The 144,179-nt window shown below is 46.6% G+C and overlaps 1 protein-coding gene across 1 annotated transcript; it reads right to left on the bottom strand.

Moving 5' to 3' along the window:
- Positions 1-62,421: 62,421 nt before the first annotated feature.
- LOC148509114 (phospholipase A2 inhibitor NAI-like) lies at positions 62,422-98,173 on the bottom strand. Its single transcript, XM_088443659.1, has 5 exons — positions 97,916-98,173; positions 90,126-90,242; positions 86,342-86,491; positions 74,927-75,067; positions 62,422-63,333 (listed from the first exon to the last, which is right to left on the bottom strand). The coding sequence occupies exons 1-5, from the start codon at positions 97,968-97,970 to the stop codon at positions 63,134-63,136; spliced, it is 663 nt and encodes a 220-aa protein (XP_088299785.1). The 5' UTR covers positions 97,971-98,173; the 3' UTR covers positions 62,422-63,133.
- Positions 98,174-144,179: the final 46,006 nt, after the last annotated feature.

Raw genomic sequence — 144,179 nt, 5'->3', positions numbered from 1 at the left:
CTCGCAGGATCTCCCAATGCTCTCCTGGAGCCCTGGCTGGGATGACTCGCTCACAAGATGTCCATGCTCTCCTGGAGCCCTGGCTGGGATGCTTCGCTCACAACATGTCCATGCTCTCCTGGAGCCCTGGCTGGGATGCCTCACTTAAAGAATCTCCCATGCTCTCCTGGAGCCCTGGCTGGGATACCTCAATCACAGAATCTCCCATGCTCTCCTGGAGCCCTGGCAGGGATGCCTCACTCACAACATGTCCAAGCTTTCCTGGAGCCCTGGCTGGGACAACAAGCTTAGAGAATCTCACATGCTCTCCTGGAGCCCTGGCAGGGACACCTCGTTCACATAATCTCCCATGCTCTCTTGGAGCCCTGGCTGGGACGCCTAGATCACAACATGTCCATGCTCTCCTGGAGCCCTGGCTGGTACGCCTCGGTCATAGAATCTCCCATTCTCTCCTGGAGCCCTGGCTGGGACGCCTCACTCACAACATGTCCATGCTCTCCTCGAGCCCTGGCTGAGACACCTCACTCACAACATGTCCATGCTCTCCTGGAGCCCAGGCTGGGATGCCTCACTCGCAGAATCTCCCATGCTCTCCAGTAGCCCTGGCTTGAACATCTCTCTCACTACAAGACCATGCTCTCCTGGAGCCCTGGATTGGATGCCTCACTCACAACATGTCCCTGCTCTCCTGGAGCCCTGGCTGGGACGCCTCGCTCACAACATGTCCATGCTCTCCAGGAGCTCTGGCAGGGATGCCTCGCTCGCAGGATCTCCCAATGCTCTCCTGGAGCCCTGGCTGGGATGACTCGCTCACAAGATGTCCATGCTCTCCTGGAGCCCTGGCTGGGATGCTTCGCTCACAACATGTCCATGCTCTCCTGGAGCCCTGCCATGGATGCCTCGCTCACAGAATCTTGAATGCTCTCCTGAAGCCCTGGCCAAGACGCCTCATTCACAGAATCTCGCCATCTGTGAATCCACTTGAGGAATTCCCCCGGACATCAGGGCATCACTGCTACGTGTCACCTTTTAGGGGGCACCGCCTCGCTCACAACATGTCCATGCTCGCCTGGAGCCATGGCAGGGACGCCTTGTTCACAACATGTCCATGCTGTCCTGTAGCCCTGGCTGAGACGCCTCGCTTGCAGAATCTCCCATGCTCTCCTGGAGCCCTGGCTTGGAAGGCTCACTCACAACATGTCCATGCTCTCCTGGAGCCCTGGATGGGATGCATCACTCGTAGAATCTCACCATTTGTGAATCCACTCGAGGACTTCCCAGGGACGTCACGGCATCACTGCTGCCTACCACCTTTTGAGGGTCACGACCAGATTTTACCCATCCTCCTGGAACTGGGTCCAGGCATTAGGCCCTTTTTCAAAACCTCATCGGTACTTCCAGAGGTTGCAGTTCCCCTGTCTGCCACCGGGTGGCAGTGCCCCGCAGGGAAGGGATGCCTCGCTCACCAAATATCCAGGAGCCCTGGCTGGGATGCCTCATTCCCAGAATCTCCCATTCTCTCCTGGAGCCATGGCCAGGACATATCGCATACAGAATATCCCATGCTCTCCTGGAGCCTGGGCCAGGTCGCCTCGCTCGCAAAATGTCCATTCTCTCCTGGAGCCCTGGCTGGGATGCCTCACTCGCAAAATCTCCCATGCTCTCCTGGAGCCCTGGCTGCGACACCTCGCTCACAACATGTCCATGCTCTCCTGGAGCCCTGGCAGGGATTCCTCGCTTGCATAATCTCCCATGCTCTCCTGGAGCCCTGGATTGGATGCCTCGCTCACAACATGTCCCTGCTCTCCTGGAGCCCTGGTTGGGACGCCTCGCTCACAACATGTCCATGCTCTCCTGGAGCCCTGGTTGGGACGCCTCGCTCACAACATGTCCATGCTCTCATGGAGCTCTGGCAGGGATGCCTCGTTCGCAGGATCTCCCAATGCTCTCCTGGAGCCCTGGCTGTGATGCCTCACTCACAACATGTCCATGCTCTCCTGGAGCCCTGGCTGAGAAACCTCACTCACAACATGTCCATGCTCTCCTGGAGCCCTGGCTGGGACGCCTCGCAAGCAGAATCTCCCATGCTCTCTTGTAGCCCTGGCTGGGACGTCTCTCTCACAACAAGACAATGCTCTCCTGGAGCCCTGGCTGGGACGCCTCGCTCGCAGAATCTCCCATGCTCTCCAGTATCCCTGGCAGCTACGTCTATCTCGCAGAATCTCCCATGCTCTCCGGTAGCCCTGGCAGGGACGTCTCGCTTACAACATGTCCATTCTCTCCTGGAGCCCTAGCTGGGACACATCGCTCACAGAATCTCCCATGCTCTCCTGTAGCACTGGCTAGGACGTCTTGCTCACAACATGTACATGCTCTCCTGGAACCCTAGCAGGGACGTCTTGCTCGCAGAATCTCCCATACTCTCCTGGAGCCTTGGCTGGGACGCCACGCTCGCAAAATCTCACATGCTCTCCTGGAGGCCTGGACAGGACGCCTTGCTCACAGAATCTCCCATGGTCTCCAGGAGTCCTGGCCGGGATGCCTCACTCTCAAAATCTCCCTTTTTCTCCTGGAGCCCTGGCAGGGACGCCTCGCTCGCAGAATCTCCCATGCTCTCCTGGAGTCCTGGATTGGACGCCTCACTCACAACATTTCCATGCTCTCCTTTAGCCTTGGCTGGGACACCTCGCTCACAATATGTCCATGCTCTTCTGGTGCCCTGGCAGGGATGCCTCGCTCACAGGATCTCCTATGCTCTCCTGGAGCCCTGGCCTGGCTGCCTCGCTCCCAGAATCTTCCATCCTCTCCTGGAGCTATGGCCGACACGCCCGGCTCACAGAATATACCATTGTTCTCCTGGAGAGTTGGCCGGGATGCCCTGCTCGCAGAATCTCCCATTCTCTCATGAGCCCTGGCTGGGACGCCTCATTTACAAAGTCTCCCATGCTCTCCTGGAGCCCTGGCTGGGACACCCCGCTCACAACATATCCATGCTTTCCTGGAGCCCTGGCTGGGATGCCTCACTCGCAGAATCTCCCATGCTCTCCTGGAGCCCTGGCCAGGACGCCTCACTCGCAGAATCTCGCCATCTGTGAATCCACTCGAGGAATTCCCCCAGATTTCATGGCATCACTGCTGCACGCCACCTTTTGCGGGTCACTGCCAAATTTTACCTGGCCTTCTGGAACTGGGTTCAGGCATCAGGCCCTTTTTCAAAACCTCATCGGGACTTCCAGAGGTGGCAGTTAACCTGTCTGCCACTGGGAGGCAGTGCACCGCAGTGAAGGGATGCCTCACTCACCTAATCTCCCATTGTCTCCTGGAGCCCTGGCCGGGCTGCCTCGCTCCCTGAATCTGCCATGCTCTCCTGGAGCTATGGCCGGGATGCCCTGCTCACAGAATCTTCCTTTCTTCTCCTGGAGATTTGGCCGTGATGCCCTGCTTTCAGAATCTCCCATTCACTCCTGAGCCCTGGCCAGGACAACTCGTTTACAAAGTCTCCCATGCTCTCCAGGAGCCCTGGCAGGGACGCCTCGCTCACACAATCTCCCATGCTCTCCCCTGGAGGCCTGGACGGGATGCCTTGCTCACAGAATCTCCCATGGTCTCCTGGAGCCCTGGCCAGGATGCCTCACTCCCAAAATCACCCATTGTCTCCTGGAGCCATTGCCCAGGCTCTAGCTCTGCTGGAGTCTCCCATGCTCTGGCTAGGACACCTCGCTTGCAGAATATCCCATGCTCTCCTGGAGCCCTGGCAGGGATGCCTCGCTCACATAATCTCCCATGCTCTCCTGGAGCCCTGGATTGGATGCCTCACTCACAACATGTCCCTGCTCTCCTGGAGCCCTGGCTGGGACGCCTCGCTCACAACATGTCCATGCTCTCCAGGAGCTCTGGCAGGGATGCCTCGCTCGCAGGATCTCCCAATGCTCTCCTGGAGCCCTGGCTGGGATGACTCGCTCACAAGATGTCCATGCTCTCCTGGAGCCCTGGCTGGGACGCTTCGCTCACAACATGTCCATGCTCTCCTGGAGCCCTGCCATGTATGCCTCGCTCACAGAATCTTGAATGTTCTCCTGAAGCCCTGGCCAAGACGCCTCACTCACAGAATCTCGCCATCTGTGAATCCACTTGAGGAATTCCCCCGGACATCAGGGCATCACTGCTACGTGCCACCTTTTGGGGGGCACCGCCTCGCTCACAACATGTCCATGCTCGCCTGGAGCCATGGCAGGGATGCCTTGTTCACAACATGTCCATGCTGTTCTATAGCCCTGGCTGAGACGCCTCGCTTGCAGAATCTCCCATGCTCTCCTGGAGCCCTGGCTGGGATGGCTCACTCACAACATGTCCATGATCTCCTGGAGCCCTGGATGGGTGCATCACTCGTAGAATCTCACCATTTGTGAATCCACTCGAGGACTTCCCAGGGACGTCACGGAATCACTGCTGCCTACCACCTTTTGAGGGTCACGGCCAGATTTTACCCATCCTCCTGGAACTGGGTCCAGGCATCAGGCCCTTTTTCAAAACCTCATCGGTACTTCCAGAGATTGCAGTTCCCCTGTCTGCCACTGGGTGGCAGTGCCCCGCAGGGAAGGGATGCCTCGCTCACCAAATATCCAGGAGCCCTGGCTGGGATGCCTCATTCGCAGAATCTCCCATGCTCTCCTGGAGCCCTGGCCAGGACATATCGCATACAGAATATCCCATGCTCTCCTGGAGCCCGGGCCAGGTCGCCTCGCTCGCAAAATGTCCATTCTCTCCTGGAGCCCTGGCTGGGATGCCTCACTCGCAAAATCTCCCATGCTCTCCTGGAGCCCTGGCTGCGACATTTCGCTCACAACATGTCCATGCTCTCCTGGAGCCCTGGCAGGGACGCCTCACTCGGAGAATCTCCCATGCTCTCCTGGAGCCCTGGCAGGGACGCCTCGCTCGCAGAATCTCCCATGCTCTCTTGGAGCCCTGGCTGGGACACCTAGACCACAACATGTCCATGCTTTCCTGGAGCCCTGGCTGGGATGCCTCACTTAAATAATCTCCCATGCTCTCCTAGAGCCCTGGCTGGGATACCTCAATCACAGAATCTCCCATGCTCTCCTGGAGCCCTGGCAGGGATGCCTCACTCACAACATGTCCGAGCTTTCCTGGAGCCCTGGCTGGGACACCAAGCTTAGAGAATCTCACATGCTCTCCTGGAGCCCTGGCAGGGACACCTCGTTCACATAATCTCCCATGCTCTCTTGGAGCCCTGGCTGGGACGCCTAGATCACAACATGTCCATGCTCTCCTGGAGCCCTGGCTGGTATGCCTCGGTCATAGAATCTCCCATTCTCTCCTGGAGCCCTGGCTGGGACGCCTCACTCACAACATGTCCATGCTCTCCTCGAGCCCTGGCTGAGACACCTCACTCACAACATGTCCATGCTCTCCTGGAGCCCAGGCTGGGATGCCTCGCTCGCAGAATCTCCCATGCTCTCCAGTAGCCCTGGCTTGAACATCTCTCTCACTACAAGACCATGCTCTCCTGGAGCCCTGGCTGGGACGTCTTGCTCACAGAATCTCCCATGCTCTCCAGTAGCCCTGGCTGGGACATCTCGCTCGCAGAATCTCCCATGCTCTCCTGTAGCCCTGGCAGGGACGTCTCGCTTACAACATGTCCATGCTCTCCTGGAGCCCTGGCTGGGACACATCGCTCGCAGAATCTCCCATGCTCTCCTGTAGCCCTGGCTGGGATGCTCTCCTGTAGCCCTGGCTGGGATGTCTTGCTCACAACATGTACATGCTCTCCTGGAGCCCTAGCAGGGACGTCTCGCTCGCAGAGTCTCCCATACTCTCCTGGAGCCTTGGCAGGGATGCTCGCTCGCAGAATCTCCCATGCTCTCCTGGAGGCCTAGCTGGGACGACTCGCTCACAACATGTACATGCTCTCCTTGAGCCCTGGCAGGGAAGCCTCACTCACAGAATCTCCCATGCTCTCCAGGAGTGCTGGCTGGGACACCTCGCTCACAACATGTCCATGCTGTCCTGGATCCCTTGCTTAGACTCCTTGCTCCTAGAATCTCCGATGCTCTCCTGGAGCCCTGGCTGGGACACCTTGCTCACAACATGTCCATGCTCTACTGGAGCCCTGGCTGGGATGCCTCACTAACAACATGTCCATGCTCTCCTGGAGCCCTGGCAGGGACGCCTCGATCACAACATGTCCATGCTCTCAAGGAGCCCTGGCTGGGATGTCTCACTCACAGAATCTCCCATGCTCTCCTGGAACCCTGGCTGGGAAGCCTCATTCGTAGAATTTCCCATGCTCTCCTGGAGCCCTGGCAAGGATGCCTCACTTGCAGATTTTCACCATCTGTGAATCCACTCGAGGAATTCCCCCGGATGTCACGGCATCACTGCTGTTCGTGACCTTTTACGGGGCACTGACGGATTTTACCCGGCGTTCTGGAAGTGGGTCCAGGCATCAGGCCCTTTTTCAAAACCTCATCGGGACTTCCAGAGGTTGCAGTTAACCTGTCTGCCACCGGATGGCAGTGCGCCGCTGTGAAGGGACGCCTCGCTCACTGAATCTCCCATGCTCTCCTGGAGCCCTGGCCGGGCTGCCTCACTCCCAGAATCTCCCGTGCTCTCCTTCTCCTGGAGATTTGGCCGGGATGCCCTGCTTGCAGAATCTCCCATTCTTTCCTGAGCCCTGGCCCAGGCCGGGACGCCTGGTTTACAAAGTCTCCCATGCTCTCCTGGAGACCTGGCAGGGAAGCCTCGCTCGCACAATCTCCCATGCTCTCCTGGAGGCCTGGCCAGGACACCTCACTCACAGAATCTCCCATGGTCTTCTGGAGCCCTGGCTGGGATACCTCGCTCACAACATGTCCATGCTCTCCTGGAGCCCTGGCTGGGATTTACTCGCTCACAGAATCTCCCATGCTCTCCAGGAGACCTGGCTGGAATGCCTCAATCAAAACATGTCCATGCTCTCCTGGAGCCCTGGCAGGGACACTTCGCTCGCATAATCTCCCATGCTCTCTTGGAGCCCTTGCTGGGACACCTAGATCACAACCTGTCCAGGCTCTCCTGGAGCCCTGGCAGGTACGCCTCACTCACAGAATCTCCCATTCTCTCCTGGAGCCCAGGCTTGGACACCTCACTCACAACATGTCCATGCTCTCCTGGAGCCCTTGCTGGGACACCTCACTCACAACATGTCCATCCTCTCCTGGAGCCCTGGCTAGGACACCTCGCTCGCAGAATCTCCCATGCTCTCCTGTAGCCCTGGCTGGGACGTCTCTCTCACAACAAGTCCATGCTCTCCTGGAGCCCGGGCTGGGACGCCTCGCTTGCAGAATCTCCCATGCTCTCCAGTAGCCCTTGCTGGGATGTCTCGCTCGCAGAATCTCCCATGCTCTCCTGTAGCCCTGGCTGGGAAGTCTCACTTACAACAATTCCATGCTCTCCTGGAGCCCTGGCTGGGATGCCTCGCTTGCAGAATCTCCCATGCTCTCCTGTAGCCCTGGCTGGGAAGTCTCACTTACAACAAGTCCATGCTCTCCTGGAGCCCTGGCTGGGACGCCTCGCTTGCAGAATCTCCCATGCTCTCCAGTAGCCCTGGCTGGGACGTCTCGCTCGCAGAATCTCCCATGCTCTCCTGTAGCCTTGGCTGGGAAGTCTCACTTACAACATGTCCATGCTCTCCTTGAACCCTGGCTGGGATGCCTCGCTTGCAGAATCTCCCATGCTCTCCTGTAGCCCTGGCAGGGATGTCTTGCTCACAACATGTACATACTCTCCTGGAGCCCTAGCAGGGAAGCCTCGCTCGCAGAATCTCCAATACTCTCCTGGAGCCTTGGCTGGGACGCCTCGCTCGCAGAATCTCCCATGCTATCCTGGAGGCCTAGCTGGGACGCCTCGCTCACAACATGTACATGCTCTCCTGGAGCCCTGGCAGGGACGCCTCGCTCACAGAATCTCCCATGCTCTCCAGGAGCCCGGGCTGGAATGCCTCAATCACAACATGTCCATGCTCTCCTGGAGCCCTGGCAGGGACACCTCCCTCGCATAATCTCCCATGCTCACTTGGAGCCCTTGCTGGCACACCTAGATCACAACATGTCCAGGCTCTCCTGGAGCCCTGGCTGGTACGCCTCACTCACAGAATCTCCCATTCTCTCCTGGAGCCCAGGCTGGGACGCCTCACTCACAACATGTCCATGCACTCCTGGAGCCCTGGCTGGGACAACTCACTCACAACATGTCCATGCTCTCCTGGAGCCCTGGCTGGGAGGCCTCGCTCGCAGAATCTCCCATGCTCTCCTGTAGCCCTGGCTGGGACGTCTCTCTCACAACAAGTCCATGCTCTCCTGGAGCCTTGGCTGGGACGCCTCGCTCGCAGAATCTCCCATGCTATCCTGGAGGCCTAGCTGGGACTCCTCGCTCACAACATGTACATGCTCTCCTGGAGCCCTGGCAGGGACGCCTCGCTCACAGAATCTCCCATGCTCTCCTGGAGCCCTGGCTGGGACGCCTCGCTCACAACATGTCCATGCTGTCCTGGAGCCCTGGCTGAGACTTTTTGCTCATAGAATCTCCCAAGCTCTCCTGGAGCCCTGGCTGGGACACCTTTCTCACAACATGTCCATGCTCTACTGGAGCCCAGGCAGGGATGCCTCGATCACAACATGTCCATGCTCTCCTGGAGCCCTGGCTGGGATGTCTCGCTCACAGAAACTCCCATGCTCTCCTGTAACCCTGGCTGGGATGCCTCATTCGTAGAATTTCCCATGCTCTCCTGTAACCCTGGCTGGGATGCCTCATTCATAGAATTTCCCATGCTCTCCTGAAGCCCTGGCCAGGATGCCTCACTCGCAGAATTTCGCCATCTGTGAATCCACTCGAGGAATTCTCCCTAATGTCACGGTATCACTGCTGCGCGTGACCTTTTACGGGGCACTGCCGGATTTTACCCGGCCTTCTGGAAGTGGGTCAAGGCATCAGGCCCTTTTTCAAAACCTCATCGGGACTTCCAGAGGTTGCAGTTAACCTGTCTGCCACCGGGTGGCAGTGCGCCGCAGGGAAGGAACGCCTCGCTCACCAAATCTCCCATGCACTCTTGGAGCCCTGGCCGGGCTGCCTTACTCCCAGAATCTGCCGTGCTCTCCTTCTCCAGGAGATTTGGCCAGGATGCCCTGCTTGCAGAATGTCCCATTCTTTCCTGAGCCCTGGCCCTGGCCGGGACGCCTGGTTTTCAAAGTCTCCCATGCTCTCCAGGAGACCTGGCAGGGAAGCCTCGCTCGCACAATCTCCCATGCTCTCCTGGAGGCCTGACCAGGACACCTCACTCACAGAATTTCCCATGGTCTCCTGGTGCCCTGGCTGGGACACCTTGCTCGCAGAATCTCCCATGCTCTCCTGGAGCCCTGGCTGGGATGCCTCGCTCACAGCATGTCCATGCTCTCCTGGAGCCCTGGCAGGGACACCTCGCTTGCAGAATCTCCCATTCTTTCCTGAGCCCTGACCGGGACGCCTCGTTTACAAAGTCTACCATGCTCTCCTGGAGACCTGGCAGGGAAGCCTCGCTCGCACAATCTCCCATGCTCTCCTGGAGGCCTGGCCAGGACACCTCACTCACAGAATCTCCCATGGTCTCCTGGTGCCCTGGCTGGAACACCTTGCTCGCAGAATCTCCCATGCTCTCCTGGAGCCCTGGCTGGGATGCCTCGCTCACAGCATGTCCATGCTCTCCTGGAGCCCTGGCAGGGACACCTCGCTTGCAGAATCTCCCATTCTTTCCTGAGCCCTGACCGGGACGCCTCGTTTACAAAGTCTACCATGCTCCCCTGGAGACCTGGCAGGTACGCCTCACTCGCACAATCTCCCATGCTCTCCTGGAGGCCTGGCCAGGACAGCTCACTCACAGAACCTACCATGGTCTTCTGGAGCCCAGGCTGGGATACCTCGCTCACAACATGTCCATGCTCTCCTGGAGCCCTGGCTGGGATTTACTCACTCACAGAATCTCCCATGCTCTCCTGGAGCCCTGGCTGGAACGCCTCACTCACAACATGTCCATGCTCTCCTGGAGCCCTGGCAGGGACACCTCACTCGCATACTCTCCCATGCTCTCTTGGAGCCCTGGCTGGGATGCCTAGATCACAACATGTCCATGCTCTCCAGGAGCCCTACCTGGAATGCCTCGGTCACAGAATCTTCCATTCTCTCCTGGAGCCCTGGCTGGAACGCCTCACTCACAACATGTCCATGCTCTCCTGGAGCCCTGGCAGGGACACCTCACTCGCATACTCTCCCATGCTCTCTTGGAGCCCTGGCTGGGATGCCTAGATCACAACATATCCATGCTCTCCTGGAGCCCTGGCTGGAATGCCTCGCTCACAGAATCTCCCAAGCTCTCCTGTAGCCCTGGCTGGGATGTCTCTCTCACAACAAGTCCATGCTCTCCTGGAGCCCTGGCTGGGACGCCTCGCTCGCAGAATCTCCCATGCTCTCCAGTAGCCCTGGCTGGGACGTCTCGCTCGCAGAATCTCCCATGCTCTCCTGTAGCCCTGGCTGGGACTCGCTTACAACATGTCCATGCTCTCCTGGAGCCCTGGCTGGGACGCCTCGCTCGCAGAATCTCCCATGCTCTCCAGGAGCCCTGGCTTGGACTCCTCGCTCACAACATGTCCATGCTGTCCTGGAGCCCTGGCTGAGACTCCTTGCTCATAGAATATGCCATGATCTCCTGGAGCCCTGGCTGGGACACCTTGCTCACAAAATCTCCCATGCTCTCCTGGAGCCCTGGCTGGGACGCCTCGATCACAACATGTCTATGCTCTCCTGGAGCCCTGGCTGGGATGTCTCGCTCGCAGAATCTCCCATGCTCTCCTGTAGCCCTGGCTGGGACGTCTCGCTTACAACATGTCCATGCTCTCCTCGAGCCCTGGCAGGGATGCCTCGATCACAACATGTCCATGCTCTCCTGGAGCCCTGGCTGGGACGCCTCGCTCGCAGAATCTCCCATTCTCTCCAGGTGCCCTGGCTGGGACTCCTCGCTCACAACATGTCCATGCTGTCCTGGAGCCCTGGCTGAGACTCCTTGCTCATAGAATATGCCATGATCTCCTGGAGCCCTGGCTGGGACACCTTGCTCACAAAATCTCCCATGCTCTCCTGTAACCCTGGCTGGGATGCCTCATTCGTAGAATTTCCCATGCTCTCCTGTAACCCTGGCTGGGATGCCTCATTCGTAGAATTTCCCATTCTCTCCTGAAGCCCTGGCCAGGACGCCTCACTCGCAGAATTTCACCATCTGTGAATCCACTCGAGGAATTCCCCTGGATGTCACGGCATCACTGCTGCGCGTGACCTTTTACTGGGCACTGCCGGATTTTACCCGGCCTTTTGAAAGTGGGTCCAGGCATCAGGCCCTTTTTCAAAACCTCATCGGGACTTCCAGAGGTTGCAGTTAATCTGTCTGCCACCGGGTGGCAGTGCGCCGCAGGGAAGGGACGCCTCGCTCACCAAATCTCCCATGCTCTCCAGGAGCCCTGGCCGGGCTGCCTCACTCCCAGAATCTCCCGTGCTCTCCTTCTCCAGGAGATTTGGCCGGGATGCCCTGCTTGCAGAATGTCCCATTCTTTCCTGAGCCCTGGCCCTGGCCGGGACGCCTGGTTTACAAAGTCTCTCATGCTCTCCTGGAGACCTGGCAGGGAAGCCTCGCTCGCACAATCTCCCATGCTCTCCTGGAGCCCAGGCAGGGATGCCTCGATCACAACATGTCCATGCTCTCCTGGAGCCCAGGCTGGGAAGTCTCGCTCACAGAATCTCCCATGCTCTCCTGTAACCCTGGCTGGGATGCCTCATTCGTAGAATTTCCCATGCTCTCCTGTAACCCTGGCTGGGATGCCTCATTCGTAGAATTTCCCATTCTCTCCTGAAGCACTGGCCAGGACGCCTCACTCGCAGAATTTCACCATCTGTGAATCCACTCGAGGAATTCCCCTGGATGTCACGGCATCACTGCTGCACGTGACCTTTTACTGGGCACTGCCGGATTTTACCCGGCCTTTTGAAAGTGGGTCCAGGCATCAGGCATTTTTTCAAAACCTCATCGGGACTTCCAGAGGTTGCAGTTAATCTGTCTGCCACCGGGTGGCAGTGCGCCGCAGGGAAGGGACGCCTCGCTCACCAAATCTCCCATGCTCTCCAGGAGCCCTGGCCAGGCTGCCTCACTCCCAGAATCTCCCGTGCTCTCCTTCTCCAGGAGATTTGGCCGGGATGCCCTGCTTGCAGAATGTCCCATTCTTTCCTGAGCCCTGGCCGGGACGCCTGGTTTACAAAGTCTCTCATGCTCTCCTGGAGACCTGGCAGGGAAGCCTCGCTCGCACAATCTCCCATGCTCTCCTGGAGGCCTGGCCAGGACACCTCACTCACAGAATCTCCCATGGTCTCCTGGTGCCCTGGCTGGGACACCTTGCTCGCAGAATCTCCCATGCTCTCCTGGAGCCCTGGCTGGGAAGCCTCATTCGTAGAATTTCCCACGCTCTCCTGGAGCCCTGGAAAGGACGCCTCACTCGCAGAATTTCGCCATCTGTGAATCCACTCGAGGAATTCCCCCGGATGTCACGGCATCACTGCTGTGCGCGACCTTTTACGGGGCACAGCTGGATTTTACCCGGCCTTCTGGAAGTGGGTCCAGGCATCAGGCCCTTTTTCAAAACCTCATCGGGACTTCCAGAGGTTGCAGTTAACCTGTTTGCCACCGGGTGGCAGTGCGCCGCAGTGAAGGGACGCCTCGCTCACTGAATCTCCCATGCTCTCCTGGAGCCCTGGCCGGGCTGCCTCACTCCCAGAATCTCCCGTGCTCTCCTTCTCCTGGAGATTTGGCCGGGATGCCCTGCTTGCAGAATCTCCCATTCTTTCCTGAGCCCTGACCCTTGCCAGGGTGCCTGGTTTACAAAGTCTCCCATGCTCTCCTGGAGACCTGGCAGGGAAGCCTCGCTCGCACAATCTCCCATGCTCTCCTGGAGGCCTGGCCAGGACACCTCACTCACAGAATCTCCCATGGTCTTCTGGAGCCCTGGCTGGGATACCTCACTCACAACATGTCCATGCTCTCCTGGAGCCCTGGCTGGGATTTACTCGCTCACAGAATCTCCCATGCTCTCCAGGAGCCCGGGCTGGAATGCCTCAATCACAACATGTCCATGCTCTCCTGGAGCCCTGGCAGGGACACCTCCCTCGCATAATCTCCCATGCTCACTTGGAGCCCTTGCTGGCACACCTAGATCACAACATGTCCAGGCTCTCCTGGAGCCCTGGCTGGTACGCCTCACTCACAGAATCTCCCATTCTCTCCTGGAGCCCAGGCTGGGACGCCTCACTCACAACATGTCCATGCTCTCCTGGAGCCCTGGCTGGGACAACTCACTCACAACATGTCCATGCTCTCCTGGAGCCCTGGCTGGGAGGCCTCGCTCGCAGAATCTCCCATGCTCTCCTGTAGCCCTGGCTGGGACGTCTCTCTCACAACAAGTCCATGCTCTCCTGGAGCCCTGGCTGGGACGCCTCGCTTGCAGAATCTCCCATGCTCTCCAGTAGCCCTGGCTGGGACGTCTCGCTCGCAGAATCTCCCATGCTCTCCTGTAGCCTTGGCTGGGAAGTCTCACTTACAACATGTCCATGCTCTCCTTGAACCCTGGCTGGGATGCCTCGCTTGCAGAATCTCCCATGCTCTCCTGTAGCCCTGGCAGGGATGTCTTGCTCACAACATGTACATACTCTTCTGGAGCCCTAGCAGGGAAGCCTCGCTCGCAGAATCTCCAATACTCTCCTGGAGCCTTGGCTGGGACGCCTCGCTCGCAGAATCTCCCATGCTATCCTGGAGGCCTAGCTGGGACGCCTCGCTCACAACATGTACATGCTCTCCTGGAGCCCTGGCAGGGACGCCTCGCTCACAGAATCTCCCATGCTCTCCTGGAGCCCTGGCTGGGACGCCTCGCTCACAACATGTCCATGCTGTCCTGGAGCCCTGGCTGAGACTTTTTGCTCATAGAATCTCCCAAGCTCTCCTGGAGCCCTGGCTGGGACACCTTTCTCACAACATGTCCATGCTCTACTGGAGCCCAGGCAGGGATGCCTCGATCACAACATGTCCATGCTCTCCTGGAGCCCTGGCTGGGATGTCTCGCTCACAGAAACTCCCATGCTCTCCTGTAACCCTGGCTGGGATGCCTCATTCGTAGAATTTCCCATGCTCTCCTGTAACCCTGGCTGGGATGCCTCATTCATAGAATTTCCCATGCTCTCCTGAAGCCCTGGCCAGGATGCCTCACTCGCAGAATTTCGCCATCTGTGAATCCACTCGAGGAATTCTCCCTAATGTCACGGTATCACTGCTGCGCGTGACCTTTTACGGGGCACTGCTGGATTTTACCCGGCCTTCTGGAAGTGGGTCAAGGCATCAGGCCCTTTTTCAAAACCTCATCGGGACTTCCAGAGGTTGCAGTTAACCTGTCTGCCACCGGGTGGCAGTGCGCCGCAGGGAAGGAACGCCTCGCTCACCAAATCTCCCATGCACTCTTGGAGCCCTGGCCGGGCTGCCTTACTCCCAGAATCTGCCGTGCTCTCCTTCTCCAGGAGATTTGGCCAGGATGCCCTGCTTGCAGAATGTCCCATTCTTTCCTGAGCCCTGGCCCTGGCCGGGACGCCTGGTTTTCAAAGTCTCCCATGCTCTCCAGGAGACCTGGCAGGGAAGCCTCGCTCGCACAATCTCCCATGCTCTCCTGGAGGCCTGACCAGGACACCTCACTCACAGAATCTCCCATGGTCTCCTGGTGCCCTGGCTGGGACACCTTGCTCGCAGAATCTCCCATGCTCTCCTGGAGCCCTGGCTGGGATGCCTCGCTCACAGCATGTCCATGCTCTCCTGGAGCCCTGGCAGGGACACCTCGCTTGCAGAATCTCCCATTCTTTCCTGAGCCCTGACCGGGACGCCTCGTTTACAAAGTCTACCATGCTCTCCTGGAGACCTGGCAGGGAAGCCTCGCTCGCACAATCTCCCATGCTCTCCTGGAGGCCTGGCCAGGACACCTCACTCACAGAATCTCCCATGATCTCCTGGTGCCCTGGCTGGAACACCTTGCTCGCAGAATCTCCCATGCTCTCCTGGAGCCCTGGCTGGGATGCCTCGCTCACAGCATGTCCATGCTCTCCTGGAGCCCTGGCAGGGACACCTCGCTTGCAGAATCTCCCATTCTTTCCTGAGCCCTGACCGGGACGCCTCGTTTACAAAGTCTACCATGCTCCCCTGGAGACCTGGCAGGTACGCCTCACTCGCACAATCTCCCATGCTCTCCTGGAGGCCTGGCCAGGACAGCTCACTCACAGAACCTACCATGGTCTTCTGGAGCCCAGGCTGGGATACCTCGCTCACAACATGTCCATGCTCTCCTGGAGCCCTGGCTGGGACACCTCCCTCACAGAATCTCCCATGCTCTCCTGGAGCCCTGGCTGGGACGCCTCACTCACAACATGTCCATGCTCTCCTGAAGCCCTGGCTGGGATTTACTCACTCACAGAATCTCCCATGCTCTCCTGGAGCCCTGGCTGGAACGCCTCACTCACAACATGTCCATGCTCTCCTGGAGCCCTGGCAGGGACACCTCACTCGCATACTCTCCCATGCTCTCTTGGAGCCCTGGCTGGGATGCCTAGATCACAACATGTCCATGCTCTCCAGGAGCCCTACCTGGAATGCCTCGCTCACAGAATCTTCCATTCTCTCCTGGAGCCCTGGCTGGAACGCCTCACTCACAACATGTCCATGCTCTCCTGGAGCCCTGGCAGGGACACCTCACTCGCATACTCTCCCATGCTCTCTTGGAGCCCTGGCTGGGATGCCTAGATCACAACATATCCATGCTCTCCTGGAGCCCTGGCTGGAATGCCTCGCTCACAGAATCTCCCAAGCTCTCCTGTAGCCCTGGCTGGGATGTCTCTCTCACAACAAGTCCATGCTCTCCTGGAGCCCTGGCTGGGACGCCTCGCTCGCAGAATCTCCCATGCTCTCCAGTAGCCCTGGCTGGGACGTCTCGCTCGCAGAATCTCCCATGCTCTCCTGTAGCCCTGGCTGGGACTCGCTTACAACATGTCCATGCTCTCCTGGAGCCCTGGCTGGGACGCCTCGCTCGCAGAATCTCCCATGCTCTCCAGGAGCCCTGGCTTGGACTCCTCGCTCACAACATGTCCATGCTGTCCTGGAGCCCTGGCTGAGACTCCTTGCTCATAGAATATGCCATGATCTCCTGGAGCCCTGGCTGGGACACCTTGCTCACAAAATCTCCCATGCTCTCCTGGAGCCCTGGCTGGGACGCCTCGATCACAACATGTCTATGCTCTCCTGGAGCCCTGGCTGGGATGACTCGCTCGCAGAATCTCCCATGCTCTCCTGTAGCCCTGGCTGGGACGTCTCGCTTACAACATGTCCATGCTCTCCTCGAGCCCTGGCAGGGACACCTCGCTCACAGAATCTCCCTTCCTCTCCTGAAGCCCTGGCTGGGAAAACTTGCTCACAACATGTCCATGCTCTCCTGGAGCCCTGGCAGGGACGCCTCACTCACAGAATCTCCCATGCTCTCCTGTAGGCCTAGCTGGGACGCCTCGCTCACAACATGTACATGCTCTCCAGGAGCCCTGGCAGGGATGCCTCGCTCACAGAATCTCCCTTCCTCTCCTGAAGCCCAGGCTGGGAAACCTTGCTCACAACATGTCCATGCTCTCAAGGAGCCCTGGCAGGGACACCTCACTCACAGAATCTCCCATGCTCTCCTGGAGCCCAGGCTGGGACGCCTCGCTCACAACATGTCCATGCTGTCCTGGAGCCCTGGCTGAGACTCCTTGCTCATAGAATATCCAATGCTCTCCTGGAGCCCTGGCTGGGACACCTTGCTCACAAAATCTCCCATGCTCTCCTGGAGCCCAAGCTGGGACACCTTGCTCACAACATGTCCATGCTCTACTGGAGCCCTGGCTGGGACGCCTCGCTCACAACATGTCCATGCTCTCCTGGAGCCCTGGCAGGGATGCCTCGATCACAACATGTCCATGCTCTCCTGGAGCCCTGGCTGGGATGTCTCGCTCGCAGAATCTCCCATGCTCTCCTGTAGCCCTGGCTGGGACGTCTCGCTTACAACATGTCCATGCTCTCCTGGAGCCCTGGCAGGGACACCTCGCTCACAGAATCTCCCTTCCTCTCCTGAAGCCCTGGCTGGGAAACCTTGCTCACAACATGTCCATGCTCTCCTGGAGCCCTGGCAGGGACGCCTCACTCACAACATGTATATGCTGTCCAGGAGCCCTGGCAGTGACGACTCGCTCGCAGAATCTCCCATGCTCTCCAGGAGCCTTGGCTGGGATGCCTCACTCACAGAGTCTCCCATGCTCTCCTGGAGCCCTGGCTGGGACGCCTCGCTCACAACATGTCCATGCTCTCCAGGAGCCCTGGCAGGGATGCCTCACTCACAGAATCTCCAATGCTCTCCTGGAGCCCTGTGAGTGAGGCGTCCCTGGCTGGGACGCCTTGCTCACAACATGTCCATGCTCTCCTGGAGCCCTGGCAGGGACGCCTCACTCACAACATGTCCATGCTCTCCTGGAGCCCTGGCAGGGACGCCTCTCTTTCAGATTCTCCTATGCTCTCCTGGAGCCCTGGTTGGGATGCGTCACTCACAACATATCCATGCTCTCCTGGAGCCCTGGCTGGGACACCTCGCTCGCAGAATCTCCTATGCTCTCCTGGAGCCCTGGTTGGGTTGCCTCACTCGCAGAATATCCCATGCTCTCCAGGAGCCCATACTGGGCCACCTCACTTACATAATCTCCCATGCTCTCCTGTACCCCAGGCTGGGACACCTTGTTCGCAACATTTCCATGCTCTCCGGGAGCTCTGGCTTGGACGACTCTCTTTAAGAATCTCCCATGCTCTCCTGGAGCCCTGGCTGGGATACCTCAATCACAGAATCTCATCATCTGTGAATCCACTCGAGGAATTCCCCCACACTTCACTGCTGCGCGCCACTGCCTTTTTTTTACCCGGCCTCCAGGAACTGGGTCCAGGCATCAGGCCCTTTTTAAAAACCTCTTCGGGACTTCTAGAGGTTGCAGTTCCCCTGGCCGGGACACTTCGCTGGCAGAATAACCCATGCTCTCCTGGAGCCCGGGATGGTATGCCTCCTCTCCTCGGATCTCGTCCTGGCTCTCTCTCTTGCCTCTTCACCATCTGTGAATCCACTCGAGGAATTCCACCAGACGTCACGGCATCACTGCTGCTCGCCACTTTTTGCGGGGCACTGGCTGATTTTACCCAGCCTCCTGGAACTGGGTCCCAGCATCGGGCCCTTTTTCAAATCCTCATCTGGACTTCCAGAGGTTGCAGTTCCCCTGTCTGGCACCGGGTGGCTCTCCTGGAGCGCTGGCCAGAACGCCTCACTCGCAGAATCTCCCTAGCTCTCCTGGAGCCCCGTTGGTCTCACCGCCAGTCACAGTATCTCTCTCGTGCTCCTGGTAAAGGGAAGGAGAGGACTCACCCTGTTCCGCCCAACTGGGAACCACACCTGCAAAGGGGCTCTCACCATGGTCACCCTCTTGTAGGGGCGTATCTTCCTATTAGCATAGATGGCCCTCGCCGCCGACTGCTGTCATTAGTAAATGATTATTGGTCTCATTGTCTCCTCTTACCAGTGTTCCGCAGTCATCAGCAAATTATTCCATCCGCTCCGCTCTTACCAGTGTCCTCCTTTGATTGTTAATGTGTATCAGGCTTATATGTCCCTTTATATCAGAAACATTTAAAATTAGAGAGACTAATTTTTTTTTCTTTTTCCTAATATATCTCTTCCCCCACAATACCCACCTTATACCAATCACCACTCACTGATTCCCATATGTCAATCATGCAGGTTAAGAGTGACACATCAATCACAAGGCTCTGTTCGCAATGTAATTTGCATATATGCAAATTATCTTGTCCACAATGCATCTTGTTTGTTATTGATGCCATCTTTCCCTGTGTTGTTGACATATAGAAATTAATAAACAGTTAATTGCATGTAGTATGTGTTATAACTGCAAAAAGTATACAAATATATATATATATATATATATATATATATATATACTCCCTATTTCTACAGGTGTGTAAATTGAACTACCCCCAGTGTAGGTATAGTAAATTTATTTTTCTTCACATTGAGAGTTTAGCCATGATCCTTGTAGGTTGTGGATACTGTCATGTTGGGTGAATAGGACCAAATGGACACGGGCAGTCTTTATTCTTATGTGGGTTTCAGGAAAGGACCATTGTGGGCTGTTATCTTAGTGAATTATAAGGTGGAGTTGTTAAAAAGCATAATGCATTATAGACAGCTCTATGTAAATATATGTAAATTAATTTACCCATCATGCATTTTGTTTGTTTTTGAAACAATGTTTGCAATATTTTCCTGTGGTTTTTTTACATAAATATATTAATAAATAGTGGGTACAATAGAGTAAGTTTATAAAAGATAAATATATATTAAAAGGGGAAATAGAAAAAATATTCTCCCTATTTCTACATGTGTGGGAATTAAACTACCCCCAGTGTGTGTTAGTTTTTTTTTTTCAGAAAAATCAGTCATTGGAGGGGGTTGCCAGTTCCTTGGTTTGCCAGGAGTGCTCGGACCATTAGATACACCCCGGCCCTCTGGTTCCCTGATCAGGCCAGCTCACTCAGTATCTCCCCCACGCTCCTGGTAAAGTGAGGTAGAAGGTTCGCCCTCTCCCAACCAGGAACCATGCCTGCAAAGGGGCTCTCACCCCGGTCAACCTCTGGTTCCCTGATTGGGCCAGCTCAGTCACAGTATCTCCCTCGCGCTCCTGGTTAGCTCTCCGAGCCACTTCACTCGCAGAATATCTCATGCTCTCCTGGAGCCCTTGCTGGGAAGCCTCACTCGCAGAATATCCTATACTCTCCTGGAGCACTGGCCAAGCTGCGTTGCTTGCAGAATCTCTCATACTCTCCTGGAGCCCTGGCCAGGACGCCTCACTCGCAGAATCTCCCATGCTCTCCTGGAGCCCTGGCCGGGATGTCTCACTCACAGAATCTCCCATGCTCTAATGGAGCCCAGGCCAGTAAGCTTTGCTCGCAGAATCTACCATGCTCTCCGGGAGCCCTGGCAAGGATGCATTGCTCGCAGAATCTCCCATGCTCTTCTGGAGCCCTGGCCGGGACGCCTTGCAGAATTTCCCATTCTACCCTGGAGCCCTGACCGGGACGCCTCGCTCGCAGAATCTCCTATGCTCCCCTGGAGCCCTGGCCGGGATGCCTCGCTCGCAGAATCTCCAATGCTCTCCTGGGGTGCTGGCCAGAACGCCTCACTCACAGAATCTCCCATGCTCTCCTGGAGCCCGGGCAGGGACGCCTCACTCGCAGAATCTCACATGCTCTGCTGGAGCCCTGGCTGGGACGCCTCCCTCCCAGAATCTCCCATGCTCTCCTGTAACCCTCGGCGGGACGCCTCGCTCGCAGAATCTGCCATGCAGTCCTGGAGCCCTGGCTGGGAAGCCTCGCTCGCAGATTCTCCCTTGCTCTCCTGGAGCCCGGGCAAGGATGCCTCACTCACAGAATCTCCCATGCTCTCCTGGAGCCAGGGCAGGGACGCCTTCCTCAGAGAATCTCCCATGCTCTTCTGGAGCCAGGGCAGGGATGTCTCTCTCGCAGAATCTCCCATACTCTCCTGGAGCCCTGGCCGGGACGCCTCCCTCCCAGAATCTCCAATGCTCTCCTGGAGCCCTGGCCGGGAAGCCTCGCTCGCAGAAACTCCCTTGCTCTCCTAGAGCCCGGGTAGGGACGCCTCGCTCACAGAATCTCTCATGCTCTCCTGGAGCCCAGGCAAGTATGCCTCACTCACAGAATATCCCATACTCTCTTGGAGCCCTGGCCAGGCTGCATTGCTCACAGAATCTACCATGCTCTCCTGGAGCCCAGGCTGGGATGCCTCGTTCGCAGAATCTCCCAAGCTCTCCAGGAGCCCTGGCCAGGATGCCTCGCTCACAGAATTTCTCATACTATCCTGAAGCCCTGATGGTCTCACAGCCAGTCATAGTATCTCCCTCATGTTTATGGTTAAGGGAGGGAGAAGGTTTGCCCTGTTCAACCCACTCGGGAACCACACCTGCGAAGGGGCTCTCACCTCGGTCATCCTATAGTACCCTGATAGTGCTAGCTCAGTCAAAGTATCTTCCTTGCACTCCTGGTAAAGCGAGGGAGAAGGTTTGCCCAAGTTCAGCCTAACCAGGAACCACACCTGCAAATGGGCTCTCACCCCGGTCACCCTCTGGTTCCCTGATCAGGCCAGCTCTCACAGTATCTTCTCCATCGCGCTCCTGGTAAAGGGAGGGACATTGTTCGCCCTGCTCAGCCCAACCGGGAACCACACCTACAAAGGGGCTCTCACCCCGGTCACCCTCTGGTTCCCTGATCGGGCCAGCTCAGTCACACTATCTCACTCGCGCTCCTGGTTCCCTCTCTGGGCCACCTCATTCGCAGAATCTCCCATGCTCTCCTGGAGCCCGTGCTGGGATGCCCCGCTCGCAGAATCTCAAATTTTCTCCTGGAAACATGGCTGGGATGCCTTGCTCGCAGAATCTCCCATGCTCTCCTGGAGCTCTGGCCGGGACACCTCGCCCCCAGAATCTCCCATGCTCTCCTGGAGCACTGGCCGGGACGCCCCACTCGCAGAACCTCCCATGCTCTCCTGGACCTCTGGCCAGGATGCCTCACTCGCAGAATCTCCCATGCTCTCCTGGAACAATGGCTGGTATCCCTCGCTCACAGAATCTCCCATGCTCTCCAGTAGCCCAGGCCGCGACGCCCCACTCACAGAATCTCACATGCTCTCCTGGAGCCATGGCCAGGATGCATCGCTCGCAGAATCTTACATTCTCCCCTGGAGCCCCGGCTGGGATGCCTCTCTTGCAGAATCTACCATGATCTCCTGGGGCGCTGGCCAGAATGCCTTACTCGCAGAATCTCCCATGCTCTCCTGGAGCATGGGCAGGGACGCCTCACTCGCAGAATCTCCCATGCTCTCCTGGAGCCCGGGCAGGGACGCCTCGCTCGCAGAATCTCACATGCTCTCCTGGATCCCTGGCCGGGACACCTCCCTCCCAGAATCTCCCATGCTCTCCTGGAGCCCTGGCCGGGACGCCTCCCTCCCAGAATCTCCCATACTCTCTTGGAGCCCTGGCCAGGCTGCATTGCTCACAGAATCTCCCATGCTCTCCTGGAGCCCTGGCCGGGACGCCCCACTCACAGAATCTCACATGCTGTCCTGGAGCCCAGGCCAGGATGCATCGCTCGCAGAATCTCCCATGCTCCCTGGAGCCCTGGCCGGGATGCCTCCCTCGCAGAATCTCCCATACTCTCCTGGAGCCCGGGCAGGGACGCCTTCGCTCGCAGAATCTCACATGCTCTCCTGGAGCCCTGGCCGGGATGCCTCCCTCCCAGAATCTCCCATGCTCTCCTGGGGCGCTGGCCGGAAAGCCTCACTCACAGAATCTCCAATGCTCTCCTGTAGCCATTGCCGGGATGCCTCACTTTCTGAATCTCCTATGCTCTCCTGGAGTCCTAGCAGGGATGCCTCGCTCGCTGAATCTCCCGTGCTCTCCTGGAGCCCGGGCAGGGACACCTCACTTGCAGAATCTCCCATGCTCTCCTGGAGCCCTGGCCGGGATGCTTTGTTCACTGAATCTCCCTTGCTCTCCTGGAGCCCTGGCCGGGATGCCTCACTTTCTGAATCTCCCATGCTCTCCTGGAGCCCAGGCTGGGAATTCTCACTCACAGAATCTCCCATGCTCTCCTGGAGCTCAGGCAAGGATGCCTCACTCGCAGAATCTCCCATGCTCTCCTGGAGCCCATGCAAGGACGCCTCACTCACAGAATATCACATACTCTCCTGGAGCCCAGGCAGGGATGCCTCACTCACAGAATCTCCCATACTCTCCTGGAGCCCTGGCCAGGCTGCATCGCTCCCAGAATCTCCCATGCTCTCCGGGAGCCCTGGCCAGGCTGCATCGCTCCAAGAATCTCCCATGCTCTACTGGAGCAGTGGCCGGGATGCCTCACTCACAGTATCTCAAAATGCTCTCCTGGAGCCCTGGCCGGGATGCCTAGCTCGCAGAATCTCCCATGCTCTCCTGGAGCCATGGCCGGAATGCCTCACTTTCTGAATCTCCTACGCTATCCTGGAGCCCTGGCTGGGACACCTCGCTCGCAGAATCTCCCATGCTCTCCTGGAGCCCTGGCCGGGATGCTTCACTCTCAGTATCTCCCATACTCTCCTGAAGCCCTGTTGGTCTCATGGCCAGTCTAAGTATCTCCCTCGTGTTTATGGTTAAGGGAGAGAGATGGTTTGCCCTGTTCAGCCCACTCAGGAACCACACCTGCGAATGGGCTCTCACCTCGGTCATCCTGTAGTACCCTGATAGGGCCAGCTCAGTCAAAGTATCTCCCTTGCACTCCTGGTAAAGTGAGGGAGAAGGTTTGCCCAAGTTCAGCCTAACCGGGAACCACACCTGCGAAGGGGCTATCACCCCGGTCACCCTCTGGTTCCCTGATCAGGCCAGCTCTCACAGTATCTTCTCCCTCGCGCTCCTGGTAAAGGGAGGGAGAATGTTCGCCCTGTTCAGCCCAACCGGGAACCACACCTACAAAGGGGATCTCACCCTGGTTACCCTCTGGTTCCATGATCGGGCCAGCTCAGTCACAGTATTTCCCTCGCACTCCTGGTTCCCTCTCCGGGCCACCTCATTCGAAGAATCTCCCATGCTCTCCTGGAGGCCGGGTTGGGATGCCCAGCTCGCAGAATCTCAACTTTTCTCCTGGAGATCTGGCTGGGATGCCTTGCTCACAGAATCTCCCATGCTCTCCTGGAGCTCTGGCCGGGACACCTCGCATCCAGAATCTCCCATGCTCTTATTGATACCATTTGAACAGCATCGATATTAGAGAGATTTGATTGCACAGACCAGATTGCCCATACCTCCCATTTCAATATAAAATAACTTTGTCACACAGAAACAGTTTGCGGTTCCAACACACACAAAGGTACTATATTGTAAAAAGGGTATAATCAGCCTTAATCTATACAATGCAGCTATATACAGGATAAAGACAAAGATACAATTACCAATATTTCGCCATGCGGTCTGGATCCTAGACTAACAGCTGTCCATCAGGATTGCTGTGTGTTTCTTTAGGGTCAGGCAGGGAGAAAGGTAGCAAAGGAAAAGGGCTGGGATCCAGACTGCATGGCAATTTATAGGTGTACAATTACCTTTGAACATAAGCTGAATACTCAGAGGGGTTCCCTATTGGCCCTTTATTTCTGAGTCACAATGGTTGTTGCTATTCATTTGTTAGTAAATGGTTGACGTCACTGGAGGTTGAACTGTTAAAAAAAATCCCTTTGTACTAACATTTGGCATGCAAATCTACAGGGGAGGTGTACAGTGATTTATACAGTATAGAGTATAATTCTTGGCAGGTCTTCATAACTCGATAGTGATCCCTTCCATATTCATTCTGTTGGTTTCATATTCCTGTTGAGACAGAGGGAAATCGGTAGATACTACTCATGACCCATTTATCTTATTCCTAATCCCAGATATCATATAACTGCTATTTAACATGTAACATTCACTGTATACCTTTAAAACACATAGCATTGTGCGTATCTCAGTCAGTTTAGGGTTAAATGGGATATAAGTTTATTGTAAGGAAAGGCTGCTGTCTGTCGGGGTAAGGTTTCCGACAATAATACTTAAAAGCTGGCTATGCAATTGAAACGCAAAACAGTATTTAAACAGTATTGCTGTACTAACTTTATGTGTTTATGTAATGTAAAAATGGCGCTTAACTGTTGTGAACACAGAAGCATGGCTCGCCATTCACAATATGACGAGTTGCGGGGCATGGGATGCGTGTGCATATATAGCGAGCATGTGCAATTGCGCGTGCGCAAGTGCGTGCGCAAATGCGTGCGCAAATGCGGTGGGAGCCTGTGTTCGCATAAAATGGCCGTGGGCGATCAAATCGTCCAAAGGATGTCGTGTTGCGATTTGTGCGCAATTAAGCGATCGCAACCAATTTATACAGTTTCGACAGTCCACCCTTTGATAGCAATTATACGCTATCACCATACGCAAGCAACAATTAATAATTGGTTATCTGATTAGCCATACTATAAGACATTAGTTAATGTTATTGTTATGGGATGGCATGAGTTGTTAATTTACCCATCAATGAAGCGCTCTTGGGGGAAGGGACATAAAACTAGCCTTATGTGCACACCACAGGCCAGACTGAAGAGGTCGTGACCATATGTTAGATGTGGGAATGCACCTAACCCATAAGGATAATTTTGAATTGTGTAGAGACTTCATTTTAAGATGTTTTGAAATAGCATTAATAACACTTTTATGCACTGCTAAACAAATTCAAATCACATCATTACAAGGTACCTGTTCTTATGGGACTTCTACTATCATTCGGATCTTATTTCATGTGGACACTGTATTATAAAGTATTGTTCAATGTTCTTAACGATATGACTCCGTGTGGTCATTTGAATCATTGAATAATGCGCCCCTGGGGACATAAAGTAGCCCCTCGTACGCATACCACGTGGACTCTAGGTCGAGGACCAATGGGGAGCTAGTGTGGGAAAGCCCAACTCCATGGAGAGGGCAACCTTGGAAGAAAGGGGAGATGAAGACTACATTTAAACTAGTGTGTTCTAAAGAAACATTGACAATACTTTATTATACATGGCAATATGCAAGCAAACATTAGATCATATTCTCTAATTCATGGTTATAATGTAGGGTATTAGTTACATTAGTATTCACAGCATCATGGGTAACTACCATCATTATTTCATTTTCCTGGTTTCCATTGGAACAACCTTTTGCACACTTCATAGCCGCTGGAACACATCTGATACATATGCCAATTATTAGGATGACCATCAACACTAGGATCAGGAGTTTCCCTATACTCGCAATCAGTCCTTGGATCCACTCTCCTAGACCCGAGAACCATTTCATAGGGTTCAACCAGGAGAACCACTCTTCGACCTGTTCCTCCACTTCAGCGATTGAAGCATTATAGTTCTTCCGAAATTCCCATTTCAACTGCAGAATTTCATCCATTTTCCGGTCTATCACCTCCTTGGGGTCACTAGTGCTATTGGTGATATAAGTACAACATTTAACACCAAACTGGGTGGCTAGGGTTACGCAATATCCTCCAGTGACAGCAGTTAAATAATTCAGCACTAAACGATGTTGGACCAGCTCTTTCTTGTACACTTGCAACTCCTTACCAGTGTACCTAAAGGTGTCATCATATAGCTCGGTGATATTATCTATTAATTTAGCGAGATCTTGAATATACCTAAAATTTAGAGATCCCCGAGCAATCCTGGTGGGATCAAGTGCAACTAAAATCTGGAAGCCAGTCATCTCACTTATCATTTGAGTGGCTTTATGCACATCACCAGGAACCATGTTTCTCTTATTTCTGTGTTCATAATGCGTATGAAGGTATGGAGAAGGTATGTTCCTATGGACATCAATCATTTCATTATGTGCAAGAGTCATGACTTCAGGGAGTACCTTTCCCAAATAGCACAGTCCACTGGAACTTGGAGAGAGCCATTTATACGCTTTTCTACAACAAATATAATATACATCATCTGGGAGGATGAATGGGATGGAATGTTTCATGATACCGGTACACATCTTTTCTATGAATGATCCCATCCCTATCTCCTCTATTTGGCTAATACAAGTATCAGGTTGTATGATCTTCGCACAGTACCCGGGTGGTACTCTTCCAACCATCACTTTAACATTACTCGGCGTATACCTGTACCTATAGAATTTCCCACTTGTAACAATGTTGTATAAAAGTGCTGAGTCTATAGATACATTATCGGCTCTCCGTGAGAAGGTCATTGTCTGATTAATTCCTGTGACTTCCCAATTCCCAGGTTTGTTGGGATTGGTGAAGTTGAAACATAACAGGGATTTATCTACTTGATATTGGTGGAGCTTCAAATTAGGGGAATCGGATATGTTAAATTTTCTGTCCACCGGTTTGCCTCCCTGTAAGTCAATGACTTCAGAGACCTTTAAGGGGAATGGGACTAACCCTACATTATGCTGTCCTTGAGGAAGCTGGGAGCATACCCAACATTCGGTTTGGTTCAAAACCTTGCCTACTAGGGAATGGTAGTCCTCTAACGGATGCTCGCCCAAGTATAAATTACTCTGGGTCTGACATCGTAGGATGCATTTATCATTGACTACAGGCCCACAATTTGCGCATATACAATACTCTTCAGACAATAAACCTTCACACTGCCTCCGAGATTCCAAGAGAGCAGATCTTTTAACCATTACAGTGCTAATATTGGTCAGGTACTGGCCTTGTTTTTGCAGCTCTTTCTCTCCCAGCTCCTCTCCACCGACACCACTACCGATCTCTCTCTCCATCCTCCGACCACCAGCACCGAACCAGGACATCCCAAAACACAACAGTATGATATGAACTCTGGGAGGATATACAAAAGCAGTTACAACCTGAAACCCCATCACCATACCAGGTCTTACCAGCCTTGTTCAAGTGCTACTGATACAATTAGTAGCTTTCACGGAACAGGCTTGCAATCGACAGGTCCAGGTTCTCTGTCTCTCCCCTGGTCTGGTTCTCCTCAGGATTTTTGACCTTCCGACAATGGCTGGAATGGACCCAGGTGTCTCTCTCAGCTACTTTCACGGATGTTGTACTTGTCAGTAGCACTTGGTATGGTCCTTCCCAACGGTCAGTCAAACAACTTGAACGTAAAAAGTTTCGTATCATAACATACTCTCCAGGTTCAACATCATGACAGTTCATTTGAGGCATATCAGGTGATAACAGTTTTTGTTTCTGCTGCTGCTGTTGGAGCTGCTTACTCATCCCTATAAGGTACCTCACAGTAACCTCGTTGTTACTTTTCAAATCTTCCTGAGGACTTATAATTAAATGAGGTTGCCTCCCGAACAGTATTTTGAATGGGGAAAGATTAAGAGGGGATCTAGGGGTGGTCCTGATACTATGGAGCACAAGAGGCAGAGCTTCTGGCCATCCCAAACCAGTTTCAGCCATGATTTTTCTCAGCTTGTTTTTAATAGTACCATTTACCCTCTCCACCTTGGCACTGGCCTGCGGTCGATATGGGGTGTGAAGCTTACTATTAATACCCATCAACTTACACATACATTGAAAAACATCTCCGGTAAAATGGGTACCCCTATCACTTTCAATTACTCTAGGAATACCATACCTACATACAAACTCCTGAACTATTTTCTTTGCCGTGAATGCAGCAGTGTTGGTAGCAGCTGGGTATGCCTCTACCCAATTAGAGAATACGTCTATGCAAACCAAAACATACTTCAAGTTCCTGCAGGGTGGTAACTGGATGAAGTCAATTTGTATGACCTGGAAAGGGCCGTCTGCTGGAGGGATGTGAGGTGGTTCGGTGGGTACAGTTTTTCCTATATTCTTCCTTAAGCAGGTCAAACAGGACATTGCCATCTTCTCTGCTTGGGAAGAAAAGCCAGGTGCATACCAGTATGCCTTCACTAACTTACACATACCCTGCTTACCCAGATGGGTCAGACCATGTGCTGCTTCTGCTAAGCTTGGGTAGTATGCCTTAGGAGCTACTGGCTTCCCTTGTCCATTTCTCCAGAGCCCAGAGGACTCTTGCTCACATCCCTTGGATCTCCAGCTTGCCTTTTCCTGATGGGTACACACACCTTGCATTTCAACCAGTTTCTGCATGTCAAACGTTTCAAATACCAACACTTTATCCATTTGATTAAGTTTTAAACCTGCTGCCCAATTGGCAGCTTCATCAGCCCTGTTGTTATCCAATGATACTGGATCATCTTCGCAGGTGTGGGCTTTACACTTAATGACAGCTACTGTCTTGGGTAGCTGTATTGCCGTCAACAGTCATTTTATGTGATGTGCATGTGCGATTGGTGTGCCTGCTGCCATTAGAAAATTTCTTAGATGCCATAGGGCCCCAAAATCGTGCACCACCCCAAAAGCGTACCTGGAGTCTGTTTAAATATTGGCCGTTTTTCCTTCGGCCAACTCACACGCTCTCCTTAGTGCCACGAGTTCCGCCACCTGCGCTGAATGGGGTGGACCGAGTGGTTCATCCGCTATAACGTCCTTGTCATCAACCACAGCATAACCTGTACATAACTCACCTGTATCAGTCTGTCTATGGCAACTCCCATCCGTGTAAAACGTTAAGTCTGCATTTTCTAACGGTGTGTCATGAATGTCAGGCCTAGCTGTAAAATTTTGATATAAATACTCCATACAGTCATGCCTATTAATTCCTTTACCAAACTCACCTTCTACTACTGGTAATGATTCACCTTTACCTTCCACCCTTTGTGCATCATGAGGCACACTTGGTAAATATGTAGCAGGGTTTAAAGTATTACACCTCTTTATAGTAATGTTGGTCGGTGCAATTAACGCTAGTTCCCATTTAGTGAACCTAGCGGAGGAAACGTGTCTGGTCTGGGCCGAATTTAACAGGGCAGAAACAGCATGTGGTGTATGTACAGTCATGTCATGGCCTAACACTACATCCTCACTCTTTTCCACTAAGAGTGCGGTTGCAGCTACGCTCCTTAAACACGTTGGGAGTGCTCTTGCCACAGCGTCCAACTGGGCACTGTAGTATGCTACTGGTCTATTGGCATCACCATGTTTTTGTGTGAGAACTCCTGCCGCACAACCAGCAGCATCCGTACAAAATAAATCAAAGGGTTTCCCATAGTCTGGAATCCCCAATGCAGGTGCTCTTATCAGACTGTCCTTAAGATTAAGGAAGGCTTGCTCTGACTCTTCAGAGTGCAAGACACGGTCTGGTTTTGTGGAAGATACTAACTCCTGCAGTGGTAAAGCCAGAATGGAAAAACCAGGTATCCATGACCTGCAATACCCACACAAGCCCAAGAAGGTACGGATCTGGTGCTGGTTCTGCGGTAGTGTCATGGTCTGTATGGCATGGATTGTGTCCGCTGTCAGATGTCGGAGGCCTTGGATAAGACAGTGTCCCAAGTATTTAACCCTGGTCTGGCACGGCTGTAACTTGTCCTTAGCAACCTTATGCCCTGTGTGCGAGAGGTGAAGCAACAAAAGTTTAGTATCATTTAAACATGACATAAACGAATCATAGCATAACAATAAATCGTCTACATATTGGATTAGTACCGATCCATTGGCAGGTTGAAAAGACTGTAAACAATCATGTAAGGCCTGGGAGAAGATACTGGGGCTGTCAATGAAGCCCTGGGGTAGTCGTGTCCATGTGTACTGTACGCCTTTGTATGTGAAGGCAAATAGGTATTGGCAATCAGTGTGAAGGGGGACGGAGAAGAAAGCGGAGCATAAATCTATTACCGTGAAATGGGTTGCGGTTGATGGGATTTGCATAAGGATGACAGCTGGGTTAGGCACTACGGGAAATTGGCTTTCTACCACCTTATTAACCCCTCTAAGGTCCTGTACCAGCCTGTACCCCCTCCCACCACTCTTTTTCCTAGGGAAGATGGGACTGTTGGCTACACTGGCTGTACGGACTAAAATTCCCTGCAGTAGTAAATGCTCAATTATGGGGTGAACCCCTAACTCCACTTCTAGCTTTAATGGGTATTGGGGAATTTTTGGAGCGTGTCTACCGTTTTTCAGGTTTACCATGACGGGAGCTACATTTGCCATTAACCCAGTGTCCTGTCCATCCTTAGTCCAAAGGAAACTAGGTATTTGTTCTAACATTTCATCTACCTGAGCTGAACCCTTGTCTGATGTTATGGTGTGCAGCATTAACCTTTGGGGAGTGTCTAGCACATCCCTTACCTCGTGTGCAAACCTTCCTGGGACATCCATAAATATCCCGTCAGGGGTACAATAGATAATACATCCCATTTTGCACAATAAATCTCTTCCCAGGAGATTAGTAGGGGCTGTTGCTGCCAGGAGGAAAGAATGCCTGGCATGCAAAGGCCCAATGGTAACCTCCGTGGGTTTGGTTAAAGGGTAATGCTGTACGCTACCTGTTACACCCATTGCTGGTACTGTCTGGTTTTTTATCTGTAGATTTTCAAGAGATTTTAAAACAGACCTGGTCGCCCCTGTGTCTACTAGGAAGGAACGTTCAGTACCAGCTACATTAACCTTTATTACCGGCTCTTCCCTAGTTCCTCCCGTTATCCTGACTGCCTACAGACTACAGGTATGACCTAACCCCTATAGTTGGCTATCTTCCCCCAGCAAGGCATTTGCAGCAACTATGTGGGCAGGATTTATCTGGTAGTTCTTATGGTTACGAGATGCATCAATACGTTGCTGCATGTGGGGTTCCTGAATTATGACTCTACAGTCCTTCCTAAAGTGTCCTACTTGGTTACAGTTAAAACATTTCTTAGCTGATCTGTTGGGGAAATTTTGTTGAAGTCCGGGAGGAGGGGATTTTGAGTGTGGGTATGATGGTTTTGGGTGTGTGTGAAGAGTGTGTTGTGGTCTGGTGTGGTATGTGTGAGGGAATTGTATGGGTTGGGCCTGCGCAGGATGGTAGGTGTTTAAGACTTGTAACTGTGCAGGTGGATATGTGTCTGCTGGCTGTAAGTGCATATCTTCTAGAGCTCGAATGCTAACAGCCATCAATTTCTCGCTCTGAGCTTCACGTTTCCTGGTGATATTTTTGTCATGGTCTATTGCAGTTTCCCTGAGCGCATCAACTGTTATCCCTCTCCAACCAGGGTGTGAGGTCTGAACTCTGTCTTTCAAACTGTCTTTTAGACCGTCCATTAGAACAGTGATGACCATTCCCCGGTAGTGCGTGCTATCCTCAATGTTTTCGATCCCAGTGTACTGAGTGATCGTCTGCAGCCCACGATTAAAGTAATCTTCTGCAGGTTCACTTTCCTTTTGTTTAATGGAGAAGATTTTACTCCAATTAACAACTAACGGGAAAAATATGGCTAGTTGGGCAACTATACGGGCAATGCAATCCTGATTACCTTGATCAGTTAAGGGGATGTCTGCATCCAGAGTACATGCTGTGATAAACTTTTTCACATCTGTACCTTCTGGGAGACATGCTCTTAACACCACTCACCAATCCTTGTTGGTTGGCTCATGGGCATAGCCTAGATCCTTTATGAAATGCTGACATTTTGCCAGATGTTTCTTGGGGTCAGGAAATTAAGACATAATGGAATGTAGTTCCGCCCATGTCCAAGGACAGTGCATAGCTACTTCCCTTGTGGGTACGACACCATTCGCATCTGCGTTCCCATTAGGGACAATAATTGTCCTTACAGGGTGGATGCCTCCCACCTCTATACCTTTAAGCCTATTATTGCAGCGATCGGTATTAGTAACCTCCGCTATTGAAGCAGTTGGTTCTAATACTTCCTGCACCCTTATTAAAGGAGCCTCCCCCACCATGGGTTCTACTAGGGCCTCCCCCCATAAGCTAAGGATCCCCCCCCCTCTTGATGCCATAGGGGCAGCTACTTGTACTTGCTGGGAAGGGACATTTAATAACTGCACAGCATGGGATACAGCAGACATTGCTACAGGATCACTTTCTGCATCATAGACATTTTCCAAATTCACTCAGGACCGGGTACAACTTCCTTGGTTCAGTTACAACATTTTTATAGTTTTTGTTATGTGGTAATTTATCATCACCGCCCACCACATAAGGTGGCGGGGGTGCGCAAGCGCGATTCGCAAGCAGAATCTCACATGCTCTCCTGGAGCACTGGCCGTGACGCCTCGCTCACAGAATCTCACATACTCTCCTGGAGCCAGGGGCAGACTGCGTTGCTCACAGAATCTCCCAAGCTCTCCTTGAGCCCTGGCCGGGATGCCTCACTCGCAGAATCTCCCATGCTCTCCTGGAGCCTAGGCAGGGAAGCCTCACATGCAGAATCTCCCATGCTCTCCTGGAACCCGGGCAGGGACGCCTCACTCGCAAAATCTCCCATGCTCTAATGGTGCTTTGGCCGGGATGCCTCCCTCGCAGAATCTCCCATGCTCTCCTGGAGCCATGGTCAGGCTGCGTTGCACGCAGCATCTCCCATACTCTCCTGGAGCCCTGGCCGGGTTGCCTCCCTCGCAGAATCTCCCATGCTTTCCTGGAGCCCTGGCCGGGATGCCCCGCTTGCAGAATCTCCAATGCTCTACTGGAGCCCTTGTCAGGACGCATCACTCGCAGAATCTCCCCTGCTCTCCTGGAGCCCTAAACGGGATGTCTCCCTCGCAGAATCTCCCATGCTCTCCTGGAGACCTGGCCGGGCCGCCCCATTCGCAAAATCTCTCATGCTCTCCCGGATCCCTGGCCGGGAATCCTCACTCACAGAATCTCCCATGTTCTCCTGGAGCCCTGGCCGGGATGTCTCCCTTGCAGAATCTCTCATGCTCTCCTGGAGCCCTGGCCGGGCTGCATCGCTCGCAGAATCTCCCATGCTCTCCTGGAGCCTTGGTAAGGACGCCTCACTCGCTCAATCTCCCATGCTCTCCTAGAGCCCTGTTCGGGACACCTCGCTCGCAGAATCTCCCATGCTCTCCTGGAGCCCTGGCAGGGACGCCTTGCTCGCAGAATCTCCCATGCTCTCCTGGAGCCCTGACCGGGATACTTCCCTCGCAGAATCTCCCATGCTCTCCTGGTGCCCTGGCCAGGCTGCCCTATTTGCAAAATTTCTCATGCTCTCCTGGAGCCCTGGCCGGGAAGCCACACTCACAGAAAATCCCATGCTCTCCTGGAGCCCTGGCCGGGATGCCTCCCTTGCAGAAACACTCATGCTCTCATGGAGTGCTGGCCGGGACACCCCACTCGCAGAATCTCCCATGCTCTCCTGGAGCCCTGGCCGGGACTCCTCACTCACAGAATCTCCCATGCTCTCCTGGAGCCCAGGCAGGGACACCTCGTTCACAGAATCACCCATGCTCTCCTGGAGCCCGGGCAGGGACGCCTCACTCACAGAATCTCGAATGGTCTCCAGGAGTCTGGGCAGGGATGCCTCACTCAAAGAATCTCAGATACTTTCCTGGAGCCCTGCCAGGCTGCGTTGTTCAAATAATTTCCCATGCTCTCCTGGAGCCATGGCCAGGATGCCTCACTCACAGAATCTACCATGCTCTCCTGGAGCCCTGGCTGGGACGCCTCCCTCACAGAATCTCCCATGCTCTCCTGGTGCCCTGGCTAGGCTGCATCACTCGCAGAATCTCCCATGCTCTCCTGCAGCTCAGGCAGGGACGTGTCGCTCACAGAATCTCCATTGCTCTCCTGGAGCCCTGGCCAGGCTGCATTGCTCGCAGAATCTCCCATGCTCTCCTGGAGAACTGGCCAGGACGCCTCCCTCGCAGAATCTCAAATGCTCACCTGGAGCCCAGGCCGGGCTGCCTCCCTCACAGAATCTCCCATGCTCTCCTGGAGCCCTGGCCGGGCTGCGTCACTTGCAGAATCTCCCATGCTCTCCTGGAGCCCTGGCCAGGCTGCATCACTTGCAGAATCTCCCATGCTCTCCTGGAGCCTGGGCAGGGACCCCTCGCTCGCAGAATCCCCCGTGCTCTCCTGAACCCCTCGCATAATCTCCCATGCTCTCCTGGAACTTGGGCAAAGACGCCTCACTCACAGAATCTCCAATGCTCTCCTGGTGCCCGGGCAGGGACGCCACGCTCACAGAATCTCCCATATTCTCCTGGAGCCCTGGCCAGGCTGCATTGCTCGCAGAATCTCCCATGTTCTCCTGGAGCCCAGGCCAGGATGCCTCCCTCGCAGAAACTCCTATGCTCTCCTGCAGCCCTGGCCAGACTGCCTCCCTCGCAGAATCTCCCATGCTCTCCTGGAGCCGTGGCCAGGCTGCGTCACTTGCAGAATCTCCTATGCTCTCCTGGAGCCCGGGCAGGGACGCCTCGCTCACAGAATCTCCAATGCTCTCCTGGAGCCAGGGCAGGGACGCCTCACGTGTTCAGCCCACCCATGAACCATTCCTGCAATGGGACTTTCACCCCTGTCACCCTCTGGTTCCCTGATCGTGCCAGCTCAGTCACAGTATCTCCCTTGCATTCTTGGTAAAGGGGAGGGATAAGGTTCACCCTGTTCAACCCACATAGGAACCACGCCTGTGAAGGGGCTCTCACACAAGTCACCCTCTGGTTCCCTGATCGGGCCAGCTCAGTCACAGTATCTCCCTTTCGCTCCTGGTAAAGGGAGGGATAAGGTTCGCCCTGTTCAGCCCACCCAGGAACCACGCCTGCCATGGTGCTTTCACCCAGGTCACCCTATGGTTCCCAGATCGGGCCATCTCAGTCACAGTATCTCCCTCGTGCTCCTGGTAAAGTGAGCGAGAAGGTTCGCCCTGTTCAGCCCACACGGGAACCTTGCCTGCGATGGGGCTTTCACCCTGGTTACCCTCTGGTTCCCTGATCGGGCCATCTCAGTCACAGTATCTCCCTCACGGTCCTGGTAAAAGCAGGGAGAAGGTTCACCCTGTTCAGCCCACCCGGGAACCACGCCTCCGAAGGGTCTCTCACCCTGGTTACCCTCTGGTTCCCAGATTGGGCCAGCTCAGTCACAGTATCTCCCTTGGGCTCCTGGTAAAGGGAGGGAGAAGGTTCGCCCTGTTCAGCCCACCCAGTAACCACGCCTGCTAAGGGGCTCTCACCCTGGTCACCTTCTGGTTCCCTGATCGGGCAAGCTCAGTCACAGTATCTCCCTTCGCGCTACTGGTAAAGGAATGGAGAAGGTTCAACCTGTTCAGCCCACCTGGGAACCAGGGGTGCGAAGTGGCTCTCACCCTGGTCACCCTCTTGTTCCCTGATCGGGCCAGCTCAGTCACAGTATCTCCCTCGCGCTCCTGGTAAAGGGAGGGAGAAGGTTTGCCCTGTTCAGCTCACCCAGGAACCACGCCTGCGAAGGGGCTCTCACCCCGGTCACCCTCTGGTTCCCTGATCAGGCCGGCTCAGTCACAGTATCTCCCTTGCGCTCCGGGTAAAGGGAGGGAGAAGGTTCGCCCTGTTCAGCCCACCCGGGAACAACGCCTGCAAAGGCGCTCTCACCCTGGTCACCCTCTGGTTCCCTGATCGGGCCAGCTCGGTCACAGTATCTTCCTCACGCTCCTGGTAAAGGGATGGAGAAAGTTCACCCTGTTCAGCCCACCCGGTAACCATGCCTGCAATGGGGCTTTCACCCCAGTCACCCTCTGGTTCCCTGATCAGGCCAGCTCAGTCACAGCATCTGCCTTGCGCTCCTGGTAAAGGGAGGGAGAAGGTTCGCATTGTTCAGCTCACCCGGTAACCACACCTGCGAAGGGGCTCTCACCCTGGTCAAATTCTGGTTCCCTGATCGGCCTGCTCAGTCACAGCATCTCCCTTCGCGCTACTGGTAAAGGGATGGAGAAGGTTCAACCTGTTCAGCCCACCTGGGAACCAGGGGTGTGAAGGGGCTCTCACCCTGGTCACCATCTGGTTCCCTGATCAGGCCTGCTCAGTCACAGTATCTCCCTCGCGCTCCTGCTAAAGGGAGGGAGAAGGTTCGCCCTATTCAGCCCAAACAGGAACCACGCCTGCGAAGGGGCTCTCACACTTGACACCCTCTGGTTCCCTGATCGGGCCAGCTCAGTCATAGTATCTCTATTGCGCTCCTGGTAAAGGGAGGGAGAAGGTTCGCCCTGTTTAGCCCACCCGGGAACCACACCTGCGATGGGGCTTTCACCCTGGTCACCCTCTGTTTCCCTGATGGGGCCAGCTTTGTCACAGTATCTCGCTCACGCTCCTGCTAAAGGGATGGAGAAGGTTCGCCCTGTTCAGCCATCTTGGGAACCACGCATGTGATGGGGCTCTCACCCCGGTCACCCTCTGGTTCATTGATCGGGCCAGCTCAGTCACAGTATTTCTCTCGCTCTCCTGGTAAAGGGAGGGAGAAGGTTCGCCCTGTTCAGCCACTCGGGAACCACGCTTTGGAAGGGGCTCTCATCCCGGTCACCCTCTGGTTCCCTGATCAGGCCAGCTCATTCACAGTATCTCCCTCTCGCTCTTGGTCAAGGGAGGGAGAAGGTTCGCCCTATTCAGCCCACCCGGGAACCACGCCTGCGAATGGGCTCTCACCCCGGTCAGCCACTGGTCCCCTGAAGAGGCCAGCTCAGTCACAGTATCTCCCTCACACTCCTGGAAAAGGGAGGGAGAAGGTTCGCCCTGTTCAGCCCAACCGGGAACTACGCCTGCGAAGGGGCTCTCACCCCTTTCACCCTCTGGTTCCCTGATCGGGCCAGCTCACTCACAGTATATCCCTCGCACTCCTGGTAAAGTGAGGGAGAAGGTTCGCCCTGTTCATCCCAACCTGGAACCTCGCCTGTGAAGGGGCTCTCACCCTGGACACCTGATCGGGCCAGCTCAGTCACAGTATCTACCAAACGCTCTTGAAAAAGGAAGGGAGAAGGTTCACCCTGTTCTGCCCACCCGGGAACCACACCTGCGAAGGGGCTTTCACACAAGTCACCCTCTGGTTCCCTGATCGGGCCAGCTCTGTTACAGTATCTCCCTTGCGCTCCTGGTAAAGGGAGGGAGAATGTTCGCCCTATTCAGCCCACCCGGGAACCACGCCTGCGAACGGGCTCTCACCCCGGTCAGCCACTTGTCCCCTGAAGGGGCCAGCTCAGTCAGAGTATCTCCCTCACACTCCTGGAAAAGGGAGGGAGAAGGTTCACCCAGTTCAGCCCCCCTGAGATCCACGCCTGCGAAGGGGCTCTCACCCTGGTCACCCTCTGGTTCCCTGATCAGGCCATCTCAGTCACAGTATCTCCATCGCACACCTGGTAAAGGGAGAGAGAAGGTTCGTTCTGTTCTGCCCTACCGGGAACTACGCCTGCGAAGGGGCTCTCACCCTTTCACCCTCTGGTTCCCTGTTCGGGCCAGCTCACTCACAGTAACTTGCTCAAGCTCCTGGTAAAGTGAGGGAGATGGTTCGCCCTATTCAGCCCAGCAAGGAACCTTGCCTGTGAAGGGGCTCTCATGCTGGACACCTGATCGGGCCAGCTCAGTCACAGTATCTACCTCGCACTCCTGATAAATGGAGGGAGAAGGTTCACCCTGTTCAGCCCACCCGGGAACCACGCCTGCGAAGGGGCTCTCACCCCGGTCACCCTCTGGTTCCCTGAAGGGGCCAGCTCAGTCAGAGTATCTCCCTCACACTCCTGGAAAAGGGAGGGAGAAGGTTCACCCTGTTCATCCCACCTGGGAACTACACCTGCGAAGGGGCTCTCACCCTGGTCACCCTCTGGTTCCCTGATCGGGCCAGCTAAGTCACAGTATCTCCCTCGCGCTCCTGGTAAAGGAAGGGAGAAGGTTCGCCCTGTTCAGCCCACCTGGGAACTACACCTGCAAAGGGGCTCTCACCCCGGTCACCCTCTGGTTCCCTGATCAGGCCAGCTCAGTTACAGTATCTCCCTCGCATTCCGGGTTCCCTCTCTGGGCCACCTTGCTCACAGAGTCCCCATGAGTCTCATGGAGCCTGGCCTGGGCCCCTCGGGTGGGAGAAGACCCCCCGGCATTCTCTCTTGCCTGCTCCTAACAATCCGGCAGAGGAATTCCCCCAGACGTCATGGCATCGTTGCTGCGCGCCACCTTCAGTGGTGACTTCTCCCTCTCTTTCCCGAGGCCCTGAAAGCTCCGGCCGGACGTGTGCACCCTGATCCGACCTCATTGGGGCCTCCGCAGAGGGGAGTATTTATTAAATAGCCGCCCAGGCGCCTCCTTTGGGCAGAGCGTGGTCTGCTCTGCCCAAAGGGTGTGTCTAACTCCACCTATGGGCGCATATATTCCTATAAGCTGATGCCCAAGCTCCCCTACTGACATTAATACATCTCTACCCTGCCATATTGTCATTAATAGATTCCCCCCACACACACACACACACACACACAGTCGCACACACACACATCCCATGAATAGATTCACACACACAGTCTTATGATCAGGCCTCGCCCCCTTTACCTCCGGACTCACGCATGCGCAGTCCAGATTTTTAGACAGGGCAGAGGCAATGCCGGGGATTCAACAAAATTTGCGGGGTAGCAGGAGCTCCCACAATTATTCGGGAGACTCCTGTGAAATTCGGGAGGGTAGGCAACTCTGCTGTATAAGAAGCACTGCATAGGGGCACTGTATAAGGGTGCCCTACGGGAGGCACTGTATAAAGGGTACTACTCAGGGCACTGTATAAGGGTGCACTACTACATTGGCTATTGCTACTGGGGACATTGCATAAGGGGTGGTACTACAGTTGGCATTGTAAGAGGGGCACTACTACTTGGGGCATTAAGGTGCATATGGAATGGTAAGGAATGTTCCAAGAGTGACGATAAAGGGGTGTGTGTAATGTTAACCCACCCCATTTTTCAGGACCACGGCTATTGTGGCATGTAACCATGCCCATTTTTTTGGTTCACACGCACATGTGGGGTGTGGGCTCTATTTTTCAATTTGCCTTGGGCTACAAATACCCTAGTTACACCACTGGTCTTCAGAGCCATAACTAGACTTTTTGGTGCCCTGTGCCAGAGAGAGCATTGGTGCCTCCTCCCCATTTTTTAAATAGGGACAGATAATGCATCTGAAAAATTACCATGGGGAAGGGCAAAGGAAGAGATAGGGGAGGCCAGAAGATGCTGGGGATTAAAGAAGAGGAAGCTACAAGTGAGAATGATAATAAACAGGAAAATTGACAGGCCCAAACAGCGCCCCCTGCCCTGTGGTGCCCTGTGCCATGGCACTGGTTGCACTACCCTAGTTTCGGCCCTGCTAGTAATTACCATTGTGACATTAAGGTGTACATCCATAAAATAATGTTATTACTGTATGCCTCAAACATAGCAGTCTTTTTTTTACAAAACAATTATAGTGTTATGTTTATAAGACACTGAGGTGTAAAGTATAAATAAATAAAAAAATATCCACAATTGCCTACAAAAACATACTTGTATTCTTTGTGATTGAATATTTGAATGTAGTCCCTACTAAATCCAGTAAGGATATCTGCAACAGATGCATTGTAACTAGGTACAGGGTTTCAGATCTGTGCAATTATGTTTACTTACCATTATTATTGTCTGTTAAGGACCTTCTCCTGTAGTCCCACCTACAGTACACCATTCGTCCTTGTGGAGTATTTGGATAAGGAGATCATCCTTTAACCTTGTGGATCCTGATTAGATATGAGCAGGTTCAGTTCTCAGATATTCTAACCCACCTGAACTTAGGGTATCCGAGTCGGCTCGGGTTTTCCTGCAAGATTCGGATCTGAAAACAAGACAAAATGTCATCATCCCACTGTCAGATTCTTGCGGGCTTTGGATTCTATAAATGTCCCGCGATTGCCGCCATTTTTCATTCCAGCTGTGGATATTGAAAAGGGAGGGAGCTTGGAGCTGTGCTGAGGGAGCTGTGCTGTTCTGCTGTGCATGGGGGCTAGCTACTTTTGTGTCAGGGGCTGACTGCTTATGTCCATATGAGCATAGGGGCTGGCTAGGCTATTTTTGTGTCAGGGGCTGGCTGCTTATGTCCATAGGGTACGGGGCTGGCTGTTGTCCATATACTGGGGCCGGCTTGCTGTTGTCCTGTCCACTCCATAGGGGCTGGCTGTTGTCCATAATATACATATATACTGGGGCTGGCTGGCTGTTATCCTGTCCACTCCATATTGGCTGGCTGTTGTCTATAGGGCCAGGCTGTGCTGCTGTATTGTCCAGGGGGTGCTCTGTCCATCAGGGGTGCTATTAACCCCCAGTGTGAAAAAAATAAAGTATTTTATTTTTATTTCTGTGTGTGTGTGTGCCTGCCTGCTAGCCACACTTATTAGCAATGTAGGTGTGCACGGGTGCTGTGCTGCCTGTGTCTCATTTATCAAGTGGCTGCTGCCTCATTCAGGGGTGCTGTGCTGCCTGTGTCTCATTTATCAAGTGGCTGCTGCCTTGTTCACGGGGATTCTTTACCCACAGTGTGAAAAAAATAAATTCAATTTTGTTGTGTGTGCATGTTAGCCTGCCACACCACCAGTGTTAAAATAAAAACAGTTTTTTGTGTGTGTCAGCCTGCCACACTCTACCAGTGTGAAAATAACAAAAAACTATTTGTGTGTCCCAGTGTGAAAATAAAACAATTTTTTGGTGTGTGTGTGTTAGCCACACCACCAGTGAAAAAATAAATAAAAATGTTTGTGTGTGCGTGTGGCTCTTAGCCACACCACCAGTGAGAAAATAAAAACAATTTTTTGTTTGTGCGTATTAGCCATACCACCAGTGTGAAAATAAAAACAATTTTTTTGTGTGTGCGTGTTAGCCTGCCACACACAACCAGTGTTAAAATAAAAACAATTTTTTTGTGTGCGTGTTAGCCTGCCACACACTACCAGTGTAAAAATAAAAACAATTTTTTTTGTATATACCACCAGTGTGAAAAAAAAAAATGTTGGTGTGTGCGTGTTAGCCACACCACCAGTGAAATAATAAAAACATTTTTTTTGTGTGTGTGTGGCTGTTAGCCACACCACTAGTGAGAAAATAAAAAAAAATGTTGTGTGTGTGTAATTACGTATTAGCCACACCACCAGTGATAAAATAAAAACATTTTTTGTGTGTGCGTAATTGCGTATTAGCCACATCACCAGTGAGACATGAAAAACTATTTTTTGTGTGTGTAATTGCATATTAGACACACCACCAGTGTGAAAATAAAAACAATTTTTTGTGTGTGCGTGTTAGCCACACCACCAGTGGGAAAATAAAAATATTTTTTTCTGTGTGCATGTTAGCCACACCACCAGTGAGAAAATAAAAACTATTTTTTGTGTGTGTGGTTGGTAGTGTGCGTTAGCTGCAACTTAGCTGCGCTATAATTGCTTGGTGACACTGCTGTAAGACCGCAGTGAGTATGGAGGACAGTCACAAGACAGGAGAGCAGGATCCACATACCAGTCTTGTAGCTGCCGGCAGCAGTCATGATGACAATGCAAGGCCGTCAACGTCATCTATGAAGGCCGATGTACCAGGGCTTAAGTCAGGCCAAACAGTCAGGCTAAAAAAATTAACTTTTACCCTGTTAAAGAAAAATAAATCTAAAGCTAAGTCAGCTTTAGAGAAACAAAAAATTGGCAATATGCCATTCACTACACAAAGTGGCAAGGAAAGGATAAAGCCTTGACCTTTATTATTTATGACTGGTGGTTCTAATAATGATTTAAGACCCTCTGCTTGTAGGAGAGGTACAAAAAAAATTAAAATTGTTAAGATGAGTAAGACACTGGAACCAACTGTGTGCTCCGAGAAATCACAAATCCCTGAGGAGAGTACGAGTGTGTCTGCGGTTGCCATGTGTGTGCCAGACCTTTCTAATACTGTACTTGAAAAAGGATCCTCCTTCCACCATTTATGTGCCCTCTGCAAATGTGTGGATGAGCAGCACAAGTCAACATTATGTAGAAATCTAGGATGCTGCTGTGGAATTGCACGGGGAGGATGAGGAGGATATTTACCTAAAGGATGATTTGGATGTTGATGCCAAGGATGTTTGTGTTATAAAACTTTAAATCAGGCAACAGTTGTTGCTCATGGTGGGAAAAATCCCATTGTTGCCATGCCTGGGCAAAGGACCAAAAAATCCACTTCCATTGTGTGGAATAATTTCCACTTAAATCTGGACAACCTCTGCCAAGCCATTTGTAACCATTGCCAAGTAACAGTGAGTAGAGGTAAGGACCTTAACCATCTTGGAACCTTCTCCCTGTTACATCACTTGAAGTGCATTCATCAAATTGGAAAGGGTATTTCAAATTCAGAAACTTTGGGGACAAAAAACCTGACATCAATTAGTCCAGTGTCACCTAGCTGCTCCCTTCTATCTGGATCCAAGCGCCTGCAATCTCCACCACCAACACCTGCATCATCATCAACCTTCTCATTCCTGATCAGAAGTAGTCCTGCATCCAATTTCATAAGCATGACTGACTCCTCTCCTACCTGTGATTCCTCTGAAGGATCCTTGAGTGCTACGCCTGTTGCTGCTACTGGGGGTGGATCTTATTCCCAGAAAGGGGCCAAGAAGACTACTACTAGTAGTAATTTTAAAAAACAATTGACTATTATACAGTCCTTTGCTAGAGGAAGTAAATATAACAGCTGTCACCCAGTTTCATAGTGGATCACTGACGCCATGACGGCTGTGCTAGTATTAGATGGTGAAATAATAAAAAATGAGGATGATAGTATGGAGCAAGTGCAAAAGGAGGATGAGGGGGAAATTTGTGTCCTATCTGACGCTAATAAGGATGTTGATGATGAGGAGGTGGTTTGTGTAAGTAAGCTACCAGTGGCAGCAGTTCTTGCTCATGATAAAGAGAAAGTCAGAAAAGCCACGTCTTGGGTGTGGAATTATTTTACTCTAAATCCTGACAACAATTGTGAAGGCATCTGTTCTATTTGTAAAGCCAAACTTAGCAGGGGAAGGGACATTAACCATCTAGACACCTCCTCCCTGTTACGTAATTTGCAGCGAGTTCATGCAATTTGTTTAACAAAATTATAATAATTTTTAATTAATAATAAGCATTCCAGTATCAGCTACCAGCAGTTTGAACCAGCACATGCAATCTCCACCGCTAATTGAAGGTAGTCCTTCCAAAAAATGTTTTGTGGGGGCCCAAACAAATCAAGGAGTTCAGTCTTAGTGGCTAAAGTGCTTGGTTTGTTAAACTGTGCATGTCCTTTTTAATATCCCACATAAGAGTGGGTGGGAGGGACAATTCCATCTTGCACCTCTTTTTCATTTGGCACAATTTGGGGCATTGCTGACTGACATTATTATAGTTTATTAAGCTGCCATCTTGTCTGCCACTGCTGTGTGGCAATGTTTCATAGATGTCCTATATTTTATTAAACTGCCGTGTGTTTGTGCCGCTGCTCTGTTACTTACTTTAGCCAGCCAGCTCGCTGCAGCCATTGGCCTACAGTGCCGTTACTAAAGTGGGTTGAGCAGGGCATGTGCCCTGGGTGCCATAGGGCCGGCGGCGCGGGGGGCCACGCCACCCATGGTCCAGCCAGTCCTAGTTAGGCAGTGTTTCGCTGACAGCAGTGTGTGTGGTTAGTGCTACACATTTACACAGGACTGGCACTAGGCTTCCCTGCGCCCAGCGCCGGTCCTGTGCTGCACAGCCGAGCCCCTTCCCTCCCCCTGAGCGCTTACCTAATAGTGCCAGTAGGAGGGTGGGAGGCAGGCTCAGGCTGTGCAGTTTAATACACACATTGCCGCCAGTGCAGCAGCGATGTGTGTGTTAACCAGCAGCCAATGAGAGTCAGACAGACTCATTGACTGCTGCAGCGCCCACTGCAAAAGCCAGGCTGGAGCTCACTCATGATCTCCGCCTTCCGGCTCTTGCAGTGGGTAATGGAAGAGATGTTATGATGTCTCTCCCATAATGCAGAGCACGCCAGCCTGGGAGGACTGATGTGTGGAAGCGGTGGAGGCGGGAGCAGTGGCCGGAGCCACAGCGTGGATTCAGGTATGTGTATTTTTTTATATTTTATTTGTAACTAGTGTGTCTGCACTGCGGGGGGGAGCTACTACTGGGGGCACCATTACAGGGGAAGACCTCTTCTGGGGGTGGGGCACTACTGGGGACTACAACTGGGGGGCTACTACTGGGGGCACTGCATCGGGAGGGGGAACCTCTACTGAGGGGGGAACTACTACTGGGGGCACTATATAAGGGGCTTACTACTAGGGGACCACTACTGGTGGCACTAAATAGGGAGGGCCACTACAGGGGGCACTGAATAAGGGCACTGGATAGGAAGGTTCACTACTGGGGGCCTGCATAAGGGGGGCCACTACTGGGAGCACTGCATGGGGGGCACTAATGCTGGGGGCACTATATAAGGGGCTTACTACTAGGGGCACTGCACTGGGGGGACCACTACTGGGGGCACTAAATAGGGAGGACCACTACAGGGGGCACTGGATAGGGGGATCACTGCTGGGGGCCTGCATGAGGGGGACCACTACTGGGGATACTGCATGGGGGGGACTACTGCTGGGGGCACTATATAAAGGGCACTGCATATGGGGTACCACTACTGGGGGCACTGTATAGGGGAGACTACTACTGAGGGCACTATATAAATGGCACTGCATAAATGGGTACCACTACAGGGGGGACTGCATTGGGGGGACTGCTACTGGGGGCACTTCATAGGGGGGACCACTACATGGGGCACTGCGTAAGGGGGACCACTACTGGGGACACTTCATAGGGGGGACCACTACATGGGGCACTACAAAATGGTGACCAATACTGGGGGCACTGAATAAGGGGAACTAATGAGGGGCTGCATAAGGGGGACCACTTCTGGGGGTATTGCATACTGGGGGTACTGTATAAGGGTAACTAATGGGGGGCTGCATAAGGGGGACCACTACTGGGGGTACTGTATAAGGGGCACTACTATGGGCCTGCATAAGAGGGACCAAAACTGGGGACTTTCCATACTGGGGGTACTGTATAAGGGGCATTACTGGGGTTAAGGTGCATATGTTGACACGCCCCATTTTTAAGTGACCACACCCATTTTTCACTGTGTCACCTTCGGCGCACGCACATAGGAGGGGCGGGGGGGCTTCATTTTTAAATTTGCCCTGGGCTCCAAATAATCTAGTTACGTCACTGTATACCACACATGGGCATAATATACATTTTTTTTTAAAATCCCCCCACTCTTTGTTATTTAATGGTTTTTAATGTACTGCCCGACTCATAGGTGAAATAGTATTCATATTCAGCACATATACAGCACCTATGGGAATGTACTGCTAGACAGGCAATATCCTGGGACTAGACTTCACATGGTTAAAATATGGACAACCTGTCACTAGCTGGGGAACACTGTGAATTGGTGCTTATGTCAATAGATCACTATTAATTGGCACACATAGCTAGATTGTAAGCTCTTAGGAGCAGGGTCCACCTCCCTACTGTCTCAAGGCCCTCTTCTCTAGCACTTCACAGCCATCACTTTCTCAGCTGTATTGTGTACTGAGAATTGTGTTGCTAATTGTTACTTTTGCTCTGATCATTTTGGTTACTGTATTGTACTGTAATTTACCCTGTACTATCTTCCTATTGCCGTATGTATGGTGCTGCAGAAAACTTGTGGCGCCTTATAAATAAAATGTAATAATAATAGTAGCACATCTGCCTCCTAGCAGTGGAAAGGGGAAGCCTCACAGAGGATTGGGGAGCATGGGTGGCTACTTTGCAACACAGGGAAAATGGTGCCCTCCCAAGACTGCCCTCATGGCACACACCTTCTGCTGCCGTTGATGGGAACACTACACAATGAGTGATAGGAACAGGAGTTAGACTGGGGCATGACACCTGTCAAACTGTGTCACAGGTGTCCAAAGATGAGCTCAGAGAGAACAGAAACCTCCCCTGGAGCAATAGGGCAAAAGTGCTACCCCCGACGGGGTAGCAGTATAAATCTCAGTTGCCCTCACTGTGTTACTGGGCAGTGATCAAGCCGCATGGGGTGCAACACGTGTCTGACGGACAGGCGGGGTTGGTGCACGGACCAGACCGCACACATGTGACTCCTAGTGTCACTTTAAGTTTGTGTAACATACCTAATTATTTTATTGCCTTCTTCTATATACCTCACCATACTGTATGTAGCAAACAAGCAACAGTAGTACTCTATGACTAACCCTTTTGGGGCATGAATGTACTAAACAGAAGTTGTAAATTTGTTGCTGCAGAATAACATTCAAATTAATCAGTAATCTTTATCATGGGGAACCTATTCCTATAAATCACAACATTTCGCCTAAACAATTTTGATGTGAATAACAGCATATAAATAATCACCGTCATGGGTATGCTGATAAAGATCTGATGACATTGTGATCACTTAATCATTCTGTCACTGCAGCAGTTTCCATATCACTAGTAGATTTGCCATGTCGAAGCCGGAAAATTGGCTGAGACAGAATCTGTTTAAAATCAAAATCTGCACGACGCCATCTTGCAAATGGCAAAAAGGACGCCATTTTGTGACTGGTCGCACAACATCATTTCAGCTAAGACTCCCAATATAAGTACATATGGCGATGTTATTATTTAGCGTCGTGCGACTCCTACTCAATAGAACACTATTAAAAGTCCTTTTAGAAACCATACCCTCAGTTACCAAGACCCATTATAAGAACAACCCTGCATAACACGTACCATGGTGTACTACATAAACACATACGCACAACGCTAACTAGCGTCTTTTCTTAATATTCCTATAGTAACACATTACACAATTACACTAAAAGGTTCAGCAGTATTTAAGGTTAATATTCAAGGTTTTATTCATATCAGTAATGTTGTGAAATACATGTTATTTGGTATCTAAGGTTTAATATGTAATAAACAGACCATGTTTGGTGCTATTCTAAACCGCTGTTTATTTGCAGATCTCCAGTTCCAGCGGCAAGGAGATCATAACATTCGTCTACGAAATATGAAATATAGAGAGATAGACATTGAAATGTTGTAATGTAAATAGCTAGTTTAGACTTGTTTACAGGTGGGAAAAAGTACACAAAGGACCTCTGGAAGGCTGGACTACACAAGTACAAATGGACCAATGAACTGTATCGTAACAAAAGATCCAAGAAGAAGATCCTTTGCTGCAGAACCAAAAGCAAATCCGTACCTTCTTGGGCATGTGTGGATACTCCAGAACGTGGATCCTAGGTTTCACTATTTTGGCATTACCATTGCAGGAACTGGTGTCATCCTCAAAACCCGATCGTGTTACACACACTGAGGAAACAGAGCAGGCTTTCCTTAATCTTATGGATAGTCTGACAAAAGCACCCGCCTTGGGAATGCCAGATTATGAAAAACCCTTTGAGTTATATTGGATGGAAGCCGATGGTTGTGCAGCAGGTGTCCTCACCCAGAAACATGGTGACGCTTGCAGACCTGTAGTATACTACAGTGCCCAATTGGACACTGTGGCAAGATCACACCCAATGTGTTTAAGAAGTGTTGCTGCCACCGCTCTTTTGGTAAACAAGAGTGAAGATGTAGTGTTAGGGCATGAAACAATTGTCTATACACCCCATGCAGTATCTGCCTTGTTGAACTCAGCCCAAACCAGACATGTCTCCTCAGCTAGGTTCACAAAATGGGAACTAGCCCTGATAGCACCTGCAAACATCACCATAGAGCAGTGCAATATGTTAAATCCAGCAACGTACTTACCATATGTGCATTGGAATGCACAAAGGGTGGAAGGTGAGCCTCTGGCAGAAGGTGAGTGTTGCAGGGGTACTGATGAACATGATTGTATGGATTATTTGAATCAAACTTTTACAGCTAGGCCTGACATACGTGATACACCTTTAGAAAATGCAGATTTGACATTTTACATGGACGGGAGTTGTCATAGACAAACTGACACAGGAGAGTTATGTACAGGTTATGCTGTTGTAAATGACAAGGGCATCATAGAGGCAGAACCCCTTGGTCCTCCTCACTCAGCCCAAGTGGCAGAGTTAGTAGCACTAAGAAGAGCATGTGATTTGGCCGCAGACAAATCTGCTAACATTTACATTGACTCTAGGAATGCCTTTGGAGTGGTACATGATTTCGGAGCTCTATGGCGTTTCAGAAAGTTTATGACAGCAGTGGGCACACCAGTAGCCCATTCAAAACTTATAAAAGGTCAATTGACAGTGATTCAAATGCCAAAGGCAGTGGCTGTCATTAAATGTAAAGCTCACACATGTGAGGATGACCCAGTGTCACTAGGAAATAACAGAGCAGAAGAAGCTGCCAGATGGGCAGCAGGGTTAAAAATGAATGTACAAATAGAACAAATAATGACTTTTCAAACTATTGATAAGCAGAAATTAATTGAGATGCAAAATTTGTGTTCCATTCAGGAAAAGGAGGTCTGGAGATCCAAGGGGTATGGATAGGAGTCCTCTAGACTGTTGAGAGATGGACAAGGTAAGCCGGTGGTACCCAAGACATACTACCCAAGCTTGGCTGAGGCAGAGCACAGTCTGACTCACTTGGGAAAGCAAGGTATGTGCAAGTTGGTCAGGGCATATTGGTGTGCACCGGGCTACTCTTCTCAAGCTGAAAGGAGGACAATGTCCTGTTTGGCATGCTTGAGGAAGAATGTTGGAAAAACAATACCAACCAAACCATCCCACATCCCTCCATCAGACGGACCTTTTCAGGTAATACAAATTGATTTAATCCAATTACCACCCTGCAGGAATCTCAAGTATGTATAAGTTTGTACAGATGTATTCACTAATTTGGTAGAGGCTTATCCAGCTGCCACTAATACTGCTGTGTTCACTGCTAAAAAGATTGTACCGGAGTTTGTATGTAGATACAGTATCCCTAGAATTATTTAAAGTGATAGGGGAACTCATTTCAACGGAGATGTCTTCCAGAGTATGTGTAAGTTGATGGGTATTGATAGTAAACTTCACACCCCCTATCGACCACAGACCAGTGCCAAGATGGAGAGGGTGAATGGTACTATTAATAATTAATTAAGTAAGATAGTGGCAGGGACTGGACGGGGATGGCCAGAAGCATTACTGTTAGTCCTTCATAGCATAAGGATTACTCTAGACATCCTCTTAATCTGTACCCCTTTGAAATACTGTTTGGTAGACAACCTCATTTGATTGTAAGTCCACAGGAAGATCTGAAAAGTAACAATGAAGTTACTGTAAGGTATCTTATAACAATAAGTAAACAGTTGAAACAGCAGCAGCAGAAACTGAAATTGTTGTCACCCGATATGCCAGCAACAAACTGTCATGATGTCTAACCTGGAGAATTTGTTATGATCAGAAATTTCTTATGTTCAGGTTGTCTGATTGATTGTTGGGAAGTACTGCGCCAGGGTCATACAACCAGAGACATGTATTGACCAGATGGGAGAACCTGAAGAAGGATTATTTGCGAGAGAAATGTGTTTAATGACTATGATGATCTCAATCCCTTATGTTCTCCCTGATGATGTATATTTTATATGTGGAAGAAAATTGTATAAGTGTCTTTCTCCGAATTCAGAAGGTTTATGTTATTTGGGAAGAATACTTCCAGAAATTATGACCCTTACACATGGTGAAATGTTTGGTATCCATAAAAACACACCATCTCCATATGTTCATACACATTATGAACATTGTGACAAAAGAAAACATGATATCTGTTGACATACATACAGCTACATAGTTGATAAGTGAGACAACTGGTTTCCAAGTTTTGGTAGCACTAGATCCCACCAGGATCGCTCGGGGTACCTTAAATTTTAGATATATCCAAGATCTTGCCAAATTAATAGATAATATCACAGATATATGATGACACATTTAGGTATACAGGTAAAGAGTTACAAGCCTATAAGAAAGAACTTGTGCAACATAGACTAGTGTTAAATTACTTAACAGATGTCACAGGAGGGTACTGTGTGACATTGGCCACCCAGTTTGGTGTAAAGTGTTGCACATATATTACAAATAACACCAGTGATCCCAAGGAGGTGATAGACGGGAAGATGGACAAAATTCTGCAGCTGAAATGGGAATTCCAAAAGAATCATAATGCTTCACTGACTGAAGTTGAGGAACAGGTAGAGGAGTGGTTCATGTGGTTGAACCCTGTACAACGGTTCTCCGGTCTAGGAGAGTGGGTCCAGAAATTGGTAGCTACAGTGGGTAAACTTCTGATCCTGCTAATAAGTGTCATCTAAGTAATTGACTTTTGTGTCCGATGTGTTCCTAATGTATTGAAGCGTGGAAAATGTATTAGGGTGAACAGAGAAACTGAGATGGTGGTGATAAGCAACAGTGATGCCAAGGTCAAGGAAGAACTGTATTACAATCCTGAATTAGAATGTACCCTATGAGTAATGTAACTTGGATTTGATTGGTTGTGCATAAATATATTGATAATGTTATTTTAAAAACATCCCAGATAATACAGTCACAATCCCCCTTCAAAGCTTCCTTTATAGGTTAGATGGATTCCCACATCCTGCCAATGATCCCTTATGGATCCACAGATGGCGTATAAGGGTTGTTTTAAGCTCCTTGAGACGCAATATCTAATGGTTGAAATGACCAAACTGTGTCATACCATAATAACGTTAAACAGTATATTTTCATGCATGGCTAAACAGATTCAAGATAGGTTGTGATAGCGTTTGATTGGTTATCAAAGGGTGGACTGTTGAAGCTTGATAATTGGCTGAGACAGAATCTGTTTAAAATCAAAATCTGCACAACGCCATCTTGCGAATGGCAAACAAGATGCCATTCTGTGACTGGTCGCACAACGCCATTTTAGCTAAGACTCCCAATATAAGTACATATGGCGATGTTATTATTTAGCGTTGTGCGACTCCTACTCAATAGAACACTATTAAAAGTCCTTTTAGAAACCATACCCTCAGTTACCAAGACCCATTATAAGAACAACCCTGCATAACACGTACCATGGTGTACTACATAAACACATACGCACAACGCTAACTAGCGTCTTTTCTTAATATTCCTATAGTAACACATTACACAATTACACTAAAAGGTTCAGCAGTATTTAAGGTTAATATTCAAGGTTTTATTCATATCAGTAATGTTGTGAAATACATGTTATTTTGGATCTAAGGTTTAATATGTAATAAACAGACCATGTTTGGTGCCATTCTAAACCGCTGTTTATTTGCAGATCTCCAGTTCCAGCGGCAAGGAGATCACAACATGCATCTACGAAATATGAAATATAGAGAGATAGACATTGAAATGTTGTAATGTAAATTGCTAGTTTAGACTTGTTTACAGTGGGAAAAAGTACAAAAGGACCTCTGGAAGGCTGGACTACACAAGTACAAATGGACCAATGAACTGTATCGTAACAAAAGTTCCAAGAAGAAGAACCAATGACATTATGCCAGCTCATGCCTATTGTACTGCATATCTCTGAAAGGTATTTAGTCAGGCTCTCTGAAATCAGCTAGTCAGTCATATTTTTTTTCCTGTGACGGAGGTTTCATCTTTGATGCCGGGATCTGGATTCAGAGCGCCTGCGTATGTATCGACTGTACCACAATGAATGTAACCCTTGCACTCATTGTTTAGATCAAAGTGCCATGTACCTTTTTCTTTGCGAATAATAACTTTTGTGCTTTGGAACCACAAACAAGGTCTAAAAGTGTTTATTTATATTGTGCGATTATTCATAATGCTAAATAGTGTCATCTAAGGTATAGAGGTTTATTTAGGATTCCATAGTTGGTGGGCTCATCGAGTGAAATCGCGCTAATACTTACGCGATAGCCACATGGTTATCGATCTCTCACCAAAAGGGTGGAAAGGTGCCATAAGCGGGAAAGAACGCATATGCCTTTGTAAATCTGTTACCACTTGGTTGCTGAGAGACCGCTATCCGTATATTGTGTGAGGTCAAGAAGCGCAGATTAGAACCAGGGACGAGGAAGGAAAAGTTTGTTTTCCTTCATTGTTAAAGTATTGTGTTAGGGTATAAGTCGCACAACAGTGTCTGCATGTTTTCTGTATTGCTGCCACATGTTCAAAAGGTCATTGTGTTTATAGTCTGATTACCTGTTCAAGCCTCTGAATTATACTGCTATACTTGGGAAAGGTTTTGTTTTTCTGCGCAGAAATAGGGTATGTGATTGAGGTGTGTTTGTGTGTGGGGGCTACTGTCTGGTTAAGCCCGAAAAGCAGAGGCTACTGTCTGGTTAATGCAGAAAAAAGGGGAGGAAAGCTGATGCACACTCTCAGTACTAAGAATAATAAATATAAAAAATATATAATAAACTGTCAATGAACATGGCTACTGTCTGGTTAAGCCTGGTGGAGGTTACTGTCTGGTTAAACCGCAAGTGAAACTCAGTAGATGCCTGACGAGGCCATGCAAACTACTGGGCCAGTGTAAAAAGCAGGTACATTGTGAAATCGAGAAACAAGGAGTTCTTCTCAGTCCGAACACCAATTAATCGCAAAGTCCATTGATCAGTTAGGGTCATTGAGCAGCATGATCGAACCACATAGTTTTATGTAAACTGTGATTGTAAGGTGGGTCGTCGTGGGGGTGAAACTGCTGGCAAGGTTAGGAGTTATTGGAACTTCTAAATGCTACCAGTGGGAGTAAACTCAAATTAGGAAGCGGTGTGGTAAAGCTTGAGTCGATTTACCACGAGTAATTTAACTGACAAAGCAAGTTATTTTTCTCTCTTTGTCTATACAAATGATCTCTAAGGGCGGGAAACCGGTGTATAGTCTGCAGAAGCGAGCGGCTGAAGCTTGTTAATACAGCCGCAAGTAGGATAATTTACAATAGGTGGTTATCCTGCTCCTCATTGTGCAAGCCGACTGTAACGCCAGGCGGGTTTGCTGTGTATAACGGGAGGGAGTGCGTGAACGTAGCTCTCTGAAAATCGTTCACCAATCGAAATTCTCTAAAGATTGCTAAGCGTTTTCTCAGATGGGGCCAAAGCAATTTCTAGTAATGGTCGATGATGTGCTGCTGATGGAAGGGCCGCTTGGGTCGGCCAGGTATGTTATCTTTTAATAAGTATGGTGCATACGCTACAGCGTATTGTAACATATGGGTCAAGATGACCAAGAAATGTAGAAAGCCTTTTCCAAAGATTGGTAGTTTTGATTTGGAGGTTTTGAACAATGTTAGAGACAGTATTTGTTTGGTGGGGTCACTAAACAAAAGGGTAAAGTTTAATGACTGTTTAAAGTTGTGGCAGCACGAGGGGAACATGTGGCATAGCGGAGTGCATGCAACGCAAATTAGTGGCACGCGCATGGTGCAAGGAAGCGTATGCACAATGCAAAATAGCATTGTGCGCATGACGCTAGGGAACGAGCACGCACAGCAAAGTAGCATTGCAAAGGTATTGTTAGCGCACATGCACCATGTACATGCACATGTACCCTCTTCTGAGTAACTATAAGGAACATGTTTATGATGCAGATGATGAACCTGTTGTAATGTCCACTTTTTCCCATGTTGCACAAATGTTAAATGTACCACCTCAACAAGCACAGGTAGCTGCCCCACCCGCACCAGTAATGGAGGGTTTTTCACCATTGATAATGCAGGAAATATTAACACCTGCAGCTACAGAGACTGCTAATCCCAAACATAGTAGTCAGAGGCTGAACTCACCACAAGGTAATAAAGCCACAGGTAGTGGTGCAGTAGGCATCTACCCTGTCTGGACAATAACTGTTCCCAATGGGAATCCGGACGCACAGGGTGTGGTGACTACAAGGGATGTAGCAATGCATTGTCCATGGACGAGGGCAGAGTTACATTCCATAATGATAGATTTCGCAGACCCTAGGAAGGCGTTAGCAAATTGCCAAAAATTTGTAAAGGATTTGGGTAATGCTCATGAGCCAACCAACAAGGATTGGCGAGTGGTATGTCTTCCACACAATACCGATGTGAAAAAATTTATCAGGGCCTGTGTATTGGATGGATATATTCCCCTAACTGATGAAGGCAATCAAAATAACATAACCCATATTGTCGACCAATTAGTCATATATTTCCCTGTAGTAGTTAATCGGAGTAAAATTTTTACAATTAAACAGAAAGAGAGTGAGTCTGCAGCAGACTATTTTAATCGAGCTCTGTAGACTATTACTCAAAATACAGGTATAAAAGATATCAAAGAAAATACCCATTACAGGGAAATGACAGTAACAGTGCTTATGGACGGTCTTAAAGACATACTTAAGACAAGGGTTCAGACCTCACTTCCTGGGAGGAGGGGAATTACAGTGGACACTCTCACGGAAGCTGCTTTTGAACATGATAAAAACATCCTTAAGAAGAGAGAAATGCAGAGCGAGAAACTAATGGCCGTTAGTATTCAAGCTCTAGAAGTAATGCAAATACCACTGCAACACTCCTATCACACACGGCCAAAATACACTCACCCCACACAACCTCCAAACTCATATCCTCATACCCAACATCAATCTTTTCATACTTCTCCACCTACACAAAAACAACCTTTCAACACACGTCACTTACAAAGGTGTTTCAGATGTAACCAGGAGGGCCACATAAGTAGGTTTTGCAAAGTAAGCCAGGGAATCCCTAGGTACCAACAGGAGGGACACCCACAAGAGTCAGGACAGTCACAGCTACCACCTGCTCACATCGTGGCTGTGAATGCTGTTTAGAAGAAGATAGTCAGCTCTAGGGGTCAGGTCACACCTGTAGTCAACAGCCTGTCAGGTTAACTGGGGATACAAGGGAAGAACCGGTAATGATCATTGATGTCGCTGGTACCAAATATCCTTTTCTTGTAGATACAGGGGTGACCAGATCAGTGTTAAATTCTTCATCCAATTTACAGATAACCAGCAAGACAGTACCAGCAGTGGGTGTAACGGGTAAAGTGAAAATGATCCTTTAACCAAATCTACAGAAGTTACTATCAGTCCATTGCATACCAGGCACTCTTTTCTCCTGGAAGCAGAAGCCCCTACTAACCTGCTGGGAAGGGATTTGTTGTGTAAAATGGGATGTGTCATTTATTGTACCCCTTATGGTATATCTATGGATGTCCCGGAGAGATTTGCACACGAGGTGAGGCATATGTTGGACACTCCCCAAGGTTAATGTTCCACTCTACTGTTACAGATAAAAATCCATCTCAGGTAGAACAAATTTTATCCCAAATACCAAGTTTCCTATGGACTAAAGATGGACAGGACACCGGATTAATGGCAAATGTAGCTCCCATAATATTACACTTAAAAAGCAGTAGGCAAGCTCCAAAAATTCCCCAGTACCTGTTAAAACCAGAGGTAGAATTAGGGGTTTATCCCATAATTGAACGGTTATTGCAGCAGGGAATTTTAGTATGCACAGCAAGTGTAGCTAATAGTCCAATTTTTCCAGTAAAGAAGGCTGGGGGGAGGGCTCACAGGTAGTACAAGATCTTAGAGGAGTTAAAAAGGTAGTTGAGAGCCAATTTCCCGTAGTGCCAAATCCAGCTGTCATCCTTATGCAGATCTCACAAATTGCCACCCATTTTACTGTCATTGACCTCTGTTATGCTTTCTTCTCTGTTCCCTTACATCCTGACTGTCAGTACCGCTTTGCTTTCACATACAGGGGGGTACAATACACATGGACACGATTGCCCCAGGGTTTCAACCACGGCCCCAGTATCTTCTCCCAAGCCTTACACAACTGTTTGTAATCTTTTCAACCTGCCAATGGATCTGTTCTAATACAATATGTGGACAATTTATTGTTGTGTTCTGATTCATTTATGACATGTTTAAATGATACTAAAATTTTGTTGCTTCATCTCTCACAAACAGGGCACAAGGTTGCTAATGACAAATTACAGCCCTGCCTAACCCAGGGCCTATGACATCTGACTTCTGACAGAATCCAGGCCATACAGACCATGACCCTGCCGCAGAACCAAAAGCAAATCCGTACCTTCTTGGGCATGTGTGGATACTCCAGAACGTGGATCCCAGGTTTCTCTATTTTGGCATTACTATTGCAGGAATTGGTGTCATCCTCAAAACCCGATCGTGTTACTCACACTGAGGAAACAGAGCAGGCTTTCCTTAATCTTAAGGATAGTCTGACAAAAGCACCCGCCTTGGGAATGCCAGATTATGAAAAACCCTTTGAGTAATATTGGATGGAAGCCGATGGTTGTGCAGCAGGTGTCCTCACCCAGAAACATGGTGACGCTAGCAGACCTGTAGTATACTACAGTGGCCAGTTGGACACTGTGGCAAGATCACTCCCAATGTGATTAAGAAGTGTTGCTGCCACCGCTCTTTGGTAAACAAGAGCGAAGATGTAGTGTTAGGGCATGATACAATTGTCTATACACCCCATGCAGTATCTGCCTTGTTGAACTCAGCCAAAACCAGACATGTCTCCTCAGCTAGGTTCACAAAATGGGAACTAGCCCAGATAGCGCCTGCAAACATCACCATAGAGCAGTGCAATATGTTAAATCCAGCAACGTACTTACCATATGTGCATTGGAATGCACAAAGGGTGGAAGGTCAGCCTCTGGCAGAAGGTGAGTTTTGCAGGGGTACTGATGAACATGATTGTATGGATTATTTGAATCAAACTTTTACTTCTAGGCCTGACATACGTGATACACCTTTAGAAAGTGCAGATTTGACATTTTACATGGACGGGAGTTGTCATAGACAAACTGACACAGGAGAGTTATGTACAGGTTATGCTGTTGTAAATGACAAGGGCATCATAGAGGCAGAACCCCTTGGTCCTCCTCACTCAGCCCAAGTGGCGGAGTATGGAGCACTAAGAAGAGGATGTGATTTGGCCGCAGACAAATCTGCTAACATTTACACTGACTCTAGGAATGCTTTCGGAGTGGTACATGATTTTGGAGCTCTATGGCATTTCAGAAAGTTTATGACAGCAGCGGGCACACCAGTAGCCCATTCAAAACATATAAAAGGTCAATTGACAGTGATTCAAATGCCAAAGGCAGTGGCTGTCATTAAATGTAAAGCTCACACATGTGAGGATGACCCAGTGTCACTAGGAAATAACAGAGCAGAAGAAGCTGCCAGATGGGCAGCAGGGTTAAAAATGAATGTACCAATAGAACAAATAATGACTTTTCAAACTATTGATATGTAGAAATTAATTGAGATGCAAAATTTGTGTTCCATTCAGGAAAAGGCCATCTGGAGATCCAAGGGATGTGGACAGGAGTCCTCTGGACTGTTGAGAAATGGACAAGGTAAGCCGGTGGTACCCAATACATACTACCCAAGCTTGGCTGAGGCAGAGCATGGTCTGACTCACTTTGGAAAGCAAGGTATGTGCAAGTTGGTCAGGGCGTGTTGGTGTGCACCGGGCTTCTCTTCTCAAACTGAAAAGAGGACAATGTCCTGTTTGGCATGCTTGAGGTAGAATGTAGGAAAAACAATACCAACCGAACCATCCCACATCCCTCCATCAGATGGACCTTTTCAGGTAATACAAATTGATTTAATCCAATTACCACCCTGCAGGATCTCAAGTATGTATTAGTTTGTACAGATGTATTCACTAATTGGGAAGAGGCTTATCCAGCTGCCACTAATACTGCTGTGTTCACTGCTAAAAAGATTGTACAGGAGTTTGTATGTCGATACGGTATCCCTAGAATTATTTAAAGTGATAGTGGAACTCATTTCACCGGAGACGTCTTCCAGAGTATGTGTATGTTGATGGGTATTGATAGTAAACTTCACACCCCCTATCGACCACAGACCTGTGCCAAGATGGAGAGGGTGAATGGTACTATTAATAATAAATTAAGTAAGATAGTGGCAGGGACTGGACTGGGATGGCCAAAAGCATTACTGTTAGTCCTTCATAGCATAAGGACTACTCCTAGACATCCTCTTAATCTGTCCCCCTTTGAAATACTGTTTGGTAGACAACCTCATTTGATTGTAAGTCCACAGGAAGATCTGAAAAGTAACAATGAGTTTTCAGTAAGGTATCTTATAACAATAAGTAAACAGTTGAAACAGCAGCAGCAGAAACTGAAATTGTTGTCACCCGATATGCCAGCAACAAACTGTCATGATGTCTAACCTGGAGAATTTGTTATGATCAGAAATTTCTTACGTTCAGGTTGTCTGATTGATAGTTGGGAAGTACTGTGCCAGGGTCATACAACCAGGGACATGTATTGACCAGATGGGAGAACCTGAAGTAGGATTATTTGCGAGAGAAATGTATTTAATGACTATGATGTTCTCAATCCCTTATGTTCTCCCTGATGATGTATATTTTATATGTGGAAGAAAATCGTATAAGTGTCTCTCTCCGAATTCAGAAGGTTTATGTTATTTGGGAAGAATACTTCCAGAAATTATGACCCTTACACATGGTGAAATGCTTGGTATCCATAAAAACACACCATCTCCATATGTTCATACACATTATGAACATTGTGACAAAAGAAACATGATATCTGGTGACACAGCTACAAAGTTGATTAGTGAGACAACTGGTTTCCAAGTTTTGGTAGCACTAGATCCCACCAGGATCGCTCGGGGTACCTTAAATTTTAAATATATCCAAGATCTTGCCAAATTAATAGATAATATAACAGAGATGTATGTATTTACCATTTAGGTATACAGGTAAAGAGTTACAAGCCTATAAGAAAGAACTTGTACAACATAGACTAGTGTTAAATTACTTAACAACTGTCACAGGAGGGTACTGTGTGACATTGGCCACCCAGTTTGGTGTAAAGTGTTGCACATATATTACAAATAACACCAGTGATCCCAAGGAGGTGATAGATGGGAAGATGGACAAAATTCTGCAGCTGAAATGGGAATTCCAAAAGAACCATAATGCTTCACTGACTGAAGTTGAGGAACAGGTAGAGGAGTGGTTCATGTGGTTGAACCCTGTGAAATGGTTCTCCGGTCTAGGAGAGTGGGTCCAGAAATTGGTAGCTACAGTGGGTAAACATCTGATCCTGCTAATAAGTGTCATCTTAGTAATTGACTTTTGTGTCCGATGTGTTCCTAATGTATTGAAGCGTGGAAAATGTATTAGGGTGAACAGAGAAACTGAGATGGTGGTGATAAGCAACAGTGATGCCAAGGTCAAGGAAGAACTGTATTACAATCCTGAATTAGAATGTACCCTATGAGTAATGTAACTTGGATTTGATTGGTTGTGCATAAATATATTGATAATGTTATTTTAAAAACATCCCAGATAATACAGTCCCATTCCCCCTTCAAAGCTTCCTTTATAGGTTAGATGGATTCCCACATCCTGCCAATGATCCCTTATGGATCCGCAGATGGTGTATAAGGGTTGTTTTACCGTCCTTGAGACGCAATATCTAATGGTTAAAATGACCAAACTTTGTCATACCATAATAACGTTAAACAGTATATTTTCATGCATGGCTAAACAGATTCAAGATAGGTTGTGATAGTGTTTGATTGGTTATCAAAGGGTGGACTGTCGAAGCCGGAAAATTGGCTGAGACAGAATCTGTTTAAAATCAAAATCTGCACAACGCCATCTTGCGAATGGCAAACGAGATGCCATTCTGCGACTGGTCGCACAACGCCATTTTAGCTAAGACTCCCAATATAAGTACATATGGCGATGTTATTATTTAGCGTCGTGCGACTCCTACTCAATAGAACACTATTAAAAGTCCTTTTAGAAACCATACCCTCAGTTACCAAGACCCATTATAAGAACAACCCTGCATAACACGTACCATGGTGTACTACATAAACACATACGCACAACGCTAACTAGCGTCTTTTCTTAATATTCCTATAGTAACACATTACACAATTACACTAAAAGGTTCAGCAGTATTTAAGGTTAATATTCAAGGTTTTATTCATATCAGTAATGTTGTGAAATACATGTTATTTTGGATCTAAGGTTTAATATGTAATAAACAGACCATGTTTGGTGCCATTCTAAACCGCTGTTTATTTGCAGATCTCCAGTTCCAGCGGCAAGGAGATCACAACATGCGTCTACGAAATATGAAATATAGAGAGATAGACATTGAAATGTTGTAATGTAAATAGCTAGTTTAGACTTGTTTACAGGTGGGAAAAAGTACAAAAGGACCTCTGGAAGGCTGGACTACACAAGTACAAATGGACCAATGAACTGTATCGTAACAAAAGTTCCAAGAAGAACCATTGACATTATGCCAGCTCATGCCTATTGTATTGCATATCTCTGTAAGGTATATAGTCAGGCTCTCTGAAATCAGCTAGTCAGTCATATTTTTTTTTCTGTGACGGAGGTTTCATCTTTGATGCCGGGATCTGGAATCAGAGCGCCTGCGTATGTATCGACTGTACCATAATGAATGTAACCATTGCACTCATTGTTTAGATCAAAGTGCCATGTACCTTTTTCTTTGCAAATAATAACTTTTGTGCTTTGGAACCACAAACAAGGTCTAAAAGTGTTCATATTGTGCGATTATTCGTAATGCTAAATAGCATCATCTAAGGTATAGAGGTTTATTTAGGATTCCATAGCCAGTTTATTATGCACTTATGACATTGTGTTTGTATACAGGCTGAATAAACTGCCTAGGTGCAGGGCTGCACTTTAGAGACACATAATTATTTGTAATACATACGAGTCAATACACCTATCCCTATATGGTCAGTAGTACTCTCATTGGGATCCGAGGATAATTCAGTCCTGCGCTAGAGCTTCTATTAGGGAGGATTTCTAAGGCTCTCCCAACAGCGGATTTCATCTCTTATCTTTCTTCCATCACATCTTGGATACCCAGTATGCTCTCTCACTCACTGTTCACTGCATTCGCAGACACAAGAGCAGTAGAAGCAGAACTGTACCCTAACAGCCGTGAGTTGCTTCTACTTCGTCCACAGCAGACGTATCTTGCTCCATTTAAATTGCATTATAGTATGACCTATGACGGGTATAGGATTATTTTAGTGTGCTAAGATAATACCTTCTTTTAATTCAAGATACATAGTTGCCTTCAACAAACACATTGGTTCACATGGGCTGCACCAAACTGTGAGATATATGTACAGTATATGATGGATATATGATTATTGCAGCAGAATGTTGTAAAAACGAAAACTCCTGAGCAAATACACTCAGTTGCCATTGACAACTGCATTGTTACACTGAGTTGCATTAAATGATGTGATATATGCTGATGACTAACATATGATTATTTCAGAATAATACAAGCTGTTGTTACAGACAACCGCACTGTCATTATATCGACATTCTAAATTTGCTTCTATGCCACATGGCTGCTATATAATTATTTCAGCGTAACCTATGCTGTTGTTATTGACAACTGCATTGTCGTTATATCAACATTCTAACTCTGTTTGTAGGTTATATTAGACAGGTGATCATTTAAGCAACATATGGCCATAGCTAATGTATTGATCATTTGAAATGTTCTATTACAGGGTACTTACTCTTTTGAATATGGTATATAGGTTTCACTTACTTAAGTGATTTACATACAGTCCATATCAATAACTGAAGGCAATTATGAAAGTTGAATTTTAAATAAACACAAACACCAGGGGTCAGCCAGAAATCTTTATTATAAACATATCAGTATAAGTTATTAGATTGCATACATTTTTAATATTTCACCAATAATAGTATACAAGGGTATACCAATATCTCAACATAAGAATGTAACAGATAAATCCCACCTACAGTATACAGTATGTAAAAACCTTAGACAGGTGCAGTGTCCCTTTTGGGATAGAACAGTTCCCTGTTCATAACAAAGGGTGCTGTGTACGGGTATAGGGGTATAATACAATCAGTATATGTCTATACTTTATTTCTTCTCTTTATTGGATACTACTATTTACTATTTTAATCGAATTATCAAAAGTTATATCTTATCATTCTGTACCAACACTGACATATCCAAGAGTGCCCCAACAAAGAGTCTCTATTTGTTCTGTAATGTTTTCTGACAACTATGATTCCCAAGAGCTTGTGTAAACACATTTTCCTTAGTTCAGGCGCGTAACTTCTTTGTTTTATGATACATTTTTCATGTTAGTCCTACATTTATGTCAGTTCCAATATCAATAATGAGGTCTGGACAATAAAAATATAACTATAATTGAATCATTCTTTTAGTTGACTAAAAATTTTTTATTCAAAATTATCAATCCCATTAACATTAAAAAAAACGACAAAAAATATGAAATGTTTTGAAACTATTTTTTAAACTGTCTTACCCATTTAGAGGCAGAACATGAAGCTGGGTGGGAACTGACTGCACTCATCTATTTCCAAACTACAGCTACAGCTACTGCAGCTGCAAGAATAAAGGAAACAAATGGACTACTGCGCAGAGCAAAACTTCTACTGCTGCACGAGAATGATGCTTTCATGTCCAGGTTACCATAAGTTGCGGTCTGGGTGCCAAGTGAACAGACACTTTTAGTGGCACAACCACGAAGAGCCACAGATTGTTTTACAGGACCTGTGAAGAACAAACAACATAAGTATCATTTTACAGTTAAAAAACAGTAGTATACTGTAGAGTAACAGCTTAAAGTGACATTTCCTAAGAGGCGACCTTTGCCTTCTGGTCAGCGAAGTAAAGTTTCTAGTCAGCCTGAGACAACAGAATAATCCTCTCTCTGGTTAAGAAGAGACGAAAGCTGCATAAGCTTAAGGCTATATAAGAGTCCTTCGTTTTTTGTAATTGGTTAGTAATTTTGTCAGCTGTTGCTAGGCAGAGGGAGGGGCCATAGGGGGGTAATATAAGGCAGGTATGCCAGGCAGCCATTCTTTCTGGATGGTGTTTGTCCCTTGGTGCCATTCTTACAGTGACTGGTGACATTTATTCTGTTATTCTTTCTCCATTTCTGTGTGTTCCCTTTTACTTTCCTTTCACTTTTACTTTCTGTGTTTATTCTTTCTTTCTTTCTTTTCTTCCTCTTTGCCTCATCTTCTCTTTCACATTCTCTCCCCCCCCCCCTCATGCCCTGCCCTAAACGCTCTGCTCCCCCTCCACGCTGATTCATGGATTCCCCCTCACAGACCCCGGCAGCTGCCCATTGCTGCCTCAGCGTCCCTGCCTTTTCTCACCAGCCCGGAGCTTCACCTCCGGCCTGGAGCTCGGCCATGCCCCCCGACATGGGTTTTTTTGTCCCCGCTCTTCCTCCGATCCCCTCCGGGTGAATGGTCCCCATCTCTCGTGGGGGTCACTGCTCGCCCTGTCACCTTCACCGGCAACCTCCCTCTATTTGTTCTTGCTGGCGGTGGCCGCGCGTCTTTCTCACGGCGCTTCATTGGCAGTGCCTGTTGTGTGCCCCCCATGCTGTACTGTACTGTTCCAGCTCCATGCCTGCCCACCGCGGCCCCCCCTCCCCCCTGCGGGGGTTGTCTCAGCCACCGCGGACATTTTGTCTTTTGGTCGAGCCCCCTTCCTTGCAGTTTTGGCTCCTTTCACTGCTATGCAGTAGGGCCAAGCTTCTTCTGGAGGATTAATTTTTTCCACCCCTCCTTTTGTGTATGGTGGGGATTTAGTCGCTCCTGTCTCTTCCCATGCACCTTCAGTGCCAGCCATTCTCCATCCCTAACCTGTTTCATCTCTCCCCACATTTCCTTTACCTTCTATTCCCATGTCTTTCCATGCCCCGTCCTCTTCTTCAGCCCTTATGGCCTCGTCCTCCCTAGATTTTTCTCCTGTTTCCCACCCCTCTTTTTTGCCCCCTTTTCTTAGCCAAGGTGCTCATTCCCCTTTCCCTTCCTTGCCTTGGGCACATTTCCCTTATTGGCAACCTTCTTTCCCTCAACCTTATCCTTTTTCTCCTTACCCTGCACATTTTTACTCTGTTTTTTTGCCACCCACCCTGTCTTGGCCTCAGCAATTTGTGGCGCAAATGGGGGTGGTTCCGCCCCCACCATTGCCTACCCCTCAAGGGGTGGTTTTGACCACCCCTCCTCCCCCTCCCACTGCTCCTTCTCCTCCTGTTCCTGCCCTTTCCCCAGCTCCGGTTCCAGGTCCCTCGGCTGAGGTGTTGCATGATGTACCCTTATCTGTGTCTCGCCATAGTGTTTTGCCTAGTGTTCCCACGATGATGTCAGGGAGTGGGTCCAGTGGAAGTGCAAGTGACATGGTGATTGCTCCTGCTGCTGCGGTGTTGGTGCCTGGTGGTGATGGAATGCTGGGATATTCTGGTGGTGAGTCTGCTGTCCCTCCTTTGTTATGTGATACTGACTCTCCAGGTCTAGTGATAGTAGCTCATTGTCAGGGTCACCAGCGCACCTGCATAAGTTGGCTAGGCTGGCTGCTCGGCATCTATTTAAGAAGGCAGCTATACATCAGGACGCTTTGGTTCCAGTTGCAGCACCAGTTGAGGATTCTGGTATGGTTCACTGTGCTAAAACAGCAGTGGACAGGGGCTTACGTAAGCGTGTTAGGGATAAGATTCGCAAGGGTAAGTTTGCGGATATATTTTTGCTACCAGATGACATAAAAAAATCATTAGATAAGGCCAAGAAGCCAGGGTATTAAGATTCTTGTCGTAGCTATCATCACTGGCTCAGTGGCATACTGTTTTCATCGGCCTGCTACCTCGAAACTCTCCTTTGGGAGCACTGTAATGTATGTAATTAAATATATTCCTTAGGTGCATGATATTTTTATCAAGTCCAAGGGTTTTGTATGGAGAGATTATGATGAACAGTTTCATGAGAAGCAGGACGGTAAGCTGGTTATGCCAGTGGGTTATAAGGATGTCGAGGTTTGGTTAGCAGTCACACAGGAGGCTAATTTGCCTGTGGATGGGGCACAGGGAAGGAAGCCTAACCCATCTTCTTGTGCAGGCACGGCCGTGCCCGCCAAGGGGAAGTGTTTTGCTTATAATGATTCTCGGTGTTCTAGGGGAGCTGGGTGTCGCTTTCATCTCCTGCCACATTTGTAATTATGGTGACCCCGCCAAAGATTGCAAGTCAAGATCGAAGGGCAGGAGTGATGTTTCCGGAGTAAACAAGTAAGGCGTTTTCTCCGGTTGTATTGGAGGAGTTGGATGGTTGTTCTGGTATCCTTTGCGGGAGGATGCTCTGTTTTTGCTGGATGGTTTTCGTTCAGGTTTTCAGTTGCCTTTGGCTAGTGAGTTGCATGTAGTTTCAGCTCGGAATTTGCGTCTGGCCAGAGAGCTTCCCCATGTGGTGTTTGCTTAAGTGGCTTTGGGCCATATGTACGGGCCTTTTCCCATCCACCCTTTGCCGGACCTGTGCATTTCCCCTCTTGGTGTCATGCCCAAAAAGGTTTTGGCCTTTACCAGCAGTTGACAATGCTGAGTTGCAGCTGTTTACTGATGCTGTTGGCTCAACTGGCTTCGGGGCATTCTTCCAAGAGGAATGATGCACTGCTCCATGGCCTGCGTCGTGGCTTTCAATCCAACTTGCTGTTGTTGGAACTCTTTCTGATAATAGTGGAGGTGGAATTGTGGGATGATAGGTTGTCTAATCGGACCACAGGTTTTTGGTGCAAAAACATGGGAGTGGTGCACATGATAAATAATCAGCATTCCTCCTCTCCTCCAGCTCTGCAGCTGTTGAGGTTTTTAGTTTTGAAGTGTTTAAGGGACAATATAGTTTTTAGGGCATGCCACGTGCGGGGTATTGAGAACACGATAGCTGATGCACTGTCCCATTTTCAATTTGAGATATTCAGCAATTGGCCCCTTGGGCTAATCCGATTGGAGTGACTTGTTCATCTTAGGTCTGTCTGATTGTTGAGCTGGAATAATGGGTCTGGTTCAGAGGTCCCTGGCTTCATCTACTTTGTGGATTTACAAGACTGTGTGATGCGATTAGGAGGCTTATCAGGTTAGGTATCCTTCTACGGGTAAGTCTCTAGATCAGTGTTTGGTTGAGTTTGTGTGGGGCCATTATCAGAGGGGTCGCTAAGGCAGCTATGCCTTCTGCCCCGGCGGGGATTGTTTTCTTCTCTCGCATTCATGGTAGCCAACCCCCACAAAGTCATTTGTGTTGTCTTTTAAACGCTTAAGGGTTGGGCCAAAGAGAGCCCCCGAACTGGGGAATTCTCAACACCCGATTGATGTTGCACTGCTTCAGCATTTAGTCGAGGTTATTTTGTTAGTTGCTTCTTCTGACTTCGAGGTGGTTCTGTTCCAATTAGCATTTGTGCAGGCTTTCTTTGGCATATTTAGGGTTAGTGAGATTGTCACATACAGCAAGAAGTTAGCTGATACTGACTTGTTACATAAACACGTGGTGCTTCAGGCCGGGGCTGTCTTGTGTAAACTCTCCCATTCTAAGACCGGGGCAGGGAAGTTGGGTGACCCTTAAGCCTCTTTCTTACACAGCTATATGCCCATTGCGCTTGGCTGGTTTGTATGCGGTTCTGCGACCATCTGGTGGCTCGCAATGGTTGTTGCATGCTGACTCCTCCCCTTTGACTAAATTCCAATTTGCTGCAGTGTTTAAACGATGTTTGGGGCAGTTGGGTTTGGATGTCGTGTTATATGGCACCCACTTCTTTCAGATTGGGGCAGCTACCTGCACAGCGGCTAGCGGGTTGCCTCCATCTGCCATTCAAGCTATTGGCCAGAGGAGGTGATCCGCTTTTAAAACATATGTTAAATGTGATAAGCTTTAAGTTGTGTTTTTCGTGCCCTGATACATTGTTTACCCGCCAATGTTTGAATGGCTAACATTCAAAAATTGGGGTGTGAAAGGATTTTTTAATTTTCCCTCGAGGGGGCCACAATTCAATTGGCTTATAGTTATCGGCTCACTGGAGGTTTTTTTTTAGATTTTCTCCTTCGCCTGGGTATATCTACTAACATCTCCTTCTTTAACCATTCTGTAATTTCTTATATTAACTTGTTACTGATGTTTTAGTTCTTTTTTTGTTTTTCTTTTACAGCTGGTTCTGTGCCTTCTGAGCAAGTTTGCCTTGTTTCCATTCATTTATTTATTGGGCTGAAAGGCAAGGTCTAGCTAGGAGGGCGTTCTTGTTATTGGGTGGTCGCCAGGTTCGGTGGTTTGGGGTCCGAGGCTTGCATTGGTCAGCTCTTTTGGACCTTTTGTTTCAGTATGAGCAGCGCTGGGTGCGCCCATCATGGTTAGTGATTCACCTCAGGGGTAAAGATGTTGGGAAGTCTAAGGGCATAGATTTGATATTATGGATGAAGACTAACTTGGCCACCCTGCATTCCCATTGGCCTGGGGTGCTCTTCGTTTGGTTGGAGATTGTCCCTCACCATGTCTGAAGGGGTTCAAGATACATTTTAGCCTTAGATAAAGCTCGAAAAAAGATTAATAAGGCTGTATCATGTTTTGTTTCTGGATCTGGTGGCTTGGTGGTCAATTCTTTCACCCTGATGGAGTACAATTGTCTGATTTGGGGTTAGGTGTCTTTTTGGGTGATGTTTTTTTTAGATGTGGTCTAGTGTTTTGGTTTGGGTGGCAGGCTGCAGTTCTTTGAACCTGGTGGTGGTGGGAAGATGCTACAAACCAGTGGCCACATAAGGTGTGAGAAAACGTTGTGGAGCACATACTCTTAGATGGGTCGCTAGTATGGCCTACCTCTGCGGGAGGACTTTGGGCGTCTGTCTCTGTGGACACGCTCATACTATGCTGCAATATAGGGTTTGTGAGACTTCACCGCTCAGCTTACAATGGCAACTGTGGGGCATATCAGTCACTCCCTAATATTGGTTAATTTCATATGGCTGGAGCTGAGTGTTTGTAGCATCCTTCTTGGCCTCCCAAAATTAGGTAAATGCTCAGGGTCATACCTTCAATAAAAGCACGTTATGACCATTTAACCAAAGCAGTCTGTGTCCATGTCATTATTTTAGTATAAGTTAGTTTATAACTTAAGTTGTTAAATTTTTCATTAATTGCAATAAAATTATAGATGCCTTAAAAATAACTTGTTATTGTGTTATTGCATGAGGAGTGATGTACATAGTATGCTGTAACAATGTAGACAACACAATGTTGACAATGATGTCGACAACTGCAGATTATCCACATTTTTAAAATTTTGATATACGAAAAGTTCTGCAGAATGCCGATGATAGGGTTAATCTATAAGAGCGAAAGGTTAGCATTAGCCTGTGGTAGCGGAGGGTTAGCGTTAGCCTGTGGTAGCGGAGGGTTAGGGTTAGTCTATTAGAGAGAAGGGTTAGTGTTAGCCTGTGGGAGCAAAAGTTTAGTGTTAGTCTGTAAGAGTGGAGGGTTAGCATTAGCCTGTGGGAGCACAAGGTTAGCGTTAGCCTATTTGAGTGGAGGGTTAGCGTTAGTCTATGGGAGCGGAGTGTTAGGGTTAGTCTATCAGAGCGGAGGGTTAGCATTAGCCTGTGGGAGTGGAGTGTTAGGGTTAGTCTGTAAGAGCGGAGGGTTAGCGTTAGCCTGTGGGAGCGGAGGGTTAGCGTTAGCCTATTTGAGTGCAGGGTTAGCGTTAGCCTATGGGAGCAGAAGGTTAGGGTTAGTCTGTAAGAGTGGAGAATTAGCGTTAGCCAATAGGGGGCAGAAGGTTAGGGTTAGTCTGTAAGAGTGGAGGGTTAGTGTTAGCCTGTGGGAGCAGAGGGTTAGCGTTAGCCTGTGGTAGCGGAGGGTTAGCGTTAGCCTATTTGAGAGGAGGGTTAGTGTTAGCCTATGGGAGTGGAGTGTTAGGGTTAGTCTATTAGACCGGAGGGTTAGCATTAGCCTGTGGGAGTGGAAGGTTAGTCTATAAAAGCGGAGGGTTAGCGTTAGCCTGTTGGAGCAGAGGGTTAGGGTTAGTCTATAAGAGTGGAGGGTTAATGTTAGGCTGTGTGAGCAGAGGGTTAGGGTTAGTCTATAAGAGCGGAGAATTAGCGTTAGCCTCTGGGAGCAGAGGGTTAGGGTTAGTCTACAAGAGCGGAGTATTAGTGTTAGCCTCTGGGAGCAGAGGGTTAGGGTTAGTCTATTAGAGCGGAGAGTTAATGTTAGCCTGTGGGAGCGGAGGGTTAGGGTTAGTCTGTAATAGTGGAGGGTTAGCGTTAGCCTATTTGAGAAGAAGGTTAGCGTTAGCCTGTGGGAGCAGAGGGTTAGGCGCTAGGCGGAGGTTTGGTTAGAGTTCGGATTAGGGGCATTACTCACCACTAGATGAAAACCAGAAGTCATCATCACCTAACCGCTGGACCCAAAAGACAACACAGAGGCCCCTGAAGACCCACTAGTAGGTAAGTGATCGCTGTTTTGTCGACATTCTAATAATATCAACATTTCATCAGTGTCGGCATGATGAATGCAGACATGGTCAATGTCGACAAGCTATGCTTGTTGACAGTACAACTGTGTCGACAGTATGAATGTCAATAAAATATACTAGACTCAATATACACATGTTATGGCTGTATGCCCGCAGGCTACATACATTAGTACTATATAAAGATTATGTCATTTAGGATGAAGGGGCAATAATAAAAATGTTGGTTAATCTGAATACCGTAACAATTCCTATTTAGGGGCTGTTGTATAAATGGGTGTAAAAATATTAATTGGGTGCAAACTGTGCATACAGTCTCCACTTAGGTCAATTCCAGGTTACATGTCTGTCCCTGTGCTGTACTTATTGTCATGCCAAAACCGACTCTTACCGGGAATTGGTCTCATTTGAAATGAAAGAATCGTTTTTCACGTCTATTAAATAGGAACGGTAACAAAAGGGAAAAACTGAAATTTTGTATTAGTAAATATCAACTTTTCTGGAGAAACCAGATAATACGTATCAATCTCTGCATGGTATAAAAGTGCATCGCTGTGATATATATTTAACGGTTTAGGCAGTGTAAGCCAAGTAAGTGCTCAGACGTCCATTTTTTTATTGACTTGCTTCACTAAAATCGTCCGTGCTCGGCTCCCTACTGTCATACATTAATGTTTCCATAAAGTAAACGAACAAACAGATGCATACCAAGGACTTTATTTTATACTATGTATAGATGATATTTGTATGGTAACTGCAACTTACTATTAATAACACTGTGCAGTCACAGACAGACCTACCAGATTATATGAATTGGGTTCTGTAACTGCAACATTAACTTCTACCAAGGTCAAGCTATATCTGGGCGGACCACCTGAGGTCACGAGTTAATTCCTGACCAAGGCACGCTAAGTGTTTGCATGAGTCTTGGGTATGAAATATCGTCAGTCATGTCAACATTCATCATGTCATCATTTCGATATAGTCAAAATGTCGACATTGACCATGTCAACATTCATCAGGCTAACAGTGTCTACCTGATGAATGTCAAGATTTCGATATAGTGGGCCAGCGGTGACTTATCGTCTTCTGGCAGCTGCAGCAATGTCTTCTGGAACCCAGCGGTCATGTGACAGAGCTCCAATCCTCAAGCTTTCTAGTAAGTATTTCTCCGCTACCCCTAATTCCTAAATCTCCCTAAAGTGCCTCACCCTAACCTCCCCATGGCCAAATAATAACCTCCCCATTAGCAAAACCCTAACCTCCCTGCAGACTAACCCTAACCAACCTGCAGCCTAACCTTCCCACATGCAGTCTAACCCTAACCTTCCCACCTGTAGCCTAACCCTAACCTCCCCTCACAGCTTAATTCTAACCTTCCCACCCACAGTCTAACTGTATACTTCCCACCCGCAGCCTATCCCTAACCTTCCCACCCACAACCTAGCCTTAACCTTCCCACCGGCAGCCTAACCCTATCCTTTGCACCTGAAGCCTAACTCTAACCTCCCCCCACAGCCTAACCCTAACCTTCTCACCTGCAGCCTAACCCTATCCTTCCCACCCACAGCCTAACCCTATCCATCCCACCCATAGCCTAACCCTAACCTCCCCCCACAGCATAACTCTAACCTTCCCACCCACTGCCTAACTGTATACTTCCCACCCGCAGCCTATCCCTAACCTTCCCACCCGCAGCCTAGCCCTAACCTTCCCACCCGCAGCCTAGCCCTAACCTTCCCACCCGCAACCTAGCCCTAACCTTCCCACCCGCAACCCTAACACTATCCTTTGCACCTGTAGCCTAACCCTATCCATCCCACCCACAGCCTAACCCTATCCTTCCCACCAACAGCCTAACCCTATCCTTCCCACCCATAGCCTAACCCTATCCTTCCCACCCATAGCCTAACCCTATCCTTCCGACCCACAGCCTAACCATATCCTTCCCACCCATAGCCTAACCCTATCAATCCCACCCAAAGCCTAACCCTAACCACCCCCCATAGCTTAACCTACCTTCCCACCCACTGCCTAACTGTATACTTCCCACCCGAAACCTAGCCCTAACCTTCCCATCGCAGCCTAGCCTTAACCTTCCCATCCACAGACTAACCCTATACTTCTCACCTGCAGCCTAAAACTAACCTTCCCCCGTAGCCTAACCCTATCCTCCCCACCCACAGCCTAACCCTAACCTTCCTACCCGCAGCCTAACCTTAACCTTACCACCAGCAACTTAACCCTAACCTTCCCACCTGCAGCCTAACACTAACCTCTCCCACAGCCTAACCCTGACCTGCCACCAAAGCCTAACCCTAACTTGCACCCGCAGCCTAACGCTAACTACCCCCCGCAGCCTAACCCTAACCTTCCCATTCGCAGCCTAATCCTAACCTCCTCCCGCAGTTTAACCCTAACCTGTCCACAGCCTAACCATAGCCTTCCCACTTACAGCTTAACCATAATGTTCACATCTGCAGCCTCACCCTCACCTTCCCACCTGCAGCCTAACACTAACCTCTCCCACAGCCTTACCCTAACTTCTCCCCACAGCTTAACCCTAATCTCCCTCCACAGCCTAACCTAACCTCCCCTCAGCCTAACCCTGACCTACCCCCACAGCCTAACCCTAACCTGCCCCCGCAGTCTAAAGCTAACCTCCCCCCACAGCCTAACCTTACCCTCACCTTGCAGCCTAACCCTAACCTTCCCATTTGCAGCCTAACCCTAACCTCCTCCCACAGCTTAACCCTAACCTGCCCGCAGCCTAACCCTAGCCTTCCCACTTACTGTAAAAATCCAAAAACTCAGCGCTAATTGAATATGTTATAAATCAGCAGATAATCGATGTTTATCAATAATATATAAAAATTCATCCAGATATTTATATAATTTGAGCAGCAGATTACATCAGTGTGCCTGTGGGATCACACAAAAAGATACACCTGGCAACCAGGTGCACCTAAAGATATAGCGAAAAATATACTGAATATCTGCGCTAATAATAAATGTAATTCAAAGAGAATTGATATTGGCAAATCATTACCAATACAAGATTTATAATGTAAAAAAAAAAATTTTTCTGTATTAATCCAATATGACCGGTCAATATATACACAGCAAAAATAATCACATACAATTGGAAATATAAATGAAAAATAAAAAAAAAAGAAACTACATAAGACATATATATAACCATATTACTATATTTCTTCTCCTGGTGAGATTGAAGATTACCAACTACAGATGCGGATATATGGATTAATATATGTTTTTATTTTTATTTTTTTCTGGATCCACCTCCTCCAGCTATCTTTTTTAGCACTAATAATATATCATATAGTAATATGGTTATATATCAGTCTTATGTAGTTTCTTTATTTATTTAATTTATTTATTTTTATTTTTCATTTTTATTTCCAATTGTATGTGATTATTTTTGCTGTGTATATATTGACCGGTCATATTGGATTAATACAGTAAAAACATTTTTTACATTATAAATCTTGTATTGGTAATGATTTGCCTATATCAATTCTCTTGGAATTACATTTATTATTACCGCAGATATTCAAAATATTTTTCGCTTCCCACTTACAGCCTAACCATAAGTTTCCCATCTGCAGCCTCACCCTAACCGTCCCACCGGCAGCCTAACACTAACCTCTCTTGCAGCATAACCCTAACCTAGTTGTTCTCTCAATAGCGGCTGCGCGGATATGCAAATTCTAATCTCAGCCTTCCTTTTATGCGGGATGGTGCGATGGAGGGTACTTTCAGGCTGTGTGGTCTGTGCATTTGCAATGGAGATTGTAAACACTCCAACATCGATGTAACATCGTTGCACTATCGACATTTGTGGTAGCCCTGCATCTACATTAGCTACTCTCCTCTAATCCAACTAAACATGGCCTCTAAGGCAGTGTATTTGTGATTAGTATTCTAGCAGCGTTCCCAGACACCACATGACACCCCCATGAGACAGTCCCTTTGTGCGATCACTTTAGGTCACTTCCCAGTCTCCATTGAGAAACGTCCAGGGATCCCGGGCCATCATTATCATATAGGCACACTGGGCAGCTGCCCAGGGCCCCAAGATTATAGGGGCCTTTGAGCAGTGGCAGGCTGGGCCAGGGGGCATCTACATGGAGAGTGTGCTCGCTCCGTGCATAGGGCAGCCAGCTAAGGGACAGGCAGAGAAAGATGATTTTGTTGAAAGTACCAATAAATCTAAAGGTTTAATTTTATTGACTATTTACATTTGTATTCCCATGAATGATTAGATAGGGGCCCCACTGGGTTGCTTTGCCCAGGGCCTACAATGCTGATAAGACGGCCTTGCGCAAACCCCTTCGCCAGTGTTAGCGATTCACATTTGTGAACAGCATTACTCACATTATTTTGCACATGTGCATTAAGGGTTAATGAGACTTTTTGTGCATGCGCATTAGCAAAACATCGCTCAACTGAGTAAATATCGTCACCGAGTGCATCTCTAAATCAGGTTCCTTAATACATCATGTAGTATGTGAAATTAGTGACTCATTGTTAGCAGAAGGGGGAGGGTTACAGTAGGTTTGAATTTGGTAGAGAGAGAAACTTATATAGCGACAGAAGTGGCCATATAATAAGGAAACTGAGGAGCAGAGTCTCAGGCTAATATTGTCATTGTGGTTACTCAAAGTTCCACTGCTGATTTGGTAACTGACAACATAATGGCAGTTTTATTCCTTCCATGAAGCTGGATTATAATTAACCTTAGATGTATTTCATCAGCCTCTACAATGGGTGATTCATCATTTATATCTTGCTGTGGTTGGTAGAGTACAGACTTTTTTTCTGTTATTATTACCATTAATATTGGAACGTTGTAGAACACACATATCTTCACTTCCTGTACATTGCATGGTGTCCTCAGTGTAGCACCAGTCAGATGTAGCCGAAATGCAAGACCGGCAGGTCAGTCCGTTTGGCTGGTAGCTATTGCTGGGTACTGTAAAACATGGAGATAAAACATGCAATATGTACTGTATGTCGTACTCCTATGTCTATTTCATTTAATATACTGACATTTTATAAAGTAATCTGACTTCTTGGCATCTAACATAACCTACATTGATAATTTAGTCCACACTCCTTATGTATCTCATTAGAATAATTGCTGTAAGTAATTATATATGCATATTCAGCGCCGTAACAAGGGGCCACGTTGCCAGCACAGGCCACCCCTCCTCCATGTGACATCATATGGAGGGGCTGGGGCCACAACCGCCAGGAATTACAGCAATGCCCGGAGAATCCTCAGGATGGGCCGGGGGGCTGTAAGGGCAGAAGTTTGCACGTCTGAAGCATCCTAAGGACACTCCAGGCAGCACTGCTGCAGAGAGTCTGGGTGCAAGTGCTTCCCAGGTGCTAGCCAGGTGCAGGGGCCGTGGGTGAGCATTGGTGCCACCCACAGGGCTCTGTGCTCTGAGCAGTGGCACATCTCGCACACCCCGAGTTATGGCCCTGTGCATATTAGAAACCACAGAAGAGATACACAACATTTTAATGCACAGGGCAATAGGTCATGGGACCTCCTTAGTGACATGTTATCTTTTTTGTTTTACAGTAGAGGGCACAGTACTCTTTATATTACGCACATTACTCTTTATATTACTTTACGCACTGTAAAAATATAGAATCTATCTTGTTCTATATAGTCTTTTTAATTTAAATTCTAAATAGAATTTCTGTCTTTAAGCTAGGAAAATGTAACATGTACGCACAAGGTTAAGGTACTCTGCTGATAATGAATAATGGGCCTCTCTCTGTGAATAGCTGATGAAATAATGTGTATTCTGAACATATGTAATGCCTAAGCAACTTGAAAGAGTATAAATATGTGAACTGTAGGGACATTAAAGTTGAAGAGATACTTAAACCATGCGTGTGTTCTGTATTTCTTTCCGGCAGTTCCCAGCACCTTGAGGGCCAAGAACTCGGTCCACTGCCTTAGGGAATGGGACATCTTTTCAGCATGGAGGCCCCACCGAGATACCCAGCATAGCTGACCAGTGGACAGGACATCAGGGCGTGGTCTGAGGGTGGAGATGCCAGGACAAAATCCCCTGTGAGTAAAAAACGTTTTGCTCTCTTGGCATCTGTACCCTCATTTCACCTAACTTTATGTCCTTGAGGTCAGTCCTGGGTATTTATTGGTCAACCTGGAGGTGTTGTTGTTCTGTCGTTATATGTTTAGTGAATGATAGGTGAATGTTTGAAGTCTTGTTTGTCTGTGTGTTATGTACCAAACCTGTCCTAAATGCATTTGTTGAGTAACTATTGCTATTACCCACTGATTCAACTTCAGAAGAGGGCCACACTCAGAGGTGTGTTTATGAAGTAGAATAATTCCATGAAATTCCATTAGACTTAGAAAACTATATCAGACGGGCACTGGGAGGGAGTATTTGATACATTTACAGCAATGTGTTGTCATTTTTTAGTGTCTAAAGAACAGAAAGGTAGAGCCTGGCAGACAATGTGTTCAGAATTAGGAGGAGATTCGCATCCAGTCAATAGTGTTAATAACTGAAACAGGAAAATTCAGGCCCTGATTCAGAGCCGGATGCTCTGACAGAGCGCTCGCTCTGAATCAGGGCGGGCCTTCTGGATTTTTAGAACGGCCTCCTGGCTGCTTGAATAGCTGTGGGTGACCACCCACAGCAATAGCGAGCGGCCAGGAAGATGGTCGCGATGGTCAAGACCATCACGATCATCGGGCTTGCGATGAGACCCTTGTGGTAGGGTCTTGTGGCCGCAAGCCCCAGAGAGATTTCGGCTCTAACAGAGCCAAAATCTCTTCCACTGACATCACTCGTGATGTCAGTGGGGCCGCCCCCAAACGGAGGCGTTCACATGGGAATGCCTCCGGTTGGGCAGCCACTCCCCTGGCCCACCCACCAAAGGGGGCGAGCTGTCACTCAACATCGACAGCTCGCCCCCTTTGTTGCGAGACCCGGAGAGACGGAGTGCCCATCGCTATCCGGGTCTCGCGCATGCGCACGATGGAGCCGGCTCCCTCATGCGCATGTGCACTGACCCACCATCGAGCCAGTTGCGAGCGCACAGTGTTTGCGACCGGGTCTGAATCAGGCCCTCAGTCCGTGACTGTCAGCCTACAGATAAACATTTGATATTATTCCTGTGGACAGGAATAATGACCTCTAAAGAGGAGGGCCACCTCTACAGAGGAGGGCCAATAGGCCTGATACTTGAGTCATAAGGTATTTTGACTCGGCAAGCTAGACAAGGGACTGTTCTAGCATTGGAAACTAGCAATAGTAAGCCGGTACCTGAGGGTACTGTCACTCAGGTAATAAAGAAGCTTTATGGAATTCACAAAGTGGAACATTTGAAGAAAAAGGTTTAAAAAAAGGCTGACATCCCATAGACTGGCTGGTCACAAAATGATATTGAGGAGAAGAAGCAGAGGTTATTTTAATAAATATAATCTAGATGACACACTGAATGGTCTGATTGAGAAATTAATTAGACTTGAATTACAATAGAGAAACAACCTCTAGATGCCCACCTAAATTAAAATTACAGAGAAATGTTGCATTTTATATAAATTAGTTTTTTCATTTTCAAAATATATATTTATAGTATTGCTATTGCTAAACCATGTATTTTGTAATGTAAAGACATGCTGTGATAGAGTTTCTGCTGATGACAAAGGAGTATCTTGAATGCAGAAATTCACTGAAACTGAATGCCGTTATATGTACGATGTAATGGGCCCATGTGTATATGATATAAAAGAGAGTTGAGTGAACTTGTGGTGAAAGAGTTAATGTTCTAGTTCTGAGTCGAGAGATGCGAGTGAGTTGCCATTTTCTATGGGACGCCCATATATATATATATATATATATATATATATATATATATATATATAAAAAGTCAGGTGCATAAATATTGGGACATTGACAGAATTTTAATAATTTGGCCTCTATTCACCACCACAATGGTTTTGAAATGAAACAAACAAGATGTGCTTTAACTGCAGACTTTCAGATTTAATTTGAGGGTAATTACATCCAAATCAGGTGAACGGTGTAGGAATTACAATGGTTTCTAATATGTGCCTCCCACTTTTTAAGGGGCCAAAAGTAATGGGACTATCACCTCAAAAGCTATTTCATAGACAGGTGTAAGTTATTCCCTCATTATTTCATTATCAATTAAGTAGGTAAAAGGTCTGGAGTTGATTCTAGGTGTGACATTTGCATTTGGAATCAGTTGCTGTCGACTCTCAATATGAGATCCAAAGAGCTGTCACTATCAGTGAAGCAAGCCATCATTAGGCTGAAAAATCAAAACAAACCCATCAGAGAGATAGCAAAAACGCACCGGAGAGCTCAGCAATACCAAAAGACCCGGAAGACCACGGAAAACAACTGTGGTGGATGACAGAAGAATTATTTCCCTGGTGAAGAAAAACCCCTTCACAACAGTTGGCCAAATCAAGAACACTCTCCAGGAGGTAGGTGTATATGTGTCAGTCAACAATCAAGAAAAGACTTCACAAGAGTGAATATAGAGGGCTCACCACAAGATGTAAACCATTGGTGAGCCACAAAAACAGGAAGACCAGATTAGAGTTTGCCAAACAACATCTAAAAAAGCCATTACAGTTCTGGAACAACATCATATGGACAGATGAGACAAAGATCAACTTGTACCAGAGTGATGGGAAGAGAAGAGTATGGTCCAAAACATACCACCTCATCAGTGAAGCATGGTGGTGGTAGTGTAAAGGCGTGGGCATGTATGGCTGCCAATGGAACTGGTTCCCTTGTATTTATTGATGATGTGACTGCTGGCAGCAGAATGAATTCTGAAGTGTTTCCGGCAATATTATATGCTCATATTCAGTCAAATGCTTCAGAAATCATTGGACGGCGCTTCACAGTGCAGATGGACAATTACCCAAAGCATACTGCAAAAGAAACCAAAGAGTTTTTTAAGGCTAAAAAGTGGAATGTTATGCAATGGCCAAGTCAATCCCATGACCTGAATCCGATTGAGCATGCATTTCACTTGATGAAGACAAAACTGAAGGGAAAATTCCCCATGAACAAGCAGGAACTGAAGACATTTGCAGTAGAGGCCTGGCAGAGCATCACCAGGGATGAAACCCAGTGTCTGGTGATGTCTATGCGTTCCAGACTTCAGGCTGTAATTGCCTGCAAAGGATTTGCAACAAAGTATTAAAAAGTGAAAGTTAGATTTAGGATTGTTTAGTTTGTCCCATTACTTTTGGCCCCTTAAAAAGTGGGAGGCACATATAGAAACCGTTGTAATTCCTACACCATTCACCTGATTTGGATGTAATTACCCTCACATTAAATCTGAAAGTCTGCAGTTAAAGCACATCTTGTTTGTTTCATTTCAAAGCCATTGTGGTGGTGAATAGAGGCCAAAATATGAAAATTCTGTCAATGTCCCAATATTTATGCACCTGACTGTATATATATATATAAAAAATTAGCATTGCAAGATTGAAGAATGGATTGATTTTGAATGCATTAATAATTAAATTTAGTATTTGTTATTGTCTAGGAATACTGATACTGTCTCTGTAACTTGTGTGAAGAATAAGAGAATGCAGATACAGACTGTAATTATAAAAAAAAAATGGGAGTAGTTTTTCTTTTGATTGCTGCATGTACAGCTGGAATCAGTATGAAATACCGGCGGCCCTGTGGCCGACAGTTCGAATCCCGTCAGCGCCTGTACATGACAGGCGTCTAGATACTGACACCGGTCATTTATCCCACGCCGGGATAAAGCAATCGGGAAGCCGGCTGTCGGGATTAAGACAGTCGGTTTTTCCGATTGCATCCTGTACAGCTTCCCTAACAACATGCTTTATCAGTTCATGATTTTTTTTGAAACAGCTGAATAATGTATGCTTACAAACTAAGATGTTAATTGCTTCAGACGAGCAGAAATTATTTTACAAATATAGAATATAGGCAGTTCACAATGCCAGTTGGTTAGATATGACTGAACTGAACTGATCAAAAAGTACCTGTACCAAAGACACTTAAACAATTGATAGGATTTTTTAGGTCTTATCACATATTGATGTACTTAAACATGATAAGCAACAGGGATCATCGACACTCACAGAACAACAGGAACTTAAAAGTGACATTATATTAGCTCCAGCATTAGCTCTGCCACATTACAGCAGTTATTAGAGCAGCACCCACATGTATATTATTGAATCCAGTGTCACCTCTTCCCAAGGATTCAAGAGGAGGGAGGTGGTGTTGGAATGCTGGTGTGGGGAGACACTGACTGATCAGATATGCTAATTAATAGTAGCGTTGTTAGTGACAGTGACAGCAGCATAAAGTATGTAAAAAACAAGATGTAAACCACAATGTTTTTTTTTTTTTTTCTTCCTCAGTCAGCTGTGAACATAATTGCATTCAGTTATGCAAGAGTATAATGGACTCAAATGCTTACTTTTTTTATTTCTCATTTTATTTCTTTAATAATTATTATTTTTTTGAATTAATTAAATTTTTTTGATAGGTCATGTAGATTATGTAGATTGCATTAGATTTTTCTTTGCTGCTTTTTGAAATGCCGACAAATTTAGTTTTAATTGAGGTCAAAAGCACATACCAGAGAAAATACCCCAGAAGTAAGAGCCAATGCTCTATCAAACCAAGCCGGCCAAACAGGCCGCAGTTGAACCCGTACCTGATATTTTGATACTGATGGCCATAAACACCAGAGACATTCGACATGGACCGCTTTAAACGTTGCAGGCACAGGTTCCTCAGAAAGAAGTATAAGCTTGGACAAGACGAGGTGCACGACTTCAGGTGATGGATGGATGGTTGAGCACCACCTCTGTCTGCCACGTGCACTGTTCTCAGTCTGAGCCCAAATACTTCATGGAAGCACTCATCAGTTTGGAGACACTATGGTAAAAATAGCCAAGAAGCACTGGATAGCCCCAGGCTTCAGTCAGGCTGAAAAGGACTACCCCTAATTGTTGCACAACCCAGGAAAAGTGATCAAGGTACTAGAAGAAAGAGTACCCCACAGATATGCTATTCCTTCCAGAAACTTTAGATTGATTTCATCTAGTTAGTTAAGTGTTGGGTATGTCCTGTGCTCAGACCTGTTGTCAAATTGACTATGGTTTTGCAAGGTAGCAAACACAAAAGAACAATAGGAAAATAAATTGCAGAAGTAATTTGGACATATGAAGTACTTGAGGTATAGAGAGTGATAAAGGTACACATTTTACTGAAAACATTTTTTGGATGTATCTTGGTGGATCTGAGAATAAATAGGCCCCAAAGCAATGATACAGTGTAAAGACTGAACTATGCACTAAAATTGAACTATAAAAGTGTTTGTTAGAATGTTTATTTATAATATGGTTGTTAGTCAAGAACACTCCCAGTGGGAAACGTAGGATGATAGCTTATGTAATACTATTTAGTATAGCTGTCAGAACAGGATGTGATTTCCTACAACAGTTACAATATTAGCATGGTGACTTGACTCAATATGTGATGCATATAGTATATAGTATATAATAGAAACTAACCAAAGTCCACCACCAGGTGTTCTCTTATATTCCAGTTCCCAATTCAGATTGCAGCACCTACAAACTGCAACCAGATTATTGTGTCGTGATGAAGAAGCATCTGAGGAAAGTCCTACAACCCAGATATGAGGGTCCTTATCAAGTTCTCTTAACCACTCTGATGGCAGTAAAGAACACTTGGAATGCCTTACACTGCAAGATTTTTACACAAAGGGAGTTGGAGTAATTTGAAGTTATGAATAGATATATGTTGTTAGGCCCTAAGCCAGACAAAGGCTTGTGAGGATGTACTGTATACTATGCTTCGTCCTAGTTATAGTTTATCAATATCCGGACTCAGTGTAAAGAATGCACACAATATAGAAGCTTCAGCCAGACTATTTGATAATGTTACAGATGAAATATTTGATGTGATTGAAATAATTACTAAGGAGTTGAAATTCCAGTCCTTGACTATCTCACAGCTGCACATGGAGGTATGCGTAAAATAGTGAAACCAGTTTGCTACAGTTATATAACTGATAATTTCTCTGACCCGATATATGTACACTTGGAGAAAGTTAAAGAATTGAAGGAACAGCTTAGGAAAATGCATAATGATCCAGATTATGATATTTAAAGTAATGGATGGTTTTCATTGTTAAATCCGGTATATTGGTTCAAGGGAACAGGAGGATGGCTTTCAGGTATCCTAATGCTAATAGCTAAAGAATTAGCATTACTAGTAATAATTTATTTTGTTGTTAGACTTGTTGTATGGCTAATAAGGAAATTTACTTACACCTGATTACTGTTCAAGGTTTAAAGCATCCAAAGAAACATCAAATACAACTATGGCCCTGCTACATGAATACACCCAGAACTTCTGTGTAATCTAAACGACAAGGGAACTATTACTTGGCAGAGACCTGTGCGAACAATTTATGGCAATAATAAATTACTTTTACAAGAACACGGATGGAAAAGAAGACACAGAACTTTAGGGACTAAGGGACTCATCGCCTATGTGGTCTTGAATGGGCACTGCCCAATGCAGCTACCTCGTTAGAAGGGATAAATTTGTTGTGTGAAGTGGGGACCAGATACGTAGGGGGTGGGCCATGGCTAGGTAAGCTAGATAGACAATAGTATGTAAGATTTGAATAAAAAAGTAGGGAAAATGTAAAAGTATAGAATCTATCTTGTTATAAATAGTCTTTTAAATTTAAATTCTAAATAGAATTTCTGTCTTTAAACTTGGAAAATGTAACATGTACGCACAAGGTTATGTGATAAGGAATGTTTATTCAAATTCTGTGTTAAGGTACTCTGCTAATAATGAATAATGGGCCTCTCTGTGAATAGCTGATGAAATAACGAGTATTATGAACATATGTGATGCCTAAGCAACTTGAAAGAGTACAAATATGTGAACTGCTGGGACATTAAAGTTGAAGAGATACTGAAACCATGCGGGTGTTCTGTATTTCTTTCCGGCAGTTCCAAGCACCTTGAGGGCCAAGAACTCAGTCCACTGCCTTAGGAATGGGACATCTTTGTCAGCACATTATTCTTTATATTACGCACATTACTCTTTATATTACTCACATTACTCTTTATATTAAGCACATTACTCTTTATATTACTTTACACACATTACTCTTTATATTACTTACATTACTCTTTATATTACATTATGCACATTACTCTTTATATTACGCACATTTCTCTTTATATTACTTTACGCACATTACTCTTTATATTACGCACATTACTCTTTATATTACACACATTACAATTTATATTACTTTATGCACATTACTCTTTATATTACGCACATTACTCTTTATATTACTCACATTACTCTTTATATTACTTTACGCACATTACTCTTTAAATTACTTTATGCACATTACTCTATATATTACGCACATTACTCTTTATATTACACACATTACTCTTTATACTACTTTATGCACATTACTCTTTATATTACGCACATTACTCTTTATATTTCTTTACGCACATTACTCTTTATATTACGCACATTACTCTTTATATTACTTTACGCACACTACGCTTTATATTATGCACATTACTCTTTATATTATGCACATTACTCTTTATATTGCGCACATTACTCTTGATATTACGCACATTACTCTTTATACTACTATACACACATTACTCTTTATATTACACACATTACTCTTTATATTACTCACATTACCCTTTATATTACTTTACGCACATTACTCTTTATATTACGCACATTACTCTTTATATTACTTTACGCACATTACTCTTTATATTACTCATATTACTCTTTATATTATGCACATTACTCTTTATATTATGCACATTACGCTTTATATTATGCACATTACTCTTTATATTACTCACATTACTCTTGATATTACTCACATTACTCTTTATATTACGCACATTACGCTTTATATTACGCACATTATGCTTTATATTATGCACATTACTCTTTATATTGCGCACATTACTCTTGATATTACGCACATTACTCTTTATATTACTATACGCACATTACTCTTTATATTACGCACATTACTCTTTATATTACGCACATTACTCTTTATATTACTTTACGCACATGACTTTATATTACTCAAATTACTCTTTATATTACGCACATTACGCTTTATATTATGCAAATTATGCTTTATATTACGCACATTACGCTTTATATTATGCACATTACTCTTTATATTGCGCACATTACTCTTGATATTACTCACATTACTCTTTATATTACACATTTTTTCAAAATGAAATAGATCTTGTTGGGCTGATTCTATGTTAGATGCTCCAGCGTCTGTGTGTGCGTCTTTTGCTACTGTAATATGCGTTAATGTGTGCACTAGCCCTTCCATGGTGTACATCTGTGCGTCTGCATGTACAAAGACTACGACACCCACTTTGAGCGTCTTTAGATGCTGAATACAATTTGGTGCATTTTTCAATCACAACTGTCTCTCTGTGCGTATACTGTGGGATACATGTGTTGTGCGGCATTTTAGAGACTAATGGTGCGTTCACACGGTACGATTAAAATGCACAATATGAACGATAACAAAATCGATCATATCGTTAACATTCATATCGTGCATTTTTCGTGCCTCTAACCCACCAGCGACCTGCGATGCGCGGGCACGTATGGACGATAAAGATATCATCCATCGACCGTGCATGCAGGCCAACCTGGTCGATATCGACCAGGTTACTATAGGGACCCACAATCGTTGATCGCGGGTCACTAGCCGTCGTTGGTGGGTTGGTGGTATGCTGGATGGTTGATTTCGATCATCCAGCACACCTGGGAGATCATTCAATGATATCGTTATCGTTAACGATCGCCCCGTGTATATGCACCATAAGGGGTAAATTTACTAAAGGTTGAATTTAAATCAATCTAAATCGATCTAACTTGATATCATGCTTCAGGGGCTAAATCACACATTTACTAATACAATTTTTTACATTGATTTTGAAGTGTTCATAAATGTGCGATTTAGCCTTTGAAATGCAACATTGATGTAGATCGATATAGACTGTTTTAAAATAGATTAAAATCAACCTTTAGTATATTTGCCCCTTAGACACATGCACAGTTGAAAAACAAGGGCGCAATGCAAGAATATTGGAAGATACGTACTATAATTCTGGGCTAGACCAAAGGAATGTAATATAAGACCATACTTGCCAACTCTCCCTCATTGTCAGGGAGACTCCCTGAAATAGTAGCAATCTCCCTGTCTCCCTGAAGAGTCTAGCAATCTCCCTAATTTCAACCTTACCCCTATTATGAAGCTGTTATATTAAAAAACAGAGATAAATACATTCAAATAGGATCATTAGTGTCATTTCCTTGCATTGGTTATTATAAGGCACAATGGGCCTGATTCAGACCCACTTGCGAGCGGCTGTCTGCTCGCAAGTGGGTCGATGGTGTGCACTGCGCATGCGCACGACGGAGGGAGGGCTAAGGACTTTCCTTCGCTCGTTGTGTCTGATCAAAGGGGACGTGATGTCGATGTTGATTGACAGCACGCCCCCTTTGGTGGGCGTGCCGGGGCGTGCCTGCCAGATGGAGGCGTTCCCAAGGGAATGCCTACCGTCAGAAGCCGGCCCCACTGACATCACTAGTGATGTCAGTGGGAGTGATTTTGGCTCTGATAGAGCCAAAATCACTCCTGGCCTTGCGGTTGAGAAACTCAACCGCAGGCTTCTGCTCGCACTGGCGATGGTCGCAATGGTCAAGACCATCGTGACCATCAGCCTGCACGCTCGTATATGCTGTGGGTGGTGACCCACAGCTATACGAGCGTCCAGGAGGACGCTCCATAGTTATGGAGGTGGGCCCTGATTCAGAGCGAGCGCTCTGGTCAGAGCGTCGGGCTCTGAATCAGGGCCAATGATCCCTATGAATTTCTGAAAAGTAATAGTGTGTTTTCATCAACAAACAATTCTTACTAACTGCTTTTGGGCTGGTTTACATTTGGATGTAAGTCAGGTTTAGGACACGCCACTCAGATTTATCAGTACACGCCCACTGTAACACGCGCTCATAGGTGCTGCTTTCACTATCTCCCTGAAATGCTTTTTCAAAAGTAGGCAAGTATGTATAAGACTTACATGTAGGTACTGCAGGAGTACAGTTATCAGTGTAACAGCAGGTAGTGGCCATCTTCATGTTGCTATTGGGGACACTGAGGCTTCCAGGTGTATTACACCGAGCTTTAGGTACACAAGATATTTCATATATTTCAGAGACTGTCATCCCATCTGTACAAAGAGAATGATAAAAATATATATTATATACAGTGCTAAAGGGAAGATGTCCCTGCTTTATGGTCAATAAATGTTCTTAAAGGGGGTTCCCACCTGCAACTTAAAAATGACCAACCTCCTGCCTTCCCAATAATTGCCCTTTGGTGGGGTTCAACCACTAGGACCTATATCACTGTCTCTTTTTAGCAGTGCCCCATCACTTACATATAGCTGGAACATCTACAAACCACTTATGTTTCTGTTCATCTCTCTCTGTAGTGGTCTAATGAAACTTACCATGAAACTAAAATCTTCTATTTACCTCTTTCCATTACCTATGATCAGTTATTCTGCAAGTTATAAATATTATTTTGTATTCATATAATGAACACTAACCGATAGCCAAGTCTCACATACAAATGTCCCATCACTGAGTCCCAGAAGGATAATCCTTCCATTTTTAATTCTCTCCCATATGGTAAAGACTATCCATCTTTTTCTTTCTATCTTTCATACATGTGGAGCCCTTTTCAGGATGAGGGGTAAGTTTAATAAGGGTCGATTTTGTGTTTTGGTCATTTTTCCGTTGATTTTGCAAATCGACCAATAACTGAATATTTACTAAGGGCCAAACTGACATAAAACCGACCAAAAACCTGACTTTAGAACACTTTGGACTATAACAATTGATGCTTTTACTTAGAGAAGACGAGGATCTGCAGATTTACTAAAGGTTGGTTTTTAAACCCGACCGATAACCAACAGCAAAATGACGGCCAACCCTTCCAAACAATAGATCAGACTGTTGCAGGCGAAATTGGGAGAAGCACTGCACAGATCATTATGATCGGCGCAGGGTTCCTAGGTGTAAAAATAGTTTTAAAAAAAATAAATAAATAAATGTGTGGGTTCCACCCTACATCCATAACCATCACTTTACCTCTCAGCCTTGTCTGGTACTGGAAAATTGGGAGGAAGTTCCCCAGTTTTTCCAATAACCAGCACCAGGCTAAACCAGCTTGGGGGGCTTGTGCTATAGCAGGGAGACAACATGATGTCCCCCTGTCATACCATAACTGGTGAACCCAAGCCTGAAATTCCTCGAGAAGTCAAGACCCCATAAATAAAATAGGGTCCTCCCTCCTGAGAAACATGTAGTCCATCTGTAAAGAACAATATTATTGTCTATTTATACCCCACACCCACCACCAGCAGAGGTGCAGGGAATAGCAGTGGCAGATTTTACCTAGAGGCTGCAGGGCTGCAAACCCCCCCCCCCCAGTGACATCTGCCACCTCAGTGTAGTCAGTGCAGTCTGTGACAGGACAGGAAGCCCCAGTCGAGGTGTTTTTTGCCATTCTGGGCTACGATTAGCAGAGACTGGCTTCCACTGGAAGCTGCTGCACTGCCTTTTGGAGAGCCCTACATGGCTTCTTGGTGCTGCAGCCAAAGCAATCCCTAGAAGTCAGTGTTATGCACATGCGCCAGTCCCAGCACCTGCCAGCTGAGGTGTCGAGAGCCGTGCCGGGCCCGGGGGAATAAGGGGGCATGGCCTAATCGTGGTAGGCATGGCCACATCCCCTTGAGCTAAAAAAAACACTTCTGCTGCGCCGTGCGCTAGGGAGGGGGTGCTGTATGCCCCTCAGCCTGGCACGAAGCTGGTGGGGGCGCGATCAGTGTGATCACTCCCCCTCACAGCCATAGGAGACTGCTCCGGCTGCTGCTGCTGTGTGCTGGGCTGCTGTGAGGGAGGGGGTGCAGTGCCGGAACCGGGCCCCTCTAGCAAGCCCTGGGCCGGGTAAATAGTACCCGCTCACCCCCCCTCTCGGCGCCCCTGGGTGCCAGATCAGCAGCAGCGACAGCAGGAGCCGCTGCTGGACCAGGCATTCAGCCCAGGGCTGGTCGTCCTTTGGAAGTCAGGACCCAGGGCCGGCTCTTGGGGTGTTCGACCAGTGCAGTCGAACATTGGCGCCACCCCATAGAGGGTGCACCCCTCCCCAACATCCCAATTTCAGTGAGAAAGTACTGTCCCGCTATACCACCCGTGGGCCGAAGTGGCCCACGGATGGTCAAATCGGGCGGTTGAAGACCCCCACTGCCGCAGCTGTGTGGTTATGCCAGAGCCCGGAGTAGCCGAATGGATGCTGCGCGTATGCGCGCGGCATCCATTCAGTGCTGGGAGAGGGCTGGGGGAAACCCAGCTAGTGACGGAGTGCTAGGCTTACCCCAGCCTGACATTATTTGGAGGCATGCCATGAGGGCACACCTCCAAATAATGTCACTTAGGGGGCGTGGCCTATCATAATTAGGCCACGTCACCATTTTGGGTATTGGGCGCTGTTAACTGAGCGGGCACAGGGTGCTCCGACCCCTGGCTCCGGCCCTGTGGGGACCCCATTTAATTTATGGGGTCCCACCATCTAGAGGAATTCTAGGCATAGGCTGATCAGATTGGTGCTGGCTTTCAATATGGCAGGTGGAACCCAAGCTGTGTGTTTCCTTGCTATTGTGTAAGCCCCCCGGCTGGTACCACCCAGTGCTGGTCATTCGAATATTGGAGGGACCCAAAGCCATTCCCCCCCCCCAACAAATTTTCCAGTATCAGAACAGGCTGAGAGGTCTGGGGCTGATTATTGAACTAGGGGGGGCCATGCATTTTTTTACATTTAACTATTTCATAGTGATCTGTGCAGTGTTTCTCTTTGGGTGAGTTTGCTGTCATTTTTGGACCTCTACTGTACTTTCAGTTGGTTTTGAACTGAAAAATCTAATTCAATGACTTGGAGCTGCAAAAACTTACTGACTTCAACGTTGGGTTTCAATTGAAGCTGAAACCTGACAGATGATAAATAGCCAGTTTTTAGACACAAACACACTGTTTTGGACAGTTTCAAAAATGACCACAAACTGAACTTTAGTAAAATTACCCCTAAGTCCCAGAAAGATAATCCTTCCATTTTTTTCTTCTCTCTCGCATGGTAAAGACTATGGCCTCATTCAGACCCGCTCGCAAGCGCTATGCGCTCGCAATAGGGTCGATGGTTGTGCATTGCGCACGTGCGGTGTGCACAATGCGCGTGTGCAAGCCCCGTAGCAAGTGAGAAATTCACTCGCTCCGGGGTTCGCTACAAACTGGGCGACTGTCGATGTTGATCGACAGCTTGCCCCGTTTTGTAGGCGGGGTGGGGTTGGGGGGTGGCTGGACAAACAGAGGTGTTCCTGAAGGAACGCCTGCCATTTGTGGGCGGCCCTACTGACATCACCAATGATGTCAGTAGTGAGCTTCCTGCTCTATTAGAGCCAGAAGCTCACTGGGGCTTGAGGCAGTTGAGACCCTAACATAAGGGTCTCGTCGCAAGCCCGATGGTCGCGACCATTGCAACCATCACCTGGCCGCTTGCAAAAGCTGTGGGTGACCACCCACAGCTTAGCGAGTGGCCAGGAGGCCGGCTTTAAATTAAAAAAAAGCGGCCGCCCTCATTCAGAGCGAGCGGGTCTGAATGACGGCCTATATATCAATTCTTTTCTTACAATCCTTTATTGATGTGGTCAGTGGAAGCACTTGTCACATTCAGCAGATTCACTTATTTCTATAAACAGTGATTGGGAATTGCAATTATTTTTAAATCACAGACTCTGCATAACATACTTGCTTTTGATGTTGTCCGGGTACTGCCGCACGCATTATCCGCGGGGCACAGCATGGATGTTCCAGAACAGGATAGAGAAGTGGAGCTCATACACTTTATGCATGTGAGCGAAAAACCTGCAATTGGAAAATAACAATGTAACAGATAGAAGTGCGAAACCAGATAACAGGATGACAAGAGCTCTTTTCTTCTAACAGATCATGTGATAACGGTGTCAATGCGATAATTGTATATACTGTGTATAATTGTGAGGTGGACACTCCAATAAAAGTAACACAGTCTGGGTAACAAAGGTAGAATTATTAAGAGGAAATATAAAGGATAGATAAAGATGAAATACCCAAGTGTTTATGACAGAAACATTGCTGACTGCTGAAATAAATACCTGATTTTTCTATATTTGTTGGAGTGCTGTTTACTTATTTATGGGTCTATGTACTAAGCCGTGGAGAGAGATAAAGTGATGGCAGATAAAGGGCCTGATTCAGACCCGTTCGCTAGGCTGCGTTGGGACGTAGCCTGCTGATGTTTGCAATCTACACATGCATACAAGATGCAGTGTGTGTGTGCGCAAACTAGTCCATGTGATCTGGGAAGCGTTCACACCCTGTACATAGACGCCCCGCAAGCATGAGTGACAGGATGAGCCGGTTGTGGGTGGTGACAGGGGGTGGTCGATGGTAACGGGGGTGTTGTGGTACGAATGCAGGCGTGTCTGTGCATTTGGACACCATTTCAGGGGCATGCATAATCCCTACGCAGCGTCAGCATTCACGTCACATGACTGAATTACACACAGCAGCACTCGCAGTGCTTGCGGCAGGGTATGGTCAGACACAAGTGCTGCGTATGGATCCGATGTTACTCGATGTTACCGATTGTTTGATACACTTCCTGGAGATGATGTGTGTTACTATGGGAAAGTGGGCGTCTTGTGTCAGGCTGGTGGGCGTCTAAATACATACCGCGATCGCATGGCAAAACATAGTGGGCATGCTAATGTCTTGCTAGCGATCATGGGATTTGCATACTTTGGCTGCTGATGGCTACGTGCGAATGCATCCAAGTGAACGGGTCTGAATCAGGCCCAAAGTACCAACCAATCAGCTCCTAACTGTCATTTTGTAGGCTGTATTTGAAAAATGACAGTTAGATGGTTGGTACTATTTCTCTCCAAGGCTTAGTACATAGAGCCTGATTCAGACCCGCTCACGAGCACATGGCCCCGGAGCGAGTGAGAACTTCACTCGCTCCGGGGCTCGCTACAAGACGGGGCGGTTGTCGATGTTGATCGACAGCTCACCCCATTTTGTAGGCGGGTAGGGGGGGTGGCTGGACAAACTGAGCCATTTGTGGGCGGCCCTACTGACATCACTCGTGATGTCAGTAGTGGACTTCCTGCTCTATTAGAGCTGGAAGACCACAAGGGTCTCCTCGCAATGCTGATGGTCGCGATAATCACGACCATCGCCAGGCAGTTCAACTGCGATAGCAAGCCAATCCATTGCAATCGCAATGCAAACCTGCCCACTTTACAATATGCACATCCATAATACTTAGTAGAATAGTTAAACTATTGGTACAATCTAGTACCATCACAGCCTCACGCACGCTATGAGACCTTACACTGCGCATGGTCACGCAGTGGATAATTTATGCCAGAGTTGCCAACTTCTAGCTCCCTCCTTCCGGGAGGGAGCTGTCGGGCTTCCTCAGCAAGGGGGCGTGCCACATCAAAAGGGGGCGTGGCCCAGAAAATGACTCAACAATGGGGGCGGGACATGGGCGTGACAGCGCAATCGCCTCATCGTGGCCCCGCCCCCTCTTCACAATGCTGAGATAAATTGCATTGTGAAGCAGGGGGCGGGGCCACGATGAAGCGATTCAGCGCAAATCGCGTCATCGCCCCCCCCCACTGCCGGGGATTATACTGTATTTGCGGGGGGGGGCAGATAGATCGCCAGGGACCGGGAGGCTTGCCTACCTTTCCGGGAGGCCTGGAGCGGCACCCGATTTTCGGGAGGCTCCCGACCAAATCGGGAGGGTAGGCAAGTATGATTTATGCACATCTGCGTTCGTCCCACAACCCACAAATGGCACTTCCTGTCAATCACTCTGCGATGAGTCTGCGCAGCCTCTGCGATCGCTGTACCAATCGCAGTGGCTTGTTCTCGCACACGCACTGCGATGTGTATGCATGCGCAGAACGCAAAAATGGGCCGTTTGCGTGTGTATTAGCAACTGCGATTCTTGCTGAATCAGGCCCAGAGTTAATTTTTCAGGATAGACAGCAATATACACATAAGTCAGGCTTGCCTACCCTCCTGATTTGGTCGGGAGCCTCCCGAATATCGGGTGCCGCTCCCGACCCCCCGGAAAGGCAGGCAAGCCTCCCGGCTGCCGTCTGCCCCCCCGGACGACAACTAGAAACCCCCGCAGCGGGGAGCCCGATGGCGCGATTCACACTAAATTGCGTCATCGTGGCTACGCCCCCTGCTTCACAATGCCTTTATTTTTGGCATTGTGAAGAGGGGGCGGGGCATGATTGTGCTGTCACGCCCCTGGCCCCGCCCCAATGTGGAGTCAATGTCCGGCCACGCCCCCCTCTGTATGCAGGCATTCAGCTCCCTCCCAGAAGGAGGGAGCTGAATGTCGGCAACTATGACATACAGTAAGTTCACAGGTATAATGGAGGGAGATATAAAATAAACTCCCTATTCATATATGTAACATGATGCTGATAGCATATACTTCATTGTTTCTACATGAATATACTAGGGGTGTTACTGCTGGATAATTTACATACAGACACATGCTTACAATGACGGCATCCTCCTGCTAACAGGCAGCCAGTCTGTATCTCTACATTAGAAAACGCTGGGCCTGATTCTCAGTGGGACACAACACTGATATTCTCACAGATGGTCAGTGTTTTACAAATGTGAATGCATCTAAGGCCTGTATTCAATTGCCAGCGAAAAGTCAGAATCCGCTGAAAAGTATCGCGGATTACGTAATTTCACCAGGCGGAATGTTTCTGCCGTATTCAATTCCAAAGACTTTTTGTGTACGTGAAAAGTCTATGGAATGTAATTGGCAGAAAAGTTTCGCCTATGAATAGCAGGTGGAAAAAAGTGCAGAATTGCAGTTTGTTTGGGTGCAAACTTCAGGAAACCCCCCGGCACCGTTGGAACAGTCCCCCAAAGATAAACTGTGTCAAAAAAGTTTTAAAAAAAGTCTTTAAAACACCCCAAAAAAGTACTTTAATTTTGGGGGTGAAATAGTACAAAGTTGGGGGACAAACTTAAAAACTAGCGAAATAGACTTCTGGGGGGTCCCCCAATATGGGGCAGGTGTTTTTATGATTGCAGGTGCTTGCGGCAGGTGAATTTTTTACCTGATTTAAAACTTCACTTTTGCAACTTAAAAATATGCTAGGCCCCATTTTCATGTACCCCAAATTTGCAGGGAGTAGTTATTTTAACCAAAAAATATTGATTAATGCAATTCTTCACCACTTGTATTAATGCGCTAATTGGAACCAATTGACACAGCTAAAGTACCCCAAATACCTTCATTATGGCTAATTGGGGCATCTATACTGAACCCCAATATTAGTGCATATTTAGGGGGGTGTCAGGCTGAGTTCCCCATGTTTGACAGGACTTTTCGCCTTTTTCAGTTTCGTTGGGTACCGTTTTCGTGAGCTTTCTAATTGAATACGACGAATAGCGGAAGCGCGCCCGATACTTTGATGTAGGTGAAAAGTCCAGCAGGCGGAAAAGTATCGAGGGTGCAAAACTAATTGAATATGACCCTAAGATGCTAAAATGTCGCACAGTGCATGTGCCCCAAACTTTTTATTTCATTGATCAATTTTCTTTTGTATAATTGTACAGCTCCTGTATTCCATCTAAGAGCCGTATTCAATTTGAACTGAGCTGCGATACTTTTTCGCGTCTTGGACTTTTCGCCTACTTCGCCTGTTTTGAAGGCGGAAAATTATCGTGCCCGCTGTACCCCATATTCAATTTGAAAGTACGCGAAAACGGGACCAGGCGAAACTTAAACAGGCGGAAGGCACTATCAGATTTGGGGAAATCAGCCTGACATCCCCCAAAAGATGCTCTGACATGGGGTTAGCTATGGTTACCCCCCGATTTGGCTTGCTGAAGGTATTTGATGTTTTTTTAAACGGGCTCAATAGGTGCTAAATAGCGTTTTTCTATAAGTGGTGCAGAATAGTATTCAAGAGTATTTTTTCCAGAAAATAAGTTATCCCAGCAAATTTGGGGTACTTGAAAATGGGGGTCAGCATATTTAAAAGTTACTAAAGTCAATTTGAAAAAATCGTGAAAAATTCACCTTCCGCAAGTACCTGCAATCAAAGAAACACTTGGGGCATACTTGAGGACCCTCCCAGAGTAAAGTTCGCTAGTTTTTATCTTTGTCACCCCAAAAAAATATTTTCACCCCCTTTTTCAAAGTAATTTTTTCGGGTGTCCTTAAGTGTTTTCTTTTAATTTTGACACAGTTTACCTTTGGGGGACTGTCTGAAGTCTGCACGAGGGTTCCCACAACATTGCAACCCAAAACCCCAATTCTGCACTTTTTTCTGCCTGCTATTCATAGGCGAAGCTTTTCGGCCTATTACATTGCATTGACTTTCCGTCTAGGCGGAAAGTCTTTCAAATTGATTACAGAGTAAAGTCAAAACAGGCGTAAATGATGTCATCAGTGAAAAAGTTTCCGCCAAAAACACGTGGAAACAGCTTTTCATCTCAAATTGAATACGGCCCTATGTGTAATATTTTGTTTTTATTTTGCTGACTACATTCCCCACATGGTATGTAGTTATGAGGGGAGGGTTAGTGTTAGGCTACCAGAAGAGAGGGTTAGGGGGAGAAGGGGGAGGGTAAGAATACTTACCTGACCCCTGGATGCCGCTGTCGGTATTGTGACAGGAGGCATCCTAACAGCTGGCATTACATACTAAATTCCCCTCACACACAGTACACATTTATGTTACAGAGTATACGCTGTATGTCAGAATAAATAGAGACAGTGGGCCAAATGTAATAGGTAGTCTGTTTTAGTAACAGTTCAAACTCGCACTTTCTCGCACTTTTAAAAAGTGCGTGTTTGTACTGAAACTCGCAAATTCAATAGCCTGCGAACTTTTCAGCTCGAGGCTACTGCATTTGCGAGTTTAGGCGGGTTTAGGACTATGTAAACTGACACCTTTTAATGCGAGTAGCATTAAAAGGTGCGAGTTTTAGAGAAGCCATCACAGATCAGTGAGGTCCGTGATGGCTTCTGTGTGTGTTTTTTTTTTTTTAAAAACGTGCACCCCCATCCCAAAAGCATAACCAGCCCCGGGCTTTATAAAGCCTGTTCTGGTTCTAAAAATACAGGGGCCAAAATGCGCAGGGGGCCCCTGTATATTAAGAACCAGCACACAACTTTGTTGAGCTGGTCCTGGTTCTGGAAAATCAGGGGACAAAACGAGTAGGGGTCCCCTGAAAATCCAGAACCAGCACCGAACTCTTTCTAGCGGGGGGATAATGCCACAGCCAGGGAAAACCTTCACTGGTTTCCCCGGCCAAAGCATTATCCCTGACTGCTAGTCAGTCCAGGCCGGGGATCCCTGGGGAGTTGGGTACCCCCCCAAAAAAGGGGTACCCCTCTCCAGGGCACCCCAGGCCTAGACTGATAGCCCGGGCTATCCCCGGCACCCTATGCCCGTGGGTGCCGGGTTGATAGTGTAAAGTGTAAAAATAAATTTTCCATATTGTCTTTAGTTGTAGAACCACAAGTACCAGCAAGCCTCCCCTGCATGCTGGTATTTGGAGAACCACAAATACCAGCATGCGGGGCATTACGGGCCCGCTGGCACTTGTAGTTCCACAACTAAAGAAATACGTAAATAAACAAACATACACAGTGAAAGTAAAATTTTATTAAAACATACATGCACACTCACACTCACACTCACACTCACACATACTCAGCTAGTATCTGAAGTATTCCATAGGGGTGTACCTGAAAAAAATAATCCATACTCACCTCTCCTATGCGTCGATCACGTCTACTTGTCCAAGTAGGCAATCCAGGGGTTAAAATAAAAAAATGCAAAAAACCGAACCATGCCGGACTGAGCAAAGGTATGTGTGTACACAACATTGTATCAGTGATGTAACCACAAGATTAACCTCAATTAATCTTGCGGCTACGATGTAGCGGTTACCACCATAGACTTCTATGGGGATTTCTCACCATAGAAGTCTATGGGACACACAGGCTGGCCGCATTCAGCTAATCAAGGAGCTGCTCCGACGGACATGCTCCCTGATTGGCTGGCGGCCCCTTCACTGAAGGGGCACACGTGTGCCCCGGTCATTTACACGGAGCAAAGGTATGTGTACACACATACCTTTGCTCAGTCCGGCATGGTTCGGTTTTTTGCGTTTTTTTATTTTAACCCCTGGATTGCCTACATGGAGAAGAGGACGTGATCTACGCATAGGAGAGGTGAGTATGGATTATTTTTTTCAGGTACACCCCTATGGAATACTTCAGATACTAGCTGAGTATGTGTGAGTGTGAGTGTGAGTGTGCATGTATGTTTTAATAAAATTTTACTTTCACGGTGTCTGTTTGTTTATTTACGTATTTCTTTAGTTGTGGAACTACAAGTGCAAGCGGTCCCATAATGCCCCGCATGCTGGTATTTGTGGTTCTCCAAATACCAGCATGCAGGGGAGGCTTGCTGGTACTTGTGGTTCTACAACTAAAGACAATATGGAAAATTTATTTTTACACTTTACACTACCAACCCGGCACCCACGGACATAGGGTGCCGGGGATAGCCCCGGGATATCAGTCTAGGCCTGGGGTGCCCTGGAGAGGGGTACCCCTTTATTGGGGGGGTACCCAACTCCCCAGGGATCCCCTGCCTGGACTGACTAGCGGTCAGGGATAATGCTTTGGCCGGGGAAACCGGTGAAAGGTTTTCCCTGGCTGTGGCATTATCCCACCGCTAGAAAGAGTTCGGTGCTGGTTCTGGAATTTTCAGGGGATCCCTACTCGTTTTGTCCCCTGATTTTCCAGAACCAGGACCAGCTCAACAAACCCTGTGCTAGTTCTTAATATACAGGGGCCCCCTACACATTTTGGCCCCTGTATTTTTAGAACCAGAACAGGCTTTATAAAGCCCGGGGCTGGTTATGCTTTTGGGGAGGGGGTGCACGTCATTTTTTTTTAATTTAAAAACATTTAACATAAGTACACACAGAAACATGTACATATCTCATGGATATGTGCATGTTTCTGTGTTAATCTGACCTGCTCAGGATGTACTCGCTAGCCTAAAGCAGGTCTATTATTTGGGGACTTTTGGTCATCTTTTTTTGCGAGTCTGAAACAGACACTCTATTACATTGGGCGAGTTGATTGTTTTCAATGTGAAAACATCTGGATGCGACTTTGAGAATGGAGAGTTTTAGTAACTCTGAAAAATGCGAGTTTTAGTGAACAGACACCCTATTACATTGGAGAGTTGTGAAAAATTGCGAGTTTAGCACCAAACTCGCAGTTTACCAAAACAGACTACCTATTACATTTGGCCCAGCATGTCTATAAAGTGTCAGAAAATGGATTTATCACACCCCTGGGACAGCTCTGACAGTCTCTCACTAGAAAACTACTCCAGGACATTTGTTAAAAACAGATCTATCTACCAAAAACTGTGATTGTAACACAGGTAATGGAATTTGTAACATGTACTTACCAGTAGCTGTCAGAGCTGAGAGGACGCACAGTAATCTGAGGAACGATGCCATCATGAACTCAATGCATCAGCCTACTGCACAATAACCAGCAAGCATCCTGTTATTATATAGACCTGGGGGGAGGCGGAGCTGGGAATAATTACAGTGGTCCTGAAGTGATTCTGTAGAAACGAAACAGAAACTACAGTATAAGGTATTAGGTTTTTGGTTAATTATTTACAAAGACAAATATGAGTGTGTTGCAAGCAGGAGAACAGTTAAAAAAAAATCAAGATTAGAGATCTAACATGGAGAAAATGCATACAAAAAACAGTAAAAATGCCCCACTTGATCGGCAACTTTACCGTTAGTTTTAAAGATTGATTAAATATTCATTCATGTTGTCATTTTAAAACTATCAGTCAAAGCCACCAATAATCACCATCTTAACTAAACTGAAGTTTAGTGGATCTACCCATAACAATTCAAAAATAATCCTGCATGATCCCCAGGGGTGGACGAGTGCCAGTTGGCTTCTAATAAAATAAACATTCTTAGCATAGGGGGAAGACTGTAGCTTGGCCAACTAACTGGACTTAAGCTTGGGGTTTCAGAGTTGCAGAACTCTGTTGATGTGAAGAATCTCCGAGTTGTCCATTATTGGTGATTGACACGTGAACATCAGTTGTCAGCCATGATCAAATCTTCATTCTTTCTTCTGGGGAGCGTAGCCAAAATTAAGTATTGATTTTCTTAGAGGATCTGTCTACACTCTCACATGCATTTGTATCATCATTGTTGCTAGAAAGCTGTGCTGTGTTCTCTTGGTAGATGAAGGCAGATAACAGCCGCTGCTCTTTGGATGTCTTCAGGCTTGGACTGGCATGTGAGGGGGTGGATAATACCTTGGTGGGCCCCACTACTTCAAGGTGCTGTCACTTTTTAGAGTGGGTGGGGCTTAGTGGGCCATGATGAGGGCTGGAGCTGTCCATCATGTTCTTCTGACTGTGTCAGACTCACTGTCTGGGAGGGACAGGACAGGCAGATGCTTGACCTTCTGGTCCCACAGGCACCAGGAGTGCAGAATGCACTGAGAAGGCAGGAGCCAATCAGCAGTGCTGTGGCTGTCCTTCAGGGCTTCAATACTGAAAGAATAGGAGGAAGACTGAGGAGTGTGCTCTCCCACCGGAATCGGTATGAAATACCGCCGGCCGCATGGCCAGCAGTTCGATTCCCGGCAGTGCCTGGCCGACAACAGCAGAGTTCCCGGCAGCGGAAGCCCGACAGCACTGGAAATCCCGATCATGGATAGGTAAGTACTAACCTAACCTAACCCCCTAACCCTCCTTAGGGGTGCCTAACCCTAGCCTCCCCCCCAAGTGCCTAACCCTAATCCCCCCTCTAAGTGCTTAACCCTAACCCCCCCTTCCCCGTTGCCTAAACCTAAGTTCCCCGGGGGGGTGCCTAACCCTAAGTCGCCCCCGGGGATGCCTAACCCTAACCCTCCCTCCCCCTAGCCTAACCCTAACCCTCCCGGGGGGGTGCCTAACCCTAAGTCCCCCCCCCGGGTGCCCTAAACCTAACCCTCTCCCCCACGGCTTTCCGCTCGTGGAGCCCGGCATCCCTTCGATCGGGATGCTGGGCGCCGGTCTCCAGAGAAATGTCAGGCATCTACATCTAGAAGCCCGGCATTTCATCCCTCGTCGGGATATGACAGTCGGGAAGCCAGCTGCCGGTATTACGGCAGCCGGCTTCCCGATTGTATACCCTCCCACCTGCATCCCGTCCCTCTGCTTCATGGGGATTCATCCAGCTGGCAGCACTGCAGTGACCATTGTAGCAGCACAGCAAATGTAAGTGCTAAGTAGTCAGATGTTTGATGCCTGCCCTGTCTGTGTCCCATATCCTGTCTACCTGTCCTGTCTACGTTCCATATCCTTTGTCAGCCTGTCCTGTCTGTGTTTCATATCCTAAGAGTCTGCCTCTCCAGTCTGTGTTCACATCCTAAGGTCTACCGTTCCAGTCTATGTTCCATAACCTGTGTCTTCCTGTCCTGTCTGTGTTCCATACCCTGTGTCTGCCTGTCCTGTCTATGTTCCATATCCTTTGTCTGCCTGTCCTCTATGTGTTTCAAATCCTAAGTGTATGCCTCTCCTGTCTGTATTCCACATCCATGTCCTGTCTGTTTTGTATAGCCTACATCTGCCTGTCGTGTCTGTGTTCCTTATCCTGTGTCTGTCTGTCCTGTCTGTGGGCCCGATTCAGAGCGGCTCACGAGCGCACAGCATTCGCAAGCGGCTCGATGTTTGTGATCTGCGCATGCACTGCGTCCAGTGTGCACATGCGCGAGCCCCGCCGAGCGACTGAACTTCAGTTGCTAAGGGGCTTGCTACAAGATGGGGCAGCTGTCGATGGTGAGTGACAGGTCGCCCCGTTTTGTAGGCAGGTAGGGGGGGTGGTTGGCCAAACGCAGGCATTCCCTTAGGAACGTCTGGCGTTTGAGGGAGGACCTACTGACATCACAACTGATGTCAGTAGTGGACTTCCTGCTCTATTAGAGCAGGAAGTCCACTCGGCCTGCAATACCGATGGTCGCGATTATCGCGATGGGCTCCTTGCCACTCGCAAAGCTGTGGGAGCCCACCCACAGCTTTGCGAGCGGCAGGAGACAAAAAAAAAAACCACCTGCAAGCGGACGGCCCTTACGAGTGGGTCTGAATCAGGCCTTGTGTTCCATAGCCTGTGTCTGCCTGTCCTGTTTTCCATAGCCTCTATATGTCTCACCTGTCTGTATTCCATAGCCTGTGTCTGGGTGTCCTGTCTGTGTTTCATATGTTAAGAAGTTAATTTACTAAGGATTGTGGAATTGTGTTTCGTCGAGATTGTAAGCTCGGGTGTGTTTAGGCATTTTTTTCAACTCGCAAATTTACAAAAGACAAACTCAGGAGAGATTTCTTTATTTACACTGAAAAACTCAGGTAAGATTGCAAACACGATTAAATACACCATCGGCCAAACTCGAAAGTACTTTCACTGAAAAATATACAACTCGGGAATTTACCAAGAATCGTGAAAACAATCATGGGAGTAATTGTAGCAAACTCGGACCTAAATAGAAGTTTCAAATAGACCACCCCCTGAGCTGCGTGTTTTGCTGAAAAATATACAGATCAGTGTGATCTGTGTATTTTTCAGCATCTACAGATTGTTTTAAGGGTTAACTTTAAAAAAAATGGCATAGGGTCCCCCCAAAAAAAGCATAACTAGCCCAGGGCTACTCAGCCAGTCCTGGTTCCTAAAATTATGGTGGAAAAACGTGTAGGGTTCCCCCGTGTTTAAGGAACCAGCACTAGGATGCTAAGCCAGTCCTGGTTTTAAAAATAGGAGGAAAATTGTGTAGGGTTCCCCCTATTTTTAAAACTGGCACTGGCCTCAAATCCAGCCATTGTGTAAGGCCACAGCCAGGGGACCCTTTCACCAGGTTTCCCCGGCCAAAGCATTATCACTCCAAGCTGGTCAGCTCAAGTCGGGCAACTCAGGGGATGTGGGGACCCCCAAATAAAGGGGTACCGCCTCTCCCAAGCACTTCAGGCTTAAGCTGAAGCCCAAGGCTCTTCCCCACACCCGTGGTGGTGGGTGCAGGGGTAATAATATGGTAAATTATAATGTAAACTATTATTTTTTACAGTGGGACTATAGGTGCCAGAGTGCCTGCCCTTTGGCACTTGTGGAACTACAAGTGCCATCAGGCAGTTGGCACCCGTACCCTCACTGTAAAAATAAGTCAAAAAAACAAAAGACACACACCGTAGATTTTAAAATGTTGCTACAGACCTACCACACTCACACATACTTCCCTACTGCCAGATGTTCACGTCCCCTTCTCCAGTTAGAAATCAAAAGGATAAACTGTAAAAAAACAATACTCACCTCTGTCCTGGCGCTGGTCTCTGTAGCATCCACGGGTCTTGGTAAAATAACAAAACAAGACTCCGGACCAGAACGGACATTTAGCGATGCATGTGTTACCTCCCTGATCTATTCATTTCCAGCTCAAGTGAATGGGCTCCATAATGTCACTCTGTAGGGCCCTTACATTATGCCATACCAATGATTGCAAAATATGCACTATATTGCATTTTTATTCGATACAGGAAGTGACAGACTTTTTTAAAATGATCAGGTCCCACAGGACGTGCTATGTGCGAGCCCCAGCACAGACAATTATCATCGGTGGTGATTGGTTGCGGAGATGCTGCTGCGGTGCACACACAGCGGCCACAGCAGCCAATCACTACCAGTGGTGTCTCATCTAATCACTGCCAGCAGCATCTCACCAACCATTCACCACCGGTGTCATCACACCCAATCGCCACCGGCTGTGCATTTCACCTGAATTCCCCACTACTCCAGGTGCTTCCATTTAACTTCCCCCAGGCCCCCCTGCGGTGACATCTTGCTTAAATGCTAGAACTAAATAGCAGGGGTAGGGGCAAGGTCAACATCTTCATTGTGACTGCTGTATAGGCAGTATTGCTGTATTTGGCAGCCGGTAAATGGTATTTATATTTATTATAACCTATTAGGAGCAGAGCCTGGTGTCCTAATTCTCTGGTGCCCTGTTATAATACAGCTGCAGCACCCACTAGTGCCCTGTTATGATTATATAGGTAGACTGACTTGTGTCCTATTATAATAATAGTGGAGCAAACTATCGTACAGGTGGAGCAGGTTCTAGGGTGCTGTTATTATAATATAAGAAAGCATACCCTGGAATACTGTTATTATAATACAAGTGCAGTGTCCTGTATCCTGTTATAAAAATATAATGCTGATGGGGCAGACTTAGGTGTACTGTTGTTACTACACAGCTAGCATATGTTTATTATAGCAACTGCTGTAAAAAAAATATTACATATATTGTTCTTTCACCTTGTGCTCCCTGTTCCCCTTTCCCAAAGTCTGTACCCCTTCTGCTCTCCTGATGACTCTCCCACTTTATTGTACCCGTTCCCCTCTCCCCATGTCTACACCTCTTCTGCTCCCCCGTGTACTTTGCCCTCCTACCTGTGCCCCCTGTACCCTTCTCAGTGGCGTCACAAGGGGGGTGCGGGGGTGCACTACACACCTGGGTGTCACCCGCCGAGGGGTGACACTAAGGTGCAGAGTCCCCCCACTGATCGAAGCTGGGTGCTACACTGTAGCATTAAGTGCAGCACTCCACACAGGGACCTTCTGCCCCCACCCCCAAGTAATAGGCATGGGGGTGCGGGCCACGTGGCCATGCCCCTTCTCACGTTGTCACTCCCCGTCTCACGTGGCCATGCCACCCTTTTGGCATATAATCCCTCCCCACACCTTGTGACACCGTGAGGAGGTACCCCATGTCTGTACCCTTTCTGCTCTCCTGTGTACTCTGGCCTTCCACCTCTGTGTCCCCTGCTTCCCTCTCCCCATGTTTGTACCCCTTCTGCTCTCCTATGCCAGCTTTAACCCTCTCTCCATGTCTGTACCCCTTCTGCTCTCCAGTGTACTCTCCCCTCCCACCTCTGTGCCCCCTGTTCCCTTCTCCCCATGTCATTTTCAGTGCAAAATATATGCTATAGTGTATTTTTACACGCTAAAGCAGTGAGGCATAAATTGTAATAGGACCCAGAAACTGTGGAGTAGAACCCCAGTTTTTTAAAGTGTGGGGTCCCTGGGAGCCACATTTTTTTTAGCTCAGCACGATCACTGGATACTGTACTGCCCACACATTATGCCACTCTGTAGTGCACGTATATTATACCATTCTATACTAACCCACACATTATACCACACTGTACTGCCCTATACATTATGTCACTCTGTACTACCCTACACATTATACCACACTGTACTACCCTACACATTATGCCACTCTGTAGTGCCTGTACATTATATCACAATGTACTGTCCTACAAATTATGCCACTCTGCAGTACCCCTACATTATATCACACTGTAGTGCCACATTATGCCACACTGTAGCGCCTCTACATTATATAACACTGTAGTGCCACATTATCCCACACTCGAGTGCCCTTACATTATATCACACTGTAGTGCCACATTATGCCACGCTCTAGTGCCCCTACATTATATCATACTGTAGTTCCACAGTATGCCACACTGTAGTGCGCCTACATTATATCACACTGTAGTGTCACATTATGCCACACTGTACTGACCTACACATTATATCACACTGTAGTGTAAGGAATCTATATTTGAACCTCTATATACCCCTGCCTGTACCTTCTAAAATCCTACCTATAACCTCTAAGGATGACGCTAATTTGCGTACGCAGTCATACAGTAAATAGAGACTCCAGACTCAGAACATGTGGTTCCAAAGCACAAAGTATTATTCAAGTAAAAGTACAGTCAGTTACATGCTATTGATCCAGACACAATTCAGCGCAAAGGAATTATACAGACCCAAGTACAGTATACATATGCAGCGCTTCCGGACCAGATGTTAGGCATCAGCAAGAAACCCCTCGTCATTCAGCATTCAGCACGAAGACTAAAAACCCAGTGTTGGAGCACACATATTTATACTCCCCCCGGAATAGACAGAACAATAGAGAAGTTTGTTGCTTATGCCATTCGTTCCCAAGGGGGAAGCATCTGTTACAGAGCGTTTAACAGGCTGGTTCAAATAGACTCAACCCAGCCTCTAACAACTGGGGGTCTCTGCCCTCCCGCCCCATGCAACATCCTAACAGTTGTTCATATAATATACATTTTGTTGCTTGAAGTCTCTGCGGTCCATAAGTTGAGAATGCATGATGCGATCTCCACACCGATAATACCGGAATTCTGTTGAAGAGTACACATCAGTACAAAACCAAACACGGCTTACTTAGCATGTATAAAACCTTAGTTACCAAATAATCTTTATTTCACAGCATTTATACTAACTGAGCCAACTTAAATCTTATACTTTAAAGCTTATAAAACCTTATATGTGGATATGTAATGTGTGAGTATGCGGGGTTTGATATAAGGACGCTAGTTAACTTGGGGCAGATGCATGCGCATGAAGCTAATATAACAGCATTTCCATACAGGGTCTTATGCATTTGCTAATATGCGACTAGTTAACAGCGCAATTGTGCATATTAATGTGTGTATGAGAAATGGTGAAAGATGCAATCGCATGGTGCTAATAGTATTATCGCCACATGTACTAAAGTGTGAGTTTATCTAAAATGGCGCTTAGGCGGCCATTCGCAAAATGGCGTCTTGCGATCTCATTTCCAAGGCGTCTCGCGATCTCATTTCCTAGCTCAGGGTTGTAATGCAGTTCTGTATTTACCTCGGTATTCATACTGGCCACCATCATAATTTCGTTCTTTCATTTTACTCTATTTTTACATTTTCCACACTTCAACACAATAGGAACACACCGGACACATATGCCAATTATTATGATGACAATCAGTATAAGGATTAAGAATTTGCATATGCTGGTGATCACTTCCTGGATCCATTCCCCTAGGCCTGAGAACCATTTCTGTATTTACCTCGGTATTCATACTGGCCACCATCATAATTTCGTTCTTTCATTTTACTCTATTTTTACATTTTCCACACTTCAACACAATAGGAACACACCGGACACATATGCCAATTATTATGATGACAATCAGTATAAGGATTAAGAATTTGCATATGCTGGTGATCACTTCCTGGATCCATTCCCCTAGGCCTGAGAACCATTTCTGTATTTACCTCGGTATTCATACTGGCAACCATCATAATTTCGTTCTTTCATTTTACTCTATTTTTACATTTTCCACACTTCAACACAATAGGAACACACCGGACACATATGCCAATTATTATAATGACAATCAGTATAAGGATTAAGAATTTGCATATGCTGGCGATCACTTCCTGGATCCATTCCCCTAGGCCTGAGAACCATTTCACTGTGTTCAGCCATGAAACTCATCCTTCTATCTTCTCCCTTACTTCAGCCACTGAAGTGTTATGGTTCTTACGAAACTCCCATTTTAGCTGCAGAATTTCCTCCATCTTCCGGTCTATAACTTCCTTGGGGTCACTGGTATCATTGGTGACATAGGTGCAACATTTTACTCCAAATTGGGTGGCCAGAGTTACACAGTACCCTCCAGTAACAGCAGTTAAATAATTTAACACTAGCATGTGTTGTACCAGTTCTTTCTTGTATGCTTGCAATTCTCTCACTGTATACCTGAATGTGTCATCGTACATCTCGGTGATATTATCTATCAATTTATAGAGATGAGCGGTTCGGATTCTGTGGAATCCGAACCGCTCCGAACATTGGGGATCCGAGTCCACCCGAACCCTGTTCGGGTGTTCACCGCCTGACTCGGATCCCCGTTCGGGGCCGAACGGCGGCCGCCTGATGTCGGATTCTCACTAGAGAATCCGACATCAGGTCTCCTCGCGTGTAGGGCAGAGCGCAGTGATAGCGCTCTGCCCTACACAGACACAGACACACAGCCGCCAGCGGCAGCTGTGTGTTTGTTACAGCAGCCAATGAGAGTCACACAGACTCTCATTGGCTGCTGCACGGAGGGAGCCGGCTGGAGCTCACACATGAGCTCCGTCTTCCGTCTCCCTCCTCAGCGTGTGACAGAGCGGACGGCGCGGGAGCGGGGATACAGGTAAGTTTTATTTTTTTTATTATTTTACTTGTCAAAGGTCCGGGGGCGCTACTGGGGGGGGGGGTCTGCACTACTGGGGGGGTCTGCTACTGGGGGGGGCTATACTACTGGGGGGGCCATACTACAGAGGGGCCTGCTACTGGGGGGGGCTATACTACTGGGGGGGGTCTGCACTACTGGGGGGGGTCTGCTACTGGGGGGGGCAATACTACTGGGGGGGCCATACTACAGAGGGGCCTGCTACTGGGGGGGGCTATACTACTGGGGGGGTCTGCTACTGGGGGGGCCATACTACTGGGGGGGATCTGCACTATTGGGGGGCCATACTACAGAGGGGCCTGCTACTGGGGGGGGGCTATACTACTGGGGGGGTCTGCACTACTGGGGGGGTCTGCTACTAGGCGGGGCTATACTACTGGGGGGGCTATACTACAGAGGGGCCTGCTACTGGGGGGGGCTATACTACTGGGGGGGTCTGCTACTGGGGGGGCCATACTACTGAGGGGCCTGCTACTGGGGGGGCTTACTACTACTGGGGGGGCTGCTACTGGGGCAGCCTACTACAGGGGGGGCCATACTACAGGGGGGGCCCATACTACAGGGGGGCTACTACTGGGGCAGCCTACTACTGGGGGGGCCTGCTACTGGGGCAGCCTACTACTGGGGGAGCCATACTACTGGGGGGGCATACTACTGGGTGGCATGCTAATGGGGGGCATACTACTGGGGGGGCTGCTAATGGGGGGCATACTACTGGGGGGGGCCTGCTAATGGGGGGCATACTACTGGGGGGCATTCTACTGGGGGCACTGCATAGTGGACTCTACTACTAAGGGGACTGCATAGGGGGCACCACTGCTGGGGGACATTGTGTAAGGGACACCGCTACTGTGGGCATTGTGTAAAAGGGTCACTACTGTGGGCATTGTGTAAAAGGGGCACTACTGTGTGTCGTAACATAAATAAGAGACACTACTTTATGGTGTAATGTGAATCAGGCCCTATGTGCGGTGTAATGCTAATAAGATTGTGCACTGTGACTCCTAGGGCCGTAGCCCACTTTGTAAACAAGTACTGTGACTCTGCTGGCCGTACCCCACTGGGTGTGTGCACTACTTTTCATTTCTGCCACTGCTGTGTGGCAATGTGTCATAGATGTGCTTTATACTGTGGTGTCGTTGTGCCGCTGCTTTGTCGCTTAGTAACCAGTCAGCTCACTGCAACCTTTGGCCAATAATGTTGAAAACAATATTATAAGCTGTGATATGGTCTAAATTGACTGGAAATTAATGTTATTGAGGTTAATAATACTCTAGGAAGAAAAAAAAGACCAATTTATGTGATTTTAGCTTTTTTTGTAAATTTTTGTAAAAAAATCCAAATCCAAATCCAAATCCAAATCCAAAGCCAGTCACCGCAGTTTGGCAAATCCAAATCCAAATCCAAAGCCGGACGACGAATTAGAACCAAATCCAAATCCAAATCCGGCAAAAATGGTCCGGCGCACATCCCTATCAATTTAGCAAGTTCCTGAATATATCTAAAATTTAGTGTTCCCCGAGCGATCCTGGTGGGATCCAGTGCTACTAAAACTTGAAAGCCAGTTGTCTCACTAATTAACTGAGTGGCTTTATGCACGTCAACAGGTATCATGTTTCTTTTACCTCTGTGTTAATATTGTGTGTGAAGATATGGTGATGGTGTGTTTTTATGTATACCAAGCATTTCAACATGTGTGAGGATCATAACTTCTGGGACTACTCTTCTCAGATAACACAAACCTTCAGAACTCGGGGAGAGCCATTTATACGCTTTTCTTCCACATACAAAATATACATTATCAGGGAGAACATAAGGGATGGTATGCATCATTATCATTAAGCACATTTCTCTTGCAAACAATCCTATTTCTGGGTCTTCCATCTGGTTCATGCAAGTCTCCGGCTGTATTATTTTAGCACAATAACCATCTGGCACCTTACCAATAATTTCTTTGGTGGAACTCAATGTATACCGATACCTAAAAATTTCCCACTAGATTTAATTGAGCATAACAGATCATGGTTTATGGACTCATTATCAGCTCTTTGTGAGAAGGTCATCGTTTATTCCCCATCACTTCCCAACCCCCGGGTTTATTGGGGTTGGTTATGTTTAAACACAAAAGTTATCTATCTACTTGGAATTGATAGAGTTTGAAATGAGGTGGCTTGGATGAGAGGAATTTTCCATCCAAGGTTTTCCCTTTTTGTAATTCTAAAATTTCCGTGGTGTTCAGCAGAAATGGCACCAACCCTACGTTATGCTGTCCCTGTGGCACATGTGAACACACTCAGCAATCAGTTTGATTTAACACTTTGCCTACCATGCTATGATAATCCTCTAAAGGATACCCACCCCAGTACGGGTTATATTTAGGTTGGCACCGTTGGATACAGTTCTCATCAACTAGGGACCCACAAAGCTCACAAATACAAGAATCTTCAGATGATAAACCTCCACACCTTCCCCGAGTATCCGGAATGACAGCTCTCTTAACAATAACAGTACTAAGATTGGTCAGACACTCCCCTGATTGGCATTGAATTCCTCCTGACTCCACTCCATCAGCACTGCCATCAGCTCCCGTTTCCTCAATCGGTCCCCCATCACAGACACTGGATATCCCCGAACCGACCAGGATGGTGAACACTCTAAAAGAGAATATGAAAATAAAAAACAGCAGGCCCGTCCATTGTCACAACAAGATCTGAAAATTTCTCTCAGTTCAGGTATCTCACTACAACCTGCTCAATCCTCCCGGAACAAGCTCGCGAGCGACAGGTCCACACTATCAGCCTTGTCTCCGACTTGTTTCTCCACCGGTTGATTGACCTTTTTGCAGTGAGTGGAAAGGACCCAGGTATCTCTCTCGGCCACCTTCAAAGATGTAGTACTTGTCAGCAGCACCTGGTACAGACCTTCCCACCGATCAGTCAAACAACCTGAACGCAAGAAATTTCTGATCATAACATATTCTCCTGGTTCAACATCATGACAGTTAGTTTCAGGCATATCATTAGACAACAATTTCAGTTTCTGCTGCTGTTGCTTTAACTGCCTACTCATTGATATAAGATACTTTACAGTTACCTCGTTGTTACCCTTCAAGTCTTCCTGTGGACTTATAATCAAATGAGGTTGTCTACCGAACAGTATTTCAAATGGGGACAGATTTAGAGGGGGTCTAGGAGTGGTCCTTATGCTATGTAGGACCAAAGGTAACGCTTCTGGCCATCCTAGTCCAGTTTCTGCCATAATTTTACTTAACTTATTTTTAATAGTCCCGTTCATCCTCTCTACCTTGGCACTGGCTTGCGGTCGGTAGGGGGTATGAAGTTGGCTATTAATACCCATCAGCTTACACATATTTTGAAAAACATCACCTGTGAAATGAGTACCCCTGTCACTCTCGATAATTCGAGGGATACCGTACCTGCATACAAATTCCTGGACTATTTTCTTGGCAGTAAACGCAGCAGTATTAGTGGCCGCTGGGTAGGCATCAACCCAGTTAGAAAATACATCGGTGCACACTAATACATACTTGAGATTCCTGCAGGGTGGTAATTGGATGAAATCAATTTGTATCTCGAGCTAAACTAAACTAAACTTGGCTCGGTTTACTAAAGTAAACTTGGGCCCTTCAGCTTTTGTGGGACTACATATCCCAGCATTCCCTGCCATAGTTTTAGCATGCCCTAATAGCAAAACTGTGGCACTGCATGCTGGGATGTGTAGTTCCACTGCAGCTTGAGGGCCCGAGTTGGACACCACTGTACTTCATTGGTCCTCTGTGCTTTAGACACTATTTTGACATAATTCTCTGTTATCTTTTTGTTCCCATGTAGAAATCTGACATGGTCGCTCATTTAGCCTTCATTTCTGCTTATAGCAGTTAAATGCTATCTCAGTTACCTCATTTGTTTATATAACGCTGAGACCTGCTGCGTTCAGCTGTTCTGGACATGTTAAAACTTATAAATTTTAAACCTATGATTCTTTTTGCTAGAACAATGTATATAGCAGTTTAACCTATACATATCTTCACAGTTAATCACACCAACAGGGAAATAAAACACTAAGCTTTACACACTTTTTAATACATCATTTAGCATGCTTTTAGCTAAAATATAAAACAAAAAAGGCTGCCGCATCAGAAACACACCTGCCTGCGTTTAGAGAGGAAAGGGAAGGCCTTATCCTCTATAGGCCTGGGGCCATTCGACAAGTGTGGTCTTCTGCAACTTGCTCCATAAATATATATATTCTCAATAATTTCTATATGCTCTCAACTGCAGTACAGAAAAATAAAGTAACATAAGCATGCACATGTTTATGAGTTGCTGAATGAATATGTACATCCACATATTCCTGTTTATCAATGATTAACACTAATACAGATAGTAATAGGGGTGGTTTTCTCTTGCGCCTGATACACTATAGTATATTTATTTGTATCAGCATACTTGGACAGGATGTGGTATTTAGGTCGATACTTGTCATGTTGACATGCATCAGATCAACATGAAAATATTGACATGGCTGGATAGTCGACATGCAGCATATTGGCATGCTTAGCATGTTAACAGTAACCGTGTCAACATTATTCATGTCCACACGGATGTAATTGTAAAACCTGATAATACCACTAAGTTGGTGCCGAATCTTGAGTACATACAAGGATCAGGTTGAATGAATGAGGCAAGCCTGACAGTGCATTTTCCCCTTGTTACATACACCATGACAGACGCATTTTTTAGGTACACTGTTATTTTATTTGGCAAGAGAAACAATTACCACATAACAACAATACATGATCTTGAGCTGGCTGCACACTGGAGCGATATTGTTCCGATTTGGCCAAATCAGAATGACAAATCTGGCACAAAGCGCAGCATCTATGCCTGATTTCTGTGCTCTCGTGGTCGTTAGCGATATCTCCCGGTCGGCCCTGCTGCACGGCCAATCAGAAGTTGTCACATGTGGCGCCGTGCAAAGTAACGAAGGACAGAATGGGATCCTTACTTCCTTCATTAAATCATTTTGCGATACAATATATCAGCCCGTCAGCCGCCATATGGTCCTGGTACACATCAATACAGTGTGTACCAGGGGCGTATCTATAATGGGTGCAGAGTGTGTGGGGAGCACATGCCCCTGGGTCCAGGGGGGCCCCGCACACCCTGCACGCATAGTATCACTTACCTCTCTGGAGTCCCACTTCGGCGCGGGGGTCCCGCGCTGTAAAAATGACTGGAAAATGGCCGCCGCAGCCATTTTCCCTTTGTTTGCGCATGAACAGTACAGGGAAAATGGCTGCTGCGGCCATTTTTCCGGTGCCCAGCGCATACTCTGTAGACTCTGGGCGCACTCTAGTGCCCAGAGTCTAACACTCCGCCGCTGGCCGCGCACAGCTCAGTGCGCTGCCGGCCGCCGGACAGAGATGAGGGGGCCCGTGTCGGAGTCTGCACACGTACCCTCTCCTCTCTAGAAACGCCCCTGGTGTGTACCCAGCTTTAGCTTCACCCCCTTCATAGAGATTTGTTACAACACATTTGTTTAAAGAAATATTAATTTCTTAAAACAGCTAGAGGTATATTTACTAAAGTGCGGGTTTTTAGAAGTGGAGATGTTGCCCATAGCAACCAATCAGATTCTAGCTATTATCTTCTAGAAGGTGTTAGATACATAAGTAGAATCTGATTGGTTATTATGGGCAACATCTCCACTTCTAAAAACCTGCACTTTAATAAATATACCCCCTAGTTTCCGGAAAGAAACTACTTTTGTGGTTATAAACAAACACAGTACAGCATTACCCCCATAGTTGCCTACCTTTGCTGTCTCTTCCTGGGAGTAGCCCTGGGAGGAGAGGCAGGTGGGTGGCGATGGGGGCGGGGCCTAATGATTCATGCCATTAAGCCCCACCCCCTCATGGCAAAATGCCCGCTATTGACTTAAATTTAAATAGGGGCGGAGCCAATTGACACAAATTGCATCATTAAGCCCCGCCCCCTGCACGGACACCCGCAATCGCAGCTGAAATTCTCCTAATTCTGCCCTCTTCACTAGGAAGTGGGCAGAATGTGGGACAAATGCCTAACCTTCCAGGGGTGCATGGGGTTACCGAAAAATCGGGAGCCTCCCGTGAAAAACATGGTAGGCATGTATGCATTACCGTGAGAATAGGGATTAGTATACCGTTCTTGGGGGTCTAGTTACTAAGCAGTGTTAGGAGACAGAGTGAAAAGTGATAAGGTGCCAGCCAATCAGCTCCCAACTGTCATCTCACAGGCTGTGTTTAAAAAATGACAGTTGGGAGCTGATTGGCTGGCACCTTATCACAGACTTATCACTTTTCACTCTGTCTCCTAACACTGCTTAGTAACTAGACCCCTTGGCGTCTTAAGCTTTAAGCACAGTCCAGCATTAGAGGAAAAAAAAATAGGGATTGTCATTCAGTTCTGCGGTTTTAGCTTTAACAAAGACAGTCCAGGTATCTATTCTCCAAAGTAGTACAGTCAATGATAAAATACTTTCCATGCAAAATAATGACAGTTGTGTCAGAAACGTCACTGTACAGTAATACATTCACATTACAGAAACACAGATTATTATGCAGCAGAACATACCTTCTGCAAGGTAGAGGTGGGGTATGCAATATATTTACATGTTAACCCTTTAGGACAGTTTACTGTAGTTTAACATAAACTTTAACTTTCAAAACAATGCAGTTTACAGTTAACCAACACAACCACACAATGCCACAATTTGTTTAAATGAGGTTTTGACTGACATGTGAAGTACTGTCAAAAATTCCTATCTCTAACCTCACTTACATCCCTCAATATTCATCACATGTTCAGATGTTAAAAAAGCCCTGAATCATTGCTGTATGGCTCAATATTGCCCTGGTCAGCCCTATATTGCTGCAGGACAATATTGGCATCCATTTACAATGTCTCAAACCTTATCAGGACAATATAGAGTATACCACCGGAATTATCAAGGCACCTCAACCTGCTCTTTAAATATCCTAGAGGTGTGTTACAGTATATCTTGCACCTACAGTAGTTATAATGTGCACCTCATTGTATTTATGTTGTGTACCTCTGTGAGTTAAACTGAGGTGTCATAAGCTAAGTTTAAAACTCTTATCTGGAATTCCCTGAAGTAAAAAAAAAAAGGTAACAATGGTGAATGCAATTCTTATACTGTACATAAAGACTTTCCTTATGTCTTTATAAATAGTACCTGGCCCTCTGTAATTGTTCCACATTCAAAATTATCCCACAGTGCTGAATTTTGCAGGATATAGGCATCATGGCCATGCCCAGAGAAGCCTGTTCCCAACCTGTTGTCTGTTATCAGCATCCTAATAACTTAGGGTCTGATTCAGACCCGCTCACAAGCGGCCGCTCGCTCGCTCTGAGCGATGGTCTCACAACTGCGCATGCGTATGGTTCGCAATGCGCGTTTGTAAACCAGTCATTGCGTTCAGAAATCGTGCGCTCGTAATACACAGAGGGGCTGCTATTTTGAGTGACAGAATGTAGCGTTTGTGGGTGGTAACAGGGGAAGGTGCTTGAGAACAGGGGAGTGGATGTGCGAACGCAGGCGTGCCCGACCGTCAGAACGGAGTTTAATGGGAGTGCATAATTAGCAACGAAGCGTCATCGACCACGTCACTTGGTTGTCTTTTAGCCTGAACTGCTCGCAGTGATTGCGGGAAGTAAGGCCTACCTCTAGCGCTGTGAGCAGTTCAGATGCCTCTCGATGTTCCTGATTAATCTAATAAATAACGGAGATGATGTGTGTTGCGAACGGCAAAGGGACGTCTTCAAAAAATTGCGACCGCAATTAGCAGCCGCTCGCTCAGACATAGAGGCGTCCTCACACCGCAAAGAGCGAGCGCTCAATTTAAATATCCGGCCCCCTTTGGAAAGCTAGCGGCCGCTAATTGCAAGCGGGTCTGAATCAGGCCCTTAGTGCAGCTAAACTCATTTTAATTCTGGCTGACTTGTTCTTAATGGGATTATTTAATCATAACCTAGAGAGTATTACAATAAAAGGATTATGTGTGTCTAATTATTCCTAAAACAGGAGTTAAGTATAAGACAAACCCCAATACGAGAGATCAACCTTTTACCACATATAAGTTACTTCCAAACACATTAATATACCAAAGAGTCATCCAGTATGTTACTAAAGCCTTGTGGCCCCTTGTGACTTCTGACCCTGACCTTCCGGGAATAGCAGCATTCAAAACAGGCCATAATTTAAAGGATCGACTTGGTAACAGATATCACTGGTAGAGGGATTCCGCAGCCCCCCAATATATATGGTAAGACACCTGGGTGCCATAGTTGTCATAATTGCACTAAATGCAAATATTTGTACCCAAAGGAACTTTTAAACATCCACACTGTAATCAGCTGCCTCTCCAGACTCTGATTGAGGCAACACCTGAACTGGACCCCTCAGTCCTACGCCTTTGCTCTGCCAAACCTGAGAAATCTGCACATTCCACATTCACTTCATGTGGAATCCGCCACTGGATTTTCGTGATTTATATGCTGTTGTTTCATATTACAATATAGCCAGTATATTTATTTCTGTTAAACTACAATGTATTCTTTTGTTGTTATATTTTATCTCTTCTGTTTGCATCACTTGGTGAGTATGCATTAGTTAGGTTGGGTGCACTGATGTATTTGTTTTTCACTCTCGGTGAGCGTCAATGGATGGCATAGCAACCACCGGGGAACAGAGCGGTGGACGTCATTTTGGCACACCAAACATCTCCCCGGTCATGCAGACCTGACACAGGCACCAGCCGGGAGTCACTCTCAAGATTCGGTGTGATATAAGGTAAGCCTGTCTTGCTATGTATATTTTTCTATTTGTATACTTCCTGAATTATTCTCTAATGGTGGGGTACTGTGTATATATGTACTAGTATAATATTTTTGAAAGGAAGACACATATTTTTATTATTAAAAACAGCAGTGGGTGGGTGGAGTGCACAAAGATAAGCCCGCTATTGACATTGTACACATTGCCTGCTGTAATTTGCAGACGTCACATCACATACACAACAGGTGCAGTTCTTGATATGGCTGGTATGTGGGCTAGAGGTTAGGTGATCGCCTTGCACAGTGCTTGTCCAGGGTTCGAGACCTGGAAAAGAAAATATATATATTTTTTTAAATCTTCACTACAGGATTAAAAAGAAATCACTTGATGGTGTGTGAGTTCTGTCATTTATACAGATATCTGTGTTGACCAAAAAGATGCACTCCCAGCATTGCATAAAAACCAAGCAATTGAAGTTCAGTATTGTTATCCAACCCTTACTGAACTCAATACATTATCCACAGCTTCCCACCACCTGGCATTTCTTTGCTACTTTATGCCACTGCATTGCTAATGCACTGTGTGCACAAGAAAGTGGTGTGCGGCACTGCCTATGCCATGTAGTGACCTGCTAGTCACGCTATGCTGTGGCTTATGGAGGCTCATAGTACTGCGCATGCCCAGTGGGTGGGGAGTCACACACAGTGCATCCCAGACTTAGACACTATAGTGATTTCATGTCTGTAGAAACTAGTCTTGGGCTGTCCTTGAAAGAGGGGTCTCTGCATTACAAACTGACTGTGCGTTTTATAGTGCACACTTGCGTCACTGTCAGCACATCTGCGCTGTGGTGGCTGCCAGCTCTGGAGCTTACGCATGGGATGTCTGGCACATGCCCAGTGGAACCACTCCATACACTATGTAGCGCCCTGCTAATCGTGCTATGCTGTGGATTATAAAGGTTCATACTACTGCGCATGCCCAGTGGGTTGGGAATCACACACAGTGCATGACTTTAGAAACTAGTAGTGGGCTCTTTTTGAAAGTAAGATATCTGTATTACAAACTGACTGTGCGTTTTAAACCACACACTTGCATCAATGCTGGCACTGTCAGCGCTGTCCCATACCTATTTTGATTTCATGTCTAGAAAGTAGTAGTGGGCTCTGCTTGAAAGTGGGGACTCTGTATTACAAACTGACTGTGCATTTTAAAGTGCACACTTGCGTCACTGTCGGCGCTGTCCCAGACTTAGACACTATAGTGATTTTATGTCTAAAAACTAGTAGTGGGCTCTGCTTGAAAGTGGGAACTCTGTATTACAAACTGACTGTGTGTTTTAAAACTCACACTTGCAGCACTTTCATCACGTCTGTGCTGTGGTGTCTGCCAGCTCTGGGACTTACACATTGGATCTCCGGCACATGCAGAGTGGAGCTGCTCCATACGCCATGTAGTGCCCTGCTAGTCGCGCTATGCTGTTGCTTATGGAGGCTCATAGTACTGCGCATGCCCAGTGGATCATGAGTCACACACAGTGCATGAATTTAGAAACTGGTAGTGGGCTCTGTATGAAAATGGGGTCTCTGTATTACAAACTGACTGTGCATTTTAAAGCACACACTTGCATCAGTGTTGGCGCTGTTGCAGACTTAGACACTATAGTGATTTTGTTTCTTTAGAAACTAGTAGTGGGCTCTGCTTGAAAATGGGGTCTCTGTATTATAAACTGACTGTGCATTTTAAAGCATCAGGTCCCTTCCCCCAAAGCAAGCAAGAGCCTTTCATTACCATAATACAGGACGCTCTGTTATCCAGTTAAGCAGTCAGCTCAAGGTCTGCCCTTGTGTCCTGAAAAGTTGAGGAATGGTGACCATTGCCATGGAGACATCCCCCATCTGCTAGAACAACTAATGTGCCGCTATGAATGTGTCAGTCGCTGCTGCACTGCAGAATATGCGATGGCATGTTTTAGCAATTTGTAGTGTTGTCTTAACAGTGGTGCATAAAACCATCACTGAACTAGAATTCTGCATTCTCCCAGACTTACAGTAGATACGGTAGTGAATGCATGTCTTAGAAACTAGTAGTGGGGTCTGAGTGAAAGTGGGGTCCCTGGATTACAAACTGACTGTGCGTTTTAAGACACATACTTGCGACACCACTTTGCAGAGTGTGCATTCCAGGTTTGAGATCTTGAATAGGATTACTTTTATTTATTTTTTTAATAATTTTTTGTTAACAGTTACAAATATTGTCTTGCTGTAGAACTACATGTCCCAGCAATCTTTCCCCGAATGCTGGTACTTGGAGAACAAGTAACAGCATGCGGGGCATTGGTACCTGTAGTTCCAGAGCAAAATAAATAATAAAATAAACACAAGACACATACACCATAGAAAGTTAAAGTTTATTAAAACATACAGTGCATGCACACACGGAATGGGTATGAAGTATCCCGATGCTGGCAGCTTGAAAGGAGAAGGTAAGTACCCTCCCCCCTTCCTAACCCTCCCTTTGTAATGCATAACCCTAACATCCCCCTCAAATGTCTAACCCTAACCTCCCCCCGGAGGTGTCTAAACCTACTATAACCCTCCTTACCACACCCTAAACCTAACCCTCCCGGGGGGTGCATAACCCTAACCTACTCCCGGGTTGCCCAACCCTAACCCTAGCGACTAGCAGGGCAATACATGGGTACTGTATGGAGTTCCGTATACCACTTTCTTGAGCACACAGTGCATCAGCAGTATAGTGGCATAAAGTAGCATAGAAATGCTAGGTGGTATAAAGTTGTGGACAATGTATTGAGTTCAGTTGGTTTTTATAAAAATACTGCACTTCAATTGCTCGGTCTATATGCAATACTGGGAGTGCGTCTTTTTGGTCAACTCAGATACTGTACCTGTATAAATGACTCAATTCACACATCACCAAATCCTGTAGTGAAGATTTAAAGAAAAAAAAAATGTCCTATACCAGGTCTCAAACCCATGACGCCCACTCTTGCAAGCATATCACCAAACCTCTAACCCATAGTCACACCTTTTGTATAGTGCACACAGTGCATCAGTGTAGTGCTGATGCACTGTGTCACTCCAGATCAGCTCCTCTAGGCATGCGCATACTATGAGACTCAATATGCCACAGCATAGCGTGATTAGCAGGGCACTACATGGCATATGGAGCGGCTCCACTGGGCATGCGCCAGAGATCCCATGTGCAAGGCCCCGAGCTGGCAGCCACCACAGCGCAGACGTGATGACAGTGCTGCAAATGTGCGCTTAAAACATACAGTCAGTTTGTAATGTAATATATAGTCCAATGATACAAACAGCACTCATAAAAAACTCAAATGATTCAGATGGGGTGCAGCATCTCAAGGCCAACTTTCCAGAAGTTGCCTAAATATAGATTCATGGGTAACAAGAAAGCACTCACCAGTCTTCTTCAGAGTCATGTAAATGTGACACGCCGACAGGTATATGGTATTGGTGCAGTGTTGTGTCACTTAATCCTACCAGATTTGAGGAAGTGCTTTAGTTCCTTTTCTGTTGACAGAGAGGTAAGGAGGGACTACAGGCACAGATTGGCAGTAGTGTGGTCTCAATTAAGGGTTACAATTTATTAAACGGAAAACATTTCACAATGGGTCACAATCAGCAAATCACAAGTTACAATATTCTTCCTTCACATCTACTAGAAAACCAAACTTAAACTACAATGAGGCTCCCTCAGGACTCCCTCCAACTGCCGTAACAGCCCATCCCAGCCACCTGCAGCTGGTGCCAGCAGGTTCTGAGTCGTGTGACATGCGGCTGACTCACCATTGGTCTGGCAGCTGGGCTATCTATAACCTCCCTCCAGTCCCTTGGTTCTCTTTCTTGGTACAGAGAATAAACATATCTGTGTCCATAATATTGGGTTCAATTATATACAAATGCTTACACAGGGTGCTAAATATCATACAGGAGAAATACTGTAAGTATGGTAAAAACAACAGACATGCAATGTTTCCATACATTGGAATCTGCTCAGGTACCCTTTTTACACCTAAATATATATGTTTCTTAGGGCCCTCTTACACAGGTGGTATTCCAAGGTTCTGGGGTACCACATAAATATGCACGGACCTTTGTCAAGACAAAATAGATCCTAGGATAGAATTTGCACATTCTATCCTAGGATTTATTTTGTCTTGACAAAGATCCGTGCTAGGATCGAAACGGTGACATCCGGCTTAAACAGTATGTGACCATTCTGAAATAAATATTTGCATGACTCTGAAGAAGACTGGTGAGTGCTCTATTGTTACCCACAAATATACATACATATGAGTAAACTCTGAACCTATTACATTATTACATTTTGCCCTGGTTTTATATATATATATATATATATATATATATTATATGTTAATTATAAATGGAAAGGGGGCACTTCATAGTGCAATAGAGTTTTTAATTAATACAATTATTACATATAAAACACTGCACTGTTGCAGTGCCGCTTGTATCTTATATAAAACGGTGTGGGCTGGTTACCACATGGTGTTTTTAAAATACTCCCTCCGGCAATCACCACAACATTATCCCTGGAAGCTGGCAGGTTCACACACCCCGCTGCTCACGACTTTTCGAGGGGTTGCTGCAGGTCGGACCACGTTGCTCCTAACCATGGAGTAGGGGGGAGCCAATGGAGTCTCAATGTCATGTCACGAGGCAAAGCCCTAATGCATTTCGTCAGAGGGCTGTCCTCCGTGACGTGACTTGCTCCTTTTATACATGTTTTAATTCAGCTACTTTCTGTCAATCATTACAATTAGTTCCTATGACTCGCAGGTCTCCACTGATGCAAATCTGAATGAGATCCTTGAGATCCGAAATGAAATGGTATGCTCTTTTTCAGCTAGTGACCTGCTCAATTCCCTACCTGAATCCTCTGGCACATTCTCTTCATTTGCTCTCACAAACGAAGATGAAGTATCTTCCCTCTTCTAATCCCCCTACTCTATTACCTCTACTCTAGATCCTTTACCCTCACAAATCAGTAAAGCTATGTCTCCTGTGCTTATCCCAACCCTAACTAAAATCTGTAATCTCTCTCTCTCTACTAGGAATCTTCCATCACTGTTCAAGCACGCAGTGATTACTCCTATTCTGAAAAAACAACACTCTGACCCAACACTCTCTCAAATTACCGTCCTATCTCCCAGCTCCCATGCCCCTCCAAGCTACTTGAGAGACTTGTCTACACCCGCCTCACTCACTTTCTTAACTCACATAACTTATTGGACCCACTTCAGTCCGGCTTCCGTTCCCAACACTCCAAACAGACAGCACTGACTAAGGTAGTAAATGATCTGGTCACTGCCAAGGCTAAAGGCCATTACTCACTCCTAATTCTTTTAGATCTCTCTGCTGCTTTTGACACTGTTGACCACTCTCTTCTCATGCAAACACTTCAATCTCTAGGTCTTAAGGACACAGCTCTTTCTTGGTTCTCTTCCTACCTATCTGATCGCTCTTTTACTGTTCGTTTTTCTGATTCTGCCTCCTCTTCACTACCTCTATCAGTTGGAGTACCGCAAGGCTCTGTCTTAGGGCCTCTGTTATTCTCAATCTATACCTCCTCTCTTGGCAAACTAATCAGCTCTTTTGGATTTCAGTACCATCTGTTTGCGGATGATACTCAAATCTACCTATCTTCCCCAGATTTATCACCATCTGTACTGGTCCGTGTCACTGAATCTCTTTCTGCAATTTCATCTTGGATGTCATCTCGCTACCTGAAACCTAATATTTCTAAAACAGAATTAATTATATTTCCACCAGCCAATAACAGTTACCAACCTGATCTCTCTATCACTGTTGATAACTTGACAATCCACCCTGCCCCACAAGCTCGCTGCCTTGGTGTCATCCTTGACTCTGAACTGTCCTTTGTTCCCTACATTCAATCTGTCTCAAAATCATGTTACATACATCTAAAAACATATCCAAAATTCAACCATATCTCACACAAGACACTGCAAAAACTCTAATCCATGCACTTATTATTTCCCATATTGACTATTGCAATAGCCTCCTTACTGGTCTTCCCAAAAACAGGCTATCTCCATTACAATCAATTATGAATGCAGCTGCAAGGCTTATCTTCCTTGCCAAACGCTCATCTTCTGCTGCCCCGCTCTGTCAGTCCCTCCATTGGTTGCTGGTTTTCTACCGTATTCAATACAAAATACTCTTACTTACACATAAGGCTATTAACCAAACCACACCAACATACATCTCTTCACTCATTTCAAAATATCTCCCTACCCGACCTCGTGGCTCAGCACAAGATCTGTGTCTCTCATCCCCATGCATTACTTGCTCCCATTCACAGTTACAGGACTTTCTTCGGGCTGTACCCACTCTATGGAATGCCATACCACGCACAATACAACTTTCCTCTATTCTCCAATCCTTCAAGCGATCCCTGAAAACTCACCTCTTCAGGCAAGCTTATCAGATCCCAGAACCACCCATATAACCTTCATAGCCTCCATATGTAATTACATCCCCTTTCACAGTCCACACACAACCTCACACATCGTCTTTCTCTCACAACCTCATGATATTTGGCCGACATTCCGGTGTGACTGGATCATGGAGCCCACCAAGAAACTGTGCATTCTGGCTGGACCAAAATGCAATATATAGCACCTAGCCTTGTGTATCAATGCCTATTTCCCTATAGATTGTAAGCTTGCAAGCAGGGCCTTCCTACCTATATATCTGTCTGTTATTACCCAGTTTTGTTCTATTAATGGTTACAATTGTAAAGCGCAACAGAATCTATATAAGAAACTGTTAATAAATAAATAAATAAATTGATGAATTTAATATAGGAACAGCATTCATATACACAAGCTGCATGTGTCCAACAATATACATTTTGGTAAATGAACTATGAAGACTGTCAATTTCTATATAAAGAAAGGGGAATCTAAGGATATATCATCTCCTTTTTTGTCGGTTTAAAATATTCCAAACAACCAGGCATTTCATGAAGAAAAGCGGCATTAGGATTTAACTCACTAACCGCTGTATAGTACATATTTCTACATAGAGGAGATGTCAGTAGTGGAGACCTTCCAGTCTTACACATTAAATACACTGTATCACAAATATAGCAATCCTGACAAATGTAGCAAACTTTCCTCTTAGTTCAAAACCACAGGACTATTCAGCATATTTTAACTAAAAGTTTGTATGCAAACTTCATAACTTATTATTACATGGTTTATAGAGAAACCTAGTTTTTACTCCAAGATTACAAACAAGTGGATTGTCAAGGAAAAAAGACATAATGGGATGTTATAGCATTTGTTCAGCCATCTCATGATCCATAAACATGATATAATGCATATCTCTTATTTTCAGTATTTTCAACAAAGCAACCAGCATGGCAACTCTCAATTTCACATTCAAAAGTATTGAGAGCATGTCATACAAACTTACAAAGCAAATTATTCAACTCAATTCACAATTACGTGGCAATGATCTTTTACAGTTGATATTTTCCTACTCTTCTATGGAAAGGAAAGCTTACCCACATAGAAGTTTTTGCTTTTAGATATTTAAAAGAGGGTTATTTACTCCCAAGATTCCAAACCACATCCCGCCTCTATTACGGGGTGAAAATAGGGAAAAATTACTTTTACAACGGGAGGCCAAATGGATCAATCGCATGAACTGTGTTGCACCCTTTGGTTTAAATGAGAATCTGTCTCTATCATGTTTTCTATAAGTATTAAGCCATCATTGATTGCTTGTTATTTTCTTTATATATTTACTCACCTGTATTGATCTTATTATTAACCATTCTATATGTATTTTTTCCCATGAGATGAAAGTTGTTACCATGTATCGTTTTTGTGTCACATGTGTTTTCAGGTTGGCTCGTTGTTTCCAGCTTGCATTATCTGCAGTATGCATTAGTGATATCGCGATGTGTTTTGGATATTATTTAACAAAATGATTATTTGCAATGCCTAGCATAGACTCACAAGGTGACAGCCAGCCATGTTTATACTTACAGCCCAGCACCCCGCGACTCTCTCGACCTACGATCTCTCCTGCTCAACCCGATTGACCGACCCCTCCCCTTTTTGATCAATCTTTTATACTTTTTCCCTCTCTGCTAATGACATATTCTAAAATGACGAATATTAATTAAGTAATTCAATATTCATGCGCACTAAACATTTCACTGATTATATGTTTTAATCATAACAAAACCTATAATCTCCTTTCTATGTTCTCAAAATACTGGTGACTGCTTATAGGCCAAGGCTCTCCCGATTAGCTCCCTTCTTGTTTATACGGATCTGGGACCTACTGTCTCCTAGTCTGTTCATACTCAACTAACCCATTATGCTGTCTTGCTAGAGAAGAAATAGTTTTCCACAGTTCTGATTTATACCTATTTCTGTAATAACACTTATACCTTTTGGATTAAACAATATCAAACAATAATAACTGTTGCTTCAGACACACACCTGCCTACTTTAGAGAGAGGATAGACCTCATCTCTAGGCCTCGGGCCATTTGTCACATGCTGTCCTCTGCAACTTACAACTAATATATTTTCTGAATCATTTCTATGTACTCTTAATTGAAATGAAAATAATAATGAAAGACATAAGTATGCATATATTCGTGAATTGCTGAAGAATATTTACGGCCACATATTCTGGCTTTATCATCAGCTATCATATTCAGAGCCAACCTGTCACTGTTTATGTTTTTACGACACTTTAGTCACCAGTAGTTCTACTGCCGTCATTGGTAGTTTTTTACTGCACTATCACCATAGTTACCTAACACTGGGTCTGGTTTCTTGAACGGCATGTTGGGTGTACGCATTAAGCTGACATCACCTTAACTCGCCCAGCAATCCACGTGGACCGCGTTATGCACAACACATGGGTGAGTAATTGTCCTGTATGTATAAATAAGCTGTATGTACACACTTTTGTACTGTTCCCTGAGGAAAATCTCATACTAAAGAGATTGAAAATGTTGGACACTATGGGCCAAATGTAATAGGGTGTCAGTTTTGGTAAATTGCGAGTTTGGTGCTAAACGTGCAATTTTTCACAACTCTCCAATGTAATAGGGTGTCTGTTCACTAAAACTCGCATTTTTCAGAGTTACTAAAACTCCCCATTCTCAAAGTCGCATCCAGATGTTTTCACATTGAAAACAATTAACTCGCCCAATGTAATAGAGTGTCTGTTTTAGACTCGCAAAAAAAAGATAACCAAAAGTCCCCAAATATTAGACCTGCTTCAGGATAGCGAGTACATCCTAAGCAGGTCAGATTAACACAGAAACATGCACATATCCATGAGATATGTACATGTTTCTGTGTGTACTTATGTAAAAGGTTGTAAATGTTATTAAAAAAATGACGTGCACCCTCTCCCCAAAAGCATAACCAGCCCAGGGCTTTATAAAGCCTGTTCTGGTTCTAAAAATACAGGGGCCAAAGTGCGTAGGAGCCCCTGTATATTAAGAACCAGCACAGGGCTTTGTCGAGCTGGTCCTGGTTCTGTAAAATCAGGGGACAAAACGAGTAGGGGTCCCCTGAAAATTCCAAAACCAGCACCGAACTCTGTCTAGCGGGGGGATAATGCCACAGCCAGGGAAAACATTTCATCGGTTTCCCCGGCCAAAGCATTATCCCTGACCGCTAGTCAGTCCAGGCCAGGGATCCCTGGGGAGCTGGCCAACACCCCAATAAAGGGGTACCCCTCTCCAGGGCACCCCTGGCCTAGACTGATATCCCGGGGCTATCCCCGGCACCCTATGGCCGTGGGTGCCGGGTTGATAGTGTTAGTGTAAAGTGTAAAATTAAAGTTTCCATATTGTCTTTAGTTGTAGAACCACAAGTACCAGCAAGCCTCCCCCACATGCTCTCATGGACTTCTATGTGTGATATGCAATTGCATTCTCTGACAAGGCACAAAATTTTCAGGGACTTAAATTCATCTACAATTATATTGGATACTAGTCTGCCATTAAATTGCAGTTATTTTCACAGCAAGCTCATTATATTAATTACCATTACTGCCTATTTCCACCATTACAGAATTTGTCACTATTGTACAATATTTAGTAAATTAGCTTTTACAGTATAAAGATACAATGGCGGATGGCAGCGGCTTCATCAACCTAAACCTCCCAACGGGTGATATTCTAAATTTCACTGACTCAGAGGCTGAGAGCCTATATTTTAAGGACACTTTGTCAGATGCAGCTGGGAAGGATTCCCTTGACGACCTATTTTTCTCTATGTTAAAATTAACGAAAAAAGAGGTGGACTTCCACCTCCATGGGGTCACTCTCTCTTATTACCACAGAGAAAAAAAAATCCCCAGGGGGTTTAGAATTCGTAAGTTTGTTCTACGCGGGGAGGGCACCCAGGCAAGTAAAATTCTTTATATAATTGTTTTTTCTATTCAGTGTCGGTCTCATGGATATATATATAGACAGTCCAATGGTCCGGCACTCACTTGCTCCTTGGCAACATCAACATCACGTTTCTTCAATTTTAATAGTTGGTGGTAGAGAATTTCGATGCTTGCTTCAGATGGCTCTCCCTCTAGATCTTTTTCAAACAAAATTTTATTTGCTTCCACATATGCCAATGTCTACATGTTTAAAATGGAATAGGATTTCTTTTTTCATCATCCAGAATACAAAGATCATATCATTTGGTATGTAAGATATATAGATGACTTATTTCTTTTGTGGAGCGGTGGTGAAGATAAATTCAATCAAATGATGGTTAACGTCAATCAATTGGAAACACCTATAATATTCACCTACAAATGCAGTAACAACATGATCAACTTCCTTGATGTACAAATAAAACTAAGTGACGGCAGAATTTCCACTTCGGTCTATTATAAGGATACAGACCGTAACACACTCTTAGAAGCTAATAGTCACCATCCCAAGTCATTGATAAGAGGCCTACCATTATCGCAAATGTACCGGGTTGCACGTATTACCAGCGATACGAAGCATTACCAACTGCATTGGACGTAGTAGTAGTAGACAAATTTAGACAGAGAGGATATGCTCTTCAAACATTGAAGAATACAAAAAAACAGAGTTTTACGTATGGACAGACAACAGTTGTTGGAAGGAAATAAAAAGGCACGCGAAGATAAAATAAAAGATACATTTATATGGTCGACGCAATATACAACTGCTAGTCCAGTGATACCAAGAGCAACAAGAGCGATATGACCTATTATATCAACTGACCGTGATCTTCCAGGATTTAAAAATGTCAAACATATGACAAGTGATAGACGGGGCAGAAACCATCGAGACATGCTAGTCAAAACAGATATCACAAATGATCAAACATCACCGGGTATATTTGGGACCAACAAAAAACCTGGCTGTTACAGGTGCCCTTCCTGTATTACATGTGGGTATTTACAAATGGGGCAAAAGTTCTCACACCCACATAGTAACAATTTTTTTACTATACGACATGTCTTAAGCTGCTCGACGCAATATGTCATATATTTTATTGTCTGTCCTTGCAGTCTTTATTATATAGGGATGACTACTAGGACCTTTAAAGAATGTATGGCCTTACATCGTTCAGCCATAAGACAATCATTAGCAGGTATAGATATAGAACAACCCGTAGCAAAACATTTCAAACAATGCAACCATCCATTGTCATCATTGAAATATATGATAATCGATCATATCCCCCTGAAAACTAGGGGAGGAGATAGAGGTTTGGAGCTCATGTGATTAGAAACCAGGTGGATTTTGAGGATGAATACACTGCAACCACATGGACTTAATGAATAAATGAACTGGAACTCTATGTAAAACATGAATATATATAAGTGCATATACAGACGTAACCCATCTGGGCTGTGTAGTGGAGATACCCAGTCTAGTTTAGAGTGTTACGCCATTGCTCTAGCAATTTAGTATACGTTATCAATTTTGCACTCTTTATACATTATGCCTTTTTTTCTATATTAATAATAGATATGGTTGTTGTGTTACTGAATCAGATTATGTGCTTATTAACTTCTTCTAGCGGTTGCTAGAACATTAACTAAAGAGTTAAAAGTACTGCTGTATTGTAAAAGTGGTTATATTATATTCACGGTGTAGGTGCTAACATATGTGGTGAACAATATTCTGCACTTAGATATCAATCATGTTTTCATTGTTGTTACAGCCGTCTGCCGGAGGGAGTGACGCTGCTGATGGTTGCCAAGGCTACCTGACGCGACATGGCTCTGTCGTCATCCCCCCTGCGCGGAAGGACGGAGCGGGCAGGCCAATCTCACCTCCGGAGATGGTGTTTCTTTCGCATTAGATGATATAAGGTAAGCACAGCATACATTGTCTTTTTATTACTGTAACCTTGATAAAGGGACTCGGCCCGAAACGTTGGAATATGCATACTGCATAAAACTGTTTCTACCTTATAAGCCCTGGAGTGACCCGTGTGTTTGTGCACTTACATAAGTATTGAACTTGTGTATGTACACGCATATATATATATAAAACAAATGAAGTTGATGGGTGAGCGACAGCAATGCCTATGCATTTCATATATTGATAATAAAATAGTGCAAGAAACAATCAATATAAAGTGTCTAGTGCATATGTGCATTTAGTGCATAATGAAAAACTGAACCATGAGCTAGTGCCCAATGCAATATTTTCAACAATTTTATAAGTATTCTAGTCTAATAAATAGTAACAGTGCAAGAATTTGTATAAAATATATAAGAAATCATTTAATATACATATATAAAAAACAGACAAATTGTTAAAATAAATAATTATATATGTAAAGGCAGGAAAAAGAAAAAATATAAATATATAGATAAAAATTGTACTTCATAAAACAAAAAGGGTAGATCATATGCTAATCTTAATGGGGTAATCAGACCCAGTTCATGGAGGCAAGAATAGTGCAAGGCCCAACGCGTTTCGTCAGTAATCAGACTTCTTCAAGGGGATGTATTAGTCTAATGAGGTATTCTGGTTTATATACCCCACTAATAGGGACAATTGGCGCTCATTTACCATTGTGATGTCATTTCCTGTAGCACTTATTTAGCTTATAATACTGATATAGTTCCACAATAACTATCTCTATTGTTTATAATAATTAATCTGTAAAGATTTTTACATTAATCCTATTAACCGCTGTGGGAGAAGCAAGGGTGGAAATACTGACCATAGACTCCAGGCGGGAGTGATGTGGAAAAACACCCTGTGGACGGGAAACCGGAAGTAATGGGGTAGAACTACACGGATGATGCCAGGATGGACATCTGAAGGCGGATGTGACACGTGCCACGTGACACTTACACACCAAATAGGAGCAGCCAATAGAGCGGATACCAATGAACAATGGGGCGGAAGTACTCCATGTATGGGTGGAAATGACACCCGATATTGATACCATGTGCTACGGAGGAGATATAGAATCCTTTTCTGAACAGGATTAATGTAAAAATCTTTACAGATTCATTATTATAGACAATAGAGATAGTTATTGTGGTACTAGATCAGTATTACAAGCTAAATATATATATATATATATATATTCAACTTGTAGTGTAGGGGCCCCCACACGTTTGTTGTCCAGGGGTCCCCACAAACCTTAATCTGGCCCAGACTATATAATGCTGCACATTTGTATAATGCCCACATGAACCCTCTTGTTCGCATATGTACAGTATGTATAAATCTGGCTGTTACTAGCCAGTGCCTCCCCATTTGCCTCACTGCACGTCACTGGTATATATATATATATATATATATATATATATATATATATATATATAAATCACAGGGGCTCTGCACTCACCATAATAACTAATAATAATAATAAACATAATAAACAGTGGGGTTTTAGTTCATGAATTGATCAGTGCATTCAAGCTTGCAGCCCATCGTCACGGGACCCCACTTTACTGCAAGTCCCTACTCTATTGCTCAGAATTATAACATGGACATAGCCATCACATTAGTGTAAAACTCAGGGTATGCTATCAAGGTTTAAAGCTCACAGCAACTTTGCTTTTAACCACTTGCCTGGCACGGTCGTATCAGATACGACCATACCAGACTGGGCTTTCCCTGACATGGTCGTATCTGATACAACCAGTCAGATACGCCCAGTGGGCGGCTTGCTGAAAGTTAACTTCCAGCAGCCGCCCATCTCAGAGGGACCTCCCCGTCCCACTGCTCCCTTAGATCCTTACCCCTATGCCGTTCACTGCTGGAAGCAGTGCTTGGGCAGCCTCGTTTTGCCCCCCCCTAGCACGGCGGCTGTATAGGAGACGGAGCAGCCGCCGGGCACATCAGACTACCGCCTGCGGTGCTCCAGGACAAAGCAGCAGCCACGCAGAGCCTCCTCTCTCCGCCACCAGATAGAGACAGCCCTCCTCCCCCCTCCGCCGCTGTAGCGATAGTGGCAGCCCGGCGGCTGAATAGACAGTGCAGCCGCCGGGCAAATCCTCCCCCATGTGCCGCCCACACTATGAGCCTTTCCCCGGCAGCACCCACACCCAGCGCTAGAGGGAAAGGAGCAGCCGTCGGGCAAATCCTCCTCTCCAGCCGCCTAGCTAGAGACAGCGCGGATAAAGGTAAAACCTCCCCCCGCCACCGTTTAGATAGTGCAGCCGCCAAGGCCGGGCAAATCCTCCACCCTTTTGCACACACCCGGCGGCTGGAGAGTGCACGGAGCAGCCGCCTGGCAGCTGTCTGGCCTCCTTCCCCCTCCCCTTGGTCCACCAGCAGGCAGCAGCTGCTCTAGCCCCTGGATATGGGTCCCACCGTGTCCCTCCCACTCACCCTCCCACCCATGGATATATGCACCAGTCCAGAGCCCTGCCTGTGTATATATATATATATATATATATGTGTGTATATACATATAATATATATATATATATATATATACACACACACACACATAGTTTATGTATATATACACACACATATAGGACCTTATTCAGAGGCGGCTGTACGGTCTACGACCGCACGGCCGCCTCGATGTTTTGCCAGTGCACATGCGCACGAGGGAGCCTGCTCCCTCGTGCGCATGTGTGACACCCGCTACGACCGACAGCGCTGGTTGTAGCGGGTCTCTTTCCAAAGGGGGTGAGCTGTCGATGTTGATTGAAAGCTCACCCGTTTGGAATGCGGGCCGGGGGGGGTGGCAGCCCAAACGGAGGCGTTCCCATGGGAACGCCTGCCATTTGGGTGAGGCCCCACTGACATCACTAGTGATGTCAGTGGAGAGCTTCCAGCACTGACAGAGACAGAAGCTCTCCGGGGCTTATGACAAGTGAGACCCTACCCTAGGATCTCGTCATAAGCCCCGATGGTCGCGATGGTCTCTGACCATCGCGACCATCACACGAGCGGTCGTTAGAGCTGTGGGTGTTAACCCACAGCCTAACGACCGCAACAGAGGCGGGCGGTGAGGATGCAAGTGGCCGCCCAGTTTCTGAGCGACCGCTTGCATCCTCCGACTGCCTCTGAATGAGGCCCATAGTGTATGTATATATATATATATATATACACACACACATATAGTATATATATATATATATATATATATATATTTATATTGGTGTTATAGGCAATTTTGTTTTGATTATGGTGGTCCTGTATCGATCAGGACTCGATACAGGGCCTCCGATTAGGGCTGGTATACTATACAGTATACAAAGGATGGCCACTGACCATCGATGGTTTCCAAAACCATCAATGGTCTATGACCGATAACAAGTTTTGTGCCATTGCTGATGGTCACCGATACTGTACCATCGATGGCTGCCAGAACCGATGTTAAGGAAACATCGGTGGCTGTGGTCTAAAACAAGTGATGATTTTTTATCGATGGTTGCTCCATCGATAGATAATCATCGATTGTTTGAAAGTGCAGTCATCGATGTTTCCTTGACATCAGTTGGGGCCATCATTAATGGTACAGCTGTCAATAACCATCACTACAATATTCCATAAGTTTTGCTAATATTATGGTATACTGTGTTTAGAAAAAAAAAAATAATAATAAAATTGTGTTGGATAAGTCTTAAAAAGATGTTCTTGACTTTATTCAGTCATAAAAAAAAACGACAATTTTGGAGCGGTTTTTGGAAACAAAATTCGTCAGTTAAGTGGTTAAACGTGAGACAGTTACCAAGTACACCTGTTGCAAAGCACCTAGGAAAACAGCTGACACAAGCTAATTAAACTAGTTAAAAGGGGTGCATGAGAAAATGTGATCACAAAAATGATTAATTATAAAAATTAATCAAAATAAACAAAAAGCACTAATCCACGGCACTCACCCATCCTAGATTTGGGGTGCAACATGGTATGTGACCACATTGTTTAAATAGAAATAACAGGGGCTCTGCACTCACCATAATAACTAATAATAAAAATAAACATAATAAACAGTGGGGTTTTAGTTCATGAATTGATCAATGCATTTAAGCTTGCAGCCCATCGTCACGGGACCCCACTTTTGTGATCACATTTTCTCATGCACCCCTTTTAACTAGTTTAATTAGCTTGTGTCAGCTGTTTTCATAGGTGCTTTGCAACAGGTGTGCTTGGTAACTGTCTCACGTTTCAAAGCAAAGTTGCTGTGAGCTTTAAACCTTGATAGCATACCCTGAGTTTAACACTAATGTGATGGCTATGTCCATGTTATAATTCTGAGCAATAGAGTAGGGACTTGCAGTAAAGTGGGGTCCCATGACGATGGGTGGGGTCCCGTGACGATGGGCTGCAAGCTTGAATGCATTGATCAATTCATGAACTAAAAGCCCACTGTTTATTATGTTATTATTATTATTATTATTAGTTATTATGTTGAGTGCAGAGCCCCTGTGATTTCTATTTAAACAATGTGGTCACATACCATGTTGCACCCCAAATCTAGGAATGGTGAGTGCCGTGGATTATTGTTTTTTGTTTATTTTGATTAATTTTTATAATTAATCATTTTTGTAATCACATTTTCTCATGCACCCCTTTTAACTAGTTTAATTAGCTTGTGTCAGCTGTTTTCCTAGGTGCTTTGCAACAGGTGTACTTGGTAACTGTCCCACGTTTAAAAGCAAAGTTGCTGTGAGCTTTAAACCTTGATAGCATACCCTGAATTTAACACTAATGTGATGGCTATGTCCATGTTATAATTCTGAGCAATAGAGTAGGGACTTGCAGTAAAGTTGGGTCCCGTGACGATGGGCTGCAAGCTTGAAAGCATTGATCAATTCATGAACTAAAACCCCACTGTTTATTATGTTTATTATTATTATTATTATTATTATTATTATTAGTTATTATGGTGAGTGCAGAGCCCCTGTGATTTCTATTTAAACAATGTGGTCACATACCATGTTGCACCCCAAATCTAGGATTGGTGAGTGCCGTCTATTAGTGCTTTTTTATATATATACATATATATATATATATATATATATATATATATATAGATATATATATAAAACTTTTTACTGCTTTTTTCCTGTATGTATACGCCTGGCAGCCCATTACATTCTGTGAGTTGTATGTTTGACTTGGGAAACATCTGGATGGCGAGTTGCCACATGCAGGACAACGTTTGCGATCTCAGTGCAAATGTATGTGTTTTTGTCGGTTATTACAGGCTGCGAACGCAGACTCGCACTTTTTTCTGAGAAAAATCGCAGATTTCACAAACTCAGAACCTACTCCATTTTGCCCTGGTTTCCTGGTTTTCAAAATGGTATGCCTTGCTGGTCTATCATTTTGTTCATACACATTTTTGTTATTCATTCAGGACAGTGCAAAATCAAGGCCCCCATACATCAGCAATTGATTGCAGCAATCGTGCACTTTGAAATCGATTGTATATAAAAATCTTTCCCTTTTTCAATCGATTGCCACAATCGATTGAAAAAGGGAAAGATTTTTATACACAATTGATTGCAAATTACACGATTGCTGCAATCAATTGCTGATGTATGGGGGTCTTAACAGCAACCACAAAGCATTATTATTTTCGGGTGCAGATATTTTTACTAAAACCTGTGTGTAGAATCCTGCTTTTTACTGTTTCAGAAAAGTAGATTAATGCAGAAGCAAGAACCACATAATATTTCTTGGTGGTAGTTGGAACAAATCAATTAGTTTATCCATTTGCTTTTTTTAGATAGATTTTATTTTCTCCGGTAGAAGCAATATAATAATTATTATTATTATTTTAGTTTTGTTTTGTTTGTTTTTTTAAATTCAGTGTTCTGCAAAAATTAAATTACAGTGGATACCCTATAAGATATTGCCACTGATATTGCTGTAAGAATATGATTAGCCTGGTAAGTGCCACATAAGGCTCAGTACAGCGTTGACAAAACTCTCAAAAGCGAAAGGGTTAAACACTCACAGAAATTATGTAGCAACATGTCCTTCATTTTCATTTCCCCTCTTCTTAAGTTTCATTTCTTAATAAAATGTAGCTTCTTGACAGTGTTCTAGGAAATCCTCTTACTTTCACTTTTGATTCTTGTATGCTAGGAATATGTGAGGAAATCAATATTGTATTTAAAATGGTATAATCTTTGCTGAGAACTGTTTTGATAACTGAAGGACCCCATACATCAACAATCGATTGCAGCAATTCTGCAATTTGCAATCGATTGTGTATAAAAATCTGCAATGTATGGGCTTCACAGATCGCAGATTGCAACCAAAAAGTGATTGGAATTGTTAAATCAGATTGTCCAAACTGTTGGATGTCACAGATGGCTTGGGGCTGTAAATTGCTAGTGTATGGACATGATCAGCAGATTTTCAGACTGTTAATAGTAATATGATGGAGCCTTTCAAGATTGTCAGATCTGTGGGCCTGATTCAGAGCCGGACACTCTGACCAGAGCGCTCGCTCTGAATCAGGGCCCTCCTATTTCAACTTGGAGCGGCCTCCTGGGCGCTCGCATAGCTGTGGGTGACCACCCACAGCATATGCGAGCGTCCATGATGATGGTCGCGATGGTCAAGACCATCGCGACCATCGGGCTTGCGACGAGACCCTGCAGTAGGGTCTCAGTGACCGCAAGCCCTGGAGTAATTTTGGCTCTATCAGAGCCAAAATCACTCCCACTGACATCACTAGTGATGTCAGTGGGGCCGGACCCAGACGGTAGGCGTTCCCATGGGAACGCCTCCGTCTGGCAGCCACGCCCCCGGCACGCCCACCAAAGGGGGCGTGTTGTCAATCAACATTGACAGCACGCCCCCTTTGGTGCGAGACCCATAACGACAGCTACCCCGTCGTTATTCGGGTCTCGCGCATGCGCACGACGGAGCTCCCTCCATCGTGCGCATGCGCACTAGGGCACCATCGACTCGCTTGCGAGCGCTCAGCGCTCACGAGCGGGTCAGAATCAGGCCCTGTGTTTGCTGCAATCGATCTGCAAATCACTGAAAAAGAGCTGTAGTGTATGGGCACAGATTGCTAGATTGGGAAATCCTAAAATCAGGCAATAAATCTTCAAATTGTTCAATTGTGGTTTTCAGATTACTGACGTATGGGGGCCTTGATCCAGAGAGATACTGTAATATTGGAGATATGAGTCTGCACCAGTTAAATGTAGTATTATATAGAGATGGGGAATAAAAAAAAAAAAAGAACTTGAAGGTCTATCTTGTATAGTAAAATATTAGATCACAGGTCCTCAAACTCAGTCCACAGAACCCCAAACAGTGCATGTTTTCCAGGTCTCCTTACAGAATAGCAAGTAAAATAATTAGCTACACCTGTGGAACTTTTAAAATGTGTCAGTAATGAATACACCTGTGCACCTGCTGGGTGACCTGGAAAACGTGTACTGTGTGGGGTCCTGAGGACCGAGTTTGAGAACCACTGTATTAGTTAACTCTGTGTTGGTGGTGCTCCCAAAGGATTTGTGTTATACACATGAACGCAATTGCAAAGAGGTAAATCAGGTGATCAAGCCTACAGGTGAAATGTACATCCTCCAGCATTACAGGCACATTAGCCCTGCAGCCCTTGCCCTATTGAATTGTGGACTGGAGGTACTTTCCTGTCCCTTCTTTAGCACTCTGTCATCTGGGAAAATACCTGTGACCTCTCCTGCAATGCCAATAAGGTAACAGGGGAGAAACACGGCTGGCTTCCCAGACAGCAGAAGTGCTCACTGTTGTTTCTACCAGGGACTGTGTTTTTCCGCTCTCTCCTCCCTGGTTCGATGTTTTCAGACCATGGAAAGCAGAAGTGGCAGGACATTTTCTCTGCCCTGGACTTTACTTCCTTCCACTGAGCTATTCAATATGTTTATAATCCCACTGCTGCAGTTGCTTCTCTAATACAATAGTTACACTGCAGGCTATCTCTCTATATAAACTGCACACTAGACTGGCTCTAATTACTATCATTTATGTTGGCTATTGATACTTGTACATGCGCATACTAGCCTTCATAAGGAGCCTCACAGGTTATTTTTAGAGACATACTGTATATATTGAAATCAGACTCCAATAATTACTACCAATCAACTGCATAATGTTTCATGGAATTGTATGTTTCTTTATGGACAAATGTTATGCATACTTGCCTACTCTCCTGGGACTCCCGGGAGCCTTCATAAAATTGGGTGCCAGTCCCGGCACCCCGCAAGACTAGGCAAGACCCCCGGAATGGCAAAAGTCGGCGGTCTGGAGGTGTGATTATACGATTTGTGCTGAATTGCGTCATCGTAGTCCCACCGCCTGCTTTATAACGCCGGTAATATCAGCATTATAAATCGGGGGGTGGGGCCATGATGATGCAATCACGATGGCACGCCCCTGCTCCGCCCCCACCCTCCCTGATGGACAGACCTGGCAGCCCCCTCCCGGAGGGCTGCAGATATGTCAGTCAGTATGATGTTATGCCAACCATGTACAAAGCAGGAGTAACCTGAGACACATTCTGTCACCATATGCTCTTTGATTTCAGTACGGGATGTCTACTTTCATGTAATGTTATATATGTTCATGGTGACAACACCGTCTATATGAAATATTAACCTTTTTCTAGCCATCACTGGTTTTTGTTTATTTATTTATATGTTCATAGTGAGCCTAATTAGCTACTTAATTGACGCTCATTTTGATAGTTGCATGAATTATTACAAAAATTTGATGTGACATCCTAATCATTCTGCAATAATTACCTGTGATTGAATGCATAAGCTATTATTAATTATATGCTCTGTTGCCTAAAGGGATTCTCTATCATATAATGCTGGCAAATGATCATCAGATGATCTAATACAATTTAGATTGTCAGATAAGTATGGTTATTGATCCTTTACTTTGTCAACTATAGGATATGAATTGATGGAGATAATAGATTTTACCTAGAATTCATTTGCTAGTGTTTATATTATACCTTGAACTTCAGCTTATTTATTTGGAACATATTAAATACCATAAGACAAAATCGAGTTTGATTCATGAGCCAATTTTGGGTGTTCTCTGGCATAACTATATGGTTGTGAACTTAAAGAATGTTATACCCCTTTTACACCGGAGCTAAAACCTGGGTTATTGCAGGGTTAACCCAGGTAGCACCTTGGTGTAAAAGGGGAGAGGGTTGGATTGCCGGGTCGAGTGACCTGGCAATCCAACCCAGTTAAATTGCAGGGTTTAACACGGGAGTAACCCGTGAAACCCTGCTGTGTGAACAGCGTGCTCCGGGTCACAATGACCTGGAGAGCGTCAACCGCATGCTGGCTGATTGGCCACGCTTCAGTGGCGCTTGGAGATCATGTCCTCTCCAAACGTCCACCTCAACGGCGGAAAAGCCGGGTCAATGGAGACCCGGCTCCGGTGTGAACGGCGCTGACTAGGGAATATCCTGGGTCTACGCCGGGGAAATTCCGGGTCTGATCCGGATTGGAATTCCAGGTCAGACCCGGAATTTCTGTGTAAAAGCAGTATAAGTGGCTAATACCTACATAGACATTTTGTAACGAAGGTAGGTGGTGTTTGTCTATATCCCTGTTGGTCAGTGACCAATTAATTTTGCTAGCCAGGGATAGATTTAAGATATTTTCACTGATAGACCTGACTTTGAGTAATTAATATGTGATTTGACACAATTATTCTTTGTATATACATTTGTTTTTTTTTGTGTATTGAGTGTATCAATTATCACTCATTTTATTATCAGGGTTCCCTAATAAAAGTTAAATTCTATCCCCTGTTTTCCCATCCATAATATAATTTCATTATATTTTCTTAAATGATTCAAGAGTGCCCCAAAAAATACTGTTTTGTTCTTCTTTGCATCTTTGCAATTGCGTCCAGAGAGATACTGTGCCTGATTCAATTCCAAATGCTGCAGAATCTGGTGATATGGAAGCCTGATATGAAATAAAAAAGGGATGCAGTCAGGATACTGGTGGGCGCTATCCCGTCTGCCGATATCCTGACACTGCAAGCCCGACAGGGGAATAAAGATAGCCATCAAAATCCCAACACCTATCATTATCTCCACTACGAAAACCCGACACCAGGCTTACCGAACAAGGGTAAACTAACTGGCTTTCTTAGGTTCTAGCTGCGGGGGGGGGCAGGTTATGTTTAGGGATCCCCGGGGGAATTTTGGGTTAGGTACCCCCCCCGAAAGGGTTAGGGTAGGGAAAGGGAGGGTTAGGGTTAGGCAATACTAGGGGAAGGTTAGGGTAGGGAAAGTGAGGATAAGGGTTAGGCAACACTAGGGGAAGGTTAGGGCAGGGAAAGTGAGGATTAGGGTTAGGCACCTATAGGGGGAGTTAAGGTTAGGCACCCCCTGGGAGGGTTAGGTTTAGGGTGTGGGGAGGGGGGGTTAGGATTAGACACTAATGGGGGGAGGTTAGGGTTAGGCACTAGGGGGGGTTAGGGTTAGGCACTTGGAGGAAGGTTAAGGTTAGGCACCACTAAGAGGGGGTTAGAGTTAGGCACCTATAGGGGGAGATAGGGTTAGGCACCCCCTGGAAGGGTTAGGTTTACGATGTGGGGAGGGGGGATATGGTTAGGCACTAATGGGGGAGGTTAGGGTTAGGCACCCGGGGGGGAGGTTAGGGTTAGGCACCACTAAGGGAGGGTTAGAACTAGGGTAAGGAGAGGGGAGGGTTAGAGTGATTACCAGCTACAGTTGGGATTTGGCTCCTTCTGTCTTTTGGTGTCAGTATATGATCTGTCGGCTATTCAGCCGCGGCATTACATACCGATTCGACAAAACAAAGGATTCCCTACAGCAAATGTCTTTCATTGTAATGGCCATACATGTTGCCCTGATTCAGATATGTATGCAATGCAGATATTTACGCAGTTCAGTAATTATCGCCCAACTGGGCATGCACCTTAGCAACTGTGCACAAGTGCGGCGATTGAACTGCGATCAAATGTGACTACGGTTGTAGTGAGGATTTACTCTCAAGTGATTGACAGACAGAGGCCTTTTTATGGCAAATAACAGGAGGCAAAAACCTGTACATTGCCTACATCCAGGCCTGCCAAGAGCCGCGCGGGGACTGGGTAAAAGGGGGCGTGCCCTAATCACGGGGGGCGTGGTCATGCCCCCTTAGGTAAAAATTATTTAAAAAAGAAAAGTTTTGCAGCCCCGTGAAGTGGCGCTGCGCTCTGGCAAGGGGGGCGCTCTGAGTCTCTTCAGTCCAGCGCATAACCAGTTGGATTTGCGATCAGCTTGATTGTCCCCCCCACAGGCATAGGAGACTGCTGTGGCTGCTTCTTAGACGCAAGCAGTCTCCCAGTGCAGCCCAGCACACAGCAGCGTGTGCTGGTCTGCTGTGATGTAAGAGGGGGGGGGCGGTGCCGGACCTGGGAAATTAGTACCCTCTCCCCCGCCCCTCTCGGCGCCCCTGCCTACATCTACGATCCCGTATGCAGAAAATATGGCACCAGCATCTCTGCAATTCTGTGCAAAGATCATTGGCGCCGAGAGGGGGTGGGCGGGTACAGTTTACCCAGGCCTGGCCTTGCTAGAGGGGCCCGGCGGGCCCGAGTCCAGCATCGCCCCCCCTCCCTCACTCAGCTCAGCACACAGCTTGTGCTGTTCTGCAGTGCGAGACTGCTCGCAGCTACTGCAGCAGCCGGAGCAGTCTCCTATGGCTATGGGGGGGAGCGATCATACTGATTGCGCCCCCCCGCTTAGCATCGGGCTGGGGGGCTTACAGCGCCCCCCTCTCAGCGCGCAGCGACGCGTTTTCACCACGCCTCCTGCAATTAGGCCACGCCTCCTCCTTTACCTGGGCCCGGCCGGGCTCTCTACGGCCCTGGCAACAATAGGGTTAATCAGATGGCCTACCTGTGACCAACGCTACGTGTTTGTGTGCAGTTGCTTGGATCTCCGAAGCCGCCAGTGGGTGTCTCAATGCATTGTCAGGTGGTTGATTGCATTAGCATATTTTTGCAAAGCAGCTGCGTATGAGATCACAGCTGCGATTGCATTACCGTACATTTCTGAATCAGGCCTAGAATTGGAATGAGGATTTTTAAATAGGAAGGATCAGGTATAAATGAACCAAAGTCTGCTTGCGGAATATGTTATTCAAACTTAGATTTTCATGTGATTGTAAGAATATTCAATGAATCATCCATGTTATGCATATAAATAATCTACTCATATGCTACTGACTTTAGTGCATCATAATCTGTGGAGAGAAAATTCACACTGTAATCTGTTCAACCTGCATCTCTCGGCCTCTTTGTTTTTTCATTGTTTTACATTTTTCCTCTTTTTAAACATGTAAAAGTAATCAAAGAGACAAAAGGCAAAAATATTTATAATAATAAAATAATGTGCAGGGTTAATGATGTAAAAACATAGAAAGAATAACGATCTACCAAATGTTTGTTTTTGTTTTTTAAAAGAAATCCAATTATTAAATTATTAGTTTTCAAACTGACATAATTATGGACAAATCACTAATGACTACACAGTAAGGACATTAAGGCCTCAGGAGGTATGCTACCAGATTGATCACTTGGAGGATCTGGGATGGCCCAATGAACCTGGGCGTGAACTTCATCGTGGGTACGTTCAGTCGTAGATGTTTAGTTGACAATCAGACTCTGTCACCAGCACTCAGAAAAGAAACCCCTCTCCTCTTCCTGTCTGCAAACACCTAATACCTTGAAGAGACTCTACACAAATTCTTCTTTACCTCTCTCCAGATATTGAGGAACCACCTTGCTGTGTCATGGACAACTGGGAATGATACTAACTTAAGAGCTGGTAACTCCGGTAACACAGGGTGCAGACCGTACTTGATGAAAATTGGAACAGATTTTTGTGAGCAATTTCAGCCCATGGCAATAAGGAAACCCAATCATCTTGACTGGCCAACATGTACATTTGGATGAATTTATCCAACTCCTGGTTCAGTTGCTCCATCTGACCATTACTCTGAGGATGGTAGGCTGATGAAAACCTCAGGTTAACCCCAAACATTTACATAATGCCCTCCAGAAAAGGTTAATTTACCCCTACAGACCAAAACTATGTCCTTGAGGAACCCATGCAACCTGAAGATCTCCTTTATGAAAGCCTTCGGTAGCTTGGGAGCAGAGTGTAGGCCTTTAAATGGAATAAAGTGAGCCACCTTAGAGAACTTGTCCACTACCACCCAAATGGTATTGAAGCCTTGATATGACGAGATATCGGTGACAAAGACCATGGGAATATGGGTCCAAGGATGATCAAGCACAGGCAATAGATGCAGAGGACAAAAGAGGGAGTGATATGGAACCTTATGTTGAGCACATGTACAACAGACTGCCATGAAATCCTTAACATCCTGACAGACTGTCGACCACCAACAATCCCTAAAGGTTTAGCTCCAGAGTTCTTTTACACCCGAACCATGTGCTCATTTAGCAGGTTTGCCCGGAGCTCAGGTGGTATGTCTTCCCTGGAGGCATTTTGACCTTGGTGGTTACCATTATAAAGCAGGTCAGGTTCAGAATGGGTTTATCCTCTCGAACTTCATCCTCCTCCATGGAACTGAATGCATAGAACAATGTGTCTGCTTTGATGTTATTGCAGCCTGGCCGGTAAGTGATCACCAGATTGAAGTAGTCGAAGAACAGCGACCACCTAGCTTGATGATAGTTTAGACAATCACCAATGCAATATCAGTTTTGTCCTCAGGGATGCTCCATTTACTAGCAGTGTGCTCCATCTCCAATCACCACTGCTATCAGTCCTGTCCTCAATACTGCTCCAGTTACACCAGTGTGCTCTTTGTTTCCAGCCTGCATTACTATCGAGTGCTGTCAGCTACCATCTGCATCTACCATCGTGTACTGCTAGCTCCGGACTGAACTTGTTTGTGATTTTCATGCTTGCGCAGTAGCAAAATAGTCACACAACTCCATAAACTTTGGCATGCAATTCAGAATTAGGCCCTATCTGTTCATACATATTCAACCCCTCCCTATAACCCCTCCTTATAACCCCTCCCTAAAATCCCTCCAGTGCAACATGGTTTTGCAAAAGTGAAAAATTTGTCCTTTCTGTTTTGCTTTGCCACTCACGTCTATAAGGCACACAGTAGCTGAAACCACCCATCTCAATGCTGTCCCACTTTATAATGGATGTTGTTGCAATGGGCTGTATAACAAGGTAAATAATAATGTATAAGGTGGAATATAAAGTCCTAAATTCAATTTGAATCACCATCTGGAAGGAGAGATTCATGAAAGTTGCCATCTTTGATGATTTAGTGATCTGTTTCCTTAAGCTCAGAGCCATAACTAGCTGGCATTGTGTCCTCTGCCGGCCTTGCCCCCTGACTGGGTGACATCATGATTTCACATCGAGGGGGCCTGGCCATCAGTGCCGAAAAGTGTAGCACTACCTGGAGCATCCAAAAGACACTTCAGGAGGCTGTACAGGCTGCAGTGTGCATGTTTGGGGTGTCCAAAGGTCGTTCCAGATGGCACTGCAGCAATGATCCCGGCCATTACAGATACCCTGCTAACCAGAAGCAAGGACTGTGGGGCAGCAATGCTGCTGCTAACAGAGCTCTGTGCTCTATGCACTGCTAGCACACCCCTAGTTATGGTCCTGCTTAAGCTAATTTGTGAGAGGCCAGGCAGCTGTCTAATAAGGGACCAAGACTGCACAGGGTCCTAAATGTCTAAACCCAGTAACTATTTTTAGAAGTACTGTATATCAATGGGTTTAAGACACAATAAACAAAAAACCAGTCACCCTCCAAATCATGTATTGCCTGTATGAAATCGTATGTGAGTAATGGCAAACTTACCTTCTTTCTGGCTGTCCATTCTGGGTGGCAAAGTGTATCTCGGTTGTTTTCATACTACCATGCTGTGGAGTCAAACATATGGGCAATGCAGAGTCGTTTGCATTATAACCACAACTACACTTATAACTGAGGTGATGTAACTTGGATGCAATGGGGCGTTCTCACTTAGGCAGAGTGGAGTGAGGGCATCGTCAAAACTTGCGGACTATAAAGAGTTGGACCTAAGTGTAGATTTGCAGGTTTCAAAGTCTGTGTCATTACATTTGGTATACTCAGGTGCAAGTGAGAAATGATGATGATGATGATGATGATGACAATAACAAATCAACATCAGGAGCACAATCCCAATAGATCTCTCTGTAGAGGGTTTATGTGGTATTATGTAAGAAGTTGGAATGATGCAGTATGGGCCTGATTCAGAGCCGGACGCTCTTTCAGAGCACTCGCTCTGAATCAGTGCCCGCCTATTGTTTTTTTAGAGCGGCCTCCCGGCCGCTCGCATAGCTGTGGGTGACCACCCACAGCTAGTGCGAGCGGCCAGGATGATGGTCGCGATGGTGAAGACCATCACGACCATCGGACTTGCGACAAGACCCTTGTGGTAGGGTCTCGTTGCCGCAAGTCCCAGTGGACTTCTTGCTCTTACAGAGCAAGAAGTCCACCAACTGACATCACTTGTGATGTCAGTGGGGCCGGCCCCAGACGGTAGGCGTTCCCATGGGAACGCCTCCGCCTGAACTACCACGCCCCCGGCATGCCCACCAAAGGGGGCGTGCTGTCACTCACCATCGACAGCACACCCCCTTTGGAGCGAGACCCGGAGCGACGGCTTGCCCGTAGCTATCCGGGTCTCGCGCATGCGCACGACGGAGCAGCCTCCGTCGGGCGCATGCACACTTGCCCAACATCGACCCGCTTGCGGACGCTCAGCGCTCGCGAGCGGGTCAGAATCAGACCCTATGTTCCTAACCACTTAGCTGATTATTAAAAAAAGAGAAAAAAACTTTTATTTTAATTGAGTAAATATATATTTTAAATAGTAAATAGTATACTTAAATGTATTAGTGAAGGCAAAACCCCTAGAGGGGTCAAACACCCCCAGTGTCCATACAGTACATCCCCATTGAAACATTAAAACAGAACCCCCAGTGGCAGTAGATTACCAAGAAATTATGGCTCCCCCTGGCCTACAACCCCCATCCCCCTAATAGTAATCGATCCCCCAGTAGTTTTGCCCCCACCATCTTAGTGAATGTAGGTCCATATTGAATTCCCCCCCCCAGCTAATAATGTTGCAAGA

Source organism: Taudactylus pleione, unplaced genomic scaffold, assembly GCF_031769625.1.
Source record: "Taudactylus pleione unplaced genomic scaffold, aTauple2 ptg000332l, whole genome shotgun sequence".
NCBI lineage: Eukaryota > Metazoa > Chordata > Amphibia > Anura > Myobatrachidae > Taudactylus > Taudactylus pleione.
The sequence above is the reverse complement of the archived record's forward strand: the minus strand, read 5'-3'. Positions and strand labels throughout refer to the sequence as shown.

Coding starts and splice junctions, on each gene's coding strand:
- LOC148509114 (XM_088443659.1), bottom strand. CDS start 97,970: ATGATGGCATCGTTCCTCAGATTACTGTGCGTCCTCTCAGCTCTGACA. Junction 86,492..90,125: donor CCGGACAACATCAAAAGCAA/GTATGTTATGCA, acceptor CTCTTTGTACAG/ATGGGATGACAGTCTCTGAA. Junction 75,068..86,341: donor TACTCCTGCAGTACCTACAT/GTAAGTCTTATA, acceptor CATGTTTTACAG/TACCCAGCAATAGCTACCAG.